General features: G+C 43.4%; 1 protein-coding gene across 1 annotated transcript; it reads right to left on the bottom strand.

The window, feature by feature from the left end:
* Positions 1 to 66,475: 66,475 nt before the first annotated feature.
* Positions 66,476 to 129,295, bottom strand: LOC146190545 (gonadotropin-releasing hormone II receptor-like). Its single transcript, XM_084599804.1, has 4 exons — positions 128,972 to 129,295; positions 97,424 to 97,657; positions 83,603 to 83,947; positions 66,476 to 66,949 (listed from the first exon to the last, which is right to left on the bottom strand). Exons 1-4 carry the CDS (start codon positions 129,293 to 129,295, stop codon positions 66,476 to 66,478), a joined length of 1,377 nt encoding a protein of 458 aa, XP_084455930.1.
* Positions 129,296 to 144,179: the final 14,884 nt, after the last annotated feature.

Below are 144,179 nucleotides of genomic sequence, written 5' to 3'. Positions count from 1 at the left end.
AAAGTAGACAAATGGGCACTTATTCATACAATAAACTCAGCTAGGAGGAGGGAATAGCTTGTTGTTTTAAAAAAGAAAACTTTGGAACAAGCCGATGAACAAACAAGTACTGAAGACCAGCTCCACCAGCCTCCAGATGGAGAAACAAATTTCTTCGATGCATAGGCTCCCATTGAGAGCGCCACACAAAAGTAGCAAAAATTATATGCAAGGATTGTACAGTGTTTCTTGCACAATGCAAAGCCTGCATCACATAGATAAGCCTCGAAATCAAGAAGACATTGTAAACTTTTGCTCGTGCAAATAGAGACAGCTCTCTACTCATCCAAGCCTAACTTTCGCCTAACTGATCAGACCTTAGAATCCCAGTGAGGTCCACTATTGCGATACTGATGTAAGGGAACCCCCAAATACAGTAAGTGTTCGGAGTCTCACCTGATGCCGGCCAAAAAATTAGGTTTTGTACACCAGTGATCTAGCCTGAACCCCCTTGGTTTATCAAGACGCACCCAAACTACCACAAAAAAGCTCAGTTACGCGCAAAACCTCGATAACACTCTTTTTATCAGAACGCAAAAAAGGCTAATGTCATCAGCATAAACCAAAATCTTGATTTCACATTGCGATAGTAAGAAGCCATGAACTGCTTTGTTCTTGATGATACTACGACATAGGGGCTAAAAATATAAAGCGAATGACAAAGAGAATAGCGGAAAGCCCTGTCGAACAGATCATTTAAGAAGAATAGGTTTGGTAAAGTTTTGATAACAATCAGTCTTGTAGTGGACTCTTTATAACATAGTTCAATGCCTTTAAGCAAGACATCACTATTGGTTGCACTCTGCAATACAGCAAAAAAAAAAAAAAAATCATGACACACCTTATCAAAAGGTTTTTCCAGATCAGTCTGGATTAGGGCCACTTGACTGACCTCATCTGACGCTGCTTCTATCACGGAATGTCTGATATGGATATGGTTTTGGATATTACGGCCTTTGATACCACATACTTGGTGTGGCCTTAGTAAATCTAACGCCACAAGGTGCAGACAAAAAGAGAACCTTCGTAAATATCTTATAATCCACTTTGCATAAGGATATTGGACGATACGCTTCAATAGTTTTCAACCGACATGCGTCCGTGGTTTTCGGAATTGGTATGGTGTTGAAAGTATAGAACGTGGGAGGCGAAAAGCCTGTCATAAGCTGCACTGAAAATTTCCAATAAGGCGGGTGCTAAGGTAGGCATAAACGTTTTATAGAACTAGCTACTTAGACCAACCGGGCCAGGATACTTCTGGTTCTGTAGTTAGCAAGTCGCCAACATGACTTAATCTAAAGTAATAAACCCCTCAATAGGTGCCCGCTGTTCATCTTCAAGATGATGAAAATCTTCTATTAAATGACTTAAATCAGACCCAATTATTGTGTTACTACTACCACCAAAGAGCCACGGATAATAGGTAAAGAAGACACCAAGAATACCTGGTATGTCAGTGTACATATCACTTACGCAACGAATTTCTAAAATATTCTTGGAAAGAGCAGCTTGCTTTTCATTATTAAACTCTTGGCGAGATGGTTGTTCAATAACGATCTCCCGTGTTCGCGACCAAATCAAGGCAGCTTGATATTTTTTTCCACTTAACTACTCTAACGGAGCTTTATCATTGTTGGTATCATCAAGATGCGCCTCCGGATAAATTCTTTCCAACTCATGCAATTCGTTCAAGGTGCGCTTCAATTCACGAATGTGAAGGCGCTTCATGAACGTGATCCGTGATGATGCTTTGGTTGCAATACTCTTAACCTCCTGCTTAAAAAGATTCTACTTTTGTTAGACTGAGAGATCGGCACGTGCCAACGTGTCTTTTAAGTACGCAGCTACAGTGAGCTGAAAAATCGTCTGAAAGAAGAGAATTACTTAGCTTCCATAGCTCCCACTGCTGTGGAGAGGACGTCTAGAATGCTTTCCTATCTGAACAGACACCATGCAGTGGTCGATAACAATATCAGTCTCACCCAGTATTCATGCACAGTAGGTAATGTTCCAGCAGAAACGTAAGTCCTGTCAAGCCGGGCATGCAAATACGATTGGAAGTGCGTGAAATGTACACTATCGCTTTTTAGTCAGCCAATGTTAACAAGGTTATGCTCACAAACTATGTCAGTGAGAACACAGCAGCACAGAGATCATAACGTGCGTGATATACTGATCGATCTTCATTGTTACATACACAATTGAAATCTCTCAGCAGTAAAATTTACGGAACCGTGTGCAGGAGGTTTACCAATTACAATAAAACACTTTCCTTTCTTGCCGCTTAACAAGCGCATGCCCACAAACAATTCGCCGCTGCTAACCCGAAATGGTGAGGTCACAACATATGAGCCGCCCCTCCTCGTCAATGCAATAGGACAAGTCAGTCATATCTAGTGTATTGGTCAGAAACAGCATGTACTCTCCGGACAAGCCTTTAGAATGGGTGACGATAATATTATATCGCGATAAAAACATCTCAAGAGCAGTTTATGTATCCGTAGAAAGTTTAGCTTCCTGAATTGCAGCTATAAATTAACACTACAGCTTTCAAACATGGATGAAGTTGAATATTGTACGCAGGAAAAATGGCGGGGTTCACAGCTTTTGAGATCGCTACCCTTAACGCTAGAGGCTTGCGGAATCGACGGCGCCAATGCCAGTTAAAGCAACTATTTGGCTAATGCGACATTTTTTCAAACGTGATATTTTTTACACTCAAGCTGCGCTATGAGATAGGACACCGCTGGTTTTTCATGTTTACTACCTTCACGACTATATAATACTATATAATAAACCCACTGGAATACGGAACGAAGCTATTCAATACTTAACAATGGAGTTCAGTACATTTCAATATCATACATATGCATCTCACAAAACTGCAGCACTCTTAGCTGGCAGGGAAGACTAATTTATTCATTTGTTATAGGTTTATAAACAGGACTGCAGTTTTTTCGCTGCAGTCTCCGTCGGGTATCACGTCGTGTATTTTCGCAAAGCTCTCCACAAATTACTCCTATACAAATAAGATTCAGGGCTCCCAATGGCGGACAGCCATTGCACTACAACACAATGCGTGCAAGCCAAGTATGAATATTGTATCTTCGTATGGGATTACTGCGCCCACCAAAGGTAAAGACCTTATACCATTCGGTGTTAGTTGGATATCTTTCTTAAGGGTGCGTTGAAGCACTTCCTAAAAAAAATTCGGAATTGCTGCAGTGGATAAAGACATGTTAATTGCTCTACACTTTCTTGCAAAGAAAACACTATGTTATCCATAGCACATAAATCCCCTTTGCGTTCAGGCAGGTTTTTACCCTCTTTAACACGCTTGGCCCGCTCGTGGAGGTAAAAGATGAACGATACAAGAGGACGGGGAAAACTATGTCCACTAATGACTTCATGATATATTTTCTCTTGATAGTCGACAGATACCTTGGCGAGAAAAGGACGACAAGAAAGCGATAAGATGCAGCCACCTCTCCGAAGTAACACGATGCACCGCAACGACCGCCTATGAAAATGACACCGCGAATACGGTAATGAATTTGACAAAAGGAACTAGACAAAACACTGCAGAAAGGGAGGTTTTCGTTCGCGGAGATACAACACCCGTTAGGACAATTGACGCAGAAATACGTAAGACAGGGGAAGCCTCCTCTCACCTATTCTTCGGGAGAGGTTCGTTCGTGGCGTTCTCTCCCAATTGGAACTCCGCGTCAAGATCGCAAATACGGGATGAAATTTATACATTTTCTCTGGTGTACAGTACAGGGCCTGCAAGACAAATCGGTTTTGCCAAAAGTAACCGGGCTGCGTGTTCCGCTTCTCAGTCAGACACCAGAGAATTCGCACCTCTTCTGCAGCTGTAAATCTGTGCAAAGTAAAGGCGACCTCCAGTCCTCACTTCTTAGCAAGTTGTGACCATCTGGTAATCCACGATGGCTTTAGAACGCAAGCGAGTAGCAAAACATGCAGTGTGATTACTTTTGGCAAAGACGGTACGTACATCACTCTGGTCAAAATGGCGACAATCTGGAATAGTTGGTTATTCATAGTGGTTCACCCCGCTAACGCCTAGAACGACAAGTTGTCTTTCTTGTCCTTCTAGGTGTCAGCGCGGTGAAGCACTATGAATAACGAACTAGTCGCGCTCTGTGTTGTGTTTCTTGTCGTTCTAGGTGTTAGAGTGGTGAACCACTATCACTTTGGTTGCAAAGACAAATTGCACACAATATTCAGCGCGAATACAGACACGTCACGCCAACTCAGTTGGGTGGTTTGCTCTCTCATTTATTCTGCCTTGCTGGCCCAGACCTACTCGGTTTAACGATAGCTGTCTAGTGGCACACCAAGGTATGTGCTCAGTGTTGCCGGCCAGTGAAAATTCTCGAAAAAAGCTGGGTTCGGCTTCCACAAGCTGTGCGATAAACCAAGCCTGGTCTAAATTTAACAAAGTCGCACTGTGAGCACAAAATACCTGGGTAATTTTCAATATAGCTGTAACAAGTTTCTCTATCAGGCGCAAAATGACGACGCCATCCGCATAGGCAAGCACAAGGGACTCGCAAGTGTGAAACCTAAAACCCCGTATTGCATCACTGTGCAGAATATTTCGTCAAAGGGGTTCAGGAAATAAAGCGAACAGCAACTGCGATAATGGGCAACCCTTGATACACAGAGCAGAATACATCTATACGGCGTGATAGCTCGCCATTTATAACTAGGTTTGTGGTACAAGTTTTGTATGTCATTGTAACTTTATGCCAATGACTGACCCAACTCCATCATGATCTAGTAGGAGAATGAAGATGTCGTACATGTGATATCCTGTCGAACGCCTTTGTGAGATCAATCTGCCGCATGGCGACTTGGAGTCTTTCGCTGTCAGAGAACTCTTGCATGCTTCTTGCCACATGGATGTTTGAGTAAATTGCCATGTTTGCCACATATGTCCCGTGAGAACCACTTTGCTCTTCGATCACAGAATGGAGCCTTTTCGCCAAGGCGTTCATAAATACGTGGTAGTCGAGGTTGATAAGAGTTATTGGTTTACATCCGGTAACAGAGGGAAGCTCAACCTCCTCGTTCCTTTTCGGAATCAAAATCGTGTGAGCGCTGTAAAGGAATGTGGTGCACTACAGATTTGATGAATAATGACCGGCGCTCAATAGATTCGGAGAAGACCTCATGTAAGCTTGCAACGATGTTAGATTTAAACTCCCCATAAAAGGCTGCACTTAATCATTTGAGACGCATCGATTTATGGAAATTCAGTTTGTCAATAAGTCTTTCAACCTAACCGACGGTGATTTCTCTTTCAAGAGCTGTCGTAACTTCAAGGTACAGCTTAGAAAAGACCGTTCAAAAAATGTCTAGAATCCCTGGTTTATCTGGTAGTTGGTGTCCAAAAACCTTTGTATAATGATCTTCAAAAGCGCTCTTGTTGTCAAACTGGTAGTATTATGTTACCTGACTATACTCTATTTTTAAGATCTCGTTTCCTCGGCCATAAGCTTTCGCACCTCTATTTCTTTTTACATCTCTTTCCCTAGGCAATCAGCTGTCGTACCTGATACGGCACGTTTATGCGGTGCCTCATCGCCAACAGCTTATACCCACGCACTCAGATCTCCTCCTATTACCTTCGTAGAGTTTCCAAGTTTCACTTATTTTATTTATTTCTGCCTGCTTTTCGCTTGTTGTTGCTGTCTCACCGTAAGAAGCTCCTTTTCTGCAGCCTTCTCCTCATCCATGAGATGGGCAGTTTTCTCCCGCTACTTCGGCAGTTCCGGCCACGTTGGCGTACATAAAAACTGAATCGTTGCGTTTGTGTGAAAATGCTTGACACTTGCTGCAGCGTGGCGTTGGGCAGTCCCGACTAATGCCACCCTTCAACCTGCAGCGCAGACAAACCGGCGCCCGTTTTAGTAAGGCAACCAGGATGACGCATTCAACTAATTGAGAAAAGAACCGGCTAATAAAGCCGTAATTATGTGTTGAGTAGGAGAGCTGGAACAAAGAATCGTTTTTAGAATTCCTTTATTGCTTACTACACAAGAATACTGATGGAAAACGTTTGCCCCCTCCCCGGATATGGCTGACAATCCGAGATGACGCCTTCCTTAAGTACGATTCGAGCCACATGCGTCGTTGACGTACTCTGTCAATTCGAACCCGCTCGCATGTCAATCTTCAAAGCCAATGTCTACCACTTCGCCAAACTCGCTAATGAATGTTTCGAAAGTTTTGGGTCGGCAAGTAAAAGGGAAGTCAATAAAAATTCGCGGTGATGGTCAATAATGGTACAGCAGCGTCCCTTCCCGTACAAACCAGCGACTCGGAGCAGCCTCTTGTCTTCACGGGTGCGCAGCTTCACGGGGCCCCTCCTGGTACTGGCCGATTCCTGCACAGCCTTCAAAACTCTGTCTTCGAAAGAGCTCGTAAATCTTCACTACTGTACAGCCTTCCTTCCCCATCGCAGTGCAAACACATGTTGATTCTGTCATTCGTGAGACGGCAGCGAAGGTAGAAGAACACGGTACTCCACTGGGGGGACATTCATTCGTGTACTCCGGTTTTCGTCGTTAAAAGAGCACCTCGCGAGGAGCCATACTGCGTCCGCTGCCGAAAAGAACTACAAAGGGACGACTGGGCCCCCACGGCGAGTGCTCTCTTTCGTTATAATGAGGAATAAATATCTGCCATTTGATGGGATGGGTCCCAGACAGCGCCGCGTATAGGGTTACATGCGTGTCCTCCGAGATTAAGCGCGCCGTTACATTGCAGCTCATCGCAGATGCAACGGTTAGGCATTTGACGTGATGAAACTGCAGCTTCCCGTGACTTCGTATTTGAACCGCTTAAACAGAGATAACCCTGCCGATTTTTTGGGGCCATTCGGTTCGCGCGGACGCCACCGCTGCATTTCTTATGCAATCTGCCATATAATCTTGCTTTAAAAATGCTCTAACTTCTAAGAGCTTTTCTTTGAGGAGCCTAGGCATATAGATCCTTCTCAATGATCTTCCTTTTCATCGTCCATACACCTAAAACGAGTCGCGTAATCCCATTTTGCTCAAATTGCTGACGTGAAATAGGGGCTTTTGTTATTTCTTTGGAGCTACTTGGAGACAGGCTTTTATCGCTAGAGCTTAATGCTGGCATTTGCATCAAGATTTCAATATTAGTTTAGTTATGAAACCTACAAGTTCGGAATGGCCAGTGGCACTAACCCTTCCTGGAAATGTCATGCATAAATGGATGCCCAGGTTTTTGCGAAACATTCAAGCATTTCATCTCTAAACAAAAGATTTCATCCTTTGATATATAGCAAACCAGCGCGTACGGTAGTGCCATTACAATGACCCCACAATCCAAATGAAAATAAAACCCGAGTTTCCATCCAGCTCGGTCTGCAGGAAACCTGCCTGCGCGACAGATAACGCTTTTGCTTTCAGCACAAATATTCGTGGCTGGCATTTTGAGCAGGTTATTTCTCCAGGACTATGTGGGCACCGAATGTTCTGCAAGCCTCGGCGATGCGTTTTATCTCGCGAACCTAGGTTTTCTAGCAGACAGCCCGCAGGTTGCTGCTGTATGCAGTGCCAGTGATAGCTGTCATCCTTTCACAGCTGGGCTCCCAGAGGCGAAAACATCGAGTTCTTTTCATCGAGTACTCTTCTCATCAAGCTTGAAGGAAAGAAACAAATGTTTGAGTGAGTGTCAGTATGTCTCGGCACATGGCCCAAATGTGGTTCGCGCGAGCTGCAAGTTTTCGTCACGTCTGTTCTTTCAGTGGCGGACTTTTTTTGTCAATTTCTTTTTTACTTAACTCGCCACGTTCATAGCCTCCCGCGCATTCAGAGCAGCTGCACGTCTGTTTTTCCCATTACCCTAGCCAACGACGCGTTTGCTTTACGGAAGCGATAAGTCTCGAAAGAACTTTCCGGCTCGTGGTGTTTCTAGCTATTCCTATAAAAAAGCAATGTTCGGCTCATTCCATCAGTTCAGCGACATTTACATGGGTCCTACGCGTTGCTTTTGGGACTGCTTATATAGCTCTTCCTGTCTAGGGCTGCTATTTTCGTTTGTGACATTTTTAGGCTTTTTGCCTTTTCCCCTCTTGCTCCAACTTTATTTTACTACGAGATTATAAAACTGAAACCTCAGAGCATTTTTTGTTTCGCATTTTGAATAGAGTAATTCCTTTTTGCTATATATTTCTTCCGCGACAAATGGTGACACTAACCCATGAAATAGCCCCTAACAGATGGCATTGGTGTGTAAGTGATGAGGTTGCCCTTGCCTTCAGAGAAGACAAGAGTAGCAATCGGGGTGGATAAATTAGGAATGTGGATGAAATTAAAACCTTGGCGAGGGCTCGCAGCTGGAACAGAAATGGGATAATTGTAAGGCTTTGGAGAAGCTTTTGTCTCGCAGTAGGCTGGTGATGATAATCAATTCATGACTTTCGGGAAGGATGCAAAGAGAATTGGTCTGCACTTACAAAACCTCGTTCTCGCAGGTTTCGAAATCTTCGATGCGACTGAGTAAATCACCGCCCCCATTACTTGCTCAAAATCTGCCTCATGTACGCTGTTCGCTTATGGATAAACTGGCCAGATTTTCTATTCTGGAGTGGTCGTTCGAAAGGGGGAATTTGTTAACCTCGGGGTGCACATTTTAGCAAGTACAATAAACCACGTTCGTCCCATACTGATGAGCTATACTTCACGTACTATTGCACTCTCGATGAAAATATGGACATGATAGCCAGATAGCAGATAGAAGCAACAAAATCCTACAAGCAAAGCTGCAAGTTTGAAAAGTGAAGCCGACTCAATAACTGGCAAAATGATTTAGGCCCTGAGCATATTGCCGTTGCGTGAGACGTCTACGAAGGTATGACCAAGAGAATGAAATTAATTCTTAGCTTTTACTGGCGCAGTAGAAGTGACATTTTTCCAAAGACAAACTCTTAAAACAAGTTCAAGGAGAAAAGAAAACAACAGCCATCAGAAGAAACCACTCAGTACAACTTCAGCACCAAAAAGGTCGATTAACAAGGCCACTTCGACACTTTTATTCAAATATTTCCTACGGGGAATTCGCAAGCCAGAAACACCGTGCGCGCGCAAAGTGTATTTTTTACAATAATATGTAGCAGTTGTTAATCACCAAAAACACTACTTCTCTGAAGCAGCAAAGTTCATTTCTTTCCTCGACATGAAACTTCCCGATCCTTCATGAGAGTTTCCTACGTCAGGCAGTCAATGTAAGTAGTGCCCTTACGGCGTCGCGGCACGCCTTGTGCCGCATGCAGTAAAGGACTTGGCACGACGGGGTGGCGCAGAAGTGGTGGGCGCTAACGCAATATGCCTCCGGGGCAAGTGACAGCTTGGAAGCACGCATCGATTGCCACCTCCGGACGTGGGTGCCCGCGGCTTTAACAAAACAAGGCTAAACTGTAATTCTTCCCATCTCTGGCGATTTTGTCACCGGTAATGAATCTGTTACGATTGCGCTCTTCACTTATTCAATCACACCAAGGGGCCATGCGTGTAGACAAGCGGTTTCCTAATGTCAGGGTCTGCCTTCAGTGCAATGAGCCAAGTCATGTAGCTGCGCGCGTATTAGCGCGACTGGAAAACCGGGGCACCTTCAGCTCCAAACTCATCGAATCCCGGCAGCGGCGGTCCCTTATCGATCGAGGCGAAAAGCTAAATGCCCATGTGCTGTGATGTCAATGGCACGTTAAAGAACTACAGTTGGTCGAAATCTCCGTAGCGCTCCAAAGCGGTGACTCCCATAGCCAGAGTCGCTTTTTGAAGCTAAACCTTATAAAACAAAACTAATCTAACCGGTAAAGCGAGTGGACGGGATTAAGCGTTTATCTGTTTCTTAGCTGCATTGAAGAAAGTGGAGCGAAAGTCAGAGCTGCGATACGCGGTGAATTTTTGCTATAAACTGACGAAGTCGCATACAGAGGCACTCGCCATGACTAAGAAAATGATGTGATGTGCTGATTTCCAATGCTGAAATTGCAAAAAGCATTTACAGACGGCCGCTAAGGCTACCAGCCAAGCAACGGTCCAGGTGCCCGTCGACGAGGCTACAGAAGCCGATAATGATTGTGTGCGTGTTTTAGTGAAAAATAATCAACGTTTAAGTGTCCGCATGACTGCAGAAGAGTTAGAGATTCTACAATCATGTGTTTCCGGTGCGCTTATACCGGGTGTAATATGGTAACACCAGGGCTGAACAGGATAACGACTTAACCCTTTAATTTCCAGCTCCACCGTATCAGCCCGCAAGTATGAGCAGATTGCTGGTCAAAAACAAAGCAGCAATCCGAAATGGCATCAAATATTGCTGCTATGTAACTACAGATGGATGTTATTTCATTCACAGCTGGAGTTCCATTGTAGAACTAGCAATGTCGCTATATACGGTTTCGAAATATGTAGTCTACAGGATTCAAAGGGTGAGAAAAAGTTGTAATCAAGAGCCAATTTTGTGAATTCATTTTAAATAAAACGAGATGGTGAGAGTTATGGTTAATTGATATAAATATAATCACAATTTCTACTGAGGTAGATAATATAAACGAGATACAATTCAGTTGCCTTAGTAAAATCGATACGGAACTAAATAACAAAAGAATAACTATACTCTATTTCGTGCGGTGCTAGCAGCCCTAGAATAAAGGCGACACGGACAAATGATGCGCACAACCCTAAAGTGCTCCTACTCCCACTACGCTAATGCCATCATCGACGACACAAGCGGGTGAACATAATCACTTAGTGGGTGACACCCTAATTGGCGTAGATTGCCCTTTCCTCAGCGAACAGTTAGTGAAACGGAGTCTAGAATCTGGCCCACGGCAACAGGCGTATAGTGGCGACCTTGCGGCAGTCAGAAAAACACTGAAAGACTTCCTAAACAACACTTTATTGGGGCTGGCTAGCGGCTAAAGATAAGAGAGCAATTATTCGGCGGTAGGAAAACACGTGCTCACCAGCGTCATCAGAAAACCGAAACACCGTTATTCTCTACAGTCTCTAACAACCCAGGAGCGGTTGTGCCTGGCTGTGATCTGTGATCATTTTCGACAAACCTAGTCGCTTCTCGCATCACAATGTGGTAAAGCCGTGTGCCGGCAGTATTGGGCAGAAGCATTCAAATAGAACGCTGTACGGCAATATCGTAATGGAAGATACTGAAGATATTAGGCAGACCATCCGCACAACGTTTTAATGTTCAAACCAGTGTTAAGTAAGTATAATGTTACTGCTTTCTTTATTCCTAGCAGAACGTCCGACAGGCGCGTCTGGTGAGGTGAAGTTATGAGTAGAGTAGAGAAGTGTCACGAAATCGGCGCATATTGTTATTAAGTCAGCGAGTCCGCGCGGCGTCTGCGTCGAACGTTCCACCACTTTCCAGAAATGTATTTCTCCGCGCGAGGAGAGACCGTAGTTTTTCGCGCATCCGCGTCACCCCCGCATTCTCAACACGCGGTGGCAATGGTTAAAGATGCGTCTTCTCGAGAAGTTTCGGTTGCGCCTAACCAACGACGACGCGCTAACGCCGGCGCGCACATACACTTAACTTCGCCCTTTTGAGCGTCCCTTTTACCTCCCGCCGAGCCGGGCGTCGTCATTGGTTAGGTGCGGTCGAAGCTTCTCGAGAAGACTGGCATCTTCTGGCCGAATGAGTAACCATCGCCTCCGCGTGATGAGAAGGCGGGAGTGACGGTGATGTGCGAAAGGCTACGGTCTCTCCTCGCTCGGAGAAATACGTCTCTGGAATGTGGTGGAACGTTCGACGCAGACGCAGCGCGGGGGTTTCCTCGCGTCGCTCTGGCTTAATAACAATGTGCGCCGATTTCGCAGCAGGCGTATGTTCCCAGATCTAGTGATTAATGTCAGGTGCAAAGACTTGATACTTTTTTTCAATATTTCGTAACATTGTTTCAAACAGTTAGGCGAAATAATTCCCTTGCAACTTTATCAATGCAATGAAACGTTTGGCAGAAAAACTTAAAAATGCTATATTAGCCGTGTCGTGGTGGTGCAGTGGATAGGGCGCTCGACTACAGTCCCCAAGGATGCAGGATTGAATCCCGGCCACGGCGACCGCTTTTGAAGGAGGCGAAAAGTGTTCTGTGCGACCTCAGTGCATGTTAAAGGACCCCAGGTAGTCAAAAGTTCCGGACCCCTCCACTACAATGTCTCTCATAACCTGAGCCGATTTGGGACGCTAAACCGTACAAACCAACCACAAAGGGTTAATTAACAACTGCAGTTTGATTAAGCAGTCCGTTAAATATTTTTAGAGTTAGGTTCGCGAGAACATTCTAAAAGTGGAAACTTTCAGACAACCATTGTATTCCCATTAAAATATTTAAACAAGGCAAATAGTGTGCGTTCCAAGCTGTTTGAAACAGATCGAATAACTCCTCGACGTTTTGGCTGATTAGCTTAGCAAGGGCTTTGAATATAATGGCTTTTACGTCGTAGGTAGCCTAAGATAATTATCACAACTCCCACTCTTCCCGGTAGATTACATTTTACGCGACATTCACAGTAATACAGAACGCCCCAAGTACGTCAGTGCGGAGGAGGGTGGCGCTGGAGAACACTCTCAAAGGACACGGTACATACAACATAAATATATAGGAAAGTGCAAGATTAAACAGCCGTCGCCGTAGTTCAGTCGTTGAACACCGGGCGCTAAATTCGGAGCATTTGGTTTGGATCTCACCGGCGGCTTGGGTTTTTCTTTTACTTTCTGATCTGTTATCCGGAAGCTTAATTAATGCTCCATACTGACGAAAATATTCCCTATTCTCTCCTTTGTGTCAGTAACTGTCGGCTTCTTTCTAATAGAGCTGTGATAGTGTGATGTTCATTTTGGAAGATTACTGATGATGGTTTCGAAAATTCCAGAGGAGACATAATATTGAATATCAATGGTAGCCCAAGCCAGGCCATCTGTCGTCTTCCAGCCACTCTTCCCTTCCTCTCTCAATGTCCTCTTCAATTTCTGCTCTAAAATGAAGAGGGATCTCTATCTTTTTACTTTTCCACCTGCCAATAAAGGCAGGTGGCGCTGTCGATGGAGCAAAATTGAGCTATGAGCGGAGAACTCACGCTAAAAATAATGGACACCTTTTTGTAAGGCCACAGGAATAAATTGCTCAGTGCGATGAGGATGAATAGGAAAAACTTTAATGAGACGCAGCATGAAGCGTCGAGAATGTCCTTAGCCATGGTCACTACGAAAGGAAGAAACAGCTCAAACGGACGGGACGTGTAGAAAGGTGAGACAGACACACGAGCTGCCACACGTCCCGTCCGTTTGAGCTGCTTCTTCCTTTTGTTCAACATGAACCAACCAGCCCGACAAAGCCCTCTTCTTGAATATTAGGGAATCCTAGGCACCTGAAGCCAAGTTCGCGGGAGAGGCGATGCACTACCCCAGTGCTTGCGATTCCACTGTGACCAGGAATCCGCTTCAGTGTGAGAGTTTGGGGACGTATAGTTTGACAACAGCTTCGTGTAGGTCATCCTGTAGTCCTGCAAAACTACGAGCCGTATGGATGACAGGTATAGCATATAATGGATCAATTCTTATGGTATATCCTGAAGGATCAGGAGATGGCATAGAGGGGTCTTGAATGCTGGCGAGTATTGGTAAGGTCTCTAGGGTCACTTTTGGAGGAGGATTGACGTACGGACCAATTGTGTGTATCACTACCTCACTGCCGTTCTCAGTTGAGTAAGCAGCCGCTCCTACGTCAGTTCGTGATGCGTCTGCGCGTGCGATCGTCAAATCAGCAGGAAGAACATGATCGGAAACGCGAGCAGAACGTCTCCCTGGGTTAATATCGGCTCCAACGCTTTTTGTTTTTTGTTGAAATGGGGGCGATTCTAAGGTTATCTGGGAGCGGGGACGGAGTGGCAGTAATACTGATATCGGTAGGTTTTAGTCCAACTTGCTGAAGTATCCAGTGTCTTGGTTTTCTCCAAGAATGAGCCTTGATATTGTTGCATGAGGTCACCCAGGGGCAAGAACAGTCCCGAAGAGTATAGGCGCTTTGTGGAAGCATGTATGGGAACGCTAAGAGCAGCCTTGTAGACGGTATGAAGCGCGAGCTCAGTATAGTGTATTTGATGACAAGTTAGGTTAAGGTATTAAACTGCATAAAGAATTTTCATATTCACTCATCCCCTTCCCCCAGTGCAGGGTAGCAAACCGGTTGCTTTTACTGGTTAACCTCCCTGCCTTTCCTCCTCATCTTCCTCCTCCTTGCTAAGTGTTAATGCGTGGATTAGCTGCCTGACTTGATCCTCTTATATCTCAGTGTGCTTATTGGCAATGCGGTGAACAAGGTGCGTAAGCTGATTGCAAAATTTAACGGTGGCAGAAACATTGACCTGATTAGATGACTGAACTGATGGATGTGAAGTCAGAGAATCAGGCCGGACGATACATGGGGCGACCCGCAATTTTGAGAGTAATTAGACTGTTGTGTTGGAGTTGATACCGAGGTTTTGCGATGAGTAGCAACTCTTATCTTCCAGGAGTGGTAGCAAGCCGTACTGTGGGAAAATAACTAGTAACAGCATTGATACCTTGCAGTAACATGTCCCATACTGTTCGAGGAGGCTCACAGATGCCCCAAAGATAAATATATTCAGCATAAAATTCATGGTTTAGGCATAGATTCTGAATACGATATAGGGGAGTCATTTCGAGGTTGAAAAGGGTGTTTGATAGGATAGCACTCTGTATAGTACGTGCACGTGTGCAAAGAAAAGGGTCGAAGGTAGAATCGGGGAGATGGAACTTAGCCATGCGATTGCGTAGAAATGCATGAGATAGCCGTAAGTCTTTTGACCGCAGCTGGTAGAGGCAAGTATTTGAAAAAAGAGCTTTTTTTTTGCCTGGCGGGTCGAGGGTTATAACGGATTGTTTTCAAGACGTCCGTGGGAGCCTTCTTCCAAGTAGGTGTTCGTAATGCTCAGAAAATGTTCTTTGTCCGTGTCGGTGAAGTTTCGATTGAGTGAGTAGGTAACCTGGTCCTCACCTGGGGCTGACTTCTGCTTTAGCTGTTCTAACGTCCACTACAGATCTCAGAAGGTAAACGACTCATCGAGGTCTCATTTAGGTGTACTAGGGTCGAGTATATAAAGACTTGGCAAGGAAGAAGGAATGCAGCGATAGCTTAGCTGGGTAGTTAAGGCGTCCGCAACTAGAAGGGAATGGTGCTTTTCGACAGAGGGAACAAGGGCTGGTTGAGGCCCAATGACTTCTTTAAATAGATGCCAGGTTCCTTCTTTATTTATTGTGCCGTTGATAGAGTAACCATTTTTGTGCCACTGATTCGTGACAAGTGGAACGCAATGCATGTCCTTAAACCTGTTTTGCCAATTTGATGACGCTTGCGGATAGGGATGAGTGAAAAGGATGCGCTAGAGTCGTTTCCGCCTTTTCCAGATGCGGAAGAGGGAAGGGTACGGGTTCTTTGAGGGGGCTAAAGTGGCATCCTCCCGCGTGGCCTGTTTTTGAGTCTGTATGAGTGAATTTGTACAATTTTTCAGGCTGTCTGTTGCATTGACGGTGTCGCGAATAGTGCGGAAGGCATTGCAGTTTGTGTGAACAATTATACCTTTACGTGGACAGATACAGCTAGGCGCAGTGATTTGAATAATGTAATAGCTGCAAAGCTGCTGTTAGTCTGTAACCTGCCAGGCGATATCTCGCCGTCCATGGCCCACCATGAGGTCTGGTCAGGGGGATTTCTGGTGCCTGTAACCCTACAGAGTAATGAAATTTTGTATGTTAAAGGCAGAATTTCAAGCTGCATTTTTATGTGTCGTTCAGTATGCGGCCAGGTCAGCATGTGCTTGGGTGAAGGTGTCGTTGAGTATGCGGCCAGGTCAGCATGTGCTTGATTGTGAATAACGTGCGTGGCAATAAAATTGCCACCTCTTAAAAAGCCGGAGTCTCGATGCTATTTATAATTAAAGTGCATGGTCGGCTTGAAAAGTGTGGGCTCTGAAATGGAATTTTAAAGATTGATAGACAAAGAATGAGATGAGTCGTCATCTTATTAATAATTTGTATACCAATGCCCAATGCTAAGAGGAATCGAGGGCTGGATACCTTTCAGTAAGTCTGTTTTTAGAGTGTCAACTGCTTACGTCTATTGAGTAAATAGCGTCACCTAAGCTATTTATCGGCATAGAAACTCATTTAGGGGCTCATTTGCACTTGGTTTCCAACAAAGCGGCACTCTTTCAACGCTTACACGGACCGAGCTCTGACAAACAACGTCACCAGTTTTCAAACCTAAGTGTTGCTGGACAATGATTTGAATGCAGCGAAACATATTTTGTTCCATGAGAAGGCGTTTACAGAATGGGCTGAGTGGGAAGCCGTCCCGCATGGAAGGCTAGTAAGGACGGAAGGGCTTTGTTGCAGGCCATTGTTCTCGCGACTGTTCTTTGTTCGCCAGGTGTACGTACTCTGAGTGCACGCGTAGTTCTTCAACAAGAGCCTCTCACCCAATGTGCTCTTTCCCCCATCGTTTGTTCTTGTGAAGGAAGTTTTGCCGACAAAAAAGCAGCGCCGACCTAACGAACAGTACTCGGCAAATAAAATGCGCCCGCATCAGAATAACAGTGGCGGTACTGTGCAAACGAAGGTCTCCAGGACAGTTTCTCAATAGAGCTTTTCTTTTAACACTGGTGTGTTTGGGGCATTATTTGGCAGCCTCTAATTAGTCCTAAAGACCAGTGGGTTATCGTTTAGTTAACTCCCATTGGAGGCACTTCGGGGCCCTGATTAGCGATTCTTGCCTTATTTCGGCCTAAATTGTATATGGCAAACTAGAAGTGGCGCAACAGTCCACAACCATGATGCTGTTTTCCTTTCTAAACGAAAAAAAAAAAAAAGGCTATATGCGTAAGAGGGCTCGAAGGGATAATTAAAACTACTAAACAAACATACTCATGTCTAGCATGAGAGAGTAGCCAATGCTTTTACTTATTAAACATATATATACACTTGGTGCCTGCATTGGTTAATGCTTCATTTACTTTTGCTTTACGGGACGCATTCCTTAAAATTTGTCTACCACGTGGCAGAACATAGAAAATATCAAAGGGCGGGTGGAGACGCCACTGAAAACAAGATTTGTATTTCTGTTAGGAATGCGCATCATTGCAGTGTTTAAAGGTAATTAAACTACAAAGACAAACTCCCTGTTCAAGAATTCCTTTCAGTTTCGAATCACAGGAATTGACCCTCACTTTATAGTATCTGCTCCTTTGAGGTTTCACAGTGTTTAGCAGTGACAAGGGACGAAATAAACGTTCTAGTCTGATATGATGATTTATATGGTGGCATTTTGAATTTTATATGTCATCGTTCACCGCATATCAGACGTGTTCATTTTCACTAAAGAGAAAAGGAGTCGGCAACAAGTATGCGCCCTCAAATATAGCAATAATTCTGGCTGCTTCGGAGAGCCGAGTAAAAGAAGTTGTCTTTTCCATTGAAGAACAAAGCTCCGATATGCTTTTTCTTAAAAATTCTGACTTAACGCGGTGCTTAGTTCCGGTTCAATAAGGCCATATTGAAACTCCGCGTCAACTTTGCCGACTCGCACAGCGAACATTGATCAGAAAATTTCGCAATGTTTCATGATGCTGCGGATATGTTGAAACCGGATTTTGAAATTCTTCCCCGAGATTGCTGAGCACATCTGAGAAACCATCTGGAAGGTCTTGGGCAAAGGGTCCTTGCGACTGGAGGGTTAGAAAGCGGTATCGCTGGCTTACCCTTATATGATGTCGGCGGTGTCGTAATTTGTCCTGAAATGAAAGAACGTATTCGCTCATAGAATGACGACATGTGAGTCAAGCTGGTTTATGACTTAAAAACACTATGGCGCAAAGACGACAACACGAGAAAGAATAGACACCACATGCACCCACGGTGAACTGTTTATTGGAAGAAAAGTGACGTATTTCAACCCGTCGACCGCACATGTGTAAAACGCTTACTCGCCCTACACTGCTGGTAACAGTAAACAGCAAAAGACATCACTAAACGCATTTGACTAAACACTAAAAAGAAAGGTAACAAAATATAAACCAAATAAATATAACAAAATCAGTGTCATAAATTCGAAGCAATAGCAGTCAAAACCTAAAACGTAAAGAAAACAAGGTAAAATAATAGTAACAAATGTAACTAACAAAAAAGCCATTACACCAGCACCACCAAAGATAGGTCGTCAAACACTGAATAAAAATAATGCATGGCGATGGAGATCTTCATAAAAATATTTCAAGATAGCAAATTAGATTTCAAGGTGGCAAAATACTGAAGCTTTCTCTCGCGGTTCCTTCTGATATTTTCTATGTTTTTGTAAAAAGAAAGCGCCCCTTTTTTCCAAGCGATGTATTGAGTTGAACCACTTTGTGGTCACAAAGCACTCAATTCTTGCACAGTAGTTTTCATAACGACTAGAAACGAGGTGTTGTCTCACGTGGTACTCTTTCAGCGAAGACTGAGTCTGACGAGAGCATAAACACTTCATCCCGTTGTGTGCTTCGATGAACAAAATGATCTTTTGCCACCGAGGCTGGTTTTTAGAGAGTTAGCTCTACTGCCTTGATTTAAGTGTTTCGCGCTATTCCTGGATCGATCTTTTACCTCCGATACAACGAACACGTGAACCCGGTTATAGCGCAGATGCACGCATACCACGGGACCTAGTAAATAACGAAGATGCATTCACATTAGCCGACCTCGGATGTACCGAACAGGCAACCTCGTTATGACGAAGACGCATCGAATATGCATGGTCGTACAGTTAGCGGTAAGTCCTCGGAGCTAACGGTGCGTGAAAACTACGGTGCGTGAACTCGAGTAATTCATGACGACGAATTGGTCCAACAGAACATGTAGCTTGGAAGAAAGGGGGGCTTTTTTGTTCTTATTTAAAGTTGACCCCCTAATGAGAAGTCAGAGTTTATGGTCGACAATATCGACTGATTTGATCTTCTGGCAGTCCAAGGAACTCTCAAGAGTCTCCACCAGCACCACAATTCAAAAGCGTCAATTCCTCGGCGATCTGCTTTCTTCACAATCCAACTCTCGCATCCATACATCACAACCAGAAAGACCATAGCACGAGCTATACGGATCTTGGTTGGCAGTCTGATGTGTCTGCTTTTTACTAGGCGGTCAAGGCTAGCCATGGCACTCTTTCCTAGAAGCAGGCGTCTCCTAGTTCTACTAATCTTCTACTTTACCATACCCAATATAGGGTCCAAATAAGGCAAGCATCGCCAGTCCAGACCCTGAGGAAAGTAGAATCCTGGGCTTTAGGACTAATTGGAGGCAGCAAATTTAGTCCCCAAGCACACAAGCTTTAAAGAAAACTCTCCGCTGACAGACCACTCCGGCAGCCTTCGTTTCACAACAGCGCCCCCTTCACTCCGATGCAGACTTATTGCACGTGCCGCATGCTGTCCATCAGGTGGGCGCCGCTTTCGTATCGGCAAAACCCGGACAATCACCACGACAATCTATGCTTGAATAAGCACGTTACGTAAGAGGCACGCATTGAATGACTCCTACGCGTGCGCTGAGATGACGTATACCTGGCGAACAAACAACACTCGAGGCAGAAATTGCCTGCAACAAAGCCCTCCCGTTCTTATTAGCGTTCCATGCGAAACGGCTTCCCACTCGGCCCAGTCTCTAAGCTCATACTCATGGAATAAAATAAGTTTCGCTGCATCCAAATTGTTGCGCAGACACACTTCGATTGGAAAAGTGCTGATGTGGCTGCGCTATCTTTGTCAGAGCTGGGTCTATTTTGCCGTAGAAACAGTACCGCTTTGTGCGCAACCATGTGCAGATAAGGCGATTAATGAGTTTCTCATCCGATAATAGCTTAGGTGATGCCATTTAATTGAAAGGCGTAAGCAGGCTAGAGTCTCAAAAGAGACTTATTGGAAGATATCCAGCCCTTGGACCATCTAAACAGAGGACCTTGGTATAGAAATGCACGACCTTCGTCGCACTGAGAAGTCTATGCATGGAATCCCAATTCGTTTTTTCTACTTGTGTTTTTTTTTAGTGTCAATTTTACTTAACCTATATACTTCACCTTCGCGCATTCGACAGTGGCTGCCGCTACGCCGCCTCTTTCTTTCTTTCTTTCTTTCTTTCTTTCTTTCTTTCTTTCTTTCTTTCTTTCTTTCTTTCTTTCTTTCTTTCTTTCTTTCTTTCTTTCTTTCTTTCTTTCTTTCTTTCTTTCTTTCTTTCTTTCTTTCTTTCTTTCTTTCTTTCTTTCTTTCTTTCTTGCGGCTGGCAATGTAGAGAGAGATATCCCTTTCCATTTTTGGGGAAATAGTGAGAGCGACAGAGAGGAAAGGGAGAGTTTAGAAGACGATGGAGGGAGGGACGTCATTCTCGCTGCACGCGGTTGTTGTTTGAACACCTACCGCTGGACAAGGAACGATATAAGCGACCACTGGACCGCGCCTGGCTGTATTATACGTGCGCGCTTGTTGCGCACGTATAAGCGCGCAACAACTCTACAATGATGAAATTTTCCCTTCTAGAACACTGGCACTAAATGCATTGTTTACAAGCAAATTCATTGCAAAGCACATGATAGACTATTCGTATTGTTGAACACTGTATAATATATTGTCAAAAAATAACGAGTGTTGTAATTTAATCTAGCCTTCAGTACGTTGAGACGAAAATTTGAAAATTTAAAACAACTAAGGTAAGCTTTTGAGTCTGCAAAGCTCTGCAGCGAAAACCGCTGAATAAATTTTCTGAATAACACCTGCTGAATACTTTATGAAAAACAGGAAATAGTTTAAACCATACTAAAGTCGATGCATAGCTGATGTACGTTTCTTTAGCAACTTACCAGCATAGAGACAATACAGCTGGAAATTACATTTGTTAAGTCGTTTTGAAGACACGCTATCGCCCTAACCGCTGCATTTCCAAATAATTTCTATTGTAAGAGGGGGGTTTATTTACCGTGGCTGGCAGTCCGAACACTCATCGCGCTGTACCCAACCCAGCACACACTTTCGGTTTTTGCCTCATGGTCCATAACTAGCGACAAAATACTACCAGTGCATCATTTTTGTAAGTACAATAGTAGTCGTTAAGTATAGTAGTTAAGAAGTTAGATATTCGTTAAGACCAACCCAACAATCTTTTATTCTAGGAGTTGGGTCAACTTTGTGCAAAATCAAAATATATTTAAAAACGAAGATGGCTTCGGTTAGCAACTTCGTGGTTTCGATTCTAACCCTCTATACTTCCCTTTGATCTTTAAGTGCAAGCAGTACCCCTCAAAACGCAGCTCAGTATTTAGCAAACTATCATCCTCCGTCCAAGCGCATTTGTAGAGAGCCCCCCTGGGCGTAGTTTTATTTCTTAAGCAGTGGCTTCCCAAACACACGTGCGACTTGTAGCCACCCACACAAATTGACCACGTCCCTCTGTAGCTTTGCGGTGGTCGGATCAAACAGTTCTCCAGATCTTTTCTTAAGTTTTGCTCTTTTGTACATACGGCTCCGAAAGCTGATTTCTGATGGGCGATCTAGTGGCTTGCTTTCCTCTATTTGACCGCAATTCAGTGATTATATCCGAATTTATATCTGGATGCCCGAGAGTCTACCCCGTAGTTGCGCAGCGCCGTACGATGAAGCACAGCGACGAAACGTGCGGGATTGCGCTGTGCGCGAAAAAAGCAACCCCATGCAAATGTCTTGTGCTGGGTTGTTCCAGACAACGGACTTAACACTACTTCATTCTCAGTCTATTGTCGTCTACTGCTCTGTACAAGCAGCCGAGAAGAGTTCGCGGAAAACAGAGGGGGTACCGCTTTCTTTATTGCAAGAAAAAATAGCTTGAAGTGTGAAGCAAAGTTAATCGATCGGACGTTCGTATCGCACTTCACATTATATGGGGCTATTCAAGTGATGCCACGGGTGCCCATTTTGTGAGGCATACCACAGCTTCAGGAGGCGGCGGTAAGGCAATTCATTATTGCTGCAGCTTTTTGCCGTAATACATGCATCTCAAAATGGCGGCCTTTGCGCTTTCGGTGCTTACTTTCTCGGCAGTGTTGCGCAGAGCATCATTTATGCCTCCTAAAGTGCCAAAGAAAAGGTTGGAAGCTGTAACACGCATGTCAATGAGAAACCCATCGCATCCGGAAGCAGAAGGAACGTTCAAAGAGAAAAAAAAATACTAACACATACGTAGCATAATCAACAGATGACTATCAGAGTTAATTATCGCATGCAGGTTAATAGTTACTACGTGTTTTAATGCAGCACAATTACTACCCTCATTATTGTATTTCACCGTGGTGGATACGAAACCTCCTTCGAGAAATTATTCGAAGAAGAGTGGCAGGTTATTCTTTTGCAAGAGGAAGGTTTTAAATGCGCAACAAAGCAGTTAGTTACAGTAGCGGCTGACTGCTTGGCTACTTCTGAAACCACTGTGATCGCTACTTGTTGGCCATTGCAAACACTTTCTTTTATTCACCCTCAACTACTTTTGCTTTTGTTGCGTTTATTCACACTACCCTGACTATCACCATGTTGTGGTACACGTAATAGTGCCTGGACTTCGTCCGCGACGATGTTTCAGATTGAATGACCGAGCCTATGCAACTACGCCACTGCGCCGTAACAATGGTGTCGCGACTGATGAGCACCGTTCCAAATTCCTATGAACTGCGGGCTTAATTTAGGCCGTGCTCTTATTGAAGCCTTCCGCCAAGAATAGAGGCCGCCTATTTCAGCTGAGCAGGAAGCCTTTAACATCTAACCTTCGAGCAAAATGGTGGTACCAAGGCCATGATTTTCCGCACTCACTTCCCGCGAAATATTCCGGCGTTCGAATTGGATGACACAGAATTTCTCACTGGGATTTCTTCGGCTTCTTCAACTCACGAGAGCCATAGGCACATCGCTGAAATTGCTCACCGTGACCAGTAAGGAAACCACATTAAAAACTCGTCATCACGGGGTTTCCAACTACGGCTGAGGCAGGAAGATTAGCTCCACTGGCCACTGAACCATCTTGACTGAAGGTTTCTTTCACGCTGGTCCTTCCGCGGTGATGTTGAGTTTTGGACAGTCGACTTCTGTTCCCAAATGCGCGGGATCGAATCCCGGCCGGTGGTGGCTTTTCGACGGAGGCGAAAAACCAGGCATCCTTGTGCTGTGTGATGTCATTTCACGCTAATGAACACCCTGTGGTCAATATTTCCGGAGCCCTTCACTACGGCGTCTTTAATAGCCTGAGCCGCTTTAGGACGTTAGACCCCCAAAACGTCTTTCACGCTGCGCTTCAGATGCCCATAGTCTTCATCTACGGCAATAACGTTGCACTAAAAACCTTGACTAGATCTCGTTCATCCTGATAAGTGTCTGAAGCACCCGCTGAATACTTGGCTAAATGTGGCAAGGCATGACAAAATAAGGCTAAACTAAGCGAAACGTAGCTAAACGAGTGGTAAATACCGCTTCTGCAGGTATACCCGCTCTTAGCCAAAATAAACCGCCGCTTAGCATTATATTTGTATCTTGGTGGTAGCGTTCACAAAAAAACAGAGAAATAGAGTGCTCAAAAAACGCGGTGGGACCAGCAATGTTTAACCGCCTTCCGCCAACCAGGCGTCAGCGAGAACTGGTTGTTCGCCCAGGCACCCGTTACACTAGAATCGTTACACTAGAGATGGTCCTTCGTCAGGGACGGATGTCTTAAGCGAGACAGAAGGATCTTTATGAAGAACCTATGACTTTTACATACAAACTAATTGACATAACATATACACCAGATTGGACGTCATAAGAAACGCTGGAAATGGCTGGACATGTCTTCATGGGAGAGGCTACCACTTTAGGCAGAGCCTATGGTACACGGTATCAAACTAAGACTGGTTACGAGCCAGAACAACCCATTCTCCTACGGCATCTTTTTTTCACACCTCGGGTTCCCAACTCTTGGGCAGAACCCTCCAATTATTGGGCATAAGCAGAGTGATTGGGTCAAGAAGGCTTTACCGTCCCCCCGTACCTGGTCGCAACTGTCCGCGGCACTGTTCCCGCACTGAAAACCCCCAAACAAGCGACCCATGGCGCTTCCTTTTCCTGGTTCATGGCCACTCACTCCGTAGGAGCTCTTCGAAATGCCCGTTCTCAATGCCTATTCGGCCCTAATCAGTCGGGCCCTGTTTGAATGTAAATACGTCCGTCCACCAAGGCACCTGCCCAATTCGCTGCGCCTTACGGTGACTTCTCATCTGCGGAACCTCGTCAATGGGGCGCCCGGTATGCGGTTTCGACACGGTATCGATTAGCGGATTCCACCATTGCCCGCGGTGCCTTCTCGCAGGCTACAAAGCTCGCGCCTTTCTTCGAACGGGGTCCGGAGAGGGCAGCCACTTTAGGTGTGTGCACCCCTTTTCTATTCAGGCGGCTCGGCAAGACCAACCCCCAACAATGATCCGTTTTCTGCGTCGACGGGAGCCGCGCGTGCGTTCCACCGCTTTTTGTCTTGATCTCAGCGGCGAATTACGCATTTGTTCGAACGGCCGGCTGAAGTTAGCTTTTATAGGACAATTGGCAGTGAGTTCCTGGCAGAGGATGTTAGAATAAGATTGTTTTTCTGCGTACACGCGTATTATCACACATTTCACCGCTGTCCTTTAGGTTACGGCAGCTATCGACTCCGTGGTAGGCACTCGCGCACTCGTGTTAAAAAATCGAAAGGATATACATCTGTCTCCAAATCAGCATAATGCCAGCGTATCTCAAAACAGCTTTATGATTTTATTTTTCACGTTCGGCCCCAATGCTTCAAAATCACATCATATATTTACTATACAAAACAATTTTATAATGAAGTTCAGTTACTTTAATAGATCTTACCTTCTTCATATTTTGACAGAAAAATAATAGATATTCATCAAAGGCAGCTCTGAGAACATTGGGTGAGCTCAAAGAGTGCACCAAAAGGAATAAACATTGCCGAAGAATGAACTGCCACCTCGGATTGGAAGCTTTCAATCTAACACCGCCCACAAGTTGTGCTCCCTGCCTGCTGCGCGTCCTAATGACAATCTTAGCGAACAGCCTGGTGCTAGATTTCATGCCAACGTGTAAGGAATCGCACTTAAACTTCGCCTCTATAGCCTGGTGTCCTAGTTTCAAATGATAAAAGACGCATTATTTGAGCAGAATGTTCATTATTTGAGATCAAGGAATAAAGAAGAAGATTTTATCTGGGGTTTCACTTGATATTGAAGATGTGTATTATTAAATGCCACAAGACGCCTTGTTGAGGGGAATACTAGAGACGATCGAGAAGCACGGTCCTATCACTTTACAGTATGGAGCCGGTGTGTCTATGGATGCTTTCCTTGAGTTGCTAGGAGCCTACCTCTAGTCAACGGTTGCTACCCTAGAAGGCTTACTGTATGTTCATAAGAGTGGAGGTTGTATAGGCTCAAGGGTAGCATCTGTACTAAGTGACGTGTACCTTGTGGCCTGTGATGGATGGATTCAAGAAAAATTAACTGAAAAACGTTTCATAAAATCGTTCGTTACGTCGATAACTTTTTGATGGTTTGTGGACTTGAATAAGGACATGAGACAGAAGAACTCAGACACATAGCGCTGGGTGCTTTCAAAAAGGTGCCATGACCCCAGGTTCACCTGGGAGCTCCCAGAAGCTGGTACCCTACGGTTCCTAGATTTGCGTCTGGAATTCTTGCCATGACATGCATGTTGGAGTAATCAATCCCGAGCTAATAAGCAATTCCTTCTATATACATCGAACCATTCAAAAACAATGAAAAGAGGCATTGCGGAGGTGGCTTTGATCTTTCCTTTTACCAAATACTGCCATCACCGTATGAGCCAAAATGTCTTACGCCAGCGTGATAGTCTTCTGGGAGCAAAGCTTCCGTCAGTGTTGCTATGCAATAGAGCAGAAAGCTTAGTGCTGCAGAACAAGCGAAAAGGGATCGGGAATGGACAAGTGACGCAGAGACGAAAAGGTTTTTGGTGCTGTATGCTCATGTCTTTACCAACAACTTGATGAAGATTGGTTAAACACAAGGCATTGAAATTATTCCTGTGGCTCCCAACAAAGCAAAACGTACGTGTGCGTGGGGGAACGGGAAGAATAAGTTAAGATGCAGCACGGCGCACCGAACGAGATATTCAGAATGCACTCAATGGATAGTGTATAAGATTCCCCTGCTCTTTGGGAAGAAGTGCAGTGGCCAGTCCGGGATATGTATTAAAGACAGGATTAGAAAACACGGTACTGAAATACCGAAGTCTGAAAAAAAACAAAACAACAACCTTGCGGTGTACTGCAAATACCGTAACTTATGCAAAAAAAAAAAAAAAAGGGCCCAGTACACCTTCCTAACATGGAGGTTTTGAGAAAGAATAATCGCAACTTGAGAAGAGATATTTTGGACGCCTGTGCGATATCTGTGGTTGGTGAACAATGCATTAGTACGCCTTCCGTTTTCTCATTGAAGAAGGATGAATTCCTAAATTATTGGGAGGACAGTGAAGGACGAAGTTGGCTGTAAGTGAGGAAAAAAAAAAAGGTGCGCAGGTGGTGTGAGGCAACGCGGCCCCTTTTACCATTTTCAAACCACGCACGCTTTTTCCTATTCGGGTTGGTGCTTGATCGGACAGTGCGAGCGCACATGCGTGAACTGCCCATTCGATGGGGCGGCATGTTACCGGAACGGAGGCGAGGTAGATAACCGCTTCGGAAGCAAGGCTCGCGGATTTTTGCCCCGACTGGAGGCCGGCGACGGGCGGCCAGTAGCGTCACGGGCCAGCGGGGTGTACACGGACGACGGATTGAAGACTTGCGAGACGAAGAGAGAAGCACTGCCTGCAGGAATGGCTTAGGCGTATTTGCGTGAGTTGGTCTCACGCGAGAAGCAATGTTTCTTGCACCGCCGTTAGCACCTCGGCCCTATCGCTCGCCCTATTCGCACCCAGTGTGTTTTGTCTTGTCGCGGTAAGGCCCTGACTCCCGTTTTGTTTTATTCTTTGTGGTTCATTGTTACGCTCCTAGACAGCATGTTTCCAGTGCAGTGGCTCTCGATGTTGTTTCTTTTTATCGAATGCTTTTTATTTTATCCTCAATAAACCGGTGTTTTTAAGAAAGGCTGGATTTGTCACTCGTCGAGCGAGACCATGGCTCGCGAACCCGTTTTCTTGAAGGCCCGTTTTTTTTCAGTGTAAATAAATATTCGTCAGTGCAGCATCGTCCTTGTCTACGCCTGTGCGCGTGGCTCTTCTGAGCATTGTCGCCTGTTCAGCTGCGTTTTCCATTATGTGTGCAGACCAACTAGCTCAACATTGGACTGTATTATGGTGTCCCAGTAATTCAAAGGAGGGCTCTTCGACACGATATCTGTTCCATCCGGACTGAGGCCGCTGAAAAGAGAACGTCTGTGGCACAATCGTGCGTGTCAGGTTTCTTGTTATCTTCTCGATACCGACGAAACCTCACCGCTGGTGGGGTTCGAACACAGGCCAATGCAGATTAGCTTCACTGGCTGCGCCCCCTCGGTGTCGGTATAGCCGCTTTCTTCACGTAATATGCTGCCAGCTCTTCCCATTGCACTTGGGATGTCGCCGTGCTCATCTTGCCTGACGAAGATGTACTACATACTTTAATCAGTGCTCTCTCCTAATGAAAACCTAAAGTGGACATTTAATACTTCGGGCAATATATGGCAAAAACAGATAAATAAAGCGGAACTTGATAGAAAGAGTGCTAAATTTTGCCTATATGCATATTCGGGCTTAGCCAAGCTGAGATACTGCTTAATTTGTTTATTAATATGTTTATTATATTGACATTTCCCATAGTTGCTGTCCATTTCTTGATGTCGTAGAAAAAATAGATGTTTCTCCACATCCCTGCATGAGAGTGAGCTAAAAAAATTAAATCCCAACCACTCATGATTTCAGCTGCATCGGCTAATTCATCCTCCACGTAGACAGTCTTACTTTTTCCACTGATAGCTTGACATCTGAATGTCACTTCCTGTCCGCGCCACTTTGGTGAATTAACTTTGAAAATAATATCGAGGCCTACCAGCACCGGTAATGGTAGAATATCAATACATCGCCGAGGGCTGTGTGAATGCGGCTCTGTTGCAAGTAAACACAGGAACTGTTTTTTTTAAATGTGCATGTGCAACCCGATATTTTAACCAATAGTCTCCTCTCCTGCCTTTTATTCATTTAATAGTGTTCCCTCTTTATTTGTCTCCCCCATTTCAGGACTCCAAGCACCCAAAAAACTCAGTGCCGCTGCATTTTCCTCCCTACTTAAATCGGTACTTTTTATGGCCTTAAGCTCGTACAATTTTTCATTGTTTTATTATTTCTCTTGTACATCCTTCTGGCCTTGAAGTGTACTTGTTAGCTTAAGTAAGCTGAAAGAGTGAGAAAAATGTACGCACATTTTAATCCAAGGACTTACTCGTGCTACTGCGGCACGCTTTCAGAAGCCTAATTTATTGCCCTTCTTTCTGCTTCCAAAAGTTCTCTCGGGCTCCGAGGAAACAAATTTCGCGGTCTTCCTAAGTTTAAGCTTTTGAAAGTCAAATTAAGAAAGCGTAATGCTATTACAACCCGCAAACACATGATAAATTTCGCGCGTGGATTAGGCTGAACACTATGGTGTGTGGGTGACTCTAGTTTAAGCCGTAGGACTTCTGTAGTTTAAACACGGCTGCTTGCCTTTCATGATTCTCACCACTAATGTTCGCTTCTCTTGCTCGTTTATCTTTCTCATCACAACTGACAAGTTTCGTCGAGAAACTGTAGACGCATGAGCGTATTTTCAGTTAGGGTCTCTTTGTGCTATTTAGCGCTGGTAGTTGGACGCCTTTATCCCAATAAACATTTCTCTACAAAAAAGAGCTCCAAACAACAGGAAGCTGGAGGCACATTTATTGTTTCTTTCTTATTTTTTTTTCATGCTTTGGATGTAGATATTTTTAAGGTAGGTAAATATATTAAATATATTTTCCCGCTGGCTACGACTAATCTCTTTGCCACATCCTTACAGCGTCTCGAAAATATTGTGCTGGAGTGGGAGTTGCTACAAGTACAGCGTAATAGTCAATTAGATGTGATAATCACGTGATGTTTCGCCTAGGTATCACACAATTTTTTCTGGCTCTTAGTGAAAACTCTAATTCCATCATCCTGCATTGAGAACTTTCAAATAGTACAAATATTAGAGATCACATAAGGTTGAAGCGACTGGATTCATATGCAAGTGCGATTCAACTTAATATATGCTTATCTGACAGACCTACGGCAAAGAAAAGTTCACTATATCTACGTAAAATAAGAGCTCGCATTGTTATGGTTTAAATTCTTTTGGTCAGGTGCAAAAAGTGCCACCTGAAAGAATGAAGCCATTTGACTTTCAAATACCAAATCGGAAGGTTCTTAGAAGCGAGCGCAAAAGTTAATCGTACGAAAAGCTTTCGCGCGCCAGAAGAATAAAGACCCAAGCAGGCACGAAAAGAACGGATGTATTTTTTATTTGGTTGGGCATTACTTTTTTTGAGAAGTATGCAACGCGCTCATGAAGCAGCACCGGTGAAATAATTGAAAGTTCAAGAGATTCGCAATATGGTGGTCTTCACTGGAGGTAGGCTGAATTCTTGCCTTGACACGCCCAGGCATTAAACGAATACTTGCACCTGCACAAGCGAATGAATAGCGAGATACAAGGCCCTTGATTTGAAGCTGAAAGAATGAACACAGGTTATGTGTTCATTCTCTATGATGCATTTTATATTCTAAAAACGTTCTCGAGGTCAGATTTGATTTTGAAGGAAAACTATATTTAAGAGAACCGTTTGCTCAAAGCGCCTGTTCTTGGTATGCAATGCTGAAATGGAGAACAATGAAATTTCTTTGGTGAAAATGTCATCACCAGGTTACTACAGAAGCACACTTACGTGAATATGTTGTATTTCATGAATAATTTAGTATGACAAGGAGTAGTATTGTGCTCAAAGATACTTTCCACAAAGGCCATTTGCGAAGCCATTTTACAAATATTCGCGTGCCTCGGTGTCAAAGAAATAGTTCACATCCAGCAAGGCGTATATGTTATGGCCCAATTTGTACTAGTGCTCCTCGTAAATTTCAGCTTACATGAACTTAACCACATAATATATGGAGAATGAGGGCATCATTGAAATTTCACAAGTTAGTCCTTGGATGTTTTGTTTAAATCACCCATACAAGGTCGTGTTACCTGCAGTCGATTGCGACAAGGGAGTGATCCGACAGCAGTAATGTTCATCTGTGAAAGGGCGACCTGCGAGTTGTTTTTCTTGCCTGCTTGTCGCACTAAATGAGAACTCCCGGCCACGTAAACGTTCGCGTAAACGATGACGTGTCCGGGGTTCATGCTTGATTCTACAGTGCCCCAGGGTACTGGCCATGTATGAAAGTATTAGCGACGGGATGTAGTGGCGGTTCAAAGTGCGCAGCGCCAGTACAAGGACTTCGAATGCAAGCGGAGAAAGTGTCAAAGACAGCTAGGATGGACTCGCTCATGCTCGTGTTTGTGGGAGATGGTAAGGCATGCAAACCGTTTTCCGACAAATTTGCGAGCTTCCGACGAGGACTAGTACAAAGAATAAGTGTCTTCTTTATTATTATAGCAACTTTTATTCATGCCTTATTTTTGTTGCTCTCTGTAGCTTCCTCTAGATTATGACACGCATCTTTCACACTTTATTGAATTTGCGCCGAAATTAAAAACACATTCTAGGGGGCACTTTGGACCACTAAACAGGGACTAGTCAAGTTTATCTACTAAATGTTTCAATCAATCAATCAATCAATCAATCAATCAATCAATCAATCAATCAATCAATCAATCAATCAATCAATCAATCAATCAATCATCAGTCAGTCAGTCAGTCAGTCAATTGATCAATCAATCAATCAATCAATCAATCAATCAATCAATCAATCAATCAATCAATCAATCAATCAATCAATCAATCAATCAATCAATCAATCAATCAATCAATCAATCAATCAAAGTGATCTTTATTTGTATGCAATGAAATACATAAAGAATATTTGGACCGATAGCCGCGGGGCTAGTTTGCGATGAGGCGAAAGTCTCTACTGCGCGGCGGTCCGAAGGCTTCCACTACGGCACCCCTTTCTCATTTTTTAAGTTCCACCGTTCTTTTCCTTACGGCTCGGTAAGGTGTCCGCGGATAATTGTGTCAGTTATGGCGCCTTTTCTTTCCTGTAAACCAATTTGAAATGTGCCCCATGGACGCTTGCATCGGACACCCAGCGGGGTCGCGTATTGCCATTCCCTGAAAACTGCAGAAACGGAAGTGCCGGGTGGCGTCACTAAAAAATAAAACACAACAAAAAGGAAGTCATTAAAGCTATATGTTTTTTGAGCATACATTGCAGTGCAAAAACTAAACTGCTTGCGCAATAAAATAGTTTGCCTGGTTTAAATTGCTTGCAGTTCTCCTCTGATCATGCCAGTTGCGTCCGGCGCGCCATCTTTAGAGCGTTGAATCAAAACGAATATTACTTTTAGGTTGTGTTCACAGGCTCCACTCAGCAACAATCACCTTTTAACATGCTTTGAAGTCTGTTTTACGGAGTTACGCCACCGGGATTTTTCAAGTTAACTTATTCAACGTCGCAAAGATAGCGCGACGAACGTCACCTATGTATTATGCTCATTACAGCAATTATTTTATTTCATAAAACTATTTTATTAATATTGCCTTTCAGTTTCCGTACTGCTCTTCATGCTCGAACAAAACGCAAGGTTGTATTGCATTTTTGAGTTACGTTCCCGGCAATTACAACCTTACTCGGGAGGTCTGGGAGGCGACCCTGCTCAGCTGCTATGACCTGCAGGCCCAAAACGCCTTGGTCGAGTGCGCCCGGGCAGCGGCCGATGCTACTGGGGTCCCGTACTAGGGACCCCACCTAGTATCTATAAGGGCTGGATCTTCAAAGATCCGGCTCATGCATACCTCCACCCCTTTTAAATCATTAAACGTTTGTCACCACCACCACCACTTCCGTTGCTGCAGTAGTCAGGGAACGGCAACACGCATCGTCCATCACCTTAGCGGTGGCGGGTGCAATGACGGCCTAAAACAAATAAACTGGCAGGTTAGCCCCCGTCGCAAGCGGCGTTGACCTACCCGTCCCAGCTCCGTAGGGCCAGGAACAGCCGCCACACCTCCGCCCCCCTTCAAGCGGTAAGAAATGTCCCTAAAGATATTTTCTGCTAAGTTTTTTTTTTTGCCAGAGTTATGTTGGTACCCAGCACTTATAACCTGAAATTTCACTACCTATGCAGCAATTTACGAGACAATTACAACACGCAAATTTGTTGCGATGACTACATTTTTAAAATCTGTTGAAGGGCGGTCAAATAATTTTTCGGCTCAATTTCAAAGCAGTTGCCAGAAATCTGGGTTTAACGAGAGTCTCCGGCGTTGGCGAAGGCTAGAATTAGCTTTGTGGCCCCAGACCTAATTACTGAATAGCCCAACCATTCATTGTTTGATTGATTTTGCTTTCTAGAGTATTGGAACCCTGAGGAGCTGCGTGTTAGGGTGCTGTGCAGTTCTTTTCTGATATATATATATATATATACTTAAACATGCACTAGAATCTCAGTACACGGCCGTTCGGCATTTTGTGCCAATTCGAATGGGGCTACCAAAACCTGGGTCTAACCTTCTATCACGGTCTCAGGAGCCGAACAACAAAGCGGAGCCCCCTCTTCGCCGTTTAAAACAGCAGTCTGAAGCAGCCGGCTGCCAGCGGGAGGCACGAAAGAGATTGAGATCCCGTTTTGTCAGTGCGCCTGTGCCTCTATAATGCTCTATATTGAGACGTCCAACTCCAGCGTGTTTGTGCTAGTCCCATTGCTAGTCCGAGAACGCGATAGCTCCGCCGCGTCTAGATGACAGCTACGGCGCAACATTCGCGTGTCAGGAACCTCCCTGCCTTTACTCCTCCTCATCTTCCTCCTCCTTCCTCCTCCTCGCGCGTCTGCTCTGTATAGCGCTGCTGGAACTTGCTCAGTTTCTCGGCGCTCCTCGTCTGTCGTTTAAGAAGCTGCTATTCTTTCTGCCAAGCTATCATTCACTTTTTCACTCAAGTTTGTAACCTATGCCATCTCACCATATTAAAATGTATTTCGCTGTCTCTTCACATATGCGCGCAGTATTTGTTTTCGCACAAACTCTGTGAAGGAGTGTCTTCGACTGAAACGTGTTATTTCAACACTGAGAGGACGCACCAGTCGCCTGGCAGTTCTTTTATTCTTTGTCATTGTCACGACGAGCAAGAGACAGCCAAAATTGGTTTTGAAGGGATAGAATTCTTTGAATGACCTGCTGTGGGTTTTAGATGCCCGTTCTAGAACAGTAGCCTTCCTATATATTTGTCCTTTGAAAAGTTTTCGTATTCGTGCTCCGCGCATTCGTAGAAAGCACAGGTTTTGAACGTCATATTTCTAGATTCTTCTATTTTCGAGTAAATCCTAACTGAACCACTTTCTTGCGCTTGGGATAGATATCGTAAATATTGGCTGAAGCCCAATTTCTACCCAAAGCGGGGTCTTTGCAAAGGACTTACATTTTCACTAGCCGACGACAAGTTTCAGAAGAGTAATTTCAGTTCTTATTTAATTTTGAACCCTCTTTTAACTTTCCGTTTCATTAAAAGAATATAGTTTAGGTTAGCTCGAACCATCCGTTACAGAAGCGAGAGGCCTAAATACGGTTACTGATCGTATGTACTGACCACGCAGACGCTAATGGTGAGCTGCTTCAGTGCTCTTGTACGTGTAAAATGGTCGGGATGATGTTGGACTAGCATTTTGTTAATGAACGGAGATCTTGCCATAAGAATTAATTCTGGATAAGTGCTTTTTAAGTGATTGATAAGTGTTATTTAAGGGGGCATATAAATACTCAGTGCGGACATGACAAGGTTTTAATCCTAATGTTTTGCTACACACCTCGAGATTATACGATTCCCGTTAACATCGTCGTAAGAGTGCGTTAGAATATTCCACAGTTGTTTCGCAGTTTTTATCTGAAAGCCATCCCATTGTTTTTTATGGCACTATTAGCTACCTGGTGCGAACGCAAGATAATTTTGCAGGGATATATTTTCCTGCTCAGTGGAAGGTCATAGCCTTCAATATTCCTGTAGCGGTATTTTTCAATATCGAACAGTTGCCTCATAATTGAAAGTATGCCAAAGAAAGCTCAAATTCGACGAGACGGCGATTCGTAGTAGATTGTTATCTGTGCAACGAAGTAACTGCAACGAATGAACCTAAATATGTGATAATGTTGAGCATAACCTGCCGTCTATGCAATGTGTATGAAAATTTTTTGCTGAAAAATTTAGAATTTTAAATTTCAATAAGAACTTCAACTGAAGCCCGCTCGAAAGTACTACTTCAACTGACTATTTCTGCGATAAATTGCGGCTAGAAATTAGCAAGAGATAATCCTCCAAATTATAGAAAGCCCTTTCTCTTTGCTCTAGTTTTGCTTAAACTAGAGCAATTGCTCTAGTTTTGTTTAAACTTGAGCTCAGAAAACACTAAATAGTTTGTCACTTCAATAGGGGAATAAATAAAAAAAATGAAATGAACGGCCTTGCTTGTTCATTGTATGTAGTCATAGAAAAAAAAAAGATAGTCTGTAACAAAATTTGACAGAGACATTTGGGACAACCTGCATTTTTTTATTGCACTCAAAATGCACAATATTATCACTGTGATAGTGACAGTGTCGTAAACGACGTAGAAGGCAAACGAACAGACACGCGTGATGGCACTGAAATCAACTTTTTATTGGGTTGACTTGTGCCCTAAAAATAATTAGGCAACTCGGCGGCGACGATAGCAACAAACATGCTCGCTTGTCGTCGAACAATGAATGCCCGTTGCATTATTCAGCTCTCAATTTAAAGGCACTACGCTCACAGTGATAAGGCCGCATGCTGACGACTGTTAAAAAAAAAAGAGAGATTTGAATGGCTCGTAGTAATATTTACACGAGCAATATCAGCTGGGTCCGACTAACGTAATGTGACTAAAATTATTTTACTGGTTTTAAGCTTTCAATGCGTGGAAGCCAGTCTGGTGCTGGATCACCAATTTTGATCAATGTATCTTCATTGGCACCTTTGAAGTACTCGTTGATTGACCATGCATCAAGATTTGCGTGACGCTCCGCCATCCTGTTTCTTGATATATTATACAGGCCCAATGCCATTACAAAGTTATAGGGAACGTCGTCATCGCTTGCAATCAGGAGGTACCTGATGCCGTGGAAACCAGGTGGAAAATTCTTCCTGGGAAACCTTTGGGGGAAGTCTTAAAACAAAACTGTGTCCCAGCAGGCCAAGTAAATATGCTCAACTGTTTCAACCGTTTTGCACAGAAAGCAGTGGACTCGCCAATACACATTAACTCCTTTCTCTTGCAACAATGTTTTAACTACCCAAGCCCAGTTATGTAGTTGAAAAAAAGTGTTTTCGCAGCATCCAGTGCCTGGTCAGTGCCTGCATGACCTCGTATATATATGAAGCTGAAAGATCACGCGTGATACACTACCGCGCTGCTCTCTCCCCAACGACCGCCGCTGTAGTCAGTGATGCCATTGAGATTCTAGTACTATCACTGCAATTAATCTACATTACAACTGATAGAAGTGATTCTGACCCAGTCGTGTCGCAATGCAGCGGCACCTTGGCGTCTATCATCCTGACAAACGCCTCTCTGGTGGCATTGTCTCAGCCTGTGCCGGTTGTCTGGGCTGGGACGCCTCGACACTGGGACCCAGTCATTTGCGGTAAAACTAGCGGCACCAATGTTGAAGATGGCCGGGCTTCATACGATAGGGCAGCATCCACAGTCGCTGGCATGGCACCATGAAGTAAACAACGTAATCTTCTACCTCGCTGACGTCGCCAACCTCTGGCAATCATGAGGCCGGCATCGCCACCTGGGCGGCTTTCAAACCCAGCTTCACCGCCGAGGCATTTGAGCATCCCGGCGTCCGCAAGCTCTACGATGAACCGCACTTGCATGAGCGGGCGCAGCAACCTCATGAGATGTTCACCAGGTACCGCTTTTGTCAAAAGTAACCAGGCTGCGTGTTTTGCTTCTCACTTGTATTATGAAGCCAATAAGGATTCCCACTTTACCACAACTAGTTCAGAAGTGAAGGCAGGTGCTCAAATGTGCACTGCAGAGATTTAGAGCTTCAGATGTGGTATGAATCTGCTACCATATGGCCTAGAAGCAGTTCCTGCAGCCTGGTTACTTTTGGCAAAGACGGTACATCGAGGACGCGATCGAGATTAAGCAATTTATCCGCGAAGAGGTAGCTTGGAAATTCGCGCTCTTTCATGGAGTTAAGGAAACACTGATAGCCTTGAATCTTGCGCCTTCAGCATGTCATACAAGCTCAAGTCATGGATGCTCTCCACGTCTATTATACGCCCTAACGTATGCGCGTCAGCAAGCCGTGGTTGCCCCTCACGCATGCTGAATTTTAGGCCAGACAGCCATCTAAACCTCTGCGGGGCCTTTTCTTGTTTCTGAAGTTAGTCTCCCGGCTCTTTTATCGCTCGTATCACACTCCGGCGGCACCACCTTCAGGTAGGTAGTCTTCGAGTACGATCGTCCGCGGCACACCCGCTCCCACAGACCGATTTGCTAAGCCTGCGTTATCGCCGCCTACGTGGGGGACCTGCACTGCCTAGACGGCGCTGCAATTTTTCCTCAGCGCGCCTAAAAACTGCTGCTATTAGCCGCTTGGTTCGCTATAAATGACCGACCATTTTCTGCAATATTATAGATACTCGTGTGGAAGATAACGTCTTTGCCCAGACGCTCTCGACGTAGCCCAGTTATCTGAGGCGCGCCATGCAGGGGTTCGGCAGTGCGTGCAATCTGATCCCTGTAAGCGTATGCAGGTGGCATGAAAAGGCTCTACGGGAGCGCTTATAAAGTATTTGCTCTTCTCGCTAGGCTATGTGTTAGGGCGCGGCAATCGATACAGAAAACTTCATTGCAGGTTCCCTATTGTCGAAGCTGTTCTTCTGCACCTGCAGATATCTTGTCCCAACAGACAGCGTACAGGCCTTCCGTGCCACCCACCGCGTTCAAACTGAAGTCCCACCCACTATAACTGATCGTCACCATCGCCACGTACGCTCTGTTTTCTGCGCGTCTTTTCCGATCGCCAGGCTGCTCATGCAGGTCTCCCGAAAGCCTATACTCAACTTCACCACCGGTACTATACTGAAGTGTAATAATAACCTTTTGCGGAAGTACGTTTGGCTCATGCCTTGATTTTCATGCGCAGGAAATCCCCACCGAAGCGACTGGATTGCAGCCTTTGCTTTACCCGATCCTTCCATTTTACTTTGCGGGGATCGACTTTCGCGGATTCTTGATACTCTCTACTTGAGGTAAGCGCTGGATTGACTTCACCGTCAACCGCCTTACAAGCTATGTCGAAACGGCAGCTATTTTGGTGAATTCAGTCGATGAGGTGGCTTTATTCATTCTCTGATAGCTTGTGTTCCGTAAAGGCCTCTTTGCGAGCTTCAGAGCGACAGCGATGCCACATTTTGTTTGAAGTAGAGTCAAGGCGGTTCACGAAAAATGCCGCGTTGTTCACCGGCCAACCTCTCCCTACCAGCCTCAAACGAACGGTTTCACTGAGCTGTTCTACCAAATTCTTGTCGACATGGTGATAACATACCAGCCCCGGCATGCGATAATGCCGTGCAACCAGCTATCAGATTTCCTCTATGCTACTTGTCGTTTGCGAACGTCATCCTTCAAGTCTTCTTGACAAGATTTTTCTGATGCATCGGCTGTAGTCCTGTCCGAAATTGGACATATGCTGAAGAATGCCGCCAACGCTTCCGTTCTCTATCGCGTGCTGATCAGCACCGACAGAAAGAACGCCACGATGCTGCTTCATGTCTTACCATTCTACCCTCCGGCTGACTCTTCATCTGCGTATCCGTTCAAAAGCTCCTGGCCCTTCCTCAAAGTTTCTCGCCAGGTATCACGGTCATTATAGTGTCGTTTTCCAAACTTCTGCTGTCAACTATATCGTTGAGATCTTAACTGCCCCGTCTGATTACCGCTGTCGCGACCCTGAAACAGTTCAAGTCAGTTGCTTGAAGCCTTATAATCACCCCATACTCTCCACCTCACCCACTATCGCCAGGATTGCTCCTTCATCTTCTGGCGCTCTAGCAACGAGGACGAGGCCCATACGCGGCTGCGATCGCCGAGCGCGTGCTGCTGTCTGTCTCTCGAATGACCACTGCAAAAATGTCAAGTTTCAGCGCTGAAATAATTGTGCATTGCAAAAAAAGAAAAAGTATCGACACGGGAACGGGGCAATGTAGTTCAGAAGGGCAAATGCTAGGACTAGTTTGTTTTTAATTCAAGGGGAAGCGTAGCACAAAAAAAAAAAAAAAGAGACGAGAACAGAGTAATGCAGTAGCGCTCAGTACGTGTCATTCTCAGTCCTTGCCTTTTTTGCAGCACAACAGTAGAGCAGCACTAGTAAAAACTAAAGTGCATTATACTGCCGATTCCAGCATTAAAACATCTTTTTATGACCTCTACCTTGATGGGTTCAGACAAGAACGGGCCTGACCGAGCCGCATAGGAAATTAACGTGCACATGGTGATGGCTAGACAAAGCCACTTAAATCACATATGAAATAGCATGAGGCAAGCTGTTAAAACAGCAGTTCGTAATTAGCGGCTCAGTAGAGTCAGCACAAACATATTTTCGCGCATAATGGCTTGCCACGTTTCGCTTCGCTTGCAACCACTGCTGTATAGAATCTGATTTCATAGGCAGTCTGCTCACGCGCAGAATATCATTCCCAATGCGTTCACTTAACCTTGTTGTTTCAATAGGCTTCCCGATGGTGGACTCGTACTACTCAACAGCTTCGACGTGTCTATGAACGTGTTCTTGTTCTGCGTGAAAAGAGTGCCTTATAGAACAGCGCAAAGAACGTGTTCATTACTGGTAGCATTAATTCAGTCGCAGAGGCCAGCTCGTTGTACATGTGCAACGCGTGTCCTTTAGTTACGTGAGCAACTGAAGTCTGATATTCTTTGAGCTGGGTCAAGTTCTGATAGCGCCTACAGGAGAGTGCTGTTACGCAGCCTTTAATAAAACGTTATAACGCTCAATCGACAAGCACAAGTATGCAATCGCCTAATATAACAAGCAAAACAAAATGTACACCTGTATTGAACGAAATAGGAAATAAATGAAGATAAACAAAGAAGATACTGCGACACTGGGGGATCTTCCTCCCATATGACCAAGTTTTTGCGACTGACACATTTTGATCTTGCGGCCACGGCAAAACTTCCGCAAAGGAACCCAGCGGAACCCTCGAGACACCAAAGGTACGCTTCTCTAAGTCGGGGGATCGCAAACTGAGGTGAACGCGTGGCTAAGGGGAATAACCAGTACCTTAGCTAGTAGCATTACCGTTGCGGCGCCCACACAGAGAAGCTCTGAAAATTGAACGGGAGGAGCCCATGCGGGAGAGAGTCTTTTCCCAGCGTCTGCACTTCAGCTCAATTCTAATGCAGATTTCGTGTTTGGAGCAGAACCACACGCGAATCCATGAAACTCCGGGAAGCCTTAAGGCTTCCCGGACTTTCATGAAGCAATATGCCATGACTTCAAAATAATGCTCGTATAAGCTCTCTCTGCCTAAATTCTTCAGGAATATTTCTCCATTTTGCTATTGCAGCCATTTTAATGACCTTGCTTTGTTTATCCACATCCGCAGAACGTCCACTATATGTGCTAGTTTTCTGCCAGTTACGTGAAAATCTGAGAAAGAAGCTCTCAGTAAGAAGCTTAAGTTCAAGGTTGGTTGCAGGAAATTTATCCCGGCTATAGCGAGATCAAAAAATATTACGCCAGCCAAAATAGGCAATAATAGAGTTCCGGTAGAGTAATGTTGACATTGGCAGTAATAAAACTCGCTAAAAACTATTTCACCAGAAGAGAGAATAAAATCCTGTGGCCCCAAAATTGTTTTCTTCGCCGGTCTTGAGGGAATACTTAGGGGAGTCGTTTTTGTTACCGCTTGTTGCGTGGACTATGCATCTTAAGGTTCTTGCATTGCAACGCAGTGCAATCATCAGTACAAAAGCGCATGATGGCAGAAAGACGGGAAATTCCAATATGCCGCGAGGGATAAAAGAGACGTAAACTCGAGATAAAGAGATGAAGAAAACACTTTCTTGAAAGGGCTTAAGAACTTCAAACCGAGCACGTACAATTCTGAGTTAACAGTAAAAAATACTTAAACTTGCGCATTGTCGAGGCTTTTTTTTTTTCCTTACCTTTCTTTTTTAAAGTTCCCGCGGCGGCACAATTCGGGAACTTTTGCTCGGGGCCTGAACAATCGTCCTCTCTGTTTTGTTTGCTCCTTCTTTTTTTTTTGTCTTTTTATTGTTCTTTAAATCTCTTTTTCTGTCAATATGTTTCCGTGACAGCACGTGTGCTTTTCCAGTGTGTATTTAAAAATTGCATTTGTTGATTTCAGTATCTGGCCCTGCTTGCAATGCATTTCAAGTGGTCGCTTAGCAAAATAGTTCGCGCGGCGAAGCCGGTCCTGTTTGCTTACATCGCTAAATCGTTGCTAAACGGGATAAACATTTCAATCTCGATCGTTTAAAAACCAGCGCATGTGACACTGACAGAGGGCGAGAGGAAACAAACAGAAGGTGTCGGCGTTGTGGTTGTAACGCGAAAATCAGAAGAAAGTAAAGGAACGATAAAAGTTTTGTGGAAACCCGCGGAGTCGAACACGGTTCCTTCGCAGTGCGAGGAGGGCACGCAACCACTCCACAACAGAACCCCTTTTTTTTCTTCTGACATGGTGTTTATTACACGTGGTTATGTCCAGAAAGGATTATGTACACCGGCTATTTACAAAGCACTCAGCCGTTGCTGAGCTGCACAACAAAAAACACAACTAAAAGGCAGGCAAAGATAAACACTGTGTCACCTGCAGAAACCAATCAGGTTATGTTCTAAATCCGTACAGTGTGCGTTATCTTGCTGTTACACAGTCTTATTACGAACCATATGTCATGTGTTTCATTATTGGACTTCGTAGCTTGTGGAAGGCAGGCATGTTGGATCGCAACGCTGAACCTGTTGCTCCACCTAGATTCTATTTTAGCAAAATGATGCTACAACCTAAGGGTATTTATGATGCAAATGACTCTCTCTGCCACAGAACCGCGTTGATTCTCTCCGAATAAAGGTGGACTTAAGGTGCACATTGCCTTAGGATTGCCAGCTAATGTTTAGGTGCGTTATTAGAAAGAAACTAATTAAGGAAGTAATAGTTAAGCGAGTAGCAAACATTTCCGGTTTGCTTACCAGCGATGCGGCACACACTTCGACCATACCACGCTGCAGCAACAGATGGCGCTAGCCGTCGCCCGATTCAAAGCCTTATACATCAATCCATCGTCTTCAAATCATTGTAGTTTAAGGATAGCCGAGAATAGAGACTACAGACTTTAAACTGGCAGAAAGCAAACAAAAGTTATCTGATTGGTGGTTAAAATGACGGCATGAGTGAAATTTTACCCGGCACTAAATAAAACAAAAAAGAAAGAAAATACAGCGCTTGACGTTGCTGAAAATCATGAGAAGGCGATGCGAACGAGGCCCGATAACGCTATCGCGTTGAACTAATAAAGGCAAAGCTTAAGCATCCTTCAATTTCATTTGTGCCTCTTCTGGATGCGGAGAAAAGTATCACGGTTCCGCGTCTTATCTTCCTTCAAATTCCCGTGATCGAACGAGATTTTGTCGCTCATTATTTCCGGAATTCAGCCAATGCCCTCGTCTTTCCGCTGCATTCAGAATAGCAGAATTTATTGTCGACATGTCTTTCTCTTCGCAGTGACAATCACAAGTTCCTACTCCTTGAAGATGCTTCATTCTAAGGCATCTTCGTTTTTACTTCCGCTGTGGTCCTCCAGGTATAAAAAAGCCTGGTTTTCGGACCCTTCTTAAAAAAACGGCAAATGTCTTATTCGTCATGGTAAATTCAGTCATCTCGCAGGTTGACAGAACTCAGTACTGTTCCCTTTTTTATTTGTTCACAGCCAGCACAAACATTTTCAGCCCCTCCGCGGTGGTGCATTGGTTGGGGCGCTTCACTGCTGTGCCTGAGGATGCGGGACCGAATCCTAGTCACGACGGCCGCTTTTCGATGGCAGCGAAAAGCTAGGCGCCCATGTGCTGTGCGATGTCAGTGCACGTAAAAGAACCCCAGGTGGTTGATTTTTCCACAGCTCATCGCTACGGTGTCTCTCATAGCCTGAGTCGCTTAGGGACGTTCAACTCTACAAACAAAGCCAAACCAAACCAAACAAAACCAAACATTTTCATTTCCATTTTTCGAGCCTTCAGACGAATATCTTTCTTGTGCAGCAAACATTACTTCATTTAGCCACACAGTGCGATTTCTTTGCTTTTCGTGACTACGAAGGCCGCCGTTGCCACCAACAGAAGTGTGCATAATAATTTGCACTCTATCGCAAGGAGCGCGCTCTGCTTATTGCAGTTATTAAGCAGAGCTCGTCTTCCGACCAAACAAACCTGCACGTGAATCACCTTACCGCAGGCCGGAGGGGCGCTGTAGGAGAGAAATGTACTGAGGACTTCTGACACCGCAAGCGGCCACAGATCATTGACCGGCAGCGACGTCATCGATGCCAAATAGAGGAACGCATTAGGAATCAACCGAGAGAGGACGTCAGCGTCAATGTGCCCACGGAAGCCGTAGCGTGGTAGTTTAGAAATCATGAAATGGGCAGCGTTAAATACTAGCGTGCTCATTATACGCACATGTACAGATGTCGTCTCATTTACATTTAAAATGACACGTGTAGCGCATTACATTAAAACCAACCACGCATGAGTCTGAACATACCGTGAAAAGGAAGAAAAAATATATATTCCACTGCATGCGCAGATCTGTGTTGACCATGGGCCCTCTTTCAGAACCGCTGTGTTGTGTAATACCTTTCAATACCATCCACCAATACTCGTGCTGGCGCCCACGGATGCCCGCCATCAAATGCGAATGACCAAACTCAAATATTTATCTCCTGTCACCTCACACAATACGCACCTTACAACTTACTTTCAGCTATGGGGGATCTAGGGGGATCTAGCTATGGGGGTTCATAGGCAATAAACACTTTCACTGTTAAGCTTCAGCCACATCTGAGGGCTCGGCCCGAGTCATTGCTCAATGGTCGTGCATTGCGAAGATATCGGCATTTACTCAGACTCGGCAACTTCCAGAACACGTACAAATATGCCTCGAAGATAGAAAGTCTTCCTTCTCGGGTCGTTTGCGTCTAGGTGGCCCTAATCGGTTTACATGACCCTGATATTTCCTCTTCTTTGCGAATACATTCATCTCAGTTAATTGTGGCCAACGTACCTTGGCGCTGCCAGCTGCAGCACCCAGTGACCTCTCCTAAGAGCGAAGAGAAGGGCTTTACATCACACGCGTACAGTGATGAAACGAGGAAGTAAAATGCACTAATGTGTAGTTTTGCTCCAGCAGGAAGCGACGTCAAGGACAGCCGCTATGTGTAAGGTATCAATGAAAGGTGCAGCATTGTGTCGGTGGTTTGAGAATCCTCAGGAGCTAGTGCAGCACACAACACCAGACAATAGATAGATGCAGCTAATGGGGATAATGAAGGTTAGCTATTTCATCGGGGTTCTGGTAAGCAGCAGCAGCAGCAGCAGGAAGAGGTTAACACATCCAACAAAAAATAACGAGGCAGCAGCCAAGACGTCACCCATCTAAGAAGTCAAATCAATCTCACGTCGCAGGCAGCTACGAGGCCAAATATAGCCTTTATGCGGGCGCCGTGATAGTCAGTTGCTTTTGCTACATCGCCTTTCCAGGCTCATTAACTTCTCAGCCAAAGAGGATTATGTCGCGGAAAGATCCAAGGCCAAAGACTGCGTTGGTGCGGGTGCCACGATAGTCAATTGCTTTCGCTTTGGCGCTTGTCCTGGCACATCAAGTCCTCAACCGAATGGGATTAGGTGTGAAGAGAAACGCAGGTCATGCAATCGATATAAATCAATCTTGGGCGAAGAGAGGGCTCGATTGAAGACACGGTCGGGGGACATCAGAGATAAAGGGTTAAGACAGGACTATGTCTTCACCCGAGAACACGTGGGGAATATCTGCCCCTTTGTGTGACAATATCAAAACCTATCCCGCTAGTCTAGATGTTACGACCCTAGCAGAAGGATCGATAGCCAAGCCAGAAAAAAGAGCCCCATTGGCATTGGTTGCGTATTAAGTGTGTTGTTACTGCAGCAAAGAGAGCACTGGAATTTGCGCATCTAAGCTCTTTCAATTTCGTGCACAGTACCAACACAGTCGGAGACGTCCGTTACCACAATGTGCACGTGAAGAGACCAGGTGAGTAAAGAGATTTCTAAACAAAAGTCAAGAAAAAGAGCTCGAGAAAACCACAAGAACGCCACCAGCCTTGACATGTGTTGAAAAGAAGTGATTCACTACAGAGGCACTTAACTATATTACTCTGAAAAACATTTGGCCGCTGTCTTGTAATTGTTTGAAGCAGAGCCGCGTTCCACAGGTTTCCTAGATGCGAACGTAATTAACGTTCGTCGTCTCTGGGCAACGAGAACAGCAGCGGGGAATAAAGGGGCAGCAGATGCTCCGCGATTATCGCTGGAAGCCTTCTAGAGGTTCCCCCTTCTTCTTTTCTTATCTCCAACTTAGTCACCTGTCATGTCGTGTTCTGCGCTGCGTTCTTTGTTCCGCAGTGGTCTGACAATGAGTTTCATGGGCCTGTCATCGCAGTTTTAGGGACAAATCCTTGCGTAAAATTATTCTCACCTCTACCAGAAGAGTTGCATACAATTCCCGCCAGAGCTTAAGTGCTGCCTCACCCTGAGTGGAGACGAGATCAACATGTAACCCTAGTAATCAACCGTCCTACGAGCACTTTAATTTCGTGACCTGACTGTCTGACTACAGCCTCTCTATAGTACAGCTAGAGCTATACATCTAGCTAAAAGTATAGCAGGCTCAACGCGTAACTCTTAAAGGTTATTCATGTTTGCCAGCCAAAAGCGAGAGTGATGGAGCCTATGATTTAACAATGACTGACCATTGCAATGTTGGAAAACCGTTTTTGCACTAGACAAAAAAAAAAAAAAATAATTGGAGTGGATTCGAACCGGTCTGGTTCAAAGGTGGGTGTAGAGTTCCTAGTTTTTCTTTGTTAGGTTAGTCTCACTGTACAGCGAGCACCACGGAGCGATGCTAGCAAGGTCGCGCCACGATTCTCTTTTACTGCGCGTTACTCGTTCGGGCGGCAGGGCCGCGCACGCAGGAGCCTCAAAAGAACGACACACACACGTTCGGTAACGGTTAAGAGACTGGGTTTATTTTACAAGAGTTCGGACAGCACTGGAGAGGAGAGAAATATGAAAGGAGGAAAGGGGGATAGGGAGAGAGCTTTCTGCTGTGGCTTCGGCATGCTGGTCTTCGCGGGGCAGGAGCGGGCCATCTGCAGCTTCGGCTCGGGTTTCGCTTGGGCGTTCGAAGTGCGGACCAATTCCTGGAAGCCGTTTGTGTTCTCGTTTCTTCTTCCTGCGCTCTTCGGGTGCCCCCCTATGTGCAGCGTTTTCGACACTTGTATCCTCCATTTTCTACAGTGGGTGCTCGGGCTCAGTAGCCGAGTGTATTAACCGCCGAGCCACCATTTTTTTGTGGATTTTTTGTTCGCACTAAAGGATGCAGTGGAGTAAAAGTATCAACATCATACATTATCACGAACACCACTAGCGAAAAGTAAGGTGGGGCTGTGTTTAAAAAACTTTCGCGTTAATCAGCTCGACCAAAACTGGCATTCATTGAGAGTTCTCACTTTGGGCTTTATAGGTTCGTTTCAGGTGTGGCGCGCTTTCTAACCAGGCAGACTAGTTACCCTCCTCCTCAGAAGAATTCACACCAACCTACATTGTCAGACAAATTACTCAGCAATTACTCAGCTGTATCAAAACAGACACAGACTGTACCCCCACCTGTGTAAAAAGTTAACGAGAACGGAGGAACGCGTGTTTCTTCGCCTCCTTACGAACACCATGATGTGCCCGGCGTCACGTAAACACTTTGACAATGCCTTCACTGGGGAGTGCCCGCACTGTGGGCAAATATCCTCGGACCTCTTCCACATGGTGTGGGCGTGTCCCTCCAACCGTGCCTTTGTACCTAACCCAAACACCATCCGGGAGGACTGGGAGGCGACCCTATATACTCGCCTGCTCTGACCTGAAAGCCCAAAAGGCGTTAGTCGAACGAGCAATGGCGGCAGCGGAAGCCACTGGGGTCCTGTACTAGGGACCTGGTGTTTGTGAGGGGAAGGGCACTAACCTTGACCCCAAAGCAACCTCCATGTAACTCTCTTTTTAATAAGCGTTTTCACCACCATCACCACTTTCTGTGTAATACTCCCTCGCTGAGCGAGCATCCACACCAACGTGCCTCACAGACACTTCTGTTTTTCATATACTGTGGTGGCAAAACAACAAGATTAAGCCATCTGGCATCTCCCTTGATTATGAATAGGCCGGAACAGTATACCATATACGTGATCGGCAGGTCCTTTCTTAAGTACATCTGCTAGCGTGCAGAATATATTCGCACATTGCAAGCGACTTCGAAAAAGGCATCTCATTCTTTAAAGCAGCTGCCGCTGCGTCTACGTGAGAATTTCGTTTGCAGGGAGTATGCACTTTAGCTTCAACGGAATGCTTCGACTGGTTCGCGATTTCGCGGCCTTTTGACCGCTTTTTACACGTGTAAATGCGCGTACAGAGCGGTCCCCGTAGCTCAGTCCGCTCTTCTCCAGCTGAGTCTCTGAGCTGTTAGAAATGAGGTAAGACAACTGCATGACAAGGTCAGCGACACAGCCGTCTCTGTATGCAGTACGCCAAATGAACCCTCAGTTGTGATGCGCGAGACAGGCAGACACACGCTGTTTTCCTGTGCAGATCCGCGCGAACTTCCCAATGCAAACATGAGGCAAAACAAGTGCAAGTTGCACCGTGTCCACCATGGCGCAGAGTTGCGCAGAACATGGCACTGTTTCCCATTCATTTTGCGCATGTAAGGCTTCAACAAACTCATGTCTTTCGAGTCGAAGATGGTGAGCGAAAAAAAAAAAAAAATTCTTGGACAGCCTCTCGCGATGTGCCCGTGTTCGTTACAGCAGAAACAGACTGTCGGTTTTCTTTCTGGCTCTTTTCTTCGTCAGCATCGTTTCTTACGGTTGCGCCGTTTTCGTGATCCACTTCACTTGTTCCTTTCTCTGCACACCTGGCTGGCAGTCAGTTCTGTTTTCGTGATAGGCGCTTCCCGAAATCTCTGTGGGGCTCTGCGACTGTCCGCAAGCTCTCTTTTCTTGTCTCACACCTAACCTGAAACTCTTCTTCGTGCTCGACGGCGCATTTCAAGCTTCTTTTTTTCGGGCCTGTCTTCAGCCCACAGCCACATCCTCTTTAAGACTGCTCTAAAACTGTTCTAGAGAGATTTCGCCTAAGAATTTCTCACGGTCATCATAGACCTCGGCGGCCTCGAGCCATTCGATCAAATTTACTTTCAGAGCATAAGCAAGCTCTGAAAAAGACTCGGAAGGGCGTTTATATTATTTTCTGAACCGTAAACGAAAGGCTTCGGTAAAGAGGCGGTGCTTCTTTAGCAATGCTCCTCGTAATCGTCTGCCTCCTCTTTAGTAAGCCGAGCAAACACGTCGTCTGCCTCGCAAAGGGAAACTGTCAATAAATGCTGGGGCTAGGTGGAACAAAGAATTTAGTTTTTTTTTCCACATATGCGCTCAAAATTAACCATAAAGAGCCTAACATCCTCACCCATTGTGAAAACTCTCAGCAAGTTTTTTTTTTATTTTAATCGAGTTGGCTGTCTGACGGCTAGCAACAGCGGTCCCGTTCGCTTTCGCCAGTTCTGCCTGCGCTTTCGCTAGCCTCATTTCCAATCGCTTTATTTGCTCCTCTATTTCCTCGTTTCATTCCGGTTTTCATTTCTCGTCCTCCACTTTACGCTGTATCTTTTCTCAGCATTTTAGAATATACTCTTCAATGCCGTCGCTATCGATCGTTTTGAAACTGCTCTTTTCCTACTTTCCCACAATCAAGACTTAATTCCTCGCATATTAGGATTACGTCCGAGATTTGCAGTCTTCGCCAGTCTATAACTGCCCTATATATTGTCTATATATATATATATATATATATATATATATATATATATATATATATATATATATGGATTGCTTGTTACTAATGGGCCAGAGTTAAATTCAAACAGGCTGTCACACAACTTTCCCGATTATCTATTTTATTCCAACAGTTTCGGACGGTGGACCGTCCTTCTTCAAGGTAGAATTGAGCACCTTGAAGACGGACGGTCCACCGTCCGAAACTGTTGGAATAAAATAGATAATCGGGAAAGTTGTGTGACACCCTGTTTGAATATATATATATATATATATATATATATATATATATATATATATATATATAGGCAGATAAATGAAGGGGAAATGAGGGTGCTCATTATAAAACATGAAGGAAAGAAGCCAACAGTCGGCGAGGCCAAGGAAAGTATTGGGGATTGTACTTTGTCTTTTTTTTAATTATTACTTGATAATCGCATGAATTAGTAATGTAATGTGTTTAGGGGAAGATAAATAAACACAAAGTAGAAGGAAAAGCAACGTGCCGATGGTGGGAACCGAACCCACGACCTCCAAATATTGCGTCCGGTGCTCTTCCAACTGAGCTACATCGGCCGCTGTCCCCCCTGCTACTTTCTTGGGTATTAATGGTGTCTGTATACGAACCTTGTATTTATTAATTTTTCCCCTAAACACATTACATTACTAATTTATGTGATTGTCAAGTAATAACTAAAAAAGACCAAGTAAATCCCCAATGCTTTCCTTAGAAGAAGCAATATATATATATATATATATATATATATATATATATATATATATATATATATATATATATATATATATATATATATATATAACTCAACACATTACATTACTAATTTATGTGATTATCAAGTAATAATTAAAAAAAAGTACAATCCCCAATGTTTTCCTTGGCCTCGCCGACTGTTGGCTTTTTTCCTTCATGTATTATAATGAGCACTCTCATTTCCCCTTCATTTATCTGCTTATATATACATATATAAACTCAAGGGGGGAAGGCGATCCTCTCAGAAAACCGAAGCAGAACACCACGCACACTTTCCCAGCGCTGCAAACCAGCTGTCGTGACTAAGGTCCGGGTATCAAGGTTCTGGATTCACAAGGTTAGGTGAACAGAAGGCGACTTCATATATTATTTACAGTCATGGAACAAAACAACAAAATCGGCACGGCTGCTCAAAGCTACTGGCTACAACGAGAACGCAGGCGTACGCTACAGAAGGGGGCTGCCAGGCGAGAACACGTATGGTGGCTGAAGTGCTGAAGCTAGGAGCTATGATGAGTGCTGATAATTAGTAACCACAGATTGCGTCTACGAGAAGAAGCAAAATGGATGCCTTAAAGCAGACACTCATGCCGAGAACGCAGGAATGGAGAAATACGAGGGTGAGATGAAAAGCGGAGAAGCAGTGGCGAAAGGAGGAAAGGCAGAAGCGTAAGCTGGAAAGTGGAGGAGGAGAGTATGGCTGGGGCAGGCGAAAGGGGTCGCACGATGTATACGCCATCTGATCGGTTATGTGGCGCAGTGAAATATGAGCGTCTTGAAGAGAAACAAACGTGCATGACCGCGCCAGCCACACGCCTCCCAGGACGAGGTCGTCGTGGCACGGCGTCTCTTTCAAGTGCTGCGACGACCTCAAAGAACTTATGTCCAAGTGCTGCGACGACCTCAAAGAACTTATGTCCAAGTGCTGCGACCACCTCAAAGAACTTATGTCCAAGTGCTGCGACCACCTCAAAGAACTTATGGACATACCTCGCTTTTTAGAACCAGGCGTTGTTTCAGTACGTGAAACAAAAAAACATGTACCCCTTCTCAGGTCCACTCAGATTTGTCACTCAAGTCACAAATCTCCTTTGGCACAATGACGAACTGGGAAATGAATTTGAGCTGAAGTTTGATTTTTGGGGAAATTAAAAATTAGTGTATCAGTGGACACACCTACTGGGTGTGCTTTTTAACTTCTTACAAATCATTATTTCAAACCCTTCGAGAAAGACATCGATTCGTTTTATGTAGGAGGATTGTACGTCAAAGCGGACGTTATGTATGTTTTGAGCTCAGTAATGAAACGACTAAATAAAATTAACTAAAGCTTTGGTTACATTTAAAATACGGCAAATACTGAAGTCGTTTGACTATTTTATGCCGCAGAAACAGGAAATAGCGAAAGCAATTTTCCCGCCAGGGGCGCCATTAAAGGAAAAACAAAAAAATTTATAACGGGAAGCCAACTTTACGATTCAAAAAGCGTGTTTCTGACGTCAAATATCTCAAAATGCATTGCCGACAAAGAAAACTTAGACTGACTCAGCGTGTGTCTTGACAGGCTTCAGTTCTGTAATATAATGTGAGCCCACTAAATAACAAGAAGTTAATTAGCTAATTTTAGGTAATTATTCGTTTCACCACGGAGTTCTTTGACGTACATAACGTCCGCCTTGATATACACTCCTCCTTCACAGGTCGCACCAATGTATTTCTCGCAGGGTGTAAAATAACAGTCATTAAACAGTTAAATGAAAAACAGCCGGCATATATGTATGTCGCTCTCAAATTCTTTATGTTGGCATATGGCAACATAAAAATAATTAGTGCGCTCAAATTTAGAGGTAACGAGCATCCTAATCGTCTGCTAATTTTACGTCTTCATTTCATGGAACTGCACTTGTAGTACGGGATGTCGTCACTGTCTTCGGAATATTAGCGACGCTAATTCTGGCCCATTAACATATGCGTCTGATTTCCTTCATGAAGCTACGCAATGTACTGCCCTCCCTACTTTTTGATCAGTGCTCTTGCATAGAAGGACACTTCCGCTTTCGGTAAAGAATGGCCAGCGCCAACGCTGTGAAGGTCGTTCTTGCAAAAGAAGCTAACAGGCCCCTCTAAAAAAATGTTTTGGTTAACTGTTATTTGACCGAAATATTTAACGTTTTTTTTTTTCCAATTGAAACGTAAAGGATTATAGACACAATTTTTGGGTTCGTGTTTTATCCTTCGTGAATATGCTGACCACTTTACTATGCCCTGATCACCCCTTCATATTCGGCAACGACTGTGGAATAACTCATTATCGAATTTCTTTTCTCACCTGTTTCGGGTTCGGTTTCGAAGGCCGATCGAAGACTGTGACGTCAAAGTATAGTCCAGGTCAAGTGAGGAATAAAAATTCAGCGATATAATCACATCAGTGTCATTTGACTTCAGTATACAGTGACAAAGCCAGCCTGAATGAAGAACAGGAAAACTACAAGTGGAGAATCAGGGATTATATCTTGATGGGGACGTTACAGCTCTATTACGGCTGTAGAAACCGAAACTGATGGGAAAATAAAATTCAATTATAAATTATTTAGAGGTCTCAGGCGAAAAATACGCGCTTATCGATATACAGAAATGGCTTACGCATTATTTTCGAGAAAAACAAAATGGACGCAAAATTTGGTGTCTATAGTCCTTTAAGAAATAGGACGAACCAAAACATACAGCAGACACCTCAGGATAGCTTTCGACTGAATCTGGAATGCACAGAACCAGCCCCTAGCAACAGCAGTGGCAGGCTATTCTAAAAATGTCATTTTTTTTTAAACTCGAATAAAACATTCGAAATAAACGAAGGAGACGACGAAAGCGACAGGTAAGAGCGGCAGTCGGTCTGTCGAGAAGCGCACAAAACAGAACGATGTCTGACAAAAAGGGGCTCGCCAACGCCACGCATACGCTCGGAGTGAAAACACTACCAGCGTATTCACTCCCCTTCAGTTCAAGTGCCTCCGCAACATCGTGGGTCAGAGGAGAAAACAAACAGACCAAAGCTGCACGTGTCAAACAAAACGTCCGGTGGGAAATGGCAGGGCGCCTATGTTGTTTGCCTCGCACATTGTACATTGCAAGAAATGTAAGCCAGATTGCCAGATCAGGGGAATGCTTGGAAGGACGCACTGTGAGAGGAACCGACTTTAGCAAACCTGTCGAGACAGACGTGGCTGGAACTTGTTGCTCTTCAAGATGCTAGAAACAAGTATATTCAGCCAAAGGACGTTGCAAAGAAGGCTGAAAGCTGCCTTGGGTGCGCTGACGTGCGACAGACACAGAAGCATAAAAACAGCATAGCCGAGCTACGCAACGCCAGTTTGGCCGTAACGTCAAAACAGACCGGCATCAGCGAAAGAGACGACTGTCGTTGTATCAACAAAGCGTTATTCCTGTGGTCCGGGATCTGCAAAGAACACAAAGCGTCTGTCATTCGTCAGGCAAGTCGCAAGCAGACACCGATACAGTGCAAGACATTTATAGTGAAGACATGCGGTGACAAACGCCTTTCTATTCGGGCTTAGTTGGATACATTGGGTATGAATGAAATAGCATACGAAAGCTCGAATGCGGTTCTCTGCGAAAGACTTTGGAAGGAGCATGACTCCGAAGGTCGGAGGCATAAACAGAACTTAAAGTTCGAATAATAGATCACATTTGTTTTTTTTTATGATTTTACTAGACTGAGGCGAGAACTCGCGACCGAGGTTCGGTCACTCTAAGAGAGGCTCAATTTTGGCCCCCTGTAATGAAATGACAATTTTTCTGTTCCTCAGGAGAAGGAAAAGCACAAGAAGGGGTCAAAATTTTGAATAAGCCTCTGCAAGTTTTGACCGTGGGCCCTCAATGCCAGTAGAGATCTTATAAAAAGCCGTCGTGTAAGAAGAAATTTGTATATTTATAAACAATTCAGTGATTGGTCTGCGTACTTTCTCCATGTCTGCGCAGTGCACTGTGTCGCACATGCACGTTGACGTTGGTAAGAATTCGTGTACTGCACCGCTAGTTGTTTAAAATAAGTTTTGGTATAACATTTCGATAAAGGGTATTCGTTCAAGGCGAGTGAAAATCAGTTGGCTGGATGTGGGAAGCAGTGTTTGGTAAATATGTGCCAGTAAAACTTTGAAGCATAAACAAATGAATTTGCCTTTTTTCTTCATCAAAATCGTTTAGGCGCCAGTCTCCTGAATGCGGTAACAAGTAGAGTGCGAGATGAGGCAGAGTAAACTGGGCTACACTGAAAAAGAAGCCATGAAGTGAATGATTCGACTACCGACAACTGGATATCTACATCTTCAGAACTAAAACGTTTTGTGTCTGACTGCTATGGTATTTCCCTTCAGCGACACGCCATTGAAACGGCAGTTGTTCAGCGAGCCGAGCTGGAAGGGACATGAATGTAAAGCTAACCACGTGGTATGTCAGCGATATTGCTCTGAATGAGTGCAAAGTTAGGCTTAAAATATTCTGAGGAGTGCCGCCCAATTTAATTACATCGTAGTTTAAACAAATGCGAAAACGTTAAGGGGAAAAAGACATGATTTAGTGACGCCGAAAGGGCCATGCTTTCAACGGCAAGCGCTCCTGTCTGCTTCATGTGAATGGGTTAAAATTAATGATTACACAAAATAAAGCATTAAAGCGCGAGCTCATCGTGCCATCTATCTAGTTGCGGCTACACATAGGCAGGAAGAGCAGAAGAGCTTGCAATTATGCATGAGGCATTTCGCAAGCTTTCCCGCAAAGCGAGAGCCTATCTCCTCTGCAAACTCGACTCAAATCGCGTACAGCGACTAGAATATTGTCATGAATAATGTAAACATGTGCAAATATCCTTGCACCGCCAGCAACGAACGTGCTGCCCTGGAGGACACCAGCATCGTATCTGAATCGCAGGCTGTTGCTGGAAACCGAGACTACGAGTGTCGTCAGATGTCGCTTCAAGAAACATTCGGCAAATATTGGACGAGCTCACCTTCTTTAGGATATGGCTTCTTGATGTTGGCTTTGTGGACTTGAATAGTTCTGCTTATGGTTGGTTGGTTGGTTTGTGAGCTGTAACGTCCCAAAGTGACTCAGGCTATGAGAGACGCCGTAGTGGAGGACTCCGGAAATTTCGACCAGCTGCTCCCGTGAGAAAACTGCAATATTTTGAACGAAGGAGCACTGAAGGGGTAACTGGGCTAAAATCGGGAGACACAAGTATAATCATAACGGCTAGATGTATGATTATCTGATGTTTGAATATAGCGGCATGTCCATGAACTGGAACAAGAGCGATAGTAAGAGCAACGCTTCCGATGGTAGTGAATAGGTGATGTCATCCGCGACTTGAGCGTTCAATGGAAGGATTATGTCAGTGAAAGTTTAGTGACTTAAGGAGTTTCAAAAACGTCTCTGTCCTCACTTATAAAGACCAAATGGAGCCACTCTATGCAGACCGTTTTCGTTAGTTTTTGTCTTAAGAAGGAAGCGATGCCTTATGCGGCAATACATCTTCAAATTGCTTCGATTGCTTGTACGAAAAGATGTAATACAATTGGTTGTGCCTTTTTGGTGCAGTCAAGTCAATGCACATCGTTTATTGAGGGCTGCATATTTTGTAACTTGACTTTACATTGCGAGGTTCAACGTACTGAAGCGACACGGGGATTATCAAGGATGACGCAGTGGAGGTCTAATGAATAGTTAAGACTGCATAGAGTTCTCTAGCACGGAGAACGGACGCATTCATATTTCGCAACCATTGAATACCGCCGCCAAGGCCGATTGTAAACTCGTGACCTTCGGCCAGCACCTCCAAACCAAGCTGTTGAGCCATCACATTGGGTGCTTGTCCGTTTTGCCCTTGAGCATGTGAAACAACGTGTTTTCGTTTAAAGGATAGAAAGTGAACACACCTATCGCAAACAATGAGGTTGTCTAAGGAAAACATGTTTCAGCCTCTGCATAAAAAATAACGCAATGAAGGTCATTTTTTAATATGCATTGGTAGGAAATACTAATTGCTGTTGCTCGTTAAGCTAGCTGCCTGATAATGAAAATATTAGATCTATGCGCACGCTCTCGATTTAGATGGTTGCGCTTCTTTTAAATATTCGAACGTTTTCCGCTTGAGTTTCTACATATGAAGTCAACTTTTCTCCGAGTTACCACGGATTCACACTGAAACAACTGTCTTGCGTATGCAGTGTAGTTGCATGCAACGCAGCGACACTGACTGACATTGAGCTTGAACTACACTAACTGCTGTATTGAGTTTGGAGAAAACACGTGTATCTGCGTATCTACCTCGTTTTCCTATATTCAAGAATATTTAGGCTTCGAAATACGCTAAGGGATACGAATTAGTAAGGCATATGGTTTTCACTTCACTAAGGGCTGGAGCACGTAGAAATTAAGAACAAAGGAAGTGCGTGACAATTAGACAAGAGAAAAACGGCCCCGCCGGGGTGGCGCAGTGGCTACGACGCTCGACTACTGTTCCCAAGGACGCGGGATCGAATCCCGGCCTCGGCGGCCGCTTTTCGGTAGAGGCGAAAAGCAAGGCGCCCGTGTGCTGTGCGATGTCGGTGCACGTTAAAAAACCCCAGGTGGTCGAAATTTCCGGAGCCCTCCGCAACGGCGTACCTCATAGCCTGAGTCACTTTGGGACGTTAAACCCCACAACCCAACCCAACCGACAAGACAAAAACGTCATACAATATTTACGTCGTTTAAGAACGCATGTAATGGGGCAATGAACGTTTATGGACAGGCGATGGCAGCAAGATAACTTCTGCAGGGTTACCGAGTGCAAGTGCAGGGCAAAATGTACTACACAGAATTTCTTTTTTTTTTTTTTTTTTTCATTCTTGACATGTGGACGCCGATGAGAAAGGTAACGGCACCGGAAGACGAGACTAAGCGATAGTAGCAGCTAAATGTTGCTTAAGGGTCATTGATTGTATCAAGAGCTTGCGACTCGTTACTGGAACCGGCCACAAGATGGCCGATGTTACTTTCGTGACCTAGGCATACCAATGACATTCTCGCTGTCAAGGAGCCCTAAGAAGTTTCTGTTATCAATGCGGTAGCACTGGAATACGAACCGGACGAAGAAAGCGGCGTTGGGCAGCGTCGACGTTTGTCATAAAATTTATGCTCGGCTGGCGAGAACTGAAATTGGTTGGACGGCAATGGAGTCATCGGATCGGAGTTGACCATATGTTTCCCGAGTGGCTTATACGTTGCGGTCGCACATAGGCAGCTTCAGTGAAATATCTAACTAAGAGAGAGACAAACCAAAAAATTGTTCTGGTGTGTGTACTCAGACGTATTGGAGTCCACTATGAGAATCATGAAAACATGGCGCAAAACTTGGTTTAAATTCATGAACAACTTCTATTGCTGTCGCATTGCCAGCTTGTATTGAAATTAGGTGTCCTTGGGCTTTTGGCTTGAGGAGAACCTACGTTTTTGTTTGAATGCAAGATCTTAAGGTCAAAGTTCATAGCCTGTGCGAAGTAGTCGGTGCTGTCTACATCAAACGTTCACTGTAGGATATCTAAGCAGCTGGTTCCTTGGAGCCTTACCGAAGCTGCGATGAGTGCAGAGGCGACGCTTTCCACTGCGGAATGTAGTGCAAGTATAGAATGGCCATACAAACATTTCGGATATCATGCTTTAAAGTGCACATTCGTGAAACGATGTTTCAAATCGTACTTTGAGGAGAACTCGCGTTGCATGCACTCTTTCCCGAGTTGTACGTTCAGGACTATTGCGTATAATCAGATCACGTTGCCAGAAAGGCGGTTGCAATCGAAGCAGACCATGCCGCCTAAGACTCAACTAATCATTGTTACTGGCTTTTTCTGCATGTTCATTGGTCATAAACGGCAGAACAGACGTTTTATTAGGTCTCAGCTCCCCTGTAGCGACCTATTTGATGGTAAAAGTCCTTTTATTCCTTATTTCGGGTTATGATTATGGCTCTCCTATTGCTAAAGAAGAAAATCAGCCTGGCGATGCGTGTTTCTCCGGAAACGAGTGCCACCGACCATACAGGAATTTCCGCAATCAAAACTCCGCTCGATTTTATAACGGTTTAGCCTGTACAATATATCGGTGTAGTGAATCCGGTACGAAATTGATACCGGATTTTTCAGTAGGGTTCACTTTTGTGTATAGTACGCGATAAAGGTTAGGGCAACCTGAAGATTCTAGCGCTGCTATTCACCAGGCTGTCGGAGACGCCTGAATTTTGAATGACCTCAAGGCGAGCATAATCTTGCGCCCTAAGTTGGCCAGTGCCAATTATGATAAGTGGGTTCCTTGGGCCTCTCTATAGGAAGTATGCACCTACGTCAAAGTGGCCGTCATTTCGTGGCTCACGTAGCAAGATGAAAGGCTGCGGGCATAACAAATCGCCTTATTATTATTTGCATTGCTGAAGGTGAATGTCGCCTGGGATGTCACTTGGATACCTCCTATAGCTGCCCACATCGGTTACACAAGTGGCGACGGCGACGCCACTTGTGTAACCGGCGCCTAATGGCTGAGCCCATATAGAAGAAAACATTTTGGCGCGCCACGAAAGCACTCTTCATCCCCGCGGCACTCACAATCCAGGCGCCTTGAGTAACCCGCCGCGGCTGGCAGTGTTTCATGCTCTGTCTGGTGACTCCTGTCCCTGCTGTCCCGCTCCTACCTTTGTGGTGAACGCCGATACCTTGTATTGACCGGTTACACCATGCATCGGGCTTAAAGCAATATAAAATAAAACACTGTTAAAAAGACAATTTTGTATTGCAGAAAAAACAAACAAGACAGTAAAAAATTAGAAGGGGGGGTGTATGTACATAAAAACTATTATCAGATGCGAAGGGGGGTGGCTTGTGCTCAGCGGAAGTTTTTTAGAAAGATTGGAACGAACTTTTCTGAATTATCTGCCGGAATCCGGTGTGCATCGTCTAACACGATATCGTTAAAGGCGCCGTCGAACCGAAAATCCGGTATTAGCATTATCAGCTTTGTTAACGTAAAATCCCGATCTGTCTGGCAGCCATAAGTTGGCAGGTGACATGACCGTGCTCTGGCATGGTCGTCTGGGTGTGACGTCACCAAACCAAATGACTGAGCTTGCATGCGCTGCCGATACGACACCCGCATTTGAGATCACTACGCAGCCTTTTGGGAGCTCTGATTCTCGAGCTGGACACTTGCTCCAAGGCTACGCAGGGACGTTCACCCGGCTGGGTGAAGCGGTGTTTTATATTTCTATAATGTGGAAACTTGGTCTTGTTGGCTCTGTCTTTTAAATATCGTAGTAAGGCGAAAAACGCTCTCTCGTTTTTTGTCCCCGTAAATTATTGCGATTTTTAAATGGCCTTATATATAGGGACTGGAAAGTCGGGAAGGTGATTTCGTTGCATAAGTCCGGAGATAAACATTCCCTACATAATTATCGACCAATCTCACTTACAAGCATTTCGTGTAAAATCATAGAGCATGTTATTTACTCTCATCTTGCATCATTCCCTAATTCTAATTCTTTTTTTTTACTGACAGTCAACATGGATTTCGGAAGTTGTTTTCTTGTGAAACGCAGCTTTTAACCTTCACGCATGATCTAAATTCATTCCTTGACAGGGGTTCCGTTGTCGACTGCATATTTCTGGATTTTTCGAAGGCTTTTGACAAGGTCTCTCATCAACTGCGTTTTCAGAAACTAAGTAAACTTAACCTTGACCCTAACGTTCTCAGGTGGCTGAATTCTTTTCTTACAGATCGTTCACAGTTTGTCACTGCTAATAACACATCATCCTTCACTTCTCCGGTTGGATCGGGCGTGCCACAAGGCTCTGTGTTAGAGCCTCTTCTTTTTCTTATATATATCAATGACTTACCTGATAACTTATGTTCAACAATAAATCTTTTCGCAGATGACTGCGTCATATACCGTGAAATTAACAGTGATCCTGACGTTGCTTTCCTTTAATCTGATATTAATCATGCCCTTAAATGGACTAACAGGTGGAACATGGAACTAAACAATAACAAATGCAAGTATATGCGCGTCTCTCGTCGTAACACTTTATTACCCTCATACCATCTTAATAATAGCAGCCTTGAGTCTGTGCCTTGTTATAAATTATTAGGTGTATTTATTTTCCATAATCTTAACTGGAAGACTCATATAGATCACATAACCAACAACGCTAATCGCATGCTAGGCTACATACGCCGTAACTTTAGTCTTTCCTCCAGCTCCGTAAAATTGTTCCTTTACAAATCGTTGGTTCGTAGTAAACTGAAGTATGCTTCATCCGTCTGGGACCCCTATCAAGAGACACTAATCTATAAACTTGAATCTATTCAGAACCGTTCGGCCCGTTTCATTCTCTCTAACTATCATCGTAATTCTAGTGTCACTGCTATGAAAACAAGCTTATCACTGCCACTACTGTCTCAACGTAGAAATATATTCCGTCTTTGTCTATTTCATAAGATTTACCCTTAAGAGAAAATTCATAACGCCACCTTGCTACATGTCTGCTCGGATCGATCACCGTCATAAAGTTGGTATTCCTTCGTGCCAAACAAATCACTTCTACAACTCATTCATCCCCAGCACATCGGCACAATAGAATCGCCTTCCCCCGTCGGCTGTTGAAGTGACCATTCTGCGTTTAAATCTGTTTTAGCTAATCTGATGTTAACATAGTACATTGCAATATTCCACACTGCCATTTGTTTATTGTTTTTAGTTCATCTGCTGTTTTTAATAAACTTTTTTTTTCTTTTTTCCCCCCCAAATTGTGTTGCTGATTACGTGTACGATGGCATATTTCAGAAACTTTGTTTCCTGCCTGCTCGTAAAATTGTTTGTTTTGCTTACGGGGTATATTTGTGTGCTTATATATTTTGCTCATACGTCTGTGTCAGTAGCTAATAATTTGTATTCCTATATTGTTGTAACTTGCTTATTTGTGCCAGCCATACTACTGATCACATTTGTTTTAATACTGATTGCTGTTCTTCTTTTCCTTTTTGTTTTCTTTTATTGTACCCCACTCCCCTCTGTAATGCCCTCGGGCCCTGAGGGTACTGAAATAAATAAATAAATAAATAAATAAATAAATAAATAAATAAATAAATAAATAAATAAATAAAAATAAATAAATAAATAAATAAATAAATAAATAAATAAATAAATAAATAAATAAATAAATAAATAAATAAATAAATAAATAAATAAAAATAAATAAATAAATAAATAAATAAATAAATAAATAAATAAATAAATAAATAAATAAATAAATAAATAAATAAATAAATAAATAAATAAATAAATAAATAAATAAATAAATAGGTGGGGTAGTCTTACATGTGGCAGAAATAACCTCGGAGCGACGGCGCTGCGGAACTCTGCGCGTTAGTGCTTTCCGTGGAGAGACAGAAAAAATATCTGAGGTTTATTTGTTACAGCTACAGGGCAAAAACCCGTTACTGCTGATTACACTCGCTGAGGTACGAACCAAATCAAGAGCGTAAGCCAAGCTTGGAGTTCGCTTGCTTCCGCGGTTGGTACGCTTCTGGACAACAAGATCGTCCCCGGCCAAGCGGTGGCAGCAGATGTCGCCGACACAGCAGCTTCAGCCAATGTTTCCTTCCTCTTGAGAGAAACAGTTCCCCCTCCTTTTAAGCCAGCGGCGAGTCACGTGGTTCGTCACATAGCCACAGTTGGCGAGGCAGGGCTCGGTGCGCCGATTGGCGACGGCGGCGCAGCGGCAATTGCAGCTATGACACGTTACCAGATATGATGTCACGACTCAACCTCGGTCCACCTCCGACTTGAAGGTCAAAATATCTCCGTCAGTAACATTGGCGAAGCTTGGTGTAGTGGAGCTTCTCGCTCAAAAACGCGTTCGCTTCGCATGGTCCTGTCATCTGCTCCTCGCAGCAAGGCAGGTCTTGTTGACGTGCGTGGTGCGTGTTCTCCTTTTCTTCGCCGAGTCCTCGCCGCCGACACTTTCATTAAAAAATAAGGAAATCAATTGAGGGGATTTTGAGCTAGGGATTGCACAGTGCAGCTGCCGAATTACTCTGTTGACATGCCGCCAATTCTGGCCAGTGACCCACGCCATTAGGAGCCATTTACCATGAACGCCAGATAGACCACTGATTTGGGGTAGCAGCGCCGCAACAGCGAGATAACGTCCCTGACAGCTGTCGGAATGATTTAAAATGCAAGATGTTATGTTTTTCCCATTATCGGAAGGACGTCCTAAGCCACGCCGAAGACAAGCACAGCGACAGTGATAACATACTGTGCAGTCGTCACCCGGATGAGGCGAGTGATGAGTCGTGGGCTGCAACATTTATTTGCGTTGATGGTCGTGGGCTGTTGGATAAAACGTCTATCGTCAAAGAGAGTTGAAGGAGGCTCCTCATAGTAAAAGGTCCCAAATGAAAGCCGCCGTCAGATCGTTTATTTGCTCTTCAGAAGGTGCCTGTATCACTCATCGTTGTTGCGTACACACCCGTCAATGTGTCTCCACGAGAAGACTGCATCCATCCTTTTTCTGAAAAAACTGGAAAAAGTACCAAAGCTTTCGCATTATCGACTACCCCACACCTTGGCAACACAGAAGATGCCGCCTCGAGCTCCTCAAATAGCTTGCCTTGATCCTTGGACCTTGGACAACCGAAGCCGTGTTTTTCTAATGTTTGAGTGCCTACCCACATGCGCGTTTTGAAACGCTGTTTATGGCTGTTTTTTTTTTTAAACATGAAGCGGCGCGCTGTGCTCACAGACCACCCGTCAATATTTACTCTTCTTTTACCCACGAACGCACACGCGTATATTTTAATTCCGCTTCTCACCGCTCCGTCGGAAACCCAGCACTAGCTCACCGGAGCAAGCTCCAGCTTTAGTTTTTTATAAAGTGATAACCCACGACTATATACTGATCAGTATGCGTGAGATAATAGACGAATAAATTAAAATTCAAGTGATTAAACGAGTAGCAGTGGGCATATACCTGAAAGAAAATTCACAAGGGGACCCCGCGAACCGGAGCCTTTAGCCCTTCCAGGCGGTCATTTTTAAAAAATGGCAGCACTTTTGACAGGCAGTTTTATGACATTGCTTCTTGAGGGTCGCCGCTCTTCCGTTAAAGTGAAGCTTCTATACTGGCACAAAAATAGAAATAAGCATATGTGAAGAACGCGACGCTTAAAAGAGCGGGAAGTGTTCGTTCTTGGGAGATTGCGGAAGTGGTGCAAGAGCAACGCATCCCCATGAACGTTCCCGGCAAGAGCTATGAGCCGAGGTAAAACGCAAGGCGCCTGTGAAACTCGATGTGCGGGCTCGGGAGCTTCTAGGCGTGCGCCAACGAAAGACACCAGGGCCGCCATATTTAGGCCCGCGAAGAAGCGGCGCGTGAAAGAACTCTAAAACGAATTTGTAATTTACGGTTCTGTTTAAAAACCTTTGGAGGAACAAAACCAGCTAGCGCTGACCATCCGAGTTAGCATGAATATAGCCTCGCTAAATTTTCCTGAGAAACTCGATGTGCGGGTTCGCGAGCTTCTAGGCGTGCGCCAACGAAAGACACCAGGGCCGCCATATTTAGGCCCGCGAAGAAGCGGCGCGTGAAAGAACTCTAAAACGAATTTGTAATTTACGGTTCTGTTTAAAAACCTTTGGAGGAACAAAACCAGCTAGCGCTGACCATCCGAGTTAGCATGAATATAGCCTCACTAAATTTTCCCTCTTTGGCGGTCGTCCAGGCGCGTGGAAGGTCGATTTGACTTTTCTGCGTGTAATATGAGCAGAGCAGCCTGCAAGAACCATCACCGCACGAGACAGTTTCCACAACGGTAGAGGTAACTGTCAACGTTCTGGGCGTCTTATTTAAAAGGTCGTCGTTCCACATCCCTTAAGCGCTCCATCTTGCGCCACCTCAGCGTGCACGTTCTCTCATCCCCATTTCTGAGTTGTTCTACGCGTGCACAACACCGTGGAATGAATTGGCCTTGGAAGTGGGCGAACCAATCGGTCTTTCTTTCGTCTACAATGGCGTCCGTGCTTGCAGTCGCGGTCACGAGACAACGTGAACAATGGCGGTACAGACAACAATTAACCCAGAGAAATGGCTGGTATATGTTTATCGCTGGAAACCAATGCTCACGTATTGCGCCATTTATTTTCTGGAAGCTGATACAAAGTCTCAGTAGTGTGGCTGTGACATCGCTTTATTGTTCTTTTTTTATAAATAATGCGACTAAATGGAACACTTGATAGACTTTTGAAAATTAATTTTCAGAAAGATATATTTACATTCAATTAGCGCAGGTACGCTGATCTCGTTTTATACTGATTGAACTGCCGCAGACGCATGCATACAGAGATAACAATATTCCCAGTGCTTCGTCAGATAAAAATATTCGCTACAGGGTATGATGAAACACTATGTTTGTTCTTCTAACACCGCCTTTGTGTCCGAATTTCGCAGGAATCAATACCGGGTGTCAAACACTGTCGCCTTGAAGCTCCACTTTCTAAAAGAAGCCATACAGGCTCCGAAAACACTTAGAAATTGGTTTGTTCTTCACAGAAATATTTATCTAGAAAGATAAAATCACAGCAAAACGAGTCCTTTCCGTAAATGGGACATCTTCCAAAGAAGCGAAGAGTACTTCCACATTTATTGTTTTCGCTTGACAGACTCGTACTGCTTTCTAAAAGAAAGAAAAAAGCAAATAAGAAACTCGAACTTTGCATAAATAAAAAAGCCCTCTTCCGTAAGAGGAGCGGACGTGAAGTACGAGTATTTTGATAGAAAATCTTGATCGCTGGAAACACTTCGATCTTGTCTAGTTTACTTTGCGATATTCGCCAAAATGCGGGCAATAAATTAACTTCGAAGAATGATGCTCGGGCCTAAAAAAAAAAGGAAGCGCTTGAGATGACACTGGTGTTACAGCGGACTGAGTTGTGACGCTTCCAGTACTGATTTGGCAGTTTGATGAACGCTTTTCTTGCTTATGTTAATCGTCGTGTTATTCGTCGTTAACATTCATTGGGAGTAACAGTTTGCTGAGATGATCCCGTTCAGAAGTCAGACTTATAAGGCATTTAAAAAAAGCATCCCTGTATTTTAAAAGGACTCCTCGATATCTTGCAATTTAATCTTCTTCATTCGTCTAGATATTGTCATGCTTGTAGAGATCTAGTCACGTGTGTAATAAAGTCTGCTGAGTGAATTAAGAAGTTAGCCGTAGAAAAATCAAATAAGCACTTGACTGGCACTAAATCCTGTAATAAAATTGCATTCTTTATATGGAAAGATACAATTTGCGTGAGATACAGCCTGCAGCGAAAAACTAATTGGCTGTGCTACAACAAATAAAAAGAAAATATACAGTCAGCATAATTCAGGAGCAACAGCAACAAGGTCATTTTAAAAGCGGAATCCTATGTCGATTGATTGACTAGAGTTTGTTTACAAGCTCGCCATTCTTAAAGTAAGCGAAGATATCGAGGAATATTCGTTCATCAAATAAGCAAAATGAGTTCCCTACACGCACTAAAGCCGGGGCTGGTATAGAATGAATCCCACTCGTACGTGGGCAAAAAAAGATTATATAGTTAATGAGCGTATCCAGAATTCTGCGCAGACTTTACCAGCTCTTACATAAAAGATATGCCGTAGATGCGGCACTTATTTTGAAGTTACGACAGCCTCTTCATATTTCCCACGAAGCAAGAAAGTGTTTCAGTTAGAGATGAAAGATGATGCAGACCGTGTGTTGAACATTAGTTTTGTTCTGAAAAATTGTACTACGGCGAGGAGAAATAATGTCTCGGTAAACATCTCGAGTTATGCGTCAAGGGTCCAATAACTGTTTATAGAATTTAATGGCACCGGTCAGGTGATGAAAACGACGCAGGTGGTGGTGACTGGCAGCATTGTTGAAGTGGACCTTTGATGTTCTAAATGTGACGAAGTTCGGAAAGGAGACAGCTGATAGATATATAGATAGGTTGAAGCGTATATGCACTTATTCAGGTAGCACAAGTCACAGTCAGGTATGTGCCATAAGTCATTCTGAATGTCTCCAAAGCGATAAACGCGATGCGTACATAAGGATTGTACTGTTTATTCGAGCTGTCCTTTATTATAACAAACTATAGGGTAGGATGGAGTGGATTTGTGCCACTTGTGAGTTTTTAGATAATAAACTTTGACCTTAGAGATCGCGATGGTGTGGGGCGCTTGTGGAATGCACTGTATTTATTAGCGCATGGTATTTAAATTTTCAAATAAAACGGCAGCACTGGCTAATCTTGCGACCTTTCAAGATTTGCATACCATGCTAAAGTTTGTATCCAACGATTAAAGTGGAATTTCCACTTATGCCGCAGTGTATAATGCAATAAAACTTACGTGAAGCTGGGCACTATTTGTCACCAATCGGGACTCCTTGTTTGAGCAGGGCAATGACAAACAAGTGACACTGTTAATATTAAGAGAACATTCGTGATTAACGAGGACCGTTGTTACTGTCCTAGAGGTTTATTGAGCAAGTAAAGGGGATTTAAAAAGTGGTGTTGCACCTTTTGCACAACTGACAATTCTAATAGTTATTACCACACAAGCGCTGGAAACTCGCACGAAAGTACACTTCACTTCAAGCATCATTTTCCATGCATGCGTTTTGTTCGCGTCACGTTCATGCTCAGGGGGAGACATCTCGACTCGAACATTTAAGTGGAATCTACGCTTTAGGATAAGTACCAAGTCTGAGGAAGCCTGGAGAGCTTCAAATCTGACTAGACGACTCGAGACGTCTCGAAAACGCTTCAAAAGAAGTCCGTCTTGTAGAGTTTTGGTTCCAGCACTTGCTTGTATTTGATGAATCAACGAGATCACTCAGACATTAGTCTTCGAAGCGGAGCTAAACAGTGAGCTTCTCCTATCACAGACACTTGAACTCTTCCTTCATATACACAACCAGAACAGGTCACACTTGAGAGGCTGCCGTTGCGTTGCCGTTAATGGCGACCAAGGGCACCACCTCGATGGTGCTGGACTGTAGACTATGTTGTTGCTCCTGCAGGTGTTGCAGCATCAGGCGGCCGCTGCCGAGCGCCGGGCTGGCCATAGAGCTTGCGTCGGGTGCGCAGGTACTCGTGGTCAGAGCCATGACGTGGGCAGTGACGGCGCCATGATGTCGCACCGTTGAGTCGCGACCGTAGAAGCTTCGGCTACGGCTACTGGAGCTCGCCCTGGACACAATGTCTCTCAAACCTTGCCGGATGTGAGCGTTGAAGAGGCCGTAGAAGATGGGGTTCATCGCACTGTTGAGCAGCGCCGCCGTCTCGGCAAACACGATGACGGCTCGAGGGACCTTGATGCAGTAGTGGCTGTGGATCCGCACGTTGTGCACGGTGAAGTAGGGTATCCAACACAGCATGAAGCTGGCTATGATGCACACCTGCGAAGAGTTAAACGACACACATTTACGCTCTAAGCAATGCATCTGAACTAGAAATTTAACTGAAGGGACACATATCTCTAAATCATTTCCTCGGCAAGAAAGGTTGAATGTATTGCGCCCTCATCAAACGGGCCTAGTTGTAAGCATTTCGGACTGAGACCATCGCGTTTGACCGTAAAAGAAAATCCATCCAATTTAAAATCGTAGTCGGCGTAATCTATTTGTGTAGGCAAATATAAATTCAAGGTGATTGAATGATTAAGGCTATAACAAATTCATTCTTTCAACGAATACGATAAATTTATGAGATAGAGGAAGGATTGAAATACCCTTGCAGTTAATAAAAATATTAGAGCAATGACGTCACCGGAGCGGCGAAAATCAGATCTGGCGGCTGGTGGGGCTCCGTTCATTGCGAACATGTTACTGACACTTTTGTCATCGACATATTCGTAGCGGCAGCACCGAGCGTTTCTTATCTGCTGCTCCAAAACACGAAACTAGTGTTATATTTTAATCGCCATGGCACGTACATCTATCCGTCTGTTTCTAGAACAGACCTATTTCGTAATTTTAAAAGCATTTTAATGAAATTCGAACCTGTGCGCAGCTGAGTCACAGCTATTCTGTGTGCATGTATATTTGGCGTTCAAAAAAATTTTCTCATTTAGCCCTATTAGCTAGTACCCATGCAAAAAAAGAAAAGTATATTCTTGCACATAATTTTACGTAGAAGCGAACATTTTGCTCTGAAACAGCCCTTGGAGCTCGTTGACATGCTAGTGCTTCACACCTAAGCCGAGAAATTAAAGCTGGACGAATATATAACTAACCGGCCGAACGAAGTGAAGCACCATTCACAAGCTAACCTGTGAAAGCGTTACAGCCAATTATGAACTGGGGCACAGCTTCAATTTTCTGCGCCAAGACGAGATTATAATAGGAATCAATAATTAGAAAACCGCTGGCCAACATTAAATAAAGCACACCTTAGTTAGTGCATTTCATTAAAGGCTGTTTTAATTAATATCTCGGTGAAGATTGCTTTCTTAGGTATATCTAAAGGCGTCAGAGTGTAATATGCAATGAAAAAGTTTTTGCTCAGAGGTTATATCAATGAAATGAAATAAAAATAACACCAAGTTTTCGCATTAGAAGATGCGCGGCGTGTTTCACTTTGGAGCATGAGCATGTCTATCAGATGACTCCCAACAAAAGGAGGGGAGCGGCAGGATGGGGGACAACATCTTGAAAACTGCCCATGAGGGAATTCTGAATGACATTTATTTCAGTCACGTATTTCCGGAGAAAGCCGATGCATGGCAAACTAAAAAGAAAAAAAAAAGTTGGAAAGCTTATAGGTTTCATAAGTTCCAGAAAAATAAAGGTTTTCTTTTTTTTCAATACTTACGGTATAGATATAACCCTAAACCGTAAATAGCTTCAAGTATTCGGCGGTTGTAGGGAATATTTGGGGAAATAAATACGCAGCATTGTGACAATGCGTGCATTATTACTATATGCACGTAAGAAAAGCACAAATAGCGTAGCTTTTTCCTCTTTTGTAGGAGCCTTTCTAGAATGCTTGTCCTCTGCTTTGTGAGGGATAGGTAACACTCCGGCCAAATACGGTAAAATGCCATGCACGTCGCGATCCCTTTGCCAAGAACGGGTCGGGTCTACCGAAAACGACAATGTCGGTTTGTTTGGAATCTGTGAAGAGACGTGTGGGCGAGTACGATAGTTTGACATATCTGTGGACATCTTCGAGATCCCGCTGGAATGTTTTGCACGTCGATAGGGATGAAAAACGCCGCCGATGGGAAAGAAATTGTCAGTGGGAAACCACGACGGCGCAGTCTATGTCATGAAGCTTCTCCATTACTGCAGACGAGATAACGTGCATAGAATACGTTTGCCCGGATCAATTCTTAATGGCAACGAAGAAAGACGGGCATCGTAGAGCATAAAGTTAATGCACGGGCCAGGGATTGTTTTGCAGCGTGAGCTACATTGCCCACAGCTTCGTCATTTCGCCGTGACTGGCGTGACTGTCCGGTGCTCGTCCGTGCCTGTCCGAAGAGCATAAGAAGAAGGAGAAGTCGTGAGGGTGGTAGCTGGCAGCTGACATGGCCGATCACTAACTGGACGTAGGGCTTCCTGATATTACGTTGGGCAGAAGCTGCCAACTCGGGCCTCCCCTTTCATATAGGATATCACAATCAGCCTGCCGAGACCCTTGCATTCACATTATGCCTAGGCCACGCAGACACGTTCATATGGTTTGATTAAAGCGGGGCTTTATATGTTGGCTGGTAGCTTACGCTATCGCGTTATCGTGAAGGTGGGACTGAAAACAGAGAGAAAGAGGCGCCGTAGGGGAGGGCTTCGGACCACTGCACGATAGCGGCTTTCACCTCATATTAGGTTTAACTATAGATCCATGCATTTTACTCCGTAATCTGCAAGGTCTACTTCAAGGCTTTGATTGTCTTTATTGATAACGTTAACCATCAATCAGTTTAATATCAATTTAATTGTCACCCACTCTGCTGGACCGGTTGAAATTGACCGAAAATATATTATATGAATTCAATTCAAGGCAATTTTTATATGCCCGTCGTGGCACAGCCTATGACGCCATTTATATTGTTAGGGACGAGGAAGAAGAAGTGGGCAGTGGCACGGGCAGGAGTGCTCGCGGTATGCCTACGGCACAGCACTGTACCCACTGGCATCCATCATTTACTGTATGTTTTCTGGCTGGCCGCCTCGCGACGTTATTTATGATAGGCTATGGAGTGGGAATGAATGTAAGGTAGAGCGAAGGAGAGAGAGAGAGGATTCGAGACAACAAGTCACCAGTTGTTTGGCACCCTATGGCTTGAGCGGAAAAATACGCAAGCGGAAGGTGGCTACCACGAGAAGAAACCACTGGGTGAGCATCTTGAAAGTAGGCTGCGATGAGGGCGAAAACATCACGCAACCTTAAGGTGGTTTCAGGCCAAAGCAGTGCTGTGTGACTGTATTCATCCTGCCACAGCTTACACAATTCACGCGCTAAGCTAATTGCTCAGGTGCTTTTTTATATTTGGTATATCAACTATGGGTAAATATTGGGTGACTGCGCAAGTTCCTGATGTGCACGAAAAAATTTCCAAATTTCACTTTCTTTTATTGTTTAGCCCAAATAACACTAACTTGAGGAAACCGGGAAAGAGGTCATGTTGTTGTTGCTTTTTGGTTTTGATTAATTGTTGAAAAGAATTATATGCATTGATGTCGATTAACAAATAGAGATTACGTTGTAAAAGACGGTTACCCAAAACAGAAACTTACGAACGTGTTTTTGATATTGCTTTTTGGCGAATATTTATTCTAGCCAAATTAGCAGTTCAATAAGAAGTATTATTCTTTCAAAGCTGTCATAAAAATGGCTGATTAAATTCTAATTTCCGTGATGTAGCATTTTTGTTCTGAAAGGCCAAGACACATTTGACAGAGAATATTTGAACATAGTTCGCAGTGTAAGGACCACGACAAAGGTTCCTATATTAAATCTCGCTTCCATGCTTTGCGCTCCAATCACCGTAGCCATGTCGGAGATCTGGCAATTTTGCTGCTCTCGTTTAATAAACGTGACTATGACAATATGCTGTTCCTCGTTTGCGAGCGAGTGGTCGCTGAAATTTGCTATTCTGTAAAATAACAAAGCAGAAAGTTATTAACTTCAGTACAAGTGCAATAAGCTAAAAAAGAAAAACAGCCCACAAACATTTTACTTTGCGAATATAGCAAAAAAAAAAAAAAAAAAACACAAGACAAAAAACAGCAACAACAAGGACGAGAAAGAGCGAAACAAGCCGGACACATTCAGCTCTACTTTACCTCGGCGACCTATTTCAGTCTTTAGTGTTATTACCTTACTCCGTTCCTTCTTTAACTCGTCTGGAATAAAATGCACTCATTGTACCTTACCCTTTCGTTGTGCTCATGAAAGCGTTAGTAGAGACGACAATACGCAATTTCATCACCGTCTTTGTTTAATGAAAAGTATTTTTATTTTATATATTTTGCATGCTGTTAATAGGCGACAGAGGGTTAAAAAATGTTACACGCTCCGTGCACCGCCTATTGGGCAGCTACGAAAGGCTGCCTAGCGGTAGTTTCCAAATCTGCAACCGGGAAGCGGGTTTCCGATGTTAGTCATTGCGAGGGTAGTCGACATTCGCGAACGCGATTTTTTTTTTCTCGCTTTTGGTGATGCCATAGATTGTGTCCTGCAGCAGAAAATGTAGCCCTTTGTGTCGAAGCGATAACGCTGATAACGCAGCAGCTATATTGGTAAGACTAGCGAATATGAGGTGCCAGGTGTCTTTGGCAGACGAGCGCCGAATAGCCCCTCGAAATGCAGCGCCCAGTTTCTCTGCTGGTTTGCTTCAATAATTAATAAGCTGCTAGTGAATCCTAGAGCTGCGGGGTGGGCGCGGGAAGCATTACAGTATGAGCAGCAAATACGTTTCGTGCGTTAGTACACTTAGGTCCATCTCCCATGAATGCAAATAAAGTTGTAATTTTTATTATTCATCAGTTAGGTTCGCTGTCAATTTCTTTTATTTTTTTCTTGTAATTATGCATCTGCATTGCAGGCACCCGACAAGTGCGCGTAGTGCAGACCGTCGACCTGATCCTACCTGTTTTGCCGTCCCGCCCCCACATCATGAGAGAACAACTATCGTTATTTCATCGTATCGTTTCATCAGCCCAATTCCCTACATATTCTTTCGGTAATGCGCAGTTCTGCATTGCAATAGCTTCGTTATCAGCCATGTCGGCAAAAAAAAGAAAAGCCCTTGTACAATCAATCACAGATACACTTCTCACGGCACCTTCAGGGGCTTGCACACACAGTGCAAATGCGTGTACAGATGGTCGCTTTATTCAAGCGTGATTGCGTCCGACGTGGCCGCTCATTAAAGCAAAATGGCGCTGGCAGAGAGAAACGAGAGCCGTTGCGTCCCATGGACTGCAACGTTTCGTCGATATTCGGCCGCGAAGGACGCTATGGCATTTTGAAGAGAGCGGCTACCTGCACGCGTGTTCGCACAAGGGTGGACGACCGCACTGTACAATCATATCCGGGTGTAACATGAGAAAGCAAGATCTCCGCCTTCATTAAATGATGCGCTTTATGAAGCATAACAACTCTGATAGACAAGGGAACATATTCAGTTAAACAACCGCTAGCAAGCGCCTTTTTACGCAGTTACCATGCGCGTATAGAGCACCGCACGTGTGTCGATCATCTTCACTTAGCACTTAGTGACCATTATATAATCTAAACATCAATTTATTGAACGCCTAATTCATAACCATGTGGCCATTGCTCCGAATTATTCCGTATAAAACTTCAAAATGGGACTGACCTATTACTTCTCAACGCTAAGTGAGATTTAACTGTGTTCATGTACGGTCGTGTTGCCTGCCGAGCTGACGACAGTTGATTTTGTTTCCAGCACGTTTAAAAAAAAGTTGCTCAAGGAAATATTATTTGAAGATGCCGCGAAGTTCTTTTCCCACTTCATTGACAGCAAATGGTACCACCTCGTCAAGCCATCGTCACCAGTAACTTTTCTGGCTGATACTTCCTTGCCGACAATAAAAATAAATTTATTTGAATTTGAATATAAACGCCGGGAAAAAGGACTCCCAACACGGTGGCCCCGTAAGAACAAACAGCAGCCGCTGCGGCAGGCTGCACTCCAATGTGTTTTTACCATACCCGCTACCAGTGGCGTTGCCATAGCTTTACATGTCGCATATACAATTTATTATTTCGTTCAAATCTTCCTTCTCCTAGACCTCTGTTATGACTTCCCTCTACTTCATGTACTGTAACGGCTATGACTGGACAATCAGTCAGACTCATCATTTGCGGCGTTACTGCTGTCTGCCTACACTAGTCGCCGACTTTAACTGAACGCCATCGAATGCTACATAAATGAACCAATTTTAATGTGTATTGCTCACATGGCTTCGTCTCAGTCCGCCTTTCTTGGTTGTTTCTTTTATTTGCGTAGGTCCTGAGGAGGGTTCAAGATAGTGTTATGGAAATATTGGTGAAATAGGTCTAATCTTCCGATGCATTGGGCAATGTTACGCATATGTTTCGTCTTCTGCTCGCGTTGAGTAATTAAAGCTCGCGTAGAAAATTAATGGGGTAATTTTTTCCAATAAACGGCAGAAAACTATAAATATTCCGAGAATGCATCTACTGGAATATTGATTTGCTTGTGCTATCTTATGTTAAGCGAAAAAAAAATGTAAGGTGCTCTAGCTTCTCCTCGCCTTTCCTGCTTGTTCGCTGCCTCTAGCTTTCATGCGGTTGACTCTGAGAAGCAGTTTATTTAGTCTAGAAATTCTTGCCTAGCATTTTACTTGTTTACTTAGGATGGCTATTGATTTGGATTGCAACGCCACTTTGTACATAATTACTAAATACTGATCAGTATACTTTTTATTTATTTATTTATTTATACACAGTACCTACAGCGCCCACACACGGGCATTATTGTAGGGGGGAAACATCATAAATAAGAACAAACATCTAGTACACAATAAATTAGGCAAATGATGCGGTCTACACAGAAAATACAGAAAACCCATGCACTGTGGAAGCAGAAACAAACAAACAAAAAATAAAAACCATTGTAGAAAGGCAAACATACCCTAAACACACACACACGCACACAAAAAAAAGATATATTTTAAAATACAGCACTGCTTAAAGAATAAAGCTTTAGGCATAATCAACTTTGAAAAAAATTTCAAAAAAAAAAAGCAACATAATACACTCGGACAACAATTATTGCACTTATATTGACAGGTGGCTTTGCAAATCGGTCAGTGATATAAGTATTAAGTTAGCGTGATTGCGAAAATGGAAGAAATTATATTAGCGCGCAGCAAGCAATGTTTTCCCAAATCACAGCATCCGTGGATATGTCTTCAAGAAATGCCACTAAGTGAAAGAGCTGAGTTAAGCCCCATACCTAACTGATATTCGTAATTTATTTTTAATATAAACTTGTTTATCTATTTTACAGGGACTTACCGACAAACTTTGGCTCCAATTCAGACATTTTTGTGTATTGCCTGACTGTGTTTTATTGTTTCTCGGAATAATGAATCACGAACGCCCCATATGCCGGAGACGCCGAACACGCCGAGTTTTCTGCGCTATGAGACACTTACGCTATCGGGTAGAATTGCGTTCATACACAATAGCGACATAAGTATTAGGTTAGCGTGATAGCGAAAATAGGAGAAATTATATTAGCGCACAGCAAGCAATGTTTGCCCAAATATAACTTCAGTGGAGGCGAAACGAAGAGGCGTCCGTGTGCTGTGCGATGTCAGCGAACGTTAAAGATCCCCAGGTGGTCGAAATTACTCCGAAGCCTTCCACTACGGCTTCTCTTTTTCTCTGTCCACTTTCACTCCCACCTTCCTCTCTTCCCTTACGGCGCGGTTCAGGTGTCCACAGAAAACAAGTGTGACAGATACTGCGCCTTTCGCTTCCTGTGAACCAATTATTATTATTATTATTATTATTATTATTATTATTATTATTATTATTATTATTATTATTATTATTATTATTATTATTATTATTATTATTATTATTATTATTATTATTATTATTATCATTATTATTATTAATAACGTTCCCAAACCGTTAAACGTAGTCTTCATTACACGGAGGTGAAATTCCCTTTTCTGTGGCTTCTACTGCAGCTGAGTTAAAAAAAATTAGTTCAGTTCGATCACATTAGTTCAGATCGACATTAGTTCAGATCCAAGTAATACATCAGCATCCATTTCTGTCATTAAAATGTGCAAGCAAGCAACGCGTTGGCAATGAAATTCATGTTCAATAACAAGATAAGCCCTGTGACGCCATCTAGTTGAAGTAAAAACCGCTAAGCGCGTATACTCTTTTAGACGACACGCAATGCCGGAAATATTTTTATAAATTTAATTCAGATTATCATATCTATTTCTTTCAGCATATAAAACAACATCACAAAGCTGCAAACTCATTTTTGTTACGCCCTTACCGGTTGTGCACCGTTCTAAGCAGTTGCAGACAGCAGCATAGCGTATGGTGTCACCATTAAGCTTTGAGAGGCAAGAATCAAGTGTGTATCTCCAATATTTTCCTAAATTACAGCCTTAACTTGGTTGCTGAAACAAGATGAGACATAGCGAAAGGCAGTAAACCCAATGGGGTTCGGTGAAGTTGTTCAACAGCTCCGCAAGTTCTTTTTATTCAGCTGAAGAGAGCGGCTTTTGCTTAGAAGGACGCCGCCAGGTTTTCAGACTTAGTGTGCGAGAGCCGAACGCTAACTTCTCGAAAATTGCGTGCATACGCTAGCGCTATTTCTAGGTTAGCAATCTGCGCATGCGCACTTTGGGACCTTTATTCGACTAAACACCCCATAACGCAAAACCCGCTGTACTAAACCTCTCCAATATCACGTTAAAAAAAAGTGCTTATTCAGAATTTCTGGGCACGCCAGCTCCAATCATTTCAATAAAGAAATTGTGCAGAAAACCTGAGCTCGTGGTTCCGAGTTTGGAGAGCTTACCTACATAAACCAACTGTGTTTATAATATCGTAAATGAAAGTACTGAATGTGGACAAAACAAAATATACAATATCTTTAAAAGGTGCCCGCGGGAGTTATTAGAACAGGGGGCTTTAAGGAATTCTAATCTCCTTGCTTCCCAGAAGCGCTTCCTGAGATTAAAATATGCAATGCGCAGTTAGACCAGAATAAAATTGAGCTTTGTTTTGCGTTCGAGTTCGCAGGACTTATTGGGAATCTGCCAAGTGGCTATTATGAGCTAGTGTTGGTTTTGAAAGATTGCTGATGGTCTAGCTTTATTAACCGTAGTGTGTATGCAAAACCTTCATTACTAATGATTACACGCTGTAGAGTGCTTTATTTACAAGAACAAGAAGCCGGTAAAATGGAGAAAGAAGATTCGGAAGACGCCAAGAAGGAGAAGGCAGAAGGGAAGAAGAAGAAGACAGGGCGCATGCTCAGTTGTGGCCTGCACTCGGCACGGTGACCTTGGCTTTCCATGGCGGAGTGAATGAAGGCTTTGCTTCAAAACTTACACTTAATCTGCCTAACAAAGTGCGAAGTGTTTTTGTAGACAAAAAGCTGGCAGCGAGCAAAGAACTACTAAAGAAAGAAAAAAAGGAACAATCGCTAATTAATTTGGCGGTTTTGACAGTGTGCTGTTTGGAATACATAAATAAATGTCGTTTCGATACAAGCTGGATGCGAAAATCTCCGACCATGGATGCAACTGAATTTTTAGCTCTTGTGCAAGATTTCACAACCTCCATTAGAGGCGGATTTATATATTCCGCCCTATAAAAACGATAAACATTGCTTCTCTCTTCTTAATGCTCTTGAAGTGTAATAATTCACAAACGTTTTCCATATAACCGGTACGTGCGATGAGGTCTTTTTGTTGCCGGTATCTCTAACGATGTAAGTCCGTGTTCTCAACACGCAGTAAAAGTAACTCATCTATTTATACCTAGAAATTCCGGCATAAAGTAAAAAAACAAAACAAAAAAAACAAGACTTCTTGTTTAAAATTTAACACAGTCCTGGAATGATGTTCGGTGAGTGCTACCAATTTACATATCTGATGGATGGCGGCGCTAAGTTAGATAAGAGGCCTTATTCATAAGAACATTAATCAACAATGAAGATGAATATATCGATTTTCACTTAAAAGATGCCTTTCCTCATAAGCGCTGACAACAAAACCGACCTTCCGCTTTACTCAGCTTTCTTATCTAGTGCACCGCTAACAATTCAGCACTCATGCAAAACGGTTAAACAAATCATCGCCGATATATTCTCTTTAAGTCTAAGCCGGCTGCCTGATAGTCGTACTTTGGTAACTTGGGTTATGGTCCAATAAAAAAAGTTTAAGCTTGAGATTGATATTAACAATTAACTTTTTTTGCGAAATTGTTTTTTTTTTGTAAATCTGGCATCTTTTTATGTTACCCTTATTCTCCATTATAACATTCTTTTTTTGCTATCCTGCATAGTATGTGATTTTCGGCATGAGTTTTGATCTGGTTTACATCTAAACAAAGCGGTTTCAATTATTCCAACGATTATTTAAACAACTAAAGACAGCACATGCAAGGCTACATAAATGTGTTGCAGTGCAATTTAACACTCTTAGGCCGCTTACACGATGCCTCAGATCATTTCATTTGACGACTAGAAATACTGGAAAACAAGGACTCTGCGGAAAGACAAAGCCTAGCGTTGGCTTAGGATGACCGCTACCAATAGAAATTACGAAACGTTGTTTCGGGCTTGTTTTGTCCAAGCACCTTTTCATTCTGAAGGTTTTCTCTGGAAAAAGGCTGCTACAAAAGGAAATACTAATTTCCACTTTCGCAAGGTGGTCATGACTATACATTCCTTACCGTACTTTCCGTGTTATTTAGCACCACATACATACAAGCTTTTGAAGCCTCTTTGTCGCCGCAGGGAGATACGAAAGCTGCGGCTTGCTCCCGTCGCTCCATCATGAAATCAAACGAAAGCTTATCGCGGTAATTATCGGGCTTTGGCTTCACGGAGTGGTGGGGTAAATTATTGATAATTAGATTTTAGAAAATTACATATTTGGTTAGAAATAAGACGTGCCGGACCGATCAAAATTACCAGCAATAGCCAGCGAAGCTGCTTCAGTTGATGCATCCTTATTTTACTAAAGGGTTTCTTCTCCTGTCAGATAATTTCGCATTGTTGGTGAGCTGCGTCGCAGGTGTACGTTATGTCCTTTAATGTTACCTTATTTGCCAACCATTTGTAAACGCTTGATTTTTATCTCGCCTGGATACAGGAGTTACAATTACAGAGAAAAACATTTTAAGAGACTGAAAAAAGGAAGCAAAATTTGGAGATCAATTGTTTTTAAATTTTTGTATTACTTTATATGACTACATTATAATATACAGTTCCAAAAGAGCAAACAACTATGCACATATAAATAGCGATAACTGCTTGAAATGTTTTGTTGAGGCGGAGTGCACAAAAAAGGCGATCGCCCATTGTAATCGGCGTTTATATGCGTCTTTCCTAGGGAGATGCATATTTATATGCCAGCTTGGCACTTATGGGTTCTTTACCGAGCTCAAAAACTGTTTTTTCTCCCTGATGCATTTCAAGGCATGTGCAATAGGGAAGGATAATTTTGAGTTAACTGGCATTGATAAGTACGGCTCTCGTAACAAACAAACAAACAAACAAACAAACAAACAAACAAACAAACAAACAAACAAACAAACAAACAAACAAACAAACAAACAAACAAACAAACAAACAAACAAACAAACAAACAGCAAATGAACAAACAAACAAACAAACAAACAAAGAACACGGTTACCTCTCCCTCTCGCGAGTGCATGGCAGCTCTTGATAACCGGCGGAACGCTGTATGCTCGCGTAGTTTATCGAGTCCCTGTAAAGCCATGACCTGAAGTGCTACTAATATGGACACAGAACGATAGGTACGCTTTAGCACAGGAAGTGTAGAGTTATCCATTTGAATTAGGATTCACTCTTTTTACATTAGATACTACCAGTGCACACAGCATGCTTAGGACGAGAGAAAGTGCAAAGCAACCGCATTCTTTTGTGCGTGCAAGAAGACGTCGGCGCGGCTGAAAGAAAGTTAGCATATGAGAATGTGACATCAAGTTGTATAGCGCTACATGTCCAATGTCACTTAACAACTTTTTAGAAATGGTTCACACTCTGTGCGTTATTCTCAGATGGCTAGCGATGGTAAGTAATTTGTACAGAGGACATCGAATAGCAGGGACTTTTCCACCCTAGAGCTTTTCGCGGGTACATTATGTAGCGGACGTACCGAGGCCACGATTTTCCCAAGCTATAGGAGAGCATTATTGCGAACCATGCTTTCCGTCTTTGTGCTCATAAATGGCGAACTCTTGTTCACAAGGGGACAACAATAATTACACTTGGAGATACGTAGATATACAGGCAAGCCAACAGGTCACATTTACTTGAGGGTGACCACTTACACTATTTACCTTTAAAATACACCTTACTTAAATAAAAAGAAGGTTCTTAAACAGTGTCTTACGATAGCGGAAATGATCGAACCTGGAATGTTTGTTATTGGCTGAAATTATTATTTCGAATAATAAGAGCGAAACAGATTTTTGAGCCTTGACAAAGCCGGTTTTCGTGTACCATATTATGTTTCTATTTGGCTGTATACTTATACCTCAAGTAAGCCATGACTGGGTTATAACACTAGGGCCAGGGCTTGAAAATACACAATCGCTCTCTTCGCCGAATATGTTTAAGTGAGAGAGATCAAAGTGACTGTTCTTTATATTATTTAGCAGAAGGGACGTAACTCCTTCAGTAACTATAAATTCATTCTCCAAAGCACGCTCTGTATGTGGTGCTCGTCAGGAAATTTTGAAACGCGTCTGAAAGTAGAGAGAAAAAAAAAAAAACGGAAGTTATCCGGAATACAAGTGCCTCGAATAGCCGTACTGTTGCCGTTTGCGCTGATTTCAAAAGGCTGCTGTTTGACGCCGAACCTTTGCAAAGTGTTCTGCTCTCAGCTGGCGCCTGAAATACCGCCATCGCTTTCGTGAACAATGGCGTAAACAAAAACATCGATGTTGGAAATCGCTGCATTAGGGACTTAATGGCCCAGAAAAGCTGTCTACGCACCGACGCTTGGAGAATCATATTGCATGTGTGGCTCGCTTATGAAACAGGCTTGAGCGTAGCCAAGGGCATCTGGCACGACATGTGTTTCATATCACGCGCTCCCAGTGCCTCCTGCACTCATGTTCTGCTCTCTCCCAGTCGAAAAAAACTACAGAAAATTTTCTGATGTTACGACAGGATTTCTGTGCGGGTTTTGACGAGAAACCTGTTGTGACAACAGAACATTTTGTAGTAACATCAGAAATTTCAGTAGTTACAACAACAAAGTGCTACAGAACTACAGACAACAGAAATATACTACAGAAAAACTACAGAACTACAGAAAAATCTGATCGTTACGACAGAACTACAGAATATTTTGTCGTATTTTTGACACAGTTCTGTAGTTCTTTTCGACTGCTGCTAGAGACAAAACGACTACGCTTTTGCTTGTCTTTCAGAAATGTCCGCACGCATTTTAGTATATGTTTCAGCATTGTGGAAATCGTAGGATGGAACTTCGTGTGGTTTGATGGTGCAGATATGAGGAATAAAGGTAATGGTTTTAAGGCTGGCGGGCCGTTCTGAGCCGAATGAAATCAACTGGCTGCCGCAAATGCTCCGCGATTTTCCTAAGAAACGAGCTACTAAATTCTTTACGACCAGCTTTACGGAGCAGTTCTTCCTGCCTAATGATCCGCTTACTGCAGAAGGAATGTGAAAGTATTAGAAAGCACTTCTGATAAATGACAACAGTGTGTCTGTCATTGCTGCCAACATACTGGGTAGTCCATGTCTGCGCCCGTATTTTATAATATCCACTGTCCATGTTTTGAATCGGCTTCTGCCATAGGTTACTCTTGGCAGGGAAAGTGGTAGCGGTATTTCTGTGCCCATGGGACGTGACCGGACCGTTTGTTCATTTGCGACCAGACCTCGCAGCTGGCTGCGTAGGGAAGCCAACAGTCGTGCGGTGAGTGCAGTGAGTGGCGAAGGCTATGTTTGGCACGAGAACCTCCTATTTTGTTATTTCGTGACTGTTTCCTTGCTGCTTCCCTATGGGGCTGACATTACGCTGATGTCATTCCAAATGAAATGGAAAGTTGATATCCACCCCAAATCATCCCTCATAGAATACGGCTTCTGGTTACCACAGCAGTGGGTGTACGGTGGAACGTTGATTACATCCTAACTTTTAGTACGTGGTAACCATAAATATCAATGAATGCTGTTGGGTATAAGGTGTTTACTGTACTCGCTCACCAGATTCGATATTTTCTTGGAAATAAAACATGTAAAATGCTAAAGTGTAGGTAATATTATGATGTGTTCTAATAGGACGTCAAACAGCCACGGCTGGAATCCGCGGTTTGAAGAATCCAGAACAACTGCTTATTTTCCTGTTTACCGGCAAATTCGTCACTACAGCGAGCATAAAATTTCATATAACTGGCGCGAGCAGACGCAATCTCTAGTTCTCCACACGCTACAATCGGTTTAAATTTCATTCTCGAAATAAAGATGCGGGCGACGAAACTTTCGCTGTCCACTACTTTGCATTCCAGCACATTATTTACCCTTGCAGATTCAAATCCTGCTGGCTGCATTTATAAGCACGGAGAGCCGTATGCATGCACAACCTTCAACATAAATTTCTAGGTCAGTGTCTGAAGTGAGCCTCAGGGCACCATGCTAATTCTTGCATTTCTGGCAACTAGAGCTGTTGCCAGGCTTGCACATGCAACAAAGCTTGTGATTCTGTTCATTTGACAAAAAAAAGAGAGAATGTTGTTCATAGAAAAACCCAATGAAAACAAATTAAAAACAAACTGCGAAGAATATAAAGCAGCTAAAGAAGCAAGACGCTCTTTTCGAAATGTCCTCGTGACCACTTCAGTTACGCGGAGTGCACTGGAAGCTGTGCCATAACATGGTAGCTTGGAGGTCCTGTTGACCACTTCAGTTACGTGGAGTGCACTGGAAGCTGTGCCATAACATGGTAGCTTGGAGGTCCTGTTGACCACTTCAGTTACGTGGAGTGCACTGGAAGCTGTGCCATAACATGGTAGCTTGGAGGTCCTGTTGACCACTTCAGTTACGTGGAGTGCACTGGAAGCTGTGCCATAACATGGTAGCTTGGAGGTCCTGTTGACCACTTCAGTTACGTGGAGTGCACTGGAAGCTGTGCCATAACATGGTAGCTTGGAGGTCCTGTTGACCACTTCAGTTACGTGGAGTGCACTGGAAGCTGTGCCATAACATGGTAGCTTGGAGGTCCTGTTGACCACTTCAGTTACGTGGAGTGCACTGGAAGCTGTGCCATAACATGGTAGCTTGGAGGTCCTGTTGACCACTTCAGTTACGTGGAGTGCACTGGAAGCTGTGCCATAACATGGTAGCTTGGAGGTCCTGTTGACCACTTCAGTTACGTGGAGTACACTGGAAGCTGTGCCATAACATGGTAGCTTGGAGGTCCTGTTGACCACTTCAGTTACGTGGAGTGCACTGGAAGCTGTGCCATAACATGGTAGCTTGGAAGTCCTGTTGACCACTTCAGTTACGTGGAGTGCACTGGAAGCTGTGCCATAACATGGTAGCTTGGAGGTCCTGTTGACCACTTCAGTTACGTGGAGTGCACTGGAAGCTGTGCCATAACATGGTAGCTTGGAGGTCCTGTTGACCACTTCAGTTACGTGGAGTACACTGGAAGCTGTGCCATAACATGGTAGCTTGGAGGTCCTGTTGACCACTTCAGTTACGTGGAGTGCACTGGAAGCTGTGCCATAACATGGTAGCTTGGAGGTCCTGTTGACCACTTCAGTTACGTGGAGTGCACTGGAAGCTGTGCCATAACATGGTAGCTTGGAGGTCCTGTTGACCACTTCAGTTACGTGGAGTGCACTGGAAGCTGTGCCATAACATGGTAGCTTGGAGGTCCTGTTGACCACTTCAGTTACGTGGAGTACACTGGAAGCTGTGCCATAACATGGTAGCTTGGAGGTCCTGTTGACCACTTCAGTTACGTGGAGTGCACTGGAAGCTGTGCCATAACATGGTAGCTTGGAGGTCCTGTTGACCACTTCAGTTACGTGGAGTGCACTGGAAGCTGTGCCATAACATGGTAGCTTGGAGGTCCTGTTGACCACTTCAGTTACGTGGAGTGCACTGGAAGCTGTGCCATAACATGGTAGCTTGGAGGTCCTGTTGACCACTTCAGTTACGTGGAGTGCACTGGAAGCTGTGCCATAACATGGTAGCTTGGAGGTCCTGTTGACCACTTCAGTTACGTGGAGTACACTGGAAGCTGTGCCATAACATGGTAGCTTGGAGGTCCTGTTGACCACTTCAGTTACGTGGAGTGCACTGGAAGCTGTGCCATAACATGGTAGCTTGGAGGTCTTGTTGACCACTTCAGTTACGTGGAGTGCACTGGAAGCTGTGCCATAACATGGTAGCTTGGAGGTCCTGTTGACCACTTCAGTTACGTGAAGTGCACTGGAAGCTGTGCCATAACATGGTAGCTTGGAGGTCCTGTTGACCACTTCAGTTACGTGGAGTGCACTGGAAGCTGTGCCATAACATGGTAGCTTGGAGGTCCTGTTGACCACTTCAGTTACGTGGAGTGCACTGGAAGCTGTGCCATAACATGGTAGCTTGGAGGTCCTGTTGACCACTTCAGTTACGTGGAGTGCACTGGAAGCTGTGCCATAACATGGTAGCTTAGAGAAACAGAGCGGACAAAATTTGCTCAAAGTTCCTCCGAGGGCATCTCCCGCAGCTATGACGATTTAAGTAAAGCCATGCCGTAGCTAAAGGCCAAGCATGGACAACACAGAAGGCTTACCGTCAGCTTGAGCGTCTTTGCGCGTGCCCTGGGAAGCAACGGGTGGGCCTGTGCACAGCGACGCAGCGTCGGCGGCGGCGGGCCCTTCCCGTTGGTTTTGCCACTGGCACCGCTCTCCTTGTCTTTGACGCCCGTGGTCACAAGGCAGGTGGCGTTTTCTGGCGCCGACGCGGCCCAGACTACCCTCAGCAGGCGCAGGTAGCAGGCTGAGATGAGCAAGCCAGGCGCGACCAGGATGTACACGGTGAGCCAGGAAAAGTAGAGCTGCCGCTGCCAGTGGCGCGTGTAGCCCCGGCTGAGGCACTCCAGGTGCGGTCTTCCTGACACCGTCACTCCAGTCTGCACCTGAAAACGAAGTGAGCTATGGTAAAGGGCAACTCCGGGTTAGAAAAAGAAAATGTAGCCGTAGTAGGAATGACATTGTAGTACGGTGCTCAATCCACTGGCACGTACCGATGCGTGTTGCTTTGGGATTGCTAGTTTTAGCCGGGACAGTAGCCGTTTGGTCCGGAGATTTTAAATTTCGATCACGTTTAGATCATGGATTGTAGACGTAGTCGTTGTATTCACGCCCAGTGATTGAAAAATGCGAGGCCACGAAAGAAACGAGCTGTGCTGGGATTCTGCAGGGTGCGGTGAGACATGAAGACCCGGAAGAACAGTGTTTTAAAATACTCCGTCCTAGAAATCACGCTTACTACATCACATTTTGTTAGGTGTTCATGGTTGCTCTCCACTACGAATGACATTATAGGTGAAATTTAAAACCTGAACTTGAATTTTAAAAATTTAGTTTTTATATATCCCCGCGGATGCCATGCCTACCTTTCACTCCCATTCGGACTGGGCGGCCCCAAGAGCCCCCTTTTTTTGCGAACCTGGTGCTAGTTTACATGATAGAAACTAAATCCGAAGTAATGTTCTGAAACAACCGAAAAACCACATAAAATAAGTTTCTGCTGTCCTCATAGCACACGAACCTCGCGTTAGTGACGTAACGAGAATAATTTCATTTTGACAGCGCTAAGGAAGTTGGGCCGAAAAGCGCAATCGCTAAGGTATATTCAGTGTGCGCATGCTGATGTCGAAGACCAATGTTTATTTTTTAATCATCGGAGGTATCAAGTAGCAGGCCCGGAGAAAATATGCAGCTATTTGAACCTGATGACTGAGGTTGCAGTTAGGCCAACACTAAGGAATTAGAAGTTTTGAGGACTCTTACAATGTCCAATGACAATATAGCATGCTTTTTTTTGCTTTAAATATCAAACGTGTCAAGAACATGTTTTGCGAACGACGTCGTGATTACGAAAAACTTAGCATTAAAAACAGCTTAGAGTCTTAGAGCATCTCTTTGATCGTTATGTGTGCCATCAGAGGTGCAGAAACCATCAGATTGGAGATCAATTTGGCCTGCGGGCTGGAGAAGCTTTCTTTTTCTAAGAGAACAATTCTTGAAGCCAGAAGAGAAGTGAGGGAAGAAACAAAGCAGCACTCGGTCTGTCTAGACAGATGCTCGAAGTGCCTTCTTTGTTCACGCTGCTGTTATCCTGTGCCTGCGCAGTCAAAAGAAATACGGCGGCTGGTATGTGCTCACTGATCCGCCGCCGGGCCACAGACAAGGTGGCGACAGCTGGCTCTGGACGGCGAACTCAGGAGCCACGCTGTGAGCGAATCGTTCGGTCACGTGTGCGCCTTCTGTCGCCGAGTATGGTTTATTTTACCCTTTCGCATGCCAGCTCTCTTGCTTACAGTTAACAGAAACACAAAATACAAGCGAGTGGTCCCACGATGTTGCAGCAGTGCACCACTACATTTGCTTTATTCTTGTATAGCACGCGCGAAGCTGCCTCAGGAATATTTCTTGGGTTTGGTTCCTGCTTTGGCAATCAGATATATTGCCTTAGTTGGAGGAGACGCCAATAGGATTGATCGAAGTATGTTTTTAGTGAGCAAGGGAAATAAGAATCACATGTCGAAACAAAGTTCAAGGATTTGATGATGACGACAGCAGCATCGGAAGCACGCTATACGCAAAAACAAGCGATCGCGTTGAGTATACTTATTTCCAACTCACACGTTGGTGCGTGATGTCAAAAAAGATAACGCTAATACTTTATTTTGCATACGTTAGCTGCTCAGGATTGTGATGATATATTTGCCAAAGTTGTTTTGGTGCCGCGAAAATAAGGCGTAAAGTTATAAGAAAAATAATTTTGGAAGACAACATTATTACTCGCATGAGGTACACAACAGCTGGAGCGCGTACTGCTTTTTACTCCCACATTACCTGAAGGCATCGATCACGATATACAGCTGCAGCTTGCCGAGCTGTACATGGAACTGTTTGCAACCTCGGAGAAGCAAAGCCTGGGTTTATTGGTATTCCTCAATGCTTTCCTGAGTACAACCAGCCCATAACATTGACATATTGATTTTCAAGCCTACCTTTCTACTTTTTCTGTCTAGGTCATCAATCATTATTTGCAGTTCATCCCCCGAGTTGCAGTCCCCAATGACCTACAGTTCCTCTGAGGCAAGTCGAGCATGGTGAACTAGTAGTGCCGCTACCGCTTCGTACTGGGTACTTGGGTCCAGTATTACCTGCGATGCATTTGCACCTGTCCGATAACAAATGTTTCCTGAACAAACCTTTTCACAACGCAAGAAAGTGCAGTTACTTCAGCTGAACACTGAGTAGAAACACTTTCTTATTAAAATAAAGGTATTACCTGCCGCGGGGCTTCACTGGTGAGGAGCTCGGCTGTTGAGCCGGAGTGCACGGATTTGAACAAAGCCACAGTGGAGTGGAGTTTCGATGGAGGGGAAACTGGAAATGCACCCGTGGATTGTACAATGCCATTGCACGTTAAAAACCCTCAGCTGGCCTAAGTTAATCCGAAGCTCACTAGTATAGCTTCCCTCATAGCCTGAGTCATTTCGGTATGTTAAACCAAAAATAGTACATTCCATAAATATATATATACAAGTGAGCATACTTTTTTTGGTTCAGCGCAGGAACAATTTTAAACGCTGAATATACTCTAGGTGTGTAATAAAATTCACTTCGTTTGTTTTGTATCTTGCAAACGTTGCTACTGATTTCTCCTCACATACCAGTGCTGTACAGGCTAAGGTTATTGTCGTGTAAACCTGCAAGACATTGGATGCACAGCTAGCTCTGCCTATAAAATAAGATTGAATGTCAGTCAGCAGCCAGATCAGAACCAAGCAGAACACCTTCTTCGAAAATGCGATGGCAGCCACTCAAGGTCAACAAAAGACTTAGGACCTGACCTCAGCAGGGAACACGGGGTTTCTGCAAAAAAATCTACCTTTCAAAATGCTGGCTACGTGGCCAGCCTTGCATAGCCGTCAATGAAAGGTCGGTGCTTTTTTTTTTTACGAAACTGAAACTGCTTACGTTTCAGAGCCGTTCACGCTCGTTTGCATATCAGACAAATGGACAAATAGGCGAGCGAAAATGAGGGCGAAGGTTTCGCAAATGGAATGAACGTTAGACTGAATAGTGAATAAAAAGTTGTCTGAGGACAATGTATCCTGGTCACAAACGCCTGCAGTTGGCTGAGTGGACTTGCATTCTGTTGAGTGAGCGTGACAAGGGCTTGAGAAATATAAAGAACCTGAAGGCAATGCAAGTGCCAGCAGGCTTTCCCGCGAAGCTACGAACAAGGCATATTTAGAAACGAACGTGTCAGCTAATGAATTGCGGTGCGCGAAAAAGAACGAATTTTATTTTAAATTAGCATTTTCTTGTGGGCCTCACTCGCATTTTTTTTCTAGACTATCTGCCTTGTTCTTCCACAAATCGTTAGTTATGTTTAAGAAACCTAGCATTTTGGATACTCTGTCCGGGAGGGTGCAGTGAATATGGGCGCCGGGTCGGCAGTCCATATGGAGTTTTGCATCATTTTCATTAATTCAGTTTGTAGGAGCACAAAGCGGGTGCAACAGCGCATAATGGGTGGTCAGAAGAGGGTTCCTTCCGCGAGCTTTCTCGTTTCTCTAGTTTTCTTGATGTGGATTAAAAAGATTAGCTTCTGCAATTTTTTAAAGCCCTTACTCCAAGCATTGCGGCCCCGAGATCTTCCTAGGGTAGAATGACAGTGCGTCTGGAAAGACCCTAGGAAAGTTAATTACGCACGCTAACTAATTAGTTACCGAATTCTTTAAAAAGAATCCTTCTGGAAACTGCAGTGCATCTTTTATATATCTGCAGGTCAGTATTTTCATTTTTTATGTTCTTCAAACATACAGCTAAAGTAACAGAGCACCCTGCTTATTAGCAAACAATGGCAAGCGCTCTTTCCTTTTATCTTTATCTTTATAACTGAAAAGCTTCACAAGTTTGTCAGGAAGAGGTTTCTGTATAATCAGGCTAGTTTGTTTGATACTAAGGTTGGAACATAGCTTAGTAAAACGCTCCAGTTTACATTTAGACAAAACAGAAAAGTGGAAAAGTTGGTGAAGGTTTAGCTTATTTGCACTGCCAAAAAGAACATCAGGTAGAAAGCAACTCTCACACAGCGCCGTTTTTATTTCCGGATACTATTGATTTCAAAGGAATTAGTCCACTATTGTAGTTCGGACTACTAAGAGGGTACATACTTTCGTCGCGTGCGTCTTACAATTATTGAAGCAAAGGGTCCGCTAAAAGCCTGTGGCCTTTTGGTTTAACTACTTTTGTGGATGCAGTGCATTTCTTTTCCTTGCAAGTATGACGATTAGACGCAGGCATTTTTTAAGAAAGGCAAATATTTCGGGCAGTGGTGGTAGTCTGCAAAATGCAAGTGAGTTTATTTGTATTTCTTGCTGACTTCATTATCACCCTTTTCTGCAGTAAGCAAGCGGTTGGGTCTCTTGATTGACACATTTTCTTTTAATTACTCACTTTGACTGGTCTGGTTGGGCATTCTACAGTTGTCATTGAAATGGGACTGTATTAAGGTTGACAGGAAAACAAGAAATAGAAGAACACTTGTGATAAAAACTGTTTTAGGTATTTATAGATGGTAAGCATTGTGGAATTCAATTCGCACACTAATTGTTTCTTGAAATGTTAGAATAACAGCTTCTTGTCACCTTCGTCAAGTGAAATCACATCGAAAAAGTTGTCTAAATGCACTAGCTTCGGAGTGCAGTGCAGTGCAGTGCAGGTTCGGAGAAATGCTCATATTTTAACCTGCTTGAGAAATCATGCACTATCGCTGCTTAGAAGCTCATCAAAAAGATGTTACGTAGAATGAAGTACTAAAACAACTAAGGGACACTCCAGCTGTGACTTTACAGCTATGACGCGACAGTGCGAATGGCTCCGCGTGCATTATCCTCTCACCGATCCTCGTTCTTACACTACTTAAACATCGTCTTTTAGTTGTACTTTTTTATTCCTCATATACTCATTAATATACAGAGGTAAAATACAAACTAATGTGAAAGACTGCTCAACATCGATATAAATTTCTGAATTAACCAAGCCGTGCGAACTTCTTGGGATCCAAGGGTCCTTAGAAGGCCGGATTGGATCTTGCGGTCTCGAAGACGAAGTCCAATTTTACAGCACTAGCCAAAACTGCAATGCGGTGCTCTGGACGTCATACATCTCGAAGATCAGTCAGTTCATGGTCATGCCACCTACCAGATACCAGCTGCTATATTCATGCTCGATTTTTCGCTCGCAACGTCGACGCCAAATTTTCTGAATGACGAAGCATTTAACGCTATTGCATTGCAGTTGTTATCGTTTCTAGATAAAATAAACATAAAATGATATAGAAGCGCTTCTCTATGGCGATTAGTTACTGAAGTTGAGACGATTGAAGTAGAGGTTTCAGAAATGGTTGCTGCCTAACCAATATCTTGAGCCTATGGGCTTGAGTCGTTCTTGTTCATCACACCTCATCTCTGCTGCAAATGCAATAAGCTGTTAGTAGTATATCAGAAGAGACCAGCCTTTGGTCTTGAAAGTAGGAAAACGGATAATTTATAATTCAGAGGTAGTGCGTGCTACTAACTACTGCCATTGAATACAGCAGGCTTCATCGAAAGAAAACAGGTTGAAAAGTGAAATATGTCCGAAGCGTGCCTCGTGTGCAGTTGCTCACTTTATGTCGTGCCATGCATCCCTGCGTTTTCGAGTAAGAATATCTTTCCATTTTATTTTTGTACACCCTTTTCGCCTGGTGTGTACATATCGGTCCTCTGTTTCACTGCATGAGAACAGCGTTCTTATTTTGATTAAGCTGGCCAGAACGACGCATGTGTCATGGCTGGCTGTCGTACAGAGTGTGCGTTCGCCAGTCCTCATGATTCTATTCTGCACTTCCACTGAATAATTTAGCCCTCATTCACTTGCACCGAAGAAATGTGCATATTTACTTCTGGCAGATGCCCGATGTCTTTTTAGTAATTGTGTATGTACTTTAGAGGACAAATTTCAGAAGGATGTATGAAAAGTGATTTTCATGTTCGAAGATGAAGTTAAAGATTATCTGATGTCAGAAGCATGCAACTTGCCAATTCTACTACAGATCAAGGAATGTTGTTTCTAGCCATCGGCTTCATTTGCGGACCGCGTGCTCTTCAGAGCTTTGTCCGAGATAGCATATTTTCTTGTGCATTAGAGCATTTATTTCTATTGATTGAGTCTCGTGGGGCTTCACTCTCATTAACAAGAAAAGCTTTTCATATTTGTAAGCGTTTATCAGAAGTCCATTGGGCAATTTGTTCATTTTAAAATATATATATGCTGTAGGTTCGTGCTTGAAATGCGTACGCGATATTATTGTGTTTGACAGCCATGTTATTTCCGAGGGGTAGTTACTTACAGTGGAACTGCACAACAAAGGGCCTGGGCACCGCCCTTACACCGCTTTGCCCGTCAGTGCTTTTCTCCATGAGAGAAGAAATAAAATATTGATTTGACTTGATTTTCCGGAAAAGCTTGCGCCGCGCAAAGTAATTATTACTACTTGCCGGCGTTATATTTTTTTGCTGCTGCCTGCTGCGTAAACTGTTCGTTCAAGCCGGAACTTAGACGTTTCCCGTAAATTTGCTCCGAAAGTTGATGTGTATCTGCTTCTAGTTGTGAACAGAAAGCGTTTTGGGCGATTTTAGGTTGCTAGACACAAAGAATATATCGTTATTCTCAAATAATAACTGTTATACCAGGTTTTCATCGGCGGAATACTTTACCTGCACTTTATATATCTAAAATATTTGCCCAATATTTTCGTTTTTATTTTGTGCATGATTTATTGGGATGAAACGTATTATCAGCAATAAATATTCTGATCATTAAGTTTATCTCAAGGCTTGGTCTCAAGCCAAAAAAATGTGTTCTACATTTTCACTAAGATCATATTCTTTATCTGCGTGGTATGAAACAAAAAATAACCGTTCCGCTCATTACGAAAGCACCTCATTGTGAACGGATAGTTTGCTCAACATCCGCTGGTTTCACAATGCCTATATGCGCCCTGATTTGTCATTGTCCGCGCACTTTTGCTCAGTCCTGCCTTGTTTGGATGAAAACCCAGTCTGATTAAAATCTGGTCGACCAGTTATTTCGCTTCAGACCTCTCCTACCTTTGTACGTGAGTGTTTACAGAGCACAGCACCAAAAAAGAGGGACGAGCGCTTGTCTTTCGGGACAACAGTTTGCTTCGGATGAAGGAGTTCCTACAGACAAGCTTATCTTCGGCGTCCGAGGAATAGTTTCTGCTGCTATTTCTATTCCCCTTAATTCCCGCTCGTCTCATCTGGCCTTATGCCGTGGCGGTCGGGTGAAGACAGACATCTATTATCTAGTCTATTTTTATTTCTTCATGTCTTTGCCCCTTGTTATTTTGTTTCCATACTTCGGCATGATTTGTCCTGTGGCGGGAAGCATATAAAAAGGTAGGCTATGTTTGCCTTCTTCCACTCCCCTGCCTCACTGAAGTTAAAAACGAAGCGAGCATAAAGCCACGCTGCCAGATAAACGTTCAGAAAACGGTGATCGGCTTGAAGCGAAAAATAAAGCAAAGAAAAAAGCATGAACGGGCCTCTAGTGGTTTACAGTGATTAGTGACTCGGAAGGAAACTACGGGTAGAGAGTGAGGTCTTGCTTCATTGCCTCGTTCCCTTCGTGCCTGGTCGGATCTAGGAGCTCTAATGACGCTGTTCAGCGGCGGGTAAAATTAACAAGGGGAAAGAGTGAAAAAAGGCCCAGAGCATAAACTCCGAAGGCAGTGTTTTAAGAACAGCTGGGGAAGTGATGATTTAGAGTGGGGACCAATGAGCGCTTGCAGGAGCACTGAGCGCGGTCCAGGCGGTGAGGAACCAAAATTGATTGTAGACGCGAACAGGAATTTGCTCATTAAAAAGAACGCGCCAAATGACGATATTAGGCGAGTGCGTTCAGACTCCAGTTCAGAGGAAAACTCTGCAGCACCGGCGCCGATGGCAAGAAGAGAAAATTCCAATTAGTCGATACGTTTTGACTTCGAAAGTAGAGCCGTTTATTTAAAATTGATTAAGACGTCATTAACATATTTATGAGAGAGAACTGAACTAGTGGTGAGGAGGAGCATCAGTTCGCAAGCTAAACCAACGTCTCAGTCTTGCCTGGGCACAGCGATCATAACTGACAGGGTTTAAAAACACTTTTGCTTCCGAAGAAGAAAGCGAGCGAGGGAGGAAGGGAGAAGAGGGCGAGCAGTAGGGTAGGGATGAAAGAATCTTTTCTCAGGTATGGACTTTTATGAACCTAGAACTGGTGATAACGTCATCCGAAATAGAAAATAAAAATGAGGCAGCAGCACGGAAGTCTACAATGCAAGACAGATGATGAATGAGCATCTAAAGCAGGTGAATGCAGGCAGGTGTTTCGTAAGAATGTAAAGTGAATGAATCGAGTTGAAACAAAATTTAAGGTGAGGTGTAAATCGAACCCGCGAGTCTTGATTATCGAGTAAGACACGCTATCTAAAAAGCAAGCAGGCATTTATTTCCGGCGTGGTATATGTGTTGGTACGGTGTATATACAGTAATTATTTACCAAACAGCAGCTTGGCAACAAAGCAGCTAAACACAGGAGTTTAACTTTAGACATCAAGAAAGATTTCTAAGAAAGACAAGACATCGTCAATAAAAACCAGTCCGGAAGAAATTCACATTCATCATAATTGGCTTTTAGCTGAACTATTACTTCGCCAAAATGTGCTGCGGCGAGAAAGAGAGGCACTACATTTCTATCGGACATTTGAGTTTTCGACTGGCTATGCAGACAAAGAGGAAAAATCATATCGTAGGGTTCGTGGTCGTATTGATTGACCCTAAGCAACGCTGCTTTTTGGCTATAAAAATCAGCCTTTCAGCGCAAAATCACAGCGTTGTGTGCAAAGTTTCTCAAAATATTATTGCGGCTTTGCAGCCAACAAAACAATGTTCGTTAGATTGTGATGCATTGCGCAGAAGACAGATTACAGGAGACACGAAGATGCTTCCCTTGTGATGCCGCATTTTAAATGGTAGATTTTAGTTGTAAAATGTAAAGAAACCTTAAGCATTAGGTGAAAGTAGCTTTTTTTTCTCTCTTGTGTTGGCCCATATAACCCCTTAAGACAAGAATAGAAGGAATGGTAGAGTTGAGATGAAAAAAGCACTGATATAAATTCTTTTTATTAATGTTTACGAGAAGCAGACCACAAATGCTCACTACGTTAACAAACTGCAGAAAAAAAAAAAACGCACCGATGCATAAGCACCCTGCAGCAATTTAAGTAAAGAGGAGTGTCGAGCATATTTAATGGTCAGAATTTGGTTGGGAAGCAGGTTCGCAAAATAAAAATTTCCAGAATGCTCAAACAACAAGATGGGACCTTTTACGGGAAACGAAGAAACGAGCACCTGTCTGGCATAAAGGTGCATCAGATCACGTTCATCAACTGAAAAAGGCCTGAGAAGGTCATGAAACTATATCTGCTCACAACTGGAGGACCGGATAAATGCCGCGAAGGTTTGCAGAAATCTTTAGCGGCAGTGTCTAACGTATTGGAACAACAGCTTCAGTGCGTAATACATTTTTATCACCAGAAACAAGGTACATGCCTGGGTTCACCCTAAAATCGTAATGCGGTGGGAAATGAAAATTACAGTGTAACTCTGAAAGGCCCTGAGGTATTCCTCTTTGCAATGAATGCTTGAACTTAATGAGTCAAGCGATTCTCTTCAATATTTAGAGACAGAAGGCCAATAAATTTCAACATAACGAAGTTGCACTCATCTCTTGAAAGATGACGTAAACCTGAGGATTCATAGCAATTTATTTGTGCGCCAAAGCGATGCCAGACGTATCTATCGTAGAAAAAAAAAAGCAAAACAATATCGTCGATGCTGGGCTTACTAATGCAGAAAAAAATCAAGATTGCTAGCATATGCCAGAACGTTGACTTTATTGTTCAAAACAGCAAATGTTGAATATCACTCTCACATGCAGCACTCAAACAAAGTCGCTCGTGAAAAAGCTGCACAAAGGATCGGAGACATCGGACAGCCTTGCTTCACAGCAGACCAGACCAGTGCCGGCGCTGAGAGATGACCCTTAACAATCAGGCGAGTCGAATAGCTGTAGCAGAGTCGTACCCATTGAAATACTGTAGATCCTGAAACGGTGCTTTCAGGACAGATAACAGAAACGAATGTCGGACACGATGAAAGCCTACGCAAGGTGAAACTTACGTAAAGCAAGCGGATCTTGAAAGCAGGAGCAAGACTCTTTACGCGCGATATGCACGTTACTTTAAATGGAGCCACGTCTCATCTGTTTGACTGTTGAGGGCCAATAAGGAGTGACATCACGCACTGCAGCTAATTTGATAAAGTTGATTTGATAATCCCCCTTCCACACTTCCAAATGTGGCGCAATGGGCAAGAGGCACAAAATATACTGCTTTTGAAAATCTGAAGCAGGATTGAACTCAGCACAAATTTAAAGCTTTGTAAAGTTCGCTTTGAAATTTTCTTAGATTCAGCTCTTTGATAGAGGTGACTGATCAGCTGCTTCCACCACTTGCCGAGTGAAAGATTTATTAAGCAGAGTACAAACGACACCCTGTTGTGACTACTTAATTAAGCTACGCAGAAACGTTTGTGAGCTTGGAAATAGTGGAGCTTTATATTCACGTGTAGTACCTTAAGACAGTATGCTAATGAGAATCTGTAATAGTAGGGTGGCAACAAGTATGAAAGCGTTAGTTAGTCAGAGATGAGGAGCCGCTGACCGAAGACGTTAACGCTGCCGCGTCATACAATAAAGAGCGGAGCCTAAATGACCCCAAACTTTTGCCTCCTCACTGATGGTAGCAGGAAAGTCTCTGTCAAAAGCTCTGCCCTCAACTCATAGCACGGCCACTAAATGGCTGCATATTATTCTGCAGGAAAGCTAGAAGGTTATATATTTTGTTGTGTTCACAAGCTATGAAAAGAGTACTGTGGGTCGCATAACGTCATGTGAGGGCTGAGAAGCAGGCGGCATTTGTTTTTTCGATTAATTTATCATGGATTGCTAACGATGAGGAATGGTTAATTACTGCCTTCATTTAAGTTTTTGAGGGTGCAGGCAAAAAAAAAGAGAGACCCTAAATGAAGACCACCACCCTAAACCATCACTTCTTTATTTAAAAATTGATCGAAAATAATAAAATGGAGCTACAAAATATAACTTACCATGGAGGCATTTCCTTTGTGTAAACGGTCCGAGTCAAACGCAGGAGGCGCCCTTAGTGGCGTGTCTGACATTGTTGCTGTGAAGACTGCCTACAATTGGGTGGATTTGATTTCGTCAGTATAAGAAGTTAGCGATAAACGACTGAAGGGCTTGAAAAGCAGATGATAGACAGGTAGTTGCAGAAGGATCTTCAATACTTTTCACTGTCAGTACGTGCGCATTACGCACCTTTAAATAAATAAACCGATATGATCGTCAGTCAGGAAATAATGTGATTAGTTTGGCATGTTGGAAAACGATATATAGCAAAGACTGCTACGTCCTTCCCGCCAATATTTAAAACTAAAATCGGTTTGAGATGGTTCCAGGAAACTATTCAAGCCCGAGGTATCACGGATGCTGCCGCTAAAGTGCACGAAAGCTATCCAGACAAGGGCCTACGTGTGCCTACTTGCTGATGAAGCTTCTGGCATAATAAAAACTTTTTGAACTCATTAAGGAAGTTTGACTAACCTTAGTAAGGAATGTTTTCTGGTACTCGCAAGATAACTCCTCTACGCTCGTATCGTGCTTTTCCACGCTCCGATAAACAGAGCGGGGGGAAATGACGAGGTGCTGAGAGAGCGCTGAGTGTGCGGACGTGTCAGAACTCTGGCTTTGCCTTAGGAGCGCCTACTCGGAAGAGTCGTTAGCCTTGAGTACTCTCAGGGTCCAAGCGCTTGCCGCGTAGTAATCGTGTTTAGGCCATGCTATTGGGCTGTGCCCTAATTTTGCCGCGCAGCTATTTGCAACGGCAGCGAGGAAGATCACCGTGATTTCGACCGGGCGGCAAATCTAAAGCGCGTAGAAAGTTGCCACGGCAGTGAGCCTCCATCGTGAGAAGGAAGACACAAAATAAGGTATGCTCCTTCCAGTACAAATTTGTTCCCCCACTGTGATGCCTGCATTAGAATCACGGTACATGCGTGTAAGAAAGGAATGCGAGCTGGGATGAGCCAACTTAAAGGGCCATTAACGCAGCTGAGAAGCAATTTTCTCATTTCATAGTACCCGACGGACAGAATTCCAAAGTAGAAAACCTTTTCCGCGTTCAAATTGCCAGAGGTACGTTGCAGCGGGGACGCCTTTGAGGCCGAAGGCTTAGGGAGACTTCTGGGCGGTCCACGTGTGATTTTATTACGCCTTCTATATTAGCGCTGTCACCATTTCATGCTGGAAAAAATAAAGAGAGTGTTAAAGTAAAGCAGAATCAAGGGCTGCAATTGCCGCTTATATCTCGACTGTATATGAAACTTTCCAGCATGCAGTCCAACCTACATGCGTACGTTTTTTTTTCTTCTCATTTTCTACCACCGAAAGATTGTGCCGACGAAGGGATGCTCAGAATAGAAAGCGCTGCCAGAAACCAATGGACAAGATCAAGTGTAAGTTTAAGTAACTACAATAAAAAAATAAAAAAAAATAAACCGACATTTTTTTTTGAAGATAACTATTTAAATGTCTCCAAGTTAGTAAAACGCTATGCAGGAAAATATGCCTTAACACACTGTTATCCTGCAGTGCGAATGCTGATTTAACCAGCGAAGGGTAGCTATGTGTTCTTTCCATCTAAAGATAGTCTATATTTAAAACGCTAAAACATTGAATATACACGCAGATATAGAAATATATGTTTACCGATTTGAATGTTGCTAACCGCACTGATTTCCAGTACTGCTTTTATTCTGCTGTTTTGACATCTTTCAACACGTTATTTCATCACTTATATGATATATTTGGAAGCACTCAGTACTGCACAAGAGGCTTAGGAAGAATCTACCCTAAAAGCTTGATTTTGAATTCTGAATATGTCTAACACTGTGACTGGCGTATCTAAGAACTTCGCGTTCACTTCCTAGCTTTCAAATCTATTCTGCTCAGCTTGCGTCTTCTACGACGCCTTGCGTCTATGTTGGCATCGATCACCCACCGATACTTCAGATTAATTGTATGGCAATTTACGCCACACGCCATTGTTTCTGCTATTACGGTAAAAGCTTACCACCTCGATAACTCCTAGGAAGGATGGGGAGAAAGGGGGCAGGGCATACCTGTACGAAGATGAATAGCTGTGGCAGAGCGAATATGAAGGCGAGTATCCAGGATGTAGCCAGCATGGCCTTGGCACGGCGCAGCCCCGAGCGAGACTCCAGGGGTCGGCAGATGGCCGCGTACCGGTCGTAGCTCATGGAGGCCAGGATGAACGTTGTGGACGCCAGGGTCACCATCTGTATGTACACCACCACCTTGCAACCCATGGCACCGAGCACCCAGCCACCGGACACCTGCGCGAAGATTGTGCAAAGACAGAAAGCAAGGCCTGGTCAGACAGCTACGGACTGTGTAAAATAATGGATGGGTGTGCGGATGCACATGATGTAAAATCCTACAAAAGAATTAAATAGGACCGCCTTTGTTTCAAAGCCCAAAAAATGTGTTGTGACCTGTGTTGTAACATCCGCTCTCATCCCTTTTACTCTGCAGTAATTGCACCTGATGAGTTGATTAAGACCCAGCTGTTAGTTACCAAAAACAGGACGGCAAAATTAATAGGTTCAGTCCTAATCCCTGCTGACCACCAGCCTGAGAATTGAAAATAGGGAAGTAGGCCATTGAGTGCAATATAATATAACAAAAAAAAAATAATGTTATCGCGGGTCACATTGTCGGCAGTCGGCGTAAGCACGGAATGCGATTAAGAAATGTCCTAGCACCTTTTAGGACGGCTATTGATGAAGGCAGCCGCATATTGGGGTATCACTATACCTCCTCTGAATGTTAGACGTGCTTTTGCTTCGCTCACTCGTGCTCTTCGAGCTAGGCAGTACGCATTGACCCAGTGGATGTTTTCATTGTTCTAAAGGCATCCGCAGTAAACCAGTCTTTAAAACGTTAACGATAGATGCCTCACGTCTAATAAAAAGAAAGCTATCTACCTGTCCCTCCCTTTGAAACCTCTGCTGTGATGTGGCAAAGTGGAGAGAAAAGAGGACAAAAGGAGAGGAAAGTGAAACAGAGGAGCGTGCGATGGGTGACAATGTGGAGGAGGGTACAGCGCGACCTATTGAGATTGCTTGATGGGAGTTATATACCTTTTGAGTAATTTCCGCACAAAGGGGTCACAAACACGTATGCGAGAAAGCACATAGAATACTCCAAATGGTAACGCATGCCTGCTGCATTAGTCACATCGATTGTTTTTTAGGTGCTTTTTTTAGTGAACAACATGTTGGGCTTCCTTTATTTCTATTTGTACATTATGTGCCATCTCATTCATTCGCGTTTGGCTTTCATCACGTGCAGACAGCTCACAGTTCACCGTTGCTTTCCCTGTCTGACGTTCAGCAGTGCTCGCTCGTTCCGTACCGGCTTCAGCGACGTGTTTATGAGCATTATCCACCTCCTCACCTTCGTATGTAGCTGCCTGAAGCTCCCATTCACGACCTAATCCAGCGTTTCTAGAAATCTGCTCACTCGAATGCATTAACGATAGAACATCCCGAAAGCGTGCGTGCTCTTGCCTAGCATTTCCAAGTGCAGAACGTCGAGATGAATGATTAGAAAACTACGATTTGGAATACGCAGCAAAATATGCTTCCTGTCCTGAGGAAAGTGCGAGTAATACACAGGATATTTGCAGTTATCAGGCGCTTTCAATATAGAGCCCATGTGACAGGCCAATTATTCCTTCCTCTTTTAGTGTCATGGCGTAGGCCTTGTCCACTTGTGAGTACATGCATGAACTTGTTTTGGAAATTTTTTAAATCGGCACACCAAATCTTCTTAGTAGCTCTCTTCATTAGCCGCCACACTGTTCATTTGCAGTGGCTATTCGCACCTATTGAACAGGATCCTCAGTGGGCCTATAGGGAGTTTTTAACGATGTTGCTAATGTGTTCTACCTCTTCACTGTGTGCTTTTAGTTAGGCTACCTGTATTGTAGAGTATACTGGGGGGCCAGTTGGCCAGACGTAGTTCAGTGTAGCTCTGTCCTGTCCTCGTCTCTCCAGTCCTGTCTTAACGCTACGTTTTTCGCTGGACTATACCTGTATTGCCTCTTTGTAACTCAGGTGAAAGGATCTCACTGGGCCTTTTTTTCTCTATACAGCTGCATCGATAGCCTGAGCTGAGGTTCCTTGACGCTACAGGTTTAGAGGGTGTTAAGCGAATGCGATTTGAGCTTGTATATTGTCCGACGCTGCCTTTGAGGGCAAGCCTTCACGCCAAGAAATTTTTGTGCCGTGGACTGTGAATTTCTGGCTGTATAAGAAGCCGGGAACTATTGTCTATTGTTTTACTCTGTGGCATGCTAGCAAGAACGCTTAAGAAGGACATTGAAATCAAATCATACTTACAGTATTAGGTTTTGACCTGTTCAGAAAACAGTTTTGTGGCTTGTAATATTTTGTAGTGATGGGATTATTCAGTCTATGGGAGGACCGTATTATGGATCGAAGTGTGTTTTGAGAGCAGCGCGCTTCGGCGCGGGAAGTGTATTCAGCACTGGAAGGACTTCCTAATTGGCCGCCCTGTCTGAGGCATCTGCATGATTTCCAAAGTTTTGGTGCCTTTGATGGCGGTGAGGTGCAGGATGCGGCGAGCTCCTATTATGCATATGCATGGTGATTTTGGGCACAAGTATATTTATGATGTTCGTTTGTGAAAAAAAAGAAGCTCCTTCTTTTTTGACAAAAACGCTATAAACCCCGAAAGCTTTAAGAAAGGGGAAATCAAAGTCGCCTTGTTGGCACAGGCGCCAGATACAATCCTGCTGGGTGCTAAGCTTACTTGTTTTTGATACTCGCTACCATTTTAACTGAAACGTTGAAAGAATTTTGCAAAAGCTCGACCTCAGGCTTGGCGTGGTTGCCGATCGATGTTCGCCTATATTTTCCAAGGTGGAGATCCTAAGCATTTATTATTTAACTATGAAGAGCTTAGCAGTGTGATAACACGCAAGATTTGACATATTGAGACGACCTGGGAATATGAACACAGTCGTCTTGCCCGGGATCTCAGCGCATGTTTCTCCGTTCAAACAGTTTTACGCAAATCGCAATGGAAAATAAACAAGATTGGAACAACACTTCCCACGGCGCTTGGTAGTGCTATAACCACATTTTGGTTGCAGCATGGAGTGCGAAGCTTGCAGCGAGGCGTGCTTGATTTTGCACAAGCGTTGACATGCGTTCAATATACGCAAAAACACAAAGGCGTGTTTTACAGCGTTGATAAACTGCAGGAATGTAATGGTGCGTCCTTTATAATCAAATGTTTGCCTTGCAGGATTCGGAAATGGCCGCCTGGCAGGCAGCAAGAGCAATCTGCCGCCTGCCACCTGCATTTTTTAGCAAATAACATTGAGAGTGAAGCAAAATTTAGGCTGTGGACCGAATCAGGTGTACTTTATTGCAGGCACTACTCTCTATAGTATGAATCCTGTAGTTAGCTTGGCGGGACTTCAAGCTTAGGTGGCACCAGCAGGTAACCAATCAAAGTGACCTTCAGTGTCATATTTAATTAAGTGCCCCTGCTTTATTGAGTCTTCATAACCCTTTAATTGACGCAGAAAAAGCAACAGCCATTGCTAAAGTTGAAATCAAACGGAAGATGTTCTTCGGGCAGCATCTAAAACAACTGCGGACCATCGTTTCGCCTAGTAGCTTTAGCATCTGCAACATACTATGAAAGTATTTCAGAAAAGACTGTAGACGTTATGTAGAGTTTTATTCGCAGGAAGCTATGGGCAAAAAGTTGGAAAGGAGATCAGTGGCAGGGAGTAAGTCAAGCCACCTTTGAAAGAAATGTCTATGGCAAACCATGGAGTACTGATGTATGATGAAAATGTGCGATTAATGAATACCCATGCGTGAATTCATAGTAAATCAGTTAAGTACGAAGTACATTTCAAAGTTTAGTACAGAAAAGATGTTTTTACAATAAAGACAAATAAAATATCTACATATTTAGCAGTACTGTGTTGGTAATACATCTGTGGAGTGAGTACCGCAAGTACAACATGTGCGTCGGTATATGAGGCAAGACATCAATCATTGGTATACCTTTCTTTTAATATTTGTATATGGCTGTCTACTAATTATCTAGTTGAGCATATAGCTTGATTATGTATGTTGTCTGTGCCATTTTCATCACTTAGGTATCTTTAGGCGGTGCACTGCTCAGTGCGCAGTTCTTTACGCTATTGCAGGAGGTCCTTACCTTTTAACTGGATTGTAACTTGCTCTATCTTTTTACAGTTTACGTTGTTATTGAGCTTAACACATGTGGTTGATGCGCGTTGTGTGCTCATCGTTCAAGAACAGCCATATTAAATTAAAATTAGCATATATTCCTAAATCAGCTGGGTGCTGCATTTTCATATACTGCAGCTCTCGTTATTACAGAGCCCTTCGTTCTTATTTCGAATGCAGGTATTCAAAAGTAATATATCAAATTGTTGTAGCCTCGAGTGAAACAGCGCTAGTGGAGACGAAACATGTGACCGACAGACACATGCGCTGTTTTACTCAAATCTTTAGCATGTACCAACCAGCCCGTATTTGCCGTCTTTTGTTATAGCCTCTAGTTGCACAAAATATGCACTGAATGCAAATAATTCGTTGGAGGTTTTCCAATGAATTATTTCATTAAATTATTTTTATACTGTAACCCTTAAGGCCCTTAAGGCCAGTTTCTAATGGTAACCTATAGATTACTGCCAGACAAACGCAGTGATATGGCTAAGCACATAAAAATTTATAGTTCTGTTTCGCAAGGTATATATTGTTTTCTACTAAACGTTTAAAGTTTTGTTGTTCCTGGTGCAGTTTTCATTTTTTCTTCCTTTCAAACTTATGGGTATCGTTTTTAGACGCAATACAAGAGCGAAATGAAACTTCCCTTGAAGGCGGCCCTCTAATCCATGCCATGCGCTTAGGCCATGATGTTGCGGCCAATCGCTTTGCACCTGCTATGCAACTGCCAATCTCTTCTACTTGCAAGCAGAGCTCTGCTAACCAGTTGTCATGCCGTGATAGCAGATGCAAGACAGATGACAGTAAATCATGTCAGCAGGCTGACCATATTGGTTATAAGGCCTCATTTTAGGTGCGCGTGTCACTTAGTTCCTGACTTTTATCAGAGGGTTCTAGCCTACAGTGTGCTCTCATACACGAACACCTAGTAAATGGATACAGGAATACGTCAATACAACCCCAAAAAATGGAACAATAACATTAGTAAAATTCATAGACCAATACATCTTATGGATGAGTACAGGAATAGACAAATAGAAGCTTGATAAGTCGGTGATGGCGCATTGCTTCGGTCTATCGTACCTCTATTCTTCTATTGCTTCGTAGACAGAAACAACAAGGATTGAATTTGCCGCGATTTTGGCCGCAGATATTCAATATTACCTCGTGGATTATTTTCAGAAGAAATATTTATAAAACAGACGATGCCATTCCCATTTGCCGTGTCTCACGCCAGCAAACTATACAGGCATGAAGAAATTTCAGATAACTGCAGTAACCCACAATGAAGAAACGAGAAATATTCTTATCACTAGTTTCCTTTTCACCACGTTTCTTATCATCAATTATCTGATCCCTGAATTGTTATCACTAATTTTCTTATCACTGATTTTCTTATGGCTAATTTCTTTCTCACTACTTATATTTTCACTAATTATGTTACCACTCAATTTCTTTAATTTTCTTGTCCCTAAATTCTGTATCGCTAATATCTCTCGCTACGACATATTACTACCCCGCACTAATAATTTCCCGTTTCGACATAATGCTAGACCCCATTGATGGTTTCTCGTTACAACATACTGCTGCACCACATAATAGTTACGACATAGCACTAGACTACACTGATGGCTCCTCATTGCGGCATGCTACTACACCGCACTAAGGTTCGCAAACACAGTTGTGACCACATTTTGCGTACACATTTTGAATCCATGGTTTAGCGTCGCCAACATAGCCTAATAACGCTTTCGCATAAAAAAAAAAAGAATTGTGAAATGCAGCAAGACAAATATAAAAAGTTGAGGCGGTATTTGTTCTGCAGGGGCACTTAATAAATTTTGCATATTTATTAAGCGAGAAGAATAAGTTCTGAATGATAGGGCTGGCAGCTCGTTTTGACAAGAGCAGTATAGCACACAAAAATAAAAGCTTTTGGAACCAAAAAGCAACGAAGGGGAACAACCAGTGTATGGCATTGAAAATGAGCAACGTCTTGTTTTGAATCGAAAGGTTATGAAGGCACCTCAGACAAGAGTAAGAAATTTTGGTGAGGGCACATAGGTGGAACGCAATCAGAAAAAAAAGTAGGTCACCTAGACAACGTTTTTTTCGACTGGCATCCGGAGTCTCCACAGAACAAAGAAGACCAATTTCAAAGTGAAGACAAAAAAAAAAAAAACACTAAAGAAAACAACGCGCTGCGAATAGCTTGCCTAACTTCGAGCTGAAATCCAGTGGAATGCTGGGAAAGAGTTGAAAAAGAAAAAAAAGCAAACACCTTGTAATATAAATAGCTATAGGCCGGAAAGAACTCGTGGGGTGTGTCTCGGCATGCAAAGCAGGCCATATCGGAAATCCACAGATAAAGATTTGTGGAAGAAGGCGTCGCCGCTGTGCGGAAGTTTGAGCGTGTGCATATGAACCCCGCATAAGGAATATATGAGCTCGAGTCAGCTCAACTGAAGAAATATGCATTTCAAGGACATATCTGGTCTTGGAGAAGACCATGGCACCAGTATGCAAATTATGTAATGGTACGAATTCGGGTTCACAAAATAAGAGTAAATAGTACACTCGACAGGTGCTGTAGTAAAGTATGAGCCCAGAGTTTTAAAACTTTGCATTAACCCCAAACGTACCAAGAGGTTTACTAAACCTTCTGTTTTTCTGGAGTAGCGATTGTTGTAGCGAACAGATTCTTCCATTGGCAGACAAATAAAAGAAGAAACGTCGAGACGAAAGTAGAGGGTCAGTGCCCATGACACCGGGGTGCTCGGAGAAAAACAAAATTTTTCTAGCAGCACCTCAGTGTTTTATTCAGTATGACGGCGAATGGTCTCTTATATAAAATCTTCCCAGCCTATAGTGGCGGCGTTTTCTTAAAGTGAGGCGATAAAATGTCGCATTGTTATCACTCATCTCAGGACAGAAGGGCAACAAAAAAAAAAGAAAGACCGGAATAGTGTCGACAGTACTGACGGTCGACATTGTCTGAAGTTGTTTTTTCTTCTGCTGTCTTTGTGCCGGGAGCCAGAAAGATGTGTGTCAACACTCCCATTTTACCTTCTTAGTGCAGATATGCTTACTGTGCTTTACCGAATCTCTGCACAGTGTTTGGCTCATTGTTGACTCTCTTTGCCGCCGTGCGTTCAACAGTGTCTTATTGCTTCAGTTTTTCACGTGAAAAGCAGGTTTTATGAAATAAAATAGGACTGACCTCGCTGCTTTCTTCTCGTACATTTCAAAGGCAGTATTTGTTCAGCTAGTGAATGCGCCACACATAGAAAACAAGCGAAAAGCGAAGATACTGGTTCGATGATATTTCTCATGCGTTTTTCATGTATGTATGTATGTATGTATGTATGTATGTATGTATGTATGTATGTATGTATGTATGTATGTATGTATGTATGTATGTATGTATGTATGTATGTATGTATGTATGTATGTATGTATGTATGTATGTATGTATGTATGTATGTATGTATGTATGTATGTATGTATGTATGTATGTATGTATGTACGTACGTACGTACGTACGTACGTACGTACGTATGTATGTATGTATGTATGTATGTATGTATGTATGTATGTATGTATGTATTCATGTATGTATGTATGTATGTATGTATGTATGTATGTATGTATGTATGTATGTATGTATGTATGTATGTATGTATGCATGCATGCATGCATGTATGTATGTATGTATGTATGTATGTATGTATGTATGTATGTATGTATGTATGTATGCATGTATGCATGTATGCATGTATGTATGTATGTATGTATGTATGTATGTATGTATGTATGTATGTATGTATGTATGTATGTATGTATGTATGTATGTATGTTGGAGTGCCAGAAGATCAAATCAGTCGATATTATCGACCATAAACCCTGACTGCTCATTGGAGGGTCAAATTCTAAAGTTAAAGCTCAGCTACTTTGGTCATCTGATGAGAAGAGAGGAGTCGCTGGAGAAAGATTTGATGTTGGGAAAGGTTGAGGGTCGCCGGAGAAGGAGTAGGCAGCGAACGCGATGGTTAGATGGCATCCTCGAGGCACTGCAGATGAAGTTATGTGATGTTAGGAAGATAGTGAGAGACCGGAAAGCGTGGCGTGACATGGTCCATAGGGTCACGAAGAGTCTGACACGACTGATCGACTGAACTGATGTATGTATGTATGTATGTATGTATGTATGTATGTATGTATGTATGTATGTATGTATGTATGTATGTATGTATGTATGTATGTATGTATGTATGTATGTATGTATGTATGTATGTATGTATGTATGTATGTATGTATGTATGTATGTATGTATGTATGTATGTATGTATGTATGTATGTATGTATGTATGTATGTATGTATGTATGTATGTATGTATGTATGTATGTATGTATGTATGTATGTATGTATGTATGTATGTATGTATGTATGTATGTATGTATGTATGTATGTATGTATGTATGTATGTATGTATGTATGTATGTATGTATGTATGTATGTATGTATGTATGTATGTATGTATGTATGTGCAGTTTACCAAGCTCTCTATTGTTTTTCTCGCGCGGCAAATGTGATTTCTGAGAACAGAAAGAACCACGAGTGAGCGGCGCAGAGATCGTGGCTCTTCTTTCTTTCTTTATTCTTCTGAGAAATTCTTTTGGGCTCGTGGCTCTCTAGATCGTGGCTCTCTTTCGCTCGGTTACACCAGTAACGGCACCAATAGCGAGGCGGCTGCAACCGGTGAACGGATGCATAAGAGCTGTGCTCTAAAAGCGCCTTGCTTCGACAGACCCTGGCATCACCACTGGTGCCGTCTCATATCAGCGTTGAGTGGTAGTCCATGTGTGAGATTTTGTGGCAGCTTTGGAGCGTTTAGTGGAAGTCTACAAGAAATGATTGCCGTGGATGTAAAACTTGGCTGGGCATTCGCAACGCGTGGCAGGACTAGTGGCCAGAACAGCAGATTGGGCTTATTGGTGATTCATTACAGGTTAACAGCGCAAACAACGTAACGGAAACATGATAGAAGAGAACGACACAACGAGAGCTCGTTGTATCGTCCTCTCGTTTCCTGTTGCGCTGTTTGAGAAAACTTATATTCTTTACATTCACAACTGACTACATTATCAAGCTGGCTTCAGTCAGCTTGATAAGTCTATATATCACACCGCGCTTTGTTTTGGCCTATTATTTACACTGATGTATGCGCGCAACCATATTGACGCCAGAACAACTACCACCAGAAAGTTCCCGCTACTAAATCGGTCTTGCTTTCTCAAACTGGTATGCACGCGGAGGCATCTGACAAGCATTCGTAAGCATTATTATGATTTTGGCTTCTCTTTCATGTGGGTCGTTCAGCAGGTCCTAGAGACGGCGAAGAGACAAAATCTTGACGTTTTGAAGTGGGAGACCTAGGCCCGGTCGCGTTAAATCCTGCCGGACACTAGATAAAGTTATTACTGACTCACTTCCCTCATGCGCAGAGCAAACGCGACATTTTTACTGCAGCTGTGGTCAGCGTAATTTAGTTGTGCGTGGTTACGCTGTTGTTATTCTAGGATCTACCCGACCAAGAGTTTGGTCATCCTGACATTTGGGGTCTTGTACAAACATTCAGTCGACGTGTACCCAGTTTAAAACTGATGATTACACCCGCGAAGAATCTAGTAGCAAGAAAGAAAATGTAATTACAGGCCCTCGAGCATTCATGCTGAGTAGCGGCGTCGCGAAAAGCGACACGCGTTTTGTTTGATTCGACGTTGCAGCGGCTGTGGCACACGCTAGCCGGAGATCACAGCTTCGCCTGGAGCCGCTTCCGGTCTCCGTACGATGCGCGTAAAGTAGCAGGGACCACATAGAGACGCTGCGATAGGTAATAGAGCGGGCGAGCGTCGTTAGGTAGTGCAGATCGTAATTTGGCCACACTGTCCCAGGTCCCTCGGTACTGTTGTCGTGGCACTGTTTCATACTCGCAGTCATGGTTAAGCACCGCGCTCTGCAATGTTAGCATAAGTGGTATACTATTTGAGAGGCTTAAGCTACCATAACCGCCACCACCAATCACAAGCAGCGCGCGCAGAGCCTCGATGGGCAAGGTACGTACACCCGCAGCTGCTCCGCACCTGTCCCGTTTGGGCCATCTGCACATGCTATGTTGGCGGCTAGGGGTATACGCTATGCGAAGAGCTCCATTTACACGCGTGCGCCACATTGTAACACTGTACATTACCAGTATGTCACTTTAATTGCTGAGAAAGAGAAAGAGGAATATTTTTTTTTACTGAAACGGTAGAAGGTTTATCTGGTACGGGATTTATCTTATAATACGATGCTAACTTCAGGGAGAGATGCATATCTCTAGGAAAAATGGATATATTTTCAGCAAACTTTAACAACTACCTTCCCTAGCGTTTATTTCTTTAATTACTCAATGAATCCGTCATTCACAGCAATAACTGATTCAATTCGGCTTCAGAAACGGCTGCATGATCGGATCAAGTGGCCTTAGACATGTTGGCCATTGAGTCAGCAATGGCGGTCTTTACTGAGTCTTTGGTAATAAGAAGCTTTGTTCTGATCTCTATTGCAACACCAATACAGACATACTTGTCGAGCGGATTTAAACTTGGAAAACTAGGAGGCCGGGATTTAGGAGTGACGTGGTCGTGAAGGTTGTCAGCTAGCAAATCCGGTGACGCAGGTGGCGTGGGTTGAAGCCGAACCAGCTGAATGACATAAAAACTTTCTTTCGTTATATTCTCTATCCAGGGCTTTACAACGGTGGTAAGCAACTCCATCTACGCGTCAGTGGTGACGACAAGTCCTTCGGCAAAAAGTGTGGGACAGGACGTCACCATCTTTGCTGGCGACAGCTAACATTATCGCAAATGAGGAAAATTTTGTGTGCGCACTTAATCAGCGCAAAACCACTTGTCGTTACTGTGGGTAACCTCTTGGTCTTTGCCATAATGCTTTACATCTAAAAAAACAACAAAACAACTCAGACAATTCCAGGCTCCTCAAGCTTCTTCAGCTTGCCTAGCAAGTGTTTGGACCGGGGCAGACGGTACTTCCGAATTTTACCCGATATGAGTTACCTGCTCCTCATGACATAGGCTCTCGTCCCATTATATATGAATAATGCCTGAAGTCCTCATACACAGCAAGCTTGACAGTCGACGCTGCAACTTGAGTTCATTTGCAATTTCCCTCATTGACTTTCTTGAGTCGTCCCTCACGACGACATGCAGCCGCTAGAGACAATTTGGTGTTCTGACGCCATCTAACCACTGACTGGGCCTTTTTGTATTTCGCCACTGATACCGCTTCAATGCCAGAGCACGTCAGTTCATTCTGTACCTTATAGGGTTGCAATTTCCACGTTACTGTGGTGCGCGGCCAGGGTGCTGAGGACTGCATCGAGTTTAATTTCCTGCGTCAACCTGTTCAATTCCATCTTGGAACAAACAGCGCAGTATGAACGGTCAGGCGTCACTAAACAAGAAGCCGCTCGCCCTGATATATATGTCGCCCCTGCTGGTGTCTGTGGTGATAGGAAATAGTGTTCACAAATACCTGGCTAACCGGTAGTAGGAATGTATAGAAAGAAATAAAAATATAAAGAAGTTGAGCCATTTATGTGGGTTGAAATGTACCAAAGGTGTTTGGTGGAAGCACTGTATTAATTCCATTGTTAATTTAAGTTTTGGTTTAAAAAAAAAAGACAATGCAAAAAACAAAATCGCGCCTTGGGCTTACTGGTATACTGTGCCTATTTTAGGACCGTAGAAACATGCATGCTGGTTAAGACGCAACGCGCTTGCTGGTCTGAAGAATACCGCCAGAGCAATCTGACTCACCTGCCTTCTCATTCAACTCAGATCTCGACGATGCGGGAGCTTCTAAATGTGAGCTTTCTTTGCGTGGGAGTATGTTCAAAAGAACTGTTGTCTGCAATTCGTATTTGAAAGTCGGCTACACGTCACTGGGCATCTCTCCGTACTCAGGTGGGTAAAGAAATGCAGAAAAATATGAGGGCTTTGTCAGCGCAAACAAATTCCCGGGACATTGATTTCGAGTTTTCAGCTGGAAGTGCAAAGTCAGATTGAACTTGATGTTTGCAGAGGCGACCGAGCGGGAAGTTTTCTATACGAAGGAAAAAAAAAAACTAAAAAATAAGCCAGTAAAAGCTTAAGTCTGCTTTCAGGCATGGTTCTAGGAGCAGTTCAGAATGTGGAAGTGTTCTGGAGCTACGTGTTGCAGTGCAATGTTAAGTCAACATATTCCGAGAGGTTTCCGAAAACAAATTGTACCGGCATTTACTTGGAAAGTTCATGCTGTTGCTCTACAGCGCGCCAATGTTTTTGTTTTATTAAACACTGAAATACAGTATTATTGGAACTAATCGAGCACTGAGAACGCGTCTTGCTTCGCCTCCCCTTTGTTCACACCTGCGTCATCGATCTGTTGCCATGTGTGCTTGGGCATAGATTCTGCAGGAAAAGGCGAATTGAATTTGGTTTTAGTGATAGTTACGTCAAGAGCTGGAGGTGAATTCATTGTGAGCTCACCATTCCGCTAAATTTTGTTGCATTAAAGTTACTGAGGTTGATTTTTCAAAGGCTTTGCTAAATAAAAACACTGAAGGCGTCTCTCATCGAAAACCTGTACAACTATAATGACTATTGACTGTACACAGACAGAGAACCTTATATTAAGCGTTTTTTTTTACGCTTAAAGTGCTGTCTTTAGGTGTAGGTGCCATTGCAAACAATACAAAGAGTATAAGGAGCGAGCTCATGGAAGCCCAATTGGATGCGAGTACTTTGTTTCTATAGACCTTAGCTGGTGCGACTGCTTAAGGAGTTCTACATGGTATCACCGCTATCCACGGACTTTCCTTCCACATCTCGAATCTTTCCACAACTGTCTACCGAGGAATAATGCGCGGACAATAACCACGCGAAGGAAAGCTAAGAATGATGATCTTGAGAATTCATGAGGCTCCCTACGTCAGTTTTTGCGATAAAAGAACAGCAATAAACTTTTCCTGTTCTATTGTGAAATGACCTTGCCGATTTGCATAAATAAAATTGTTAATAAAAGGCATTTATTTATTTCAACATAGTGCTAGCATCGCATTTAAGACCGTTGCAGGAAAGGGGCACAATATACATTGAAATATACACACTGCAAGTAGGCGCGCAAAAAAATAAACCAATATAGTATATCTGCACATCGTGCCTAACACACAGGCGCAAAACAATCAGGAGTAAATGGTATTCTCCAAGTTGTAGGACATATACACGCACAACCACCAATACATCCGCAAAAAGATGGCAGCTGTTAACAAATCTTAAAAATAACAAAAATCAAGACTCAAAGCAAGATTATTGAATCAGTATCGATCGTGATGTCATTGCTACCGAGCACTACAGAGCTTTGTTTCATATGCTAGCGATGAAAGTTTCGACTGATGGGCAGTTGATAATATCGCAAGGCAAACAGTTCCACTCATGGATCGTTTGTTAAAGAGAAAGAGTACCTTAATATGCCGTTGTGAAATCTGTTTTCAGTTAAGTGTTTACAGTGTTTTGTTCTGGTACTGCGTGTAAGTGACGGTACTAAGTACTTAATGATGTCAGTTTTCATGCTGACATTAAGGAGAAGAAAACGAAACTGAAGGCGAAGTAGTCTGGTTCGGTTTTGAAAAGTAGGATGGTCGGCTTGTCCTAATTATTTTGTTGGGGAGTCATGAAGGTGGTACTTCTTAAATATAAATTTAACCGCTTTTCTGTGCATGTTCTCTCATTTTACCATGTACTGCGCATGGAAGGGGAACCAATATATTATTCCATATTCGAGTACAGAGCGAACAAGTGATGTGTATGCTAGGCGTTTGGCATCGACTAATCAGGATATAAGAGAGTGTTTTAGGGTGTCGACTGATGCGGAAACTTTCATTATTGTGGCCTAAATAATTTTTGTTTTGGTCATGAAAGGAACTGACACATTTTAATGCGCAAATGTCATCATATGGCTTAGGTGTCCTTTGATGTTTTAAAAGTATTGCCGATATTTATTATCCAAATAGATCATATTATACTGCTAGAGAAGGAAAACGCAAAATTGTACATCAGTCGGCTGGGTGGTCGTTCACTTGGTTAGTAGATCTTTCGAACCACTTAGAGGTCTAGCGACCGAGCTCAGTCAATCATGCTATATGCTATATACGAGCCATACGCGAGCATTGCGTGACTATGGGGCACCGATAATAATTAGCTCCCAGGAGTTGAAGATATGATGCATTTTTGAGGCGTAATATAGCTATTTATCACTCCCAAAGACGCGGTCGAGACCAGGCATATTTTCGCACCACTTAGGCGAATTTATTCCGCAGTTGATAGATGAACGTTGAATTATTGGGTTTATTTTCACGTGCTTAACGCGTATTCGCTCTCTTAAGTGATTTCGTAAACAACCCTTTTAGGTAATTTTGTTCCTTGTTCTCAGGAGGAGATAGCCAAATTTAACAAACTGAGTGTTTGTAAGGAGCGTCGAAAAATTCATTCATTGGCGACAGTTTTGTAACTTTGAGGATTTATAATATGCTGAATTTCATTGACTGACAAAGACGGTGTTCGCTTACCACATCGTGTAAGAAAAGCTTTAAAGTTTCGCATGCTAAAACATCTACCGATAGAAGGGCATGGAAGTGGCATTAAATTGAAGGGACATTACTCAGATGGTTGAAATTTTTGAAAACTATGTTTGCGCACCCTCCTCTTCGAACACTAGCAGGAAAAGATATTGTATATTCTGTCTCGCCACTGAGAAAAGCCGAAAAGGTGTGTTTCTAGTTGAAGTGGCGTCATTGTCACTTGAGTATCTATTTATATGCTTGAGTCTCTTGTCCGCAGTGTCGCTTCAAATGTCTTACTTGTTTATTTTAGATTCGGACCTCTCCTTGAGTGAGTCTGTTTTCTTTTTTGTTTGCTGCTGTAAAATTGTATCCACAATGAGAGATTCCCAAGCCAGGAAGAAGCTTCTCCATACCATCAGTGCTGGGTCCTATTATCTTAAAAATATGTCGAACGCATTCTTTCATGCGCTACGCAAAAATGCACCACCTGTTATTTCAACTTGCCATGGCTAAACTATTAAATATTACACGATTTCATGTCCGTATACAGTAAGTGTTCATAGCGTTCTTTTTGTTATAGGAATTCCAACTCGATTCCGGTCTCTGGCTAAGATATGTCTTTGCTGCGTGCTAACGGGAAGCGGTAGTGATGAGTGCACAACGAATGTGCCTTGCTCTTGTTTACAAGGCATGCAAGGTTCGTATGGTGGTACATTAAATCCCAAGTATGGTGCAACCTACACGATGTAGAGACAATAACATTCTCTTCGAGATCAAGACGCGAATATTTTGCGGTGATATCCGCGAACACTACGCGAGATTACTGCAGGAACTCGTACTTTGCCGCTTAATTTATTTTCTCCGCCGACAGGTCTTGTTTGAGTCGCCTGTTGGTCGAATCACACAGTGCAGTTTGCGCTATATACTCATCGGACCCTTCATCCGATCATAATCACCCTACTCGCAATGTTAAGAGTGCCCTGTCTTTAGCACCTGAATGCTCGGCCTCTTCACCGAATTTGCGAATGCTGGCCTTCACTGCATACCTGCGTTATGCGTTATTAACGACGAACGTGCTGATTAAAGCGGAACTTTCAGAGAAGGGCAGTGTTCTGTCACGTGTACAATATTCTGCAGGAATAACGAACTGTTAGGCAACTTGCAACATTTTTTGAGAACGGCTGCATAAGACAGCACAAGAAAGATTTAACATCAACAGGCTATCAGCTGTGTATTTTCCATAGGAAAAGGCATACAAAAATAAGCACCACAGTCAAGTGCGTGGCACGTTACCAAATCGCTACCCATCCAGCCGTCAGCAAGATAATAGTCGAAATAAGAACTAAAAAAAAAGAAAAGTTGTTATCTAAAGCGGCTACCACGTAAGGCACCACTTGTGTTACCTAAGCAACAGAAGTATCTTAGGAAAAAGGAAGTTAAAGGATGTGTGAAGTTCGTAGAAAAAGCAGTGTCATGCAGTCCAAGCAAAATCAGTCCAAATGATCAAAACAAAAGCAAAGCACTAAAACACTCGAGATTAACATCAGGCAGACATACAAAGCGCCATCAACAACCCTTTAAGTATTCGCGAAAGCTTAGGGATGGCGACCAATGGCTTTTAATAGGAAGACGAGAAGGTAGCAATAAGGGAAAATAATTTTCTTTAGGGACCTGCCACTAACAGAAGTGATTCCTTAATTTTCATTCAAACAGGCCTCAAGGATTACTCGTGCTATTAGATTGCGGATCTATCCTAAGATCGTTACAGCATTATGCAAACTTAGAACATTGCATGTTTTCCTGCCCTGTTGCAATTGAGTCACCTAAATTTTCACACCTTCCTCTCCTAACGTGGCGGACTTGGTTAGCCATCCTTACCAGCTGAAAGAACAGTTGGCCTTGGTGACCCAAGACATTCTCGACGCTTAATAGTGCGTTGAATAAAGTTGTTTCGTTATCCGCCTTTAAGCACAAGCTAACATTGACATGTTTGCAGCAGGTAGAAAGAAACAACTTTTGGCAGTGCACACATGCATGTGTCGCTTATATTGTTTGAGCTGTTTGCCGTTTTTAGTTGCATTTCTCCGCGGTATTTTGTACCATACTTCTTGGGTTGCGTTGGATGGTTTCTTTTCCGCTCCCGCACTCCATTTTTCGCATGTTCACATTTGATGTTATGAATGTAATCATTAGACCATTGTTTCAGCTGTAATTCATTTTACTGTCTCTGTGTTTCATGGGTGTCTAATTTTCAAGTTGAATTCTAGTGTGTATCAATTTACAGTTGTTACCCACTTTACTCTCAGCTCCGAACTGGGGCTTTAAGGCACTTTAAATAAATAAATAAGTAAATAAATAAATAAACAAATAAATCAATAAATAAATAAATAAATAAATAAATAAATAAATAAATAAATAAATAAATAAATAAATAAATAAATAAATAAATAAATAAATAAATAAATAAATAAATAAATAAATAAATAAATAAATAAATAAATAAATAAATAAATAAATAAAGAATCAAGATCTATTTTGCATTGCCCTCGTTCGCCATCTTTCTCAAGTAATGATTTTTTCTTCTCTACAAGTTCGCGATTCCCACAGCACTATCAGTGTCACTTGCACACTATACCAAGAGGGGAGGGGGGGGAAGAAGAGAGTGTGCATCTTCATGAAAAATCTACACATTGTTACGGCATACAACATCTTTTTGTAAGAAGTTTCAGTCACCGGATGACCAATTTTATTTTTTTCAAATTGTTTTCACACTGAGTTCAGGTGGCATACCTAACGTCACAATGGGCTAAGAAACCCACGAATATGCTCGTTGCATGAATTGCTTCATTAAAAATAACACAAGCTTCGGCAGGCACAATTTTGACCGCCTTTGATATCGGGTTTTTTTGGTGACTATAGCAGCTAGAGTTGAACCCTGCCTAAAATATCTCGGCTGTCGTGTGAATAACGCGGTTCTAAATTCGTTCCTGCAGTAGACGCGTTGAAGGTATATCCTGCAATATTACAACTTCGAGGAGAAAGTAAAATGATACACATTGGCTAAGGGGTGGATTTGCCGAGCAAAACAAAAACAAGAGTTCAGGCGTTGTTTCTGCAAGCACGAGAGAGGCGCTGCTTTTGCTTGTTTTCATCGTTAATAGTATAATGCCTGACACAATATCTCGGCACCATTGCTCCCTAAGCTTTCTGTGACGCCCACGATGAATGATCTTTCTTTAAAAGAGAGGGTATGAATTCAGGCGGAAATGCGAACTTTTGGAATGGTGGGAACCTTGCCAGGAACGACGGAAATAGAGCTAGATGGCGCTGACGACTCCATTAGGCGGAGATCATGCTGGTACCGCGAGCAAGCGTTAACAATCAAAATGGTGAGAGGGAGGGAAAAAACAGTACAGCATGAGCTGGAAAGTTAACGAGCCGTGCCCATCCTCTGCCACCTTATGGCGTCGTGGCATCGCGTGGGAGACATGATAGACTTCCGGGCTCGAATACTGGCGCACCAATTTTACTGCTCCGGGCTTGAGGTTCGACACACCGGTTTTGTAAGCGGTAAGGTTTGCGAAAGTTCAAAAAGAGAGCGAATTGTTTTTATAATTTTAACCCGCAAACGTGCCTTCAGAACAAACCGTGTACACCGCCCTTTACTAAGATTTAATGGCAAACCTTCTCTGGTCGAAGGCAATGGTGGTCAGTTTTGCGTACGTCTTCTGGACGTAATGCCAGACTAAAGCGATTCACGCTAAACCACAAGTAGAAAAGATAGATACCTAAAAGAAGAGATAAAGTAGAAAGTAAATAAACAGAAACGAGAGCAAAGTTAACAAGAAAAAAGGGGCTAGAAAGAAAAGTTGTTAAACAGAAGCAAGAAAGCAAGACTAAATTTGAAAGAGAAACAGATAATCAAGAACTAAAGAGGGATAATATGAACAGGTAAAGGTAACGTTGCAATAGTTCTTCAGGTGGAAAGACAGAGACTACATTGCAGCAGCCATATTGGCGAACGCTTTGTCTGAGAGGCGATTACTAGATAGCATTAAACTCGCACTCGATCCCCTTTTGCGAAATTAAAATTTACTTCTACGCATCCGCTACAATCTGTATCAGGTTTTTCTCTTACGTAAATGCACACAAATGTAGATAGGGCACCTGCTTTTACTTTATTTATCCTTACATTGTTAGAAAGCAAACATCCCACGTGAAAATATTCGCTTGGGAGTGCGAAGTGATTACAAAGTGTCTTAAGAGCTTTACACATTTATTTCACCTGATAGCGTTAAAGGTTGCGTTACCAATGCGGGTGCAGAATTGTAATCTTTTAAACCAGCGATATTTACGTCATTTTCGACTAACGATGCGCCTAATTCCGCTTGAGGGAGGAACCATTCTAGGTTTGCAGTGCAGTATTTTGTGCTAACGTCTCGGAGTTAATCCCTGTTTATGTGACGAAGCTTAGGGGCCCTGTAGCCACTTTCTTAATGTGCAAGACAGGCGGTGAAGATGAGAAGAGCGCTTAGGTTAAGTGCAACTAATTTAAATACGTTATTTATTAGAAGACATGTTAGTGCACTTGGCTCGAAGCTACAGTGTTGGCGCGTTGCGCCATGCTGTTAGTGCGTTATATGCGGATGCTCATATAATCACCTTCCATTGTTAAAAGGATCACGTTACTAAGGGGTCCTGAAACGAATTGCACTGCCTTTCCCCAGCGCAGATCGATGAGCTTGCTGTGTTGTGCTGCTGGAAGTACCCACTACTCGAATGTACGTGCCCGGGCGTATTGCAATACGGAGTTCCGTGAGCATCCTTGTGCTTAGCTCCGAATCCGCAGGGCACTTCCGAGTAATGTGAGCAGCGTACGATGAGTTTTTGCATGTGAAGTGACGGCATATCTTTTCGCCCGAGCCGTTGTTGGGAAACTTGCGTTTCAATGCCGAAGCTATTGCTTGAAGCGAAGAAATGTAATCTGCAGAAAACCCTCGGAATGTCTAGATCTTTATAGTGTGGCTGTGATGAAGGAGGGGAATGATTTAAAAGAATATAATTATGGGCTGGTTGGTAGGATAATAAGGAAAGAAACCACATTAGACGCTGTACGAAAATATACTGAAAAGGGCCTTGTATTGTCGCCGTTCTCCCTCCCAACGTTTTGTGGTTCTAATCTTTATTAATGCATAACTGATATTCTAGGCTTTTCCTTGTGATGCTTTTGTTTGTTTTAAAAATAGCAAATCAAAGAATTTACTTCGGTGAAAATTTTAATTAAAAAACTTAAAGTAAAAAAAAAGAAATGATGGATATGCCAGAAAATATGCCAAGCGCTCGCATTTCTAGTTAAAAACCACTCAACATGAATGGCAGAGTTAACGTAAATTTAGGTTTGAACTTTTGGATATTCGCTGATAAAATGATCTTCCATTCGTTTCTGGAATGGCCTAAAGAATGCTGGTATTCGGGGCGTTCAGATGACGAATTTTGAAAACAGCTCGACTTTATGCAACCAGAGATTTCACATTATTTACGGACTTACCTGCTGGTTGTTTGGTGCACGGTTATCAGAAGCTCATTCTTACTAGGAGGTGACCGTTAAATTTTTCTCTTACGAAATCTTGTCCTTTACATGCTGCTAGATGATTTTCGATCTTCGAGAGCTCAGTCCAGGAGCCGTTTTTAAATTATATATATATTTTTTTCATTTTGGATACGATGCCTGGTACAATAAAACAGAGCTACACGCCAATGTTCACGGGTTAAGCTCGTTTAAATTTTAAAGCTATTTCTTGTGCTCCGCTTAAGGAGTAGCTGTGTTGTATGTGAAAACTATTGTGTTTGGCTTTTCAGCATTCAGAGCGGCTTGACCACTTGTCAATAAAACAATTTTGTTCAACGAATGCTTATAGCGCGTAGCTTCAGAATGCTCGCCCTTATTCAACTTTCGCGACGTTGATCGACAATTAGCTGATTATTTTTTGAGTCAACAGAAGTTGACATTATAACTGCAAATATAAAACGTAGGGAATAAAAAGCAACGGGGGAAAATGAAGACAGATAAAAATGGACGCACAGCACCACTGTAAAGGGAGGTTTTGTTGGAAACCTCAAGCTGTCAAAATAAAAAGATTCCAAGTTCCCTACATTTTTCGAATATTCCAAAGTGCACATGTTAAGGCCTAAAAAAACAATCAGTTTGTTTTACTGGCGTCTTTTTTAACCATTATTTATGTAATACCTAGCCCACGTTGACGCCTTATATTCCCCATTGAATAGGAGAGCCCCTAATGTTCTATCTGCTGTTACTCGCCTCTGGTCTGAGTCCATTCACTGACACCTTTTGCTTTTGTGCTGTGGAATTTATGGAACTTACGTCACACTTTACTGACAGTAAAATGTGACGTTGATGACGACAGGCTGCCTCCAGTCATACAGGTTGGCAGAGATTCTTTGGGAAGGGTGTCATGTAAATCATGCCAGTTAATGGAGTCGCCCACTCATTCTCTTTCACCTTTTTTGTCCACACTCTGTCAGCCACTCCATCTTCCCAGGCACTCTCGAAGCCGCATGCTTCGCGCTGTTTACGAAGGCGTGCTGCTTTCCTAATTTTCTCCGCTCTGCACCAAGCCTCGCACTCAATAATTGTGTGCGGGGGGATGTCAACGGCGTCAATCTCTCTGGCTGGCCCATTTCATTCAGGTCCCATCTGCACCCTGGTCAATCGCGCGCTCGGTACTGCTGGAAGTGATGAGCAGCGGAACATGGCAGATGCAAATTCTACTAGAATGACCGATGCTGTTGGGATTATACCGGCTCTAGTACTGTATAAACATGTTTAACGTGATATGCTTTACATAACAGCTCCCTAACGTTTATGTGAACTGCATTTTGTTGTTTTGATTTTCTGTATTTGTACTTTCTATATTAGTAATGTAGTGTTTTTGTAATTTACATTTGTTATTTGCACCTGCCCTCTATAGTTTACCATGTAGGTTGATGGTATAATAAATGAATGAATAAATAAATAAACTTTATTTAGTAATGCTAAGACAGCAGATGGCCTTAGTTATTCTGCGTGGCACTTATCTTTGGCTGTAAACATATTATATAAAGGGCGCTCGAATTTGAATATTAATGCCAGATTTCAATGTTCTTGATTATATGAAATGTAAGCTTTAATGATGTTGCTCTGGTTATTTGATCATTCACCTGACGTAACATAAACTGTCGCACCCCGCACCTACACCCCTTGTGAGCTTGGCGAGTGAGCTTTATTGGCACTGCGAACAATGACATTGAAGAATGATCACCCATAACTTGATGATGGTGAGTAATAACAGATGTCGATAACGTTCGCGATAAGTGTTCACAATATTAACGAAAAAAAAATTGTTTCCGGCCAGCAATAAACTTCGCCCAGCTGCTTCCATACTTGTCTAAAACCTGGAAACACGGAGCTGCTCTGGAAGCTCCTTGCATATATGTGCGTTCCTGATGTTTGAGTTCCCGGGCCCACGACAACTAGAGCGCCACCTGTCGCATACAGCCGACGGGTTGCTGACAGCTTCTCAATCATTGTCTTTAGTTCAAGCAAAATTGGGACAGCTAGCGCCGCTCTGAGAAAGTTGTAGCTTTCATCAAACTTCCTCGATAATTTGCTGTGCAGAAAAGCGGAAACTTAATTTTTTATGAACTTATTCAGCCTCTTTTTTCGGTGCCAGTGATCGTTTCTCGCTAATGCGTAAATAATCTTTTTTTTTCCATTCTGCTCATTTTGTTTTCCCTTTGTCTACTGTCTGGTGGACATCGGCTGGGTGTGTGTGTAAAAGCTATCGACCAGGTTCTGAACACCATTTCGTTCCTGGCTTTCGTCACTTGTCGCAGTTCTCCATCCCTCTGAATACGAGGAGAACCTTGTCCCAAACGTAAGGGCAAAAATGCCGTTTTGCAATGCTGCCTACTCTTAGTGCTGCGTGTATATGGGAATAGGTAGGAGCTGGCAGAAAGACTTAGGCTCCTGTATTTAAAACGGAAATAAGGAGAGTGAAAAGGATCATTTAAAAATACTTAAAAAAGAAACAAAGGCGGAGACAAAAAAGAAAACAATGAAATATTAAGAGAACCTTCATCGTCCTTGGTTCGCGAACTAACTTGTTAGCCTCATAAATCTGCACATTCTCTAGTTTCAAATTAACTGGAAGCGTTGAGCTGTCCTACAAGCAAAGACGGAAGTTTAGTGAAGTATATGAAAAGGAATCAGCGGGAATGGTTTCTTTATTCAGTATTGTACGTTTTGAACAATGCTGCCCATTGCATTAATGAACATTCCTACGATCGCCAAAATCTAGAAGTAAACACAAAGAAAGTGCTTAAAACACACCAAATACAAAACAACGAAATAACCCACACAGACCGGTGAAAGCAGAAGGCTTTGTTTCTGCACTAGCCCCTGGTCTACGATGCAAGGGCGTTGCGTACTGTCAACTGCTTCACTGTGTTGCATCTTTGTGTGGTTGCCGTTCGCACGCATCATTGAAATCAGCTTTATAAGGACGGGAGAGGAATTCAAAGAGAGGTTTAATTTTGTGTTAGGGGGTTTACTGCTTCAAAGCGACTGACGCTATGAGGAACGCTGTACCTAAGGGGTCCATAATTTCAATTCCTTGGTGTTCTTTACGGGTGCTGACATCGTCCAGTACACGAGGGTATATTATCATTAATTACTATTGATTATTGAACATTACCACTTAGATGTTAGGGGAAACGCATACGACTAAATTTAAAAACCTGGTGCTTGAAATATTTAGCGAAGGAACCTTTAACCGGTCAGTGGGGGTGGAAACATTCTGAATGGGATGCTGCTCACGAGCCTCATTGGAGAACCAGATGCGGTCACGAATATTTGTGAATATCGCAAATGCTCTACTACAGGGCCGTGTTTACGCTTTTGCTACTGCTCCCCAACTAGAGGGCAGGTCCTTTTTGAAACGCTTGCAAACAAGATCTGCGTTTAACGCACGAATAAATTTTCTTGCGCAGCGCACTCCACAGAGATCTGTAGGATGACGACAGCTTCCTGTTCTTATTACCCTCTTATTACTAGCTTTATCACTACCTTCCAGCATAACTATCTAAACAACGCTGCTTTATTTATGACACAATAGATGTGTTTCGCAATAAGGTTCGTTTCTACACCACCACCGCGATGCACTGTGGGGTTTTTGGAACTCTAGTTCACCGCCGCGTCCGCGCGTGAAGCGATGGTGGCACACGGTGTTTTGCTTTCTCTGATTCATTTGTATGAAGTGCAGCCACCTGCCATCAGCATCACGTACAGCATCAGCGGCATTAGCCTGTGATCTGCAGAGTTTGTGTTTTCTCAAAAGAACAACAGGTACCTAAAAGAGTGAGCAGTACCTGTTTAAAAGTTTCCTAAAAGAGAGAGCCTAGTGTGTGTTAGCTGACGAAGTTCTATTGAGCGCCTTGCATGTTCTGTTGAAGGTTGGTCGACGTAATTAAATTACACAAAAGACGCGACTGGTTTCACCTTTTGCGTTATCTCATAGCTCCATCACTGGCAAGATTTTCGCCTGTTGTGAGCTTGAAATGGAAAGATTCAGTACGTTTTTGTGCTATTCTCCGGACTCCACGAGGCGCTAGCGCTCGATAGTAGATATTGCCGCTAATGCCTCACGCTGAAAGAGTTGTGATAGTACGTTTACCAATGCATATTTGCGCGGTACCATGAAGACACATACAAAAGGAATGATTTCTGATAAATTGTTGCATAATTATCTTTGACCATACGCAATGTTTGTCTTTCCGTAACGCTTCAGTTCTGCCGAATCTTAAAAAGAAAAAAAAAAATGCTGAAAGATTAGCTTAGAAGTGATTCAATCTTCTACCCTTGGATTAGGGTGTGGGAGAGGGTGATAAATTTGCCATGAGTAACAGGGATCCGCAAGGCCGGTGCCTTGACCAATAAATTTATTCTAAAATGAAGAAAAATATGTTAGTGATGCAAGACAAAATAAGCAGAAAGTCATAAGCACAAAAAGTGTATGAAGGCTTTGTACGGTAAAAATTGTTGCGCTATTTAAGTTTACCGAATAATCTCCTGTTCTTACATTTCACACAAATCACACGCGTTGCACTGATTTCTTTGCTGAAAGAGACAGAGTTCGTACTTACGGCTCAACTTTCTAGCTGGCATGCCAAAAATACTCGACAAATATATTTGCATGCTTATATTTCTAACAAAAATGAAAAACGAGTTTAATATTTATTACCGCATAATATTAAGAGGCGATTAGGTTGAATACAAAGATATCTACAGCAGCACTGTAAGTGGTGCGGATAAATATTGGGCTACACTCCTCTATTTAGTAAATGAAGTATTCTGTAAAATACACGTGCGTGCCAGATATTCAGCACAATGAATTATCGTAACATAATATACGATTTATTTTGGCGGCCATATCTCAGGTTATAACAAGGGTGAAGACAAAAATCTATATGAAACACGAAAGTGCTCTAATCTATATAGTAATAAATAATACTAGCATTCTATATACTTCGCGCCGAGATTTAAATAAATGCTGGATCGCCATTGTAACAAAAGTGGGAAGGTCAGCCCAGTGCTCGAAATGTTCGAATGTTTAAACTTGATATTATTAGAAGCGAGATGATAATTACAAGAGATTAAACCAGCTGCACTGTTCTAAATAATATATCTTTGTCGTTAATCGAAAAACAAATATACGTCACTAGGCGACGGTATGTCCTCAAGTTGGCAGTTAATGATTTTTTCGCTGAAGACAAGTTTAGTTTCACAAGGTTCGAAGTGAGAGTTGCGTATCCTAGCTGTCGTTTAGTTTGAGGATGATGGTTTTCAGCTGAGTTGTCCAGTTGAGGCCAGAAATGATGTGAATGAAATTTGTAAGGCATTCACATCAGGGCAGTGATGTTTGTACACGTGGTAAATGAGGTTTAACGTTAGGAGACGAGAGCACCTGCATTTATAACGAACTTCTAATAACCTACTTGACTGTCACCTCAACAGTACCACTCTCGAATCTGTACGCCACTTGTGTGGCGTACATATTCTAAAGTGGTGCTGTTGAGGTTACAGTCAGGTAGGTTACTATGAGTTCGTGATAAATGCAGGAGTTCTCATTTCCTAACGTTAGGCGTCATTTACCACGTGTACAAACGTCCCTGGAACTTTCAGGTAAGAACAAAGAATGAATATCTAAACATAATGTGACACGTTACAGTACCCGGATGAATACTGGGCCGCAAAAAGTTGAAAAGGAATGCCATAATGAAAGTTTCCTATCTTGGTGACCCACGGGCGCTAGTTCTCATATTCCTCTGAAATGGGAAGAAAGGAGACAAACACAGTGCACCATACCGATCCTTTCGCAAGTTTCTCGAGTAGTGGTAAAACTGGCGCTAGTAGTTTGAGAGCAGGTCAATATGAGCTGATGCCGGCGCTTGCTTCAAGAGTCACTGACGTCAAATGGTGCGTTCAAAATTCGAGTCACGCGCAACACGGAAACCATCAAACCACTTGGTCTGCCAAAGGTCACTTCTACGACCACTAACTCAGACTCGCTTGGATGCGCCATGCCCTCATAACGTAAAATCAGGAATCATAGGACCGTAAAGACCACCACACGTGGGTGTAATGGGAGGATCGTGGTGTGGGATAGGAATAAAAGTAAAACTAAAAGGTAAGACGGAGCAAAGCACTAAAAATTACGGCATGAGTGTTGAATTGTTTGTATCATGCAGTGTTTTGCCATTCGACTTGCTTTGGTTTAGTTTTTATTCGTTGTTTGCCTGCACGTTCTTGTAAGCATCTAACCCATCTACTGGCTTTGAGTGCTTCGCGTCCTGTGTGGTTAACATGTAGAGTACTAGTCCTGTAGGCACGCGCTGATGCATATACTAACGATTACGCCAAGTGCTTACCTTAATTGCATCAAACCGATATATTGTGTAAATATTTTCTCGAGCACCTAAAAAAAGTTGATATAATAATGTATTTTAGCATGCAGCAAAAGGGCTGCAAGGACGATTCAAATCGATAGTTGCGAATATTTGAAAACATATACACATAATAATAAAGACAGTGGAAAGCACACGTGGCTCGTAAACCGGGGCTGAAAAGGTTCGATAGAAAAGACATTCAAACTCCATCGACATATCTAAATCTGTTGCGCTTAAGTTGTTCTTCTAAACAGGTCTTAATTTCTATACTTCAGACCACTCGAAAATTTCAATCTCAAGCAGCCGAACTCATAAGACTCGGGCTCTGGTAACAACGTCCCCGAAAAAGAATCTTCTGTAGAAGGGTCGCCGGAAGAAAAGTCCCTATTTGCAAAGTAATGAACAAAATTTGCTGATGGTTTAACGTTGGTTAAACCTGGAGGGAAGCGAAAGCTTGATGTACAAGGCTACGCTCATTGCCAAGCTTAGATTTAAAAAAGCTTTGCGTTTCTCCAACGTTCTTCATCGGTGTCTTCGGCCTGCAACCTTTTCAGGGCCTCATTCCGATGGGCCTTCGCGTTCCGACGTGCTACTGTAGCAGGGTGTTCGTTCTCCATCTCACGCAATTTTGCAACGTAAGAAGGAGCCCGGGGGTTCCTATTTATACGCGTACCGCCCCTCTAGTGCCCTGTACTTCCACCTGACACAGTCGTCAGCTCATATGACCTTGAGCTTGACAGTGGTCACGGGCCACTTGGTGGCCTACGTGACTATGCCCCTAAGTCACACGGCGACCACCAGGCTTAACACAGAAATTTGACCTCTAAATCTCTCAAGGTGAAAACCGTGCATACCCGACGGCACCTCACGCGACCTTGACCTTGACAGTGGTCACGGGCCACTTGGTAGCCAATGCGACTATGCCCCAAAGTCCCATGACGACCACCAGGCTTAACACAGTTTTACCTTTAAATATATCTCTCAAGGTGAAAAACGTGCATACCTGATGGCTCGAACTGAATAGCGTAGTGAAGCTTTCTCTTTAAAAATGTCTTCAAACGGGTGCAACCAAACGTGCTGTAACGACCAGATTCGCCTCGTTTGGTGCCCGGATTATTTGTGGCGATGAGTTTTTGCCATCATTGGCATTTATTGCTTCAACTTTACATCTGCGTTTCAAGTTTTAGCTTTAACTTTGTTTGTGTTTTCTTTCCATCGTGTTCGTTTTTCATTTCTACGCGGTTTGGCTGTTCATTATGCTATAAGGCGCAGATTGCGTGGCCCCGTGGAGTGCTGCAATAACGTATGGTACAGCCCACTCAACCGTTGAATTGGAAATGGCCAAACGGTCAAACATCATATTATCGCGGGGAGTGCATAAAATAATGACGGTAGAATTAATGAGAGTGTTTCAGGTGGCCATGGTCAACGATCGGTTCAGGCTGGACTTGCCGTCCTTATATTACTGCATCTCCCTCATCACCGGAAGTGTGGCAAGAATTCTAAACTGTGGTCTGCGAAAGGGTTGACACATGCCCACAGAACATTGTGAGGGTGTTCAAGGGACCCCTTCTGCCAAGGGTGGTTCCCCAAACTGCCAGCAGCCACCCGATTGCACGCTTTTTAAAGAGTAATGTTACCCGGCTGATGAAATCTGTTTATTGAGTGCTTAAAAAGCTGGGGAACTGAGGACCAGACATCTTATTATTTTTTTTTTTGCGCCGTAAGCCCCGGAAGAATTCATTTTTTACTGCCAATTTTAGGCTTGGGGATGTTTCTATCTAGGGACCGCTTCCTCAAAAGCATTTTCTTACGGGAGAGTTTTTTTCGAGACGTTTTTACCTACACTTACTAATTTCAAGCAGCCTAACTCCGAAGCTTTAGACCATTAGAAAAGTTCTATTTTCTAGCAAGTCAGCCCCTAAAACGCAGACCATACGTAAAATTAAAATTGAAAACAACACTGTGCCTCTTCAGGGTAGCCTAGAGCGAATGTTTTGACGTAGGCTGAGGTTTTCGTTAACGGTTTTGTACACGGTCCAACTTAAAGCTAGTTAGTGCCGAGTTCTGTAGAGCTATAATACAGAGAAAGGAAGAACAATAAAGTAACATTGAGTTTCACTTATAGGCGAGTATGACTGCTTTGAAATGGCAAAAAATGGAATAAGCCAAGGGACATCGTAAACTTATGTGATGAGATTCGAGGCGAACGTACCTCACATTGTGAAAAAGGTTTAACTGTCTGCTATTTGATGTTAAGAAAGTGCTGCACGTGGGCTGGCCTTACATGGTTGATGTAAGAAGATTACATGCCTTAGTCAAAGATTGCCATATTGGTGGCAGGAAGAGGAAACTTAATTTTGTTAAATCTGGTGAGCGCTTTGAAAGTGGCTTAATCATATGCCACTAGTCTTAAGTCTTTTTCGTGTAAGAAATAATAAGAAAAACAATCAATATGTACGAAATAAAATGTGTCACTTAGCATACCTTGAAAGGCTGCACAAGAATGAGGACGCATTGTCGCCTCTCTAAGATCACAGTTGCACAACCTCCTTTCGATGTAAAAGCTCTTTCATTGATTCATAACACTTCACCCCATGTCCAGCCAGTATAATACATTTAATAACGCCGGCTAAGCTGACTTTTTTATCAATCGTTGTATTTTCTATGGGCTGCTGAAGATTTACACCACCTTTAGTACTACAGTGTCACTTCCAGAAGGCCACATCATTTGTAAAAATAAAAATAAAAAATATACTGCCAGTCCAGCTCCTGGGTGTGCGATGCTCTTGAGGACACAGTGTTGACTTCAGGGAGAGAAGCATAACTCCAGCATATATATTTTCACTAAACTTTGGTAACTTCTGTTCTTAATGTTTGTTTCCACAATTTCTTAATGAAGCCGACATTCGCAGCAATAACCGGTTCGATTCGGTTTCAGAAACAGCTGCATGATTGGATCAGGTGGTTCTTAGAAATATTGGCCATTGAGTCAGTAATGGCGACCTTTACCCAGCCTAGTGCCATGCGGCTTTTGATTGACCTCTGTAACAATGACGCCTCAGGCATAGTAGTGAGAGGATTTAAGCCCGGAGAACTAGGAGACGAGAAGTTGGGATTATGTGGTTGTGAAGGTTTTCAGCTATCCAATCCTGTGTGAGGCAGGCAGTGGGGGCTGGAACCGTATCAGCTGGAAGACATAAGATCTTCCTTTCTATGTAGTTTCCATCCAGGGCCTTAAAACGGTGGTACGCAACTCAACGTATCCGACATGTTCTATTGTGAGGCCGCCCTAAAATAACCAAAAATAATTTACCTCTGCCCGTGACACTAGGTGTAATCAACATTATTAACGCGGAGTCCTTCTGCAGTGAAAGTGTGGAACATGACGGCACCCTCGTTGCTAACGACGGCTAACATCATCACAAAAATGGCGGAAATTTTGTGTGCAATATCGCTGGAACCTCATCAGTAGAAAGTCATGCCGTTACGGTGGTTAACCTCTTGATCTTGGTTAAAAGCATTTTCATATGAACAAACAAACAAAACACAGAGAGTTCGAGCCTCTTCAGGCGTCTTCAGCTTTATTAGCAAGCGCTTGGGCCGGAGCAGACGATTCTTCCGAGTTTTACCGGATACGAGTTGCACCCTCTTCATGATATAGGCCCTCTTCTCATTGGATACCAATGATGCCTGAATTCATCGTGCATAGCGAGACTGACAGTCGACACTGCGACGTGGAGATCCTTTGCAATGGCCCTCATTGACTTTCTTGAGTCGTCACCCAGGACGAAATGCAACCGCTTGAGAAAATCCGGTGTTCTGACGCCATCTATAACCGCTAACTGCGCATTTTTTTTTTCATTTTGCCACTGATGCCACGTTCACGTCAGAGCAGATCAGTTCATTTCGCACCTTATAAATGAAAGACTTAAATACGTCAAAAAATTAGCTGTGGTTTAGGTTGTGATGAAACCTGGAGTTAAGCGAAAGCAATCTTCATGGCTACATTTAGGCTCCGCTTCAAAGTAAAGACACAGCTTTTGCGAATTGTAGTTTACTCCAGGGTGTCAGCTTTATTTATGCCTCAGGGGAATCACTTCACGTATTAGCGCCCCTTGCCTCTCGTCGTTGACCATTTATTTGGGTGTAGAAGACTTCTAGTAGTATGACATCGTATCTACGTCGAACTCCGGGGCACATCACCGTCACAACGTTCGAACGAACCTTCTGTCCTGGCAACGCGCTTCTTCTTCGTCTTGTTCTTCTTCTTTTCTTCCTTTTTTCTTCTTCATTTTTCTTTTCCTTTTGTTTTCTTGTTCTTTTTATTTTCTTCAAACACTTTCGGTCTATACCGGTCTATACGGTGCCACGTTGACGGCTTGAAAACCTAGCGCAGTGTGCTTTAGCTACTGAGGTTGGCAATTTTCATGTCTCTGTTGTGCGCGGGCGGGCGTCCAAGGCTGTATGACGTTTAATTTCTTCCGTCAAGCAGTGTAATTCCATGTTCGAAGAAAGTATGCAGTAGGAATGATAAGGCGCGATGGCCTTCTAAAGGTTGTTGAACGAAATAAAATATTTCAATTAAGGGGGCAAAATTATCGAAGTAATCATTCAGTTGCTTTCAAATAAGTCGATACAAAGGATGGAATTTATATAAAAACAAATCTTTACGCACCTCGAAAAGAATCTCGGACGTCTGTGTGAACAGGCCCACCGCCAGGTCACCAACAGCCAAGTGCAGAATGAAGAGGTTGACCCGCGAGGATGAGCGCAAGCCACCGCGCGGCCTCGCCAGCACCGCTACTATTGCAGCGTTGCCGGCTAGTGTGAACAGCATGATGACGGACAGCGTGGCGACACGTTGCACCAGCGGTCCGTCCCACACGGCAGAGTCCGGGAACACGACGGTAGCCGTCGCTGATTCATTGGCAGGATGTGCTACGGCTCCCGGCAGAGGTACGCCCCCCAAACCACGCTCACCGCACGTCTTGCTTCCCATTAGGATTCTGGACGCCCCTGCACCATGTAGCACATCCTTCCAGCGGGTCTCACCATGCTGCAAGGCTCAGATTTGCAGGGCGGTAACCCTGGAAGAAAAAGGACAACATGTTTTTTTCTACAAAGCTTCTCTACTTTAAAACGTCTTCTGATTGGCTATCACAGTAATGGTTGGGTGTTATGCTAAACGTAATGTATTGCAAAATATATCACCAATACAAAAGTACAACAAGTCGACTTCTGGCCAGCTGAACGGCTCATCTTGTAAACAACTGGTCAGCACGAGTACGATGCCGTACGTAGCTGCAAACGGCAGGAGCTGCCAACTTGGGTCTCTCGTTTCACATGGGACGGTTATGTCAGAATCAGTCTGCCGGAACCCTGGTATTCCACGTTACCCCTATATTTCACTAAGGCTCGTTCATATGGCTTGGTTAATGGGGTCTATAAATGTGGGCTGGTAGCCTATGTATGCTATTGCGTCGTACCCTTAAAGGTGGGGCTTAAGTGCCCCCCATATTTATATGCAATAAACGCCTTTACCACCACCACCTAAAACGCCTGTGAAATTCAATGCGTTCAGCATCAATGATGGATGTTGAATGGCGCGCGTCATGACTTTAATTCAAATAAATAAAACGAATGAAGTTATTTTGAATACGTTCGAGGGTGCTCAATATTTTCTCATCGCCTTGATCCCGTAATGTAATGAATACTGCAATTTTGGCCGTACTAGTATTTTATACAGCAATAACTTTAAAGAGGATGCGGCTCTGGAAAAGATATGGCTTAAGTAAGTATGCGGTTAGCGTTGTTAATTTCATATTCTATGTGAGTTGTACACGTGAGGACGGAAGAAAAATATGCCCAGATACTTATATAATATTATGATTCTAAATGAACGTTATTCAAATAGTAGACATGCAGCTACTCTGACGTTTTATTTAAAGTTTAGCATGTTTCATGCAACTTCATGGTTAGTTGTATGGAGTTCACATACTTTATTCATACCAGGTAGCAACTGCAGCGAAATCTGTTTGAAGGCCATCAATATCGTAAGAGCGTCTATTTCGTTTAAAATAGCACAATAGTTAGCAAAAGGGTGAATTTTTTGAAGATATCTTAGAGGGAAGGTTATTGATGTAAATTCTAAATAGTAAAGGCCATAGTAAAGACGCTTGAAGCGCATCGGAGGGCCCATAGCAAATCGAAAAGTTATGACCGTTAACTCAAATGAATTGCGAACGGTTACTAAGAAAGCATTCAATCCATTTTAAAAGATTAGGTTCAATAGTAAGACGAATAAGCGAATAAGACGAATAAGAGGTAGCAGCTTTTGACAAAACTTACCGAAAGCATTGGAAAAGTCTAAACATAAGCAATTAGCGAAGGAAGAATTGTCCAGAATGGGGTACAGTTTACAGGCGAACGATAAGAACTGAGTTTCACATAATTATGTCTTATGGAAGCCAAGTGGTGCTTCTGTAGATATCAAGTTTTATTCAAGAAGTTCTATCAGCGCTTTAAAGATTATATGCTCTAATAACTACCAGCATGTAGTGCATGTGAGAGACGTGGGCGACAATTATTGGTGATGTTTTTTGCTTCTCGACTTACGAAGAGGAACCACCTTGATAATATGACATTTAATAGGTAAAGTACGGTCATTGCCAAAAGTAAGCAGGCTGCCCGATTTTCTCCTTAAACCTGTAGTTAAGTGTTTTACAGGACATGCCAAATTATTAATCACCTGTACGAAAAAAAAAAGCCCGTCACTCTTATCTTTAAGTACCATTTTTACCTTTTGAAATAGATCAAGGGCTCCAAACACGGTTAAGAAGTAAATCCTGCAGCCTGGTCACGTTTGCCAAAGACGGTAGATGTGTAAAGTTATTACTGAAAGATGTTCGTTAGTGTTATGAAACTATATTTTGAAGCATTCTTTTAACATGTTTGAATTCACAGAGTCAAAGCTAGGAGAAGCACGATAGTTAAGGCTTTCAGGGAGTTTATCAACACCAACTATGTAATCTAAAAAAATCAGGAATGTAATCACGTAGTTAGCTGCAGAAAAACGTTTAATAAATATATTATTTAAGAAAATGCACATTGGGTGTTGGAATCCGATTAGCGAGAGAAATTTTGCAAAGTTTTGTCAAGAAAACAACCTGACCATAGCGAATACTCATTTTCAACAGCCCAAGAGGCGTCTGTACACATGGACTTCACCGGACGGTCTGTACAGGAATCAGATCGATTATATTCTTTGCCGGCAGAGGTGGAGAAGCGCTATACGAGCAGTGAAAACAAGGCCTGGGGCCGATTGTGGCACCGATCATCAGCTTCTTGTTGCCAAAATTAAGCTTCGATTAAGGAAAACGCAGAAAACTCGAAGGACTTTCAGGTATGATCTGGATCAAATTCCATTAGAATATGCTGTGGAAGTGAGGAATCGATTTCAAGAATTAGATCTGGAAGACAGAGAGCCCGAAGAGATGTGGACTGATGTTCGTGATATAATACAAGAAGTTGCTACTAAGGTAGTTCCAAAGCAAAAGAAATGCAAGAAAGCAAACTGGTTACCTGAAGAGGCTTTGCAAATAGCTGAGGAAAGGAGGATGGCAAAAGTTATGGGGGAAAGAGAAAGATACAAGGTTCTCAATGCGGATTTTCAGAAAATAGCAAGCAGAGATAAGAATGCCTTCCTGAACATACAGTTCCAAGCAGTTGAGGACAACAGCCAATTAAGGAACACTGGAGCTCTGTATAAGACAATCAAAGATATCAAAGGAAGCTTCTGTGCTAAGCTGGGTGTGATAAAGGACAAACAAGGCAAGGACCTCACTGAAGCCTCAGAGATAAAGAAGAGGTGGCAGGAATACACAGAAGAACTGTACAAGAAGGACCCGAATGTGCAAAGCCAACATAAGACGGTTGTGATTATTGATCTTGAGCCGGGCATCCTGAAGAGTGAAGTTGAATGGGCCTTAGCCAGCCTTGCTAAGAACAAAGCTAACGGAATTGATGGCATTCCAGCTGAGTTGCTTCAAAACCTCAACCATGACGCTGTTAACATTCTGCATACATTATGTCAGAAGATTTGGACAACCCTGCAGTGGCCACAGGATTGGAGGAGGTCAGTTTACATCCCCATTCCAAAGAAAGGCAGTGCCAAAGATTGTTCCAACTACCGCACGATCGCGCTTAATTCGCATGCTAGCAAGGTGATGTTGAAAATCCTCCAAGGTAGGCTGCAGCAGTATGTGGATCGGGAGCTTCCGGGCGTGCAAGCTGGGTTTCGCAAGGGCAGAGGAACTAGAGACCAAATTGCTAACCTTCGCTAGATCATGGAAAAAGGAAGAGAGTTCCAGAAACCCATCTACTTCTGCTTTATTGATTATGCGAAAGCGTTTGACTGCGTAGATCACAGCAGATTGTGGCAAGCTCTTCAAGAGATGGGAGTTCCAATTCCCCTCATCTGTCTCCTCAAGAACCTGTATGAAGGGCAAGAGGCCACAGTCAGAACTGGGCATGGTCTTACTGATTGGTTTCCGATCGAGAAAGGAGTGAGGCAAGGCTGCATACTGTCACCCTGCCTATTTAACCTATATGCAGAGTGCATCATGAGGAAGGCCGGTCTGGACGAGTCTTCAGCTGGAGTGAAGATTGCTGGAAAACGTATCAACAACCTTAGATACGCGGATGATACCACTTTAATGGCAGAAAGTGAAGTGGAACTCAAGAGACTTCTGATCCGCGTACAGAAAGAGAGTGAGAAGTTTGGGCTTAAACTGAACATTAAAAAGACAAAGATCATGGCGTCTTGCCCTATCAAGTCCTGGAGCATCAATGGACAAGAAGTGGAAGCTGTAACAGATTTTCTGTTCTTGGGCTCCAAGATTACCTCGGAAGGAGACTGCAGCCATGAAATTAGGAGACGCCTGCTTCTGGGAAAGAGAGCAATGGTTAGCCTTGACCGCCTAGTAAAGAGCAGAGACATTAGTCTGCCAACCAAGATTCGTATAACTCGTGCTATGGTCTTTCCAGTTGTGATGTATGGATGCGAGAGTTGGACTGTGAAAAAGGCTGACCGCCGCAGAATTGACGCGTTTGAATTGTGGTGCTGGCGAAGACTCTTGAGAGTTCCTTGGGCTGCCAGAAGATCAAATCAGTCGATATTGTCGACCATAAACCCTGACTGCTCATTGGAGGGTCAAATTTTAAAGTTAAAGCTCAGCTACTTTGGTCATCTGATGAGAAGAGAGGAGTCGCTGGAGAAAGATTTGATGTTGGGAAAGGTTGAGGGTCGCCGGAGAAGGGGTAGGCAGCGAACGCATTGGTTAGATGGCATCCTCGCGGCACTGCAGATGAAGTTATGTGATGTTAGGAAGATAGTGAGAGACCGGAAAGCGTGGCGTGACATGGTCCATAGGGTCACGAAGAGTCGGACACGACTGAACGACTAAACTAAAGTATTGAGAGGAAAGGGTTAACGGCGCACCGAAATTTAAAAACGATAAGTTTAAACATGGGTGGCAACGTATTGGAGAGAAAAGGCGCTTAGAGCTTTTTAAGGTAGTTATGCACTCATAAAGAACTAGTTCACATGTAGTCCGACATGAGGCAGTAGGCGATGTTTTAGCTGCACGGTAGAAGCCCTTTTCTCAGGTAGAAAGGCGTCTGATATGTATGTTGCACGAGAATTAGAAGTGATGGTGTGGTTCAGAAAGTTTTTACCAGTTCTATCTTATAGCATGTATATATACGGACCTATTGGGAATGATCTTAAGTGGGCATGTACGCTATGCGAGCCGCACCTGGGAAACCTCAAGCTAAAATGTAGGCCCCCCGAGTTTCGGATCTGGCATATGTCACCCTAATGAGGTCTTGGGCGTCATTCATTAGATGAGCTGAGCGTGCTGGCCGATGCTAGCCAGACTGCTTTACCACATAAAGGGTGTTGCCTCTTTGCACTCTTTGCTGAATTAAATATTATTAATTCATTACATCCCCGAATATCGGAAAAAAACTGGCTCGAAGTAATATATAGCCTTTGACTTCTTCAGTATATAGCTACATCCGGAAGAGCGGAAGATAACAAACAGGCTGCAAGTTTTTGATAGCCTTTGACTTCAATAGTATACAGTAAATAAAGAGATTTTGCTACTTGAAGAAATTTTGTATTGGGGAACTTAGTATAAACCGTCGTTTAACAGCAGCAGGTACTACATTCTATACACATTTAGCCATTTAGATGAACAACTTCGGTTATATTTTTACTTAAAAAATCTAAACCCACAGATCCGCTCTACGTTCCTTTTAAAACACACGATGTTTTTTGTATGGCTAACACAATATGTGACGCAGAGAAAAAAATGGTCATTTAAGTATGCTTCAGCCGGTGCCTTAATTTCGAGCCTGGCAGCTAGGTGCGCATATTTAAATATTGTGAGAGTTTCAACATTGCGACGGTTATCTCACTCCATTCCCAAAAGTCGATTTTTTATCAAGTATAAATGCTCGGCACTGACAACACACACTTTAATCACTACTCATCCCGGAGGTTAACACACCTCACAACAATTTACAAAGGGAGCTACTCTTAGCACTTCGGGTAGTCATTGGTTGCTTATAAACTAATCAGGGCGCTAACTTTGGATGCTTCCTTTTGGTTGTTAGGCCTATGGGTCTACGTATTTTTTGAAGCGAAAGCTTCATTACGCCACTTAGGGTCAAGGACAACGACGGCTCTCGTTTGACCTTCAAGGAGCCAGCACAAGGTTTGGCTACAACAATAAAAAAAATTCTCTCCAATAGCAATCGAACCACTATCCCTACGATCCCCAGCGGAGTGTGCAAACCTCTACTCCACGACGGGCTTCTTTTTTTACTCATTCATTGCATGAGAAAACTTCCGAGGAAGAGAAACTAAAATAGCTCATGTCTCTAATCACCGGGATGTAGAATGTAAGCCCGTTATAACCCAGTAATTCCTGACATAACAAATGTCGAAATTCCAGGAGGCACATACAAGTTTTGAGATATGGTAGCCAATTAGGCGGCTCTTTTAGGGCACCATATACTCCCCGCACTAAAGCGCGCTGCTCTGAGAATAAAGACTTCGATGATCGTGTTGTTTCAGCATGACGGTTCATCATTCGGCTTTCCCACGTACTAAATAGATTCGTCGACATAAGCAAATCATGAGGCACATGACAGTTTTTTCCGAACGGGCAAAACGCGAATACTATATGGCGGGATTTCAATGTCCTTCTTTAGCGTCCACTCCAATACGTCACAGTTAAACACACTACACGCCGGGCTCGTGTGAAACAGATCGGAATTCTTATTGCCTAGCTAACAATGATAGTAGAGATTACAATGACGCTGCAGATAGTGATAATGGTAATGGTGATAGTAGCGACAGTGATGATGATGGTGATAGTACCGATGGCAATGGCGCTGCAGTTAATGAAAACGCTCCTTTAAAGTGACATTCGCAATTTCCGCTCTTAAGGAGACTTAAACTTAGTACACGCCTTTGATTCGCCTAACTAGGTTTAGCAGCGTTAAACCTAAGTGATTTTGTGATGAAACTGCTTGCAGTGATTCCAACGAGGGCAATAAGGCTGAAGAATAAGACGAGGAAATGAGCGACACCTCGGAAATAAGGGTGGTAGTAGATGGTCGTTCAATGTTAAAAGGTATATATACTTAGGGGGAGCAACAGGCGTTATATAGATCTAATAAATAGACTACTTTATGAAAGCTGTGCGACTATAAAGGGCTCTTTTGAAATGGCAGCAAACATAGGGATGGGAACCCAGAAAAGAGAGAAGACATCTGATTGGTCTGGTGACATCCTCACATGATTTTGCTAAATGCAGTAAGGAGACCTGGGACAGAGATGTGATTTTTGCGGCTTTATCACAGTCAAAATATGTGCCCAGAGCTGTACGAAACTGAGTTTTGAAGTGGTTTAGCTTTTGCTCGAACTCAAAAAAGCCCTGCACTCTAGGCGAAACATGTTTGTTTTTGTAAACGGAGATCAATAAAACTTATATCTTGACCAAATTATGGCTATATACCGTAGCGAATGAAATGGCTTTAATACGGGTGAAAGCTTGATGAATAAAAGCTGGTTGCTAGAGGTTCAGAGTCCTGGTCAGTCTGCGGGCACCTCTCTCTTCTTCTTCCCTCCGCTGTTCAGTAAGCCGCTAAACGGCGTAACAATATCATCATTATCTCCATCATCACCATCATCATCACCATCATCATCACCATCATCATCACCATCTCCATAATCGTTACCACCACCACCACCACCACCACTAGCAGTAGCCTGACTATAGCCACTGTAGGTCAAATGCCTCTACCATATCCCTCCAATTACCCTTCTTGTGGCAGCTGTATCAATTTGATCCCCACAAACTGTAAATCTCATCTACCCACCTAACTCTCTGCCGCCCTTGCTACGTTTTCCTGCCCTTGGGAATCTATTTTGTTACACGTAGCTACCATCGGTTATCTTCCCTTTGCATTACGTCCCCTGCCCATGCTAATTTCCTCCTCCTGATTTCTACTAAAATACTCGTATGATTAACTCGTGTTTGTTCCCTGAACCACTCTGCATGCTTCCTCTATTAGTTACATCTACATTTTTTCTTTCCATAGCTTAGGCTCAGCCTGATCCTCCATTTAAGTTGAATGCCCTTCGTTAACCTCCATGTTTATGCTTCATAGGTGAGTACCGGTAAGATACGGATATATATATCATTAACAAAATACAGAAGCGCTGTCATCCATTGAAGTACTTTTTGAATGGCGAAGGCCTGTGCGCGTAATGACAAAGTATTAGAAAGCGCTCGAGTTTCAACTACCGTCCGGGAATGACAACTCGTCCAGTAAAGTTCCAAAATCGACTAGTGATAAAACGGATGGTGCGTCTAGTTCAAGCCGTAAGAGATCCTAATTAGCGGGGCTGATCTGGCGTGAAAAGGGAACTGGACAGCCTGATACAGACGACAGGAGTTTTCATTGAAGAAAGCTGTAGTGCGCTGCATCGATGACAGTTTCTGAGAGAAATTTAACGAGTATGCCTCTACCAAAGCATGCCCGATGCGGCGGGCATTCAGCTCTCAGGCTCCTGTCAATTATCTTATGGGGTTTCCTGTAGCACACAGTACACTTCACGCTGCTTCCATATAGTTAGTACAAACAGACTATGAACTCTATTGTATTTTACATGTGAACGGGAAAAAAGTATCATCGACCACAAATTTAATTTATTTGTGGAGGGAAAGTAACGGTATCTGATCAGAATTCACAACTACACATATCTGGTATATTTTCATTTCATTGTGTCTTATTGCCCCTTCTAGACGCCACACCATCTGGGGGAATATCTAACGACAATATAGGTGACCAGATGAGACGTGTGATTGCATAAAGATAGGTGCGTAATGGTCCGTTAACATAACAGTGAATTAACAGCATAAAACTGCATAGAAAGTCATCAACACCTTCAATGCTATTTTATTACCAACGCATATTTAGGCGCCCCTGCAGATTTTTTTCTACCTCACGCTTTGGCACTGCAGTGCCGAATCAGTTCAAGAATGCTGAAGAATCTTACGTTGCTTTAGGGGCCAGTCGATTCATTTTATGATTTCGAAAAGCTCTCCGCAGAGCACTTTGAATGGCTTGCGGGCTTCATAACATTCGTGTGAGCGCACAAAATGTATTACGTTCATGGAAGCCTTTAGAAAGCGCGCTTTCCTAAAGTTGCTGAGGGTTTCTTTGATATTCAACTCTTTACATTTTCTCGACACGAACGGCGCACAACAGAAATAAAGAAAAACCGGGGAATATAGAAGGAGACGCTTATGATGCGTTGCAGCGTCCTAAAGAGAATCTGAAATTGCGCCCCCCGTTTGCCCGGCCTTGTTGACAGTATGAATTTGCTATCCTATCTTCTATCCGTGCGGCGGAGCCTCTTGCTTATCTCTGCAGTTAATATGATGAGATGGTGCCTATGAGGATATTTTTGTGATTCGGGATAGCTTCCTCGTATGTCCATTTCTTTATGTTTCTTTCCGTTATCAGCGGAAAATTTTATTCGTTTTCGAACTGTGGAATACTATATATGCATGACCATAATTCCTTTATTTTTATATTCGCGTTCAAAGCGGCACTGGACGTATTTTTTCCTTTGTTGATGATGAATGATTTTCTTTCTGCAGCGAAATGCGAGCTTCCTAGCTCCCCGCGATAGTTAACACATGTGCAGAGTATATATGAAGTGATCATGATAGCTGTACTCTATGCAGCAGCGTTGAAGAGGCTTTGATGAAGCTTTGATGACAACAGAGATAAGGCACCTGGGAGGAAATTTGAACGGCTTACCCAGTGCAACCTTTTTCACGCTACGGCTACTCGAACGCACCGTCACATGTCCGGTCTGAGAGCGCTTTGAGAGCGTTCCCAATTTGCTGAGCTGAGAACCAACGAAACACATACGGCGAAAGTGAGAATTGGTCATGTGAAAACTCTGTCTTGAGAAAACAACAACAACCAAAAAAGTCTCACGGGTTCATTATGCGGGGCCGCTACGGCTTTGGAACTACCTGATTCGAAGATCGGCTGTACGCCCACTTTTCGTTTTATTTTAGCTACTCGTAAGTAATACCTTTAACGATCGATTTAACAGGTCTTGCCTGTGTTCATGCATTACAAATATTGTTGTAGGAATATTTTCTGTACTGAAAATAAACCAACAATACGTGCGCGGAAGATTGACTGCAACATGTAGTTTTTGTCTTGTCCGAAAAACGAAAAACGGAATGCCTGTGTAAAATCGAAAAAAAAAAAAAGAAGAAGAGCAGAACTAAAAAGAATCCGAATTGCGAATACCTTTTCCTTTTTTTTCCTACTTGAGCGTACTTCCATTCCGCGAATGGGATTGCTAAAGCTCGTCCTGCCCTTTGGAAGCGATTTCAGCAAGCCCCATTTTACTGTGCCGGAGTTTCAAAAGAGAGGGAGGGCGTCAGATAGCAGCACACAGTGAATTCGGAACGCTTTTTCGTGTTAGCTACGGTGACCACTTCGTGAAGCGACATTGCACCAAGCCGTCGGATAAGTAAAGAGGAAAATGGCAACCTGTTTATGAGAAACTCTCAGGCGTGACCCGCGTTGCAACGCTCTCGCTGGTCGCCATGTACTAAACGAGCAAGAGTCAAATCAGTATCGCTGCACCCTGTGGAGTTAGTTGCGCTGGATTTAGAGCGCAGCCAATTTTCTCGGTAGAAATTGCTTTGCTTCATCCCAGTTCTTTCGGAGATTGGCGGAACTTTTTGTAGAGACAAACAGTAAGCGCATTTGGCTGGAGAAAGTGAGACACGCCGTGGCTTGATATTTTGGACCACCGTAATTGAGCCAAAGCCTCGAAGCCTCTATGCGATTGCTTATGAGATATAGATAGAAAAATCTACGCGACTTGAGCACGTGGTTCGGCTTCATGAAATCCGAGTTATGTACCGTAGTGAAGTGGAAAACGATTTTTTTTTTGTTTTTGGTTCAGCAAAATTTTCAGCATTTTCAGCGCTGAGGATGTTTACATCAGTCCCGATATTCGTTCAAGTCATTAAACGCAACGAAGCAGAAACAAGGAGTCCTTTAGGGTGCGAGTGCGAAACAACCCTAGTTGTGGGGAAAGTGTTCTTGGAGTAGGCTAGGTGAGGCAATGATATGAAGGGTAAAAAAAAATGTCAAGGGAGACCTAATCATGATATGTAATTGCAATGCCATAAACTCAAAAACTTTCATCCCTTTAACAGCCAGAGCAGCGCATATCTGTCTAGACACAAGCTGACATCTGTTAGGGTTGTCTAAGGTCAGATGTTCCCTAAGGTGTGTATCGCGTCCCGGACAAATTTGGTTCAGTGGTGTTACGTTCTGTACTATCGTCGTCAGCACCCTTTCCTCGAATACACATTTTCTGGTGGAAATCAGGTCCAGCCAGAGTCCGCCTGCGCCTGTTCGTTTTGTCCGCCCGGATACGGGGTATCACAAAATGGCGGTGAGGACTCAAGAGTAGTTTTCTGTTCCCAGAAGCGTGGTCTGAAAATCATGTTGGTCAGAGCGTTCCCACCGCTCGCAGCCTTCCATTATATGCCAGGCGTGCCTACAGTACCTTATATATAATAGAAGCTGGTCTTGCTTAACTTTCTCGAAGTGGTTGTAAACGACGAGCTATATTAAGCCGAAGCGTCGCAAGACAAAACCTCGAATTTTTCGCTGCCGAAGGAGAGTATGTGTAGCATATACTCGGCAGGTTCTAGGTCGCTGCCGATCGGTGGATATGATGACGTCAAGTGCTGAAGAATATCTCTATAAGACTATAATGCTGCGGTGGCCCCACTGATTGCTTTCCCCACAATAATGACAGATGACCTCATAGGGCGTAAATGTTCCTTTATTGCCGACAGCCACACGATGAGACTATTTAAGATTACGCTAACGGTTTTGGAGAGCTTTCTGGACGTGTATTTTTAAAGCGGAGTCAACAGGATGATAGACCATCTGATTGAGAGAATATGTTCGCAAAAAAAAGGAGCGCCTACTTTACGAGGGATTGCGTTTCACGCTTCAGTGAGCCAAAACGTTTGTAACGCAGATTGGACATGCCGAATAACTATTACGAGTAAACGAAACCTCCGTCAGCTCTGGTGTGAAATGTGTTCAAGAAACAAGAATTCCGGAAACAGTTGAGCTGCGCCTAACGGTGTCATACGATAGTGGCTTAGGCTCCTTTCCGATGCGTGCGCACTGAGAAATTAACGAAGACCCGCGAAAGCCGTCGCGAAAGCCAATTTCTGACCGAGAACATCGAAGAGAGAAAAAAGAATTGCAGCCGGACGCAATCTGTTGGGACAGCGGTAACTGTTGTATTAGATCCCGAGGGAATTCTGGTGGTGACTGCATGCCGGTGGCACTATGCTATTTCAGGCAAAAAAGGAAAAGCGAAAATACGCATTAGGTCTCGCCTGATTAGGACTTCCGAAATTACATCTCTGTAATTAGACCCATTCTCATTAGCATGCATTCGCAAGGCACCACGTTACGTAAAATACCAAAAGACATATATAAACCCACTTCTACCGAATCCGCACAAGCGTGCCTTCTTTGCTCATACGGTAGCGAGCTTGGTGGCGACCTAAGGACCGTGATTTCAAAATTTGGCTGAAACTTTTTGAAAAATGTTCTTTCAGGGAATTGAATTACAGTTAACTCTTTGAGACATGCGCCATAATTCACTCACATTAGAAGTATGTTCTCCAATATCGTTTGTTCCAGACATCCAAGCGTGAGGTATTTTTCGGTTTCTAGAGAACAGCCACGCGATGTATGTTTTTCGTCATAAGCACGGCGTCGACTTTTCCACGCAATGTCGACGCCGCCTTTTCAGCTGAATATCCAGCCCCTTCCACGGGAGCTGCTACTGCTGCGGTTCAGCTTAATACCTCGCAGATGCGCATGTATATTCTACAAAAAAAAAAAAAAAGAAAAGGAAACTGGTGCACCTGTATAAAAAATAGACAGTTTGCAAGGGTCTGCAAGCCAAAGAAAAATGCGGAAGAAACAACATTTTGCCAAAAAAAGGTTAGCCCGATGCCGTCAAAATTTGAAAGCCAGCAATCATGATGACCTACTGAACGAAATTTTTCTAATTGTTACGTTAATGTAAACACGCTACCGCAGCATTTCTAGCACCGTGAAGCTAACTTTCTCGTTTTGGGTATTGGTACTAGAATCTCTGTTAATTGAGTGTTACGGCAAATTATTTCCAGGTGTTTTGCGCTGTGCAAGAATGTGGGCATCGTCAGATTATATTTTGGCTGAAGTGATCCGCGGTGAAAGCACCACCAGAACGTTGCTCTACATCACCCCTAGAAGCAGGTATTGCTCGCCATCGACGCCATTCGTAAATCTGACTTAAGATCGTCGCTACGCCTTTGAGCTACAACAACGTCACGCACCCGGACTCAAAGCCACGGTGTCGGGTGTCCGTACAGAGGGAATTAAAAAGCACAGATAGCAGCCTGGGGCAGAGTGCTCATTTCCAGTAGAAAGTGCGGTTTAAAGGGGAAAGATGGCCGTATTGAGGATAGTAGAGGTCGTAACAAAAGTGGAACTGAAACTTGGGCGAAATAGAGAAATGTACATACGTGGCGACGCGTACGCACTGAAGATACATACACGTGTATAGGCGTCACTTCCTGTCTAGTGACATCAGTTGTCGCATTAAAAGGACAGACGAGGCATTTTTTGCTGTGATGCCCCGGCGGTAGCAAAATGGTCACAGCGCTCGACAGCTGAAACAAGGATGCGGAATTAAATCCTCGCTGCCGCGGCCGCTTTTCAATGGAGGTATAAAGAAAGGCTTCCTTGTACTGAGCGTTAAATGTCACCTCACGTTAAATAAACCCGGGTGGTTGAAATGTTTGGAGAAGCACTGAAAATTGACTGACGTTTACATGATCGGCTCGCTGCTACACGTGGTATGTGCTCATAATTGAGGTCATATTGCATATGCTGTAAAACTACACAAGGATTTTAGAACAAGCTACCTAAATGTAGGGTAAACCTATCGCTCTTGGAATTTCTCGGAGAAATCTTGCTTCCATGGAGAGGGCTGAGTCGCACTGATTGATTCATTTTTGATGGAACGACAAAACAGGGTTGAAGCAGGACAGGAAAAAAAGACACAGCTCATATGTCAATCTTTTGTTCCGTCCGGTGCATGTCATTGTTATTTCGTCGTGATGGTCAATTTGTTCAATTTTGGTTGTTGAGGGCTTTTTTGTGTACTTATAATTTTAAATATGGTCGAGCAAGTAGCCGCTCTCGCTGCTGCAGGTACAGCGACGTGAGAATTCGGTTTCGTCCTAGCGACGACTGCATGCCTGTTTGCCAGTTTCCTTAGAGGGGTGTGTAACGCGTCATTCTATCAGTATAATTATATGAGGAACACAGTTGCTACCTAAATCATTAAACACTCATTGAAACAGTCAATGCTATCAGTGGATGCTGGTATTCTGTATATGAACCTCTATGCATCAGCTGCCCATATTCGAACTCTTGTTTAGATTGCTAGTTCAGTGACATGTCTGCAAGAATAACATCATCAACATCTTTTCTAGTCTCAGAGAAGTTAAACTGGCCAATGCAATGGGTATGGTAATACCGATAAGTGTGGTTTATTCACGCAGGGGAAAAGAGGTACAATACGTTTTTATTTCAGAATAAGAATCAGATTCACGTACGTTTATTATCTTCAGGATGTTGGGTGCGCTGCAAAACGCCAATGGGAAGACTTGACGACGCCGACACACCTTACAGAGGCACTTCAGTGGTACACAGCATCATACCACTTTTAGAAAAGAAAACAAAGACAACCGATTTGGAATTAGCTGTATATCAGTTCTGATCCCTTATTTAGTTGATGCGAGAAAGTGTAGCTAAGTATTTGGCAACCATCATTTGTTCGGACCTTAGGTACAAGCCATATGGATGTCATTCGTGTAACGTATATGCACTCTTTGCGTTGCAGTCCGTACAGATTTACCACCGGACAGTTGTTTTTATGAACACTGGTTTCAAACCACCGTATGAGTAAAGTTTCGTATACTGTGGCAATTGCATATTTCGAAGTTCATTGAAAATTGGTTCAATGTGTCTCCAGATCAGGAAGCATTCATAACATTTCGAACTGCTCACTTTGGAAGGAGATATAAACGGTTAATATAAGCGGCTATATATAATGACCCCCCCCCCAGTCGCGCATAAAGTATTCTGGTTCAAGGCGGATTAATGTCACTAGGTTA

This window comes from Amblyomma maculatum, chromosome 4 (assembly GCF_055883805.1).
Source record: "Amblyomma maculatum isolate TAMU_Amacu chromosome 4, ASM5588380v1, whole genome shotgun sequence".
NCBI classification, from domain to species: Eukaryota; Metazoa; Arthropoda; class Arachnida; order Ixodida; family Ixodidae; genus Amblyomma; species Amblyomma maculatum.
The sequence above is the reverse complement of the archived record's forward strand: the minus strand, read 5'-3'. Positions and strand labels throughout refer to the sequence as shown.

What these genes read in the sequence shown, in the direction of transcription:
- LOC146190545 (XM_084599804.1), bottom strand. Translation starts at nt 129,295, where the DNA reads ATGGGAAGCAAGACGTGCGGTGAGCGTGGTTTGGGGGGCGTACCTCTG. An exon ending in CGTCCGAGATTCTTTTCGAG is followed by an intron (nt 97,658 to 128,971) that starts GTGCGTAAAGAT and finishes ATCTTCGCGCAG; the next exon opens with GTGTCCGGTGGCTGGGTGCT. An exon ending in CAAAGACGCTCAAGCTGACG is followed by an intron (nt 66,950 to 83,602) that starts GTAAGCCTTCTG and finishes AACTCTTCGCAG; the next exon opens with GTGTGCATCATAGCCAGCTT.